The sequence below is a fragment of the Bos javanicus genome, chromosome 16, assembly GCF_032452875.1.
Source record: "Bos javanicus breed banteng chromosome 16, ARS-OSU_banteng_1.0, whole genome shotgun sequence".
Taxonomy (NCBI): Eukaryota; Metazoa; Chordata; class Mammalia; order Artiodactyla; family Bovidae; genus Bos; species Bos javanicus.
In genome coordinates, this window is record NC_083883.1 from 35,874,261 (window position 1) to 36,018,439 (window position 144,179).

A 144,179-nucleotide genomic window follows, 5' to 3' on the forward strand; every position below is an offset into this window, starting at 1 on the left:
AAAGAGAAACCACTCTCATTCTCTCTCACAACTGACAGGATATAGAGAGAATGTGGCTATCTACAAGCCAAGAAAAGAGGCCTCAGAATGAAAACCTTACTGGCAACTTGATCTTAGACTTCCCAGTCTCCAAGTCTGTGAGAAATGAGTTTCTATTGTTTAAACCACTCAGTAGTAATGTGTTATGGAAGCCCAAGCGAAGACAATTACTATTTACTGAGGATACATAGTGAATAAGGTTGAGTCACAGCCTCAGAAAGTCTGCCATTTAGTAAATTCACATATTTATTCCTCAACCCATTGCAAATTGGCAATTCCTTCTTCTACCACACTCTCGCAGAAACAGCACTCATTAAGGTCATTGATGGTCTCCCGTGTTAGAGCCAATGGACACTTTTCAGGTTTTTTTTTTTTTTTTCCTGGAATCTGTGGCATTGAGACTTGTGACATTGTTGACAGCTCCCACTTAATTGTGAGTTTCTGCTCTTAATGTTTCTAGGACCCCTTTCTCTGTTATTTTTGTTACTGACTCTCTGGCCCCATCCTCTTGTCTCATTCAAGGGCTTCTTTTCCTTGGGCCTCTTTATTCTTCGGTTCAGTTCAGTTCAGTCGCTCAGTCACATCTGACTCTTTGTGACCCCATGAATCACAGCACACCAGGCCTCCCTGTCCATCACCAACTCCCGGAGTTCACTCAGACTCACGTCCATCGAGTCAGTGATGCCATCCAGCCATCTCATCCTCTGTCGTCCCCTTCTCCTCCTGCCCCCAATCCCTCCCAGCATCAGAGTCTTTTCCAATGAGTCAACTCTTCGCATAAGGTGGCCAAAGTACTGGAGTTTCAGCTTTAGCATCATTCCCTCCAAAGAACACCCAGGGCTGATCTCCTTTAGAATGGACTGGTTGGATCTCCTTGCAGTCCAAGGGACTCTCAAGAGTCTTCTCCAACACCACAGTTCAAAAGCATCAATTCTTCTTGCTTTCCTGTTAATCCATTCACTTTATACTGCCACCAGATTAATTGTTCTCAAGTGAAAATTTTCTTACGTCACTACCCAGAGTAAGTCCTTTAAGGGTTCCATTGCCTTCATAATTAAAAATAAGGCCTCTGAGCTGACTCTCAGGTCCTGCATGGCCATCTCATTTTTCACACACCAGTCTCATCCAGTCTCATTTTTTCCACACACCGTCCCTTTAGCCACCTCAGGCTCCAGGCAACTGTAGTATTTTTTGTCCCCAGAAATTGACATGTTATTTTACCTCTTTGTCTGAGCCCATTTCCTTTCCTTGGAACATTTTGTCTCTCCTGCTTTTCTAAACTCCTCCTCACCTCAGAAGGGCTGAGATCAGGATCTACTTGCTATTACCTACCTCTGAACTGGTTCTCTCTCTTGTATATTCCCATGGCCCTCACCAGTCATCTCCCTCATGGCATGTATCACCTTCGACAGCAGTATATTTATGTACTAGTCAGCCTTGCTGAAGAGTGAACTTCTCAAGAGAGACCCAGTCTTATTTATTTCTACATACATGCAATAGGGACAAGCAACTACTTTTGGAAAGAGTTACAGAGGGCATAGGAAGAAGTGGTGAAAGTATGAAGAAGTATGACTGGGTCTCTGCTGCCATATCAGTAAACAGGTGTTAGGGGAAACACACTGACTGAAAGTGCCCACTTTGACCAGGCACCAAAGTCATCATTTCCATGAGCTATTTTATGACAGGAGGTCCCAATAAGGAACACGGAACTAACAAGCCACTACCAACCAGAAGAATTTGGGAAAGGTCAAAAGGAGATGCCACATGTCCTACCACCTCCCAGAATCCTGCTCGCCGAAATGCATCTTGGATGAGCAGTATATGCACCCCTAGGAATGACCCCGCATCAGACTGATTAGCCAGAGTCAACCTGGAAACTAATCCCATTGCCGAAACTGCAAGACATGACAGAGCCAATCTCCTGTGTTCTTTTACCTTGCTGCTCTCTGCCTGGGCTTCCCTTCCCAATAAAATCTCTTGCTTTGTCAGCCCAAGTCTCTGTGGACAATTCATTCTGAGTGTTAAACAAGAGCCCACTCTCAGGCCCTGGAAGGGGTCCCGCTTCCTGCAACACAAGAATGTCAGAGTCACCAACAATCGCAGCCACCACACATTTATAATACTAATAGCAGGAACTTCTGTTACCAAGTCCAAGATTGTTCCGCAAGCCACACAACATGTCAATAAATTGGGAGACAAAGTTTTGGGATGAGGAATTAATGACTTTATTTTAAAAGCCAGGAGTCCCAGAAAATGGCTTTCTAATGTCCTAGAGAACCATCTTGCTGGGGTTGGGATGCTAGCTTCTTTTATAGAACAAAGAGTGGGGAGATGAGGAGGTAAACTAAAAAGGGCGTGTGTGTGTGTGTGTGAGAAGTCGCTTCAGTCGTGTTCAACTCTTTGCAACCCTATGGACTGTAGCCCACCAGGCTCCTCTGTCCCTGGAATTCTCCAAACAAGAATAACTGAAGTGGGTTGCCATGCCCTCCTCCAAGGGATCTTCCCAGCCCAGGGATTGAAACCATATCTCTTATGTCTCCTGCATTGGCAGGCGAGTTCTTTACCTCTAGTACCACCTGGGAAGCCCCCAAAGGCCATAAGTTGCAAATATTTCCTGGTTTCAGCCAGACTCTGGGATGGGATGTGTAGGATATTCCCACTGACTGTAATAACAATTCTAAGACCTACCAATAGAGGCTTGCATTTGTTAGGTAAAATTTTATTAAAATCAGAGTTTAATACATCAGAAAACATTTTATGTTTAGTAATGATAACAAATACAAAGTTAATAATTTATTTACAATTCTTACTGCACTATGCAGATTACATCCATTATCTTTGCAAAACTCCATGAAATAGATACTAATATTATTTTATTTATGGATTTATGAGCTAGGTTCAAAGGAGTTAAAATTTACTTGCTTCAGGACACTTTGGTGCCTGGATTTGAACCTGGTTTGCTGTTGTATATTTTTACCAACTGATATGTAATCTTGATACAAGGGGAAAAAACTCTTAACCTAATTAAAGGCACATTAGTAAGTACACCAAGCTGAAACTCTGCTAGGAAGGCCCTTGACTGTCTCTGCTTCCCGCAATATCCCCGGATTGTAGCACAAGTTGCCTCACCTCATAAGGGCTCATTGAATATTTGTGGAATGAATTAATGTTCAAAATGCCTTAAAGAAACACATCTAGCTGCCTTCATGGAAGGTTCATGCAATTTGAATCTATGGATATTATATGGCATTGAAAGAGGCTTATGTAGTAAAGTTAATAAGAATTATAATAAGTAAAAGACATTAAATTCCAGGCTTAATTAAGTAGACTGAGCATTACCACCTAACTCCACATCAGCTAATAAGTAAAAAAGAACAACCCAAATTAAATTAATCCAATTTTCCTAGATGTCAATCCAGGTTAAGGGCCAGACTTTTACTTAACATTCAACTTTATTTTCTCCCTGCCGAGTTTTAAAGAGCCCTCTTGCAGCTCTTATGTTTCTAACTGCTGAGATGCCAGATACCGGCTAACGACCTATCTGCAGTTGGGAGAGAAATGCGTTTAAGATCCAGTGTGAAGTCAAAGAAAGACAGGGACAGGCCAAAGAAAAAAGAACTTTTAACTCTTCTTCCATCATTTTTATCATCACTAATGATGAATCATTATCAGTGGGTGACAGTGACAGAACCAATGGGTCAAAGGTTGATGTAATCCAAGTTCATCCATTATTGGACTGAAAAATAGTAATGAAAGATGGAACTTAAATCAGATGCTATTTAGACTATCATTATAAGGACCATTTTGGAATTCCCCATCTATGTAATATTAACAGAACTTTTGTGATTCAGAAGGGAATCTGAATTGCTCTTGGACTCTTTGACCTCAGGGAGTAATCGAGCGAGACGGATTCTTTTAATTCAGTGGTTGCTTTATACAATGGAAAATCATTTATGGCACAAGGTGTGTATCAGGCACCATCAACTTCTAACATGTCAGAAATTTTCACTTCAAATACATATTTTTAAATGACTGAATTTTCCAAAGCACATAATGTATTTCTCAAAAAAAAAAAAAAAAAAAAGGAAAGAAATCCTTGGCAGTTAAAATGACTTTGTTTCATACACATGTGTGAAATTGCTAGAAAATCTCGGATTTTCTGTAGTGTTGGGTCCTATTTAGTGTCATGTCAAATGTTTGCTCAATCAAATTTATCAAAGGGGCAATTCTAGAATGAAAAAGAAACTCAGTTCCTTAATTTTATGTGAAACCAAAGACTGTTGCTCTGTGTAACATGATAAAGAGGAGCTTCAGACAAACTGTTGCTGAGCAAGCTCTAGAAGATACCATTGCAAAGCAACACACAAGGGTTTCGCTGGTGGCTCAGATGGTTAAAAGCAACACACTCACACACAAATGATGGATTTCAAGGTGATCAAGATTTATAGGTAATCATGCATTAGCAGTGGATGTACATGGTGAAGCCGGTGTTGATGGAAGAGAGATGTCTCCATCTATTTCATTTCAAATCTGAACATGGTAGGATTAGCCTCTCCTCCTAGTGATTTCTCATAATTTTCCAAGAATTCTAGATTTAGAAAAAAGGTTCCAGCAAAAACCAAACAAAGCTACATTTGAAAGAGAATGAAAGTAACTGTAGGACTGTATTCATGAACTGTGTTATTTAATCCTCATTGCTTTTCAATCAATCCACTGCATAAATTGTGGTCAGAGCATGAAGAGGCTGTTTTTTCATGAGTCATTATTTAGACTAAACATGGATTGTTAGGACTCAAGGATTTCTTTGACAATGTAGGCAAGTAAGTGAACCATTTCATTTCCTAATTTTTATTTCTTACATGACTATTCTAAGTGGTGTTGCATCTTCATAATTAATCACACTTGAAAGAAAGTGAAGTCGCTCAGTCGTGTGCGACTCTGTGCGACCCCGTGGATAGTAGCCTGCACCAAGCTCCTCCGTCCATGGGATTTTCAAGGCAAGAGTACTGGAGTGGGTTGCCATTTCCTTCTCCAGGGAATCTCCCCAACCCAGGGATCGAGCCCAGGTCTCTCACATTGTAGACAGACGCCTTACTGTCTGAGCCACCACTTGAAAGACTGCTAAGTGATTCAGTTGGCCTATTGAAGAAGGAAGAACCAAAAAAAAAGTATTCACTAAATGAACTTTTTGCTTTGTTTTTGAAGAAACAGACTTATTTTTTGTTTTCTCTGAATTGTTCTTTATTCCTGTATTTCTAAATCATATTTAAGTTAATACTCTAAGTTATAACAACCTAAGATCATGTATGACAACAAAAACAAATTCCAACTGTCAGTGAAAATGAGCATGTCTATATAATCTAGAAAAGACAAAAGTTCTCCACATAAAAATTTAAGTTGTCTGATTTCATACATTTCTTTAAAATTGAATAATATAGTTTGAAGGTATTTGGTGATTTTAGGAGGAAAAAAATTTTTTTCCAGGCCTTGTTTTAATTGTCAGTGATTCTGAAACTTTAGTATTTCTGTGAAAATTATTGACATTCTCAAAAGAAATATAAAATTGCATGATTTGGAAGAATAATGATTTCCTGTAAGATAATTAATGCATTTAACATAGTATATCCAATAATTTAGAAATAATACAGAGGCCCAGAGACATTAAAAACATGTCCAATGTCACACGTTTAGTTTATATTGAATCTTGGAGCAGAGCTTTGCTTTTCTGATTCACAATCTAGTGTTCTAAATGAACTTTTAAACATCAAGTTTATCCCTGGTTTTGCAGCATATAGTTTAAGAATGTTAATAAGTTGCTTCTGAAATGGAATAAACATGGCTTCCTCTTTCTATGAAACTGTTTCCACCTTTATGTATATAGATATTTAATTTATAAGACTCTTCCTAACCTTTACTTAGTATGGCTTTAATAGCCTTAAATATGGTTAAAATAGTATGTTTTATATTATGACTTTTAACACAAAATTTTTTTAATTAAAAAAATAAACTTATAAAATCCTCAGAAGGTAATACTGGCATTTGAAGACTGGGAAATAAAACTGATTCATTCTGAACTCTTGAGAAAGCCCCCTTTGTTTATTTATACTTCTAGTTTTAGCAAGAAAATCTGAGCCCTGTGTTTGAGTGAGTTTCATCCAAGTGATGAAAAGTACAATTAATACTAATCCATTAGGCAAATTGTGACTTTTAGTCTCAAGTGTTAAGTCAATCCTATCATGATTTTCATTAAGTCCTTTAAAGAAAAGTATGATCGTGACTTCTTGAGATCTCTAGGGCCTTACTTTTTGAGAAGTGAAAGAGATCTTAGTCATTGTGCTTTTATATTTAGAATGATGTGACCTAACAATAGTGCTGTGGGAAAACTGCATTTTACAACTGAAAATGATGGGTTATTTTTTCAATAATCACAATAAACTTGCAGAGAAATTCTACACTGAATTTGATTATAAGCTGATAAATATCTTCCATTAGTGAATTAAATGATAATGGAAACATGATTTTGTTCCTGTTTTGGTTACAGAGAAATCAAATATTTGCTACTTCAGGATCTTTTTATCACTTGTTAGTGACATTGGGAAATTGTTCTAGTGACTCCAAGGAATTTACAGGGAAACATGTCCTGTATTCTGGAAGTAAGTGACCCACTCTGATGGTCTTCTCCAGTAGTCCAGGGGGCTCGGTGATTTGTAGCGCGTAAGTAGGTAGGTACCACTGACAGCTATCAGCGTTCCCAAGAGAAAAAGTCCTCCATTTATCACCTGTAAAAAGAGTAAGAACTTTCCTTTTATTTGTTCAGAGATTAAAATCTTGAAAATAGACTTCATTTTTAAACAGCATTGTTTACTTTCCTATTTATTCTTCAATGTGAAACAGATTTCATTGCATGACCACAAGGTGAAGTCCTGCAATGGCTGGTAATTTGAAGCTTCCTGCCTTCCTCACTCTCCTCTCTCTTCCCAGAAATTCCTGAATCCACATGTTCTGTATAAAGAATTCTTAGCATTCAGTCTTTGTCCAGCCACAAAGAAATCCACAATTGAAAAAAAAAAAAAAAGAACTATGAACTCTGTCTTGGAAGAAGCCAGAAGTGATTTAGTCACTGCTCAGACCCTGCATGAAGTGTCCCTAAGAAGAGTGATGGGTCCAGTGAACCTCTGTGACTTGGAAGATGTACATTCAAAGATGCACCTTCACCATCTACAGTCTATCAACCATACAAGCCAAGGTGTCAAGCCTGGGTTGTGTGCATTCCCGTATCATCCTGGCCTCTAACATTACACCCATGGTCCTACATTTAACTGCCTTTTGCTATCTCTTTCCCCTTTGGACTTTTAGCTTTTTGAGGCAGGGACCGTATTTTATTCATCTCTGTATGAATAAATCTTGATTCATTACAATCTAGTCTCTATACAGCAAAGTAATCTTTCTGAAATCCACACCTGAGACTTCAAGTCTCCTTTGTCTTCCGATTTTCCTTAAAATAATATTCATGGTGTTTCAGGTCCTACTTGCTATTCCAGCCCCTTCTCTTGTCATTCTCGCACATATGAGCTTCTTCCAGCTCCACCGAATACTTGCCACTCTGAATGTCTGAGAGGTTTTTTCAACCTCCACCCTCCTTCCCCGAGTCTATGACCATTCCCCTCAAGGGCAGTGCCTCTCCACTGCAAGTATCCATTTCCTGTACTAATCTCTGAGCTATACAAAGGGTAGGGGCTGCCTCATGTTCATCACCATGCCTAGCTCAGTGTTTACGTACTAAATAGAACTATTTATTTAGTCAATGAAGTTGTAACATTTCCACAGTGGAAGATCAGGAATCTGAATCTCCATATATGGCATCTGTGAGTCGACTGCCCAAAATTAATGTGGTATAGCATTACATTGGAATTAGATTGTGTTTTATAAGTAATTTGACTTTGTCCTTTTTTTTTATGTTAAAATCATAGAAATCTCAGTATTGGAGGGAATCTCATTGCAGTCCCATCTTAAGTCATTGACAATTACTACAATACTTAGATGTTTTTCTCAAAGAACAAATATAATTTTGTATTACTGGTTTTGTTTTTTTTCAGAAATAGAATCATTTGTACTTGTTGTTCAGTTGCTAAGTTGTGCCTGAGTCTTTACTACCCCACGGACTGCAGCATACCAGGCTTCCCTGTCCTTCACTATCTCCAAGAGTTTGCTCAAACTAAAGTCCATTGAGTCAGTGATGCCATCCAACCATCTCACCCTCTGTCACTCTCTTCTCCTCCTACCCTCAATCTTTTCCAGCATCAGGGTCTTTTCTAATGAGTCAGCTTTTCACATCAGATGGCGAAAGTATTGGAGCTTCCGCTTCAGCAACAGGTCTTCCAAAGAATATTCAAACCAGTCAATCCTAAAGGATTTTGCCCAATTTTATAAGTTAAACCCATAGGAGTATTGCATGAAGAAAGTTAACTGCTAAATAAAAGTAAAAGGTCATGCTGCTAAAATAAAATAAAAAGTTTAGAAATGTCAGCATCAGTTTCTTTTTTGAATTTCTTCTCTTCAAGAGTTGCCTCTTAAGAGGCAATGGGAGTTGCCTCTTCTTTGTAATTTTGTTCATTAGGGATTCTGTCACCTGTGTAGCCAGGACATTTTTTATTGGAAGGCAAACACTTGGTGTCTGTTTCATTATTTCCATATTTGTCTGAGGTAAACATAACCATAACACTGTAAACTTCAACATATCAAATTACAAGTAAGTGTAACTTGTTCCCACCTTTTTCTGCCAGTACCAATGCAGCACGGCTTCATGGTATCTTATTCTGGAAAAGGTGACCTATAAAAGTTTAGAAAGTATTCTTAAGTATTTTATAATGACTAAACAGAAGATTAAAATGAGGAAAAGTCTTAAATCCAGACCTTACCATTGTATAAAGAGGAATAAAGGTAGACGGCATAATAGCATGAAGAAGTCTCTCTATGTTCTTTCGGAAGATGAACCACCTTGAGTTGACATGTGCTCGCATCTGTAATAATGTAAGGAGTCTCAAAGAAAATCTTTTAAAGTGTACCTTTAATTGTTTACTACAACTTATTATCACTCTTCATTCCCATTCACCACAAAGCCAGACTCAGAGTAGTCAAATAAATTCTTGCTTCCGATCCATTTCAGTCATTTTCTTTTTAGCCAGTGTCACAGGACAGTAACTTGAAAAGGTATAGCAATTATGCAAAACCTGTTAGAACTCTATTTTGCTCGAGGGTCAATTCTATTTCAGCAAGTGTTTGCATGAATCTGTGAGTTGTCTGTGAGCCCAAAGATTTGATTAATTTCTGTTATTTCCTGGTCAGTTTGCAACATTATTTTGGCAAGAAGAGATCTGTTTAAAGCTATGCCTCTTGGTTTAGTCCATATTCAAGATAAATCTTATGTTATAATTGTCTTGTTTTAAAGACAAGGCAGGATATCTCAATGAGAATTCCAGAAGCTTACAGAAGCTTACCTTCACCACACATGAAAAAATTCTGCTTAAGTTGAAGTCTACTTTATTTATTTCTGTCTTCAGGAGAGATGGAAAACAGCTACACTCTTCCTAAAAATTTATCTTGTAAATTTTTTTCATTTGATTGAAAAACTATAACCATAATCATTTACCGTGAGTTTTCATGTGACTGGCTCAAAATGGAATTGTGGTTTTCTTCTGAGTATTAATCTACTGACTGTGAATTTCTTTGGTGTTAAGTATTTCTTTCAGTACAAAATCCCCCAAAGACTATTTAATGCTACTTTAAGTTCACAGCTTATAATGTTAAGAATGGGAAGGTTATTCAATGTCTCTTAAATTTTCCAAATATATTAACTCATATCAAAAATATTCTTTCATTAAAACAGTGTATTATTAACTCTACTAAATGTCTAAGGCTAGAGCTTATGAATGATCAGATATTGAAACCAGACACTTTTTCATTTTTGTTACCTTCTAAATGTCCCTGAAATACAGATGAAGAGGGTGTGTGGGGGTCATTATCACTGTCTCTGCCTTCATATCTCAACCATGTAAAAAGGAATGCTCTGTGTGTGTGTGTTTTCTTTTTGAACCTATTCTTACACAGCATGCATGAGATGGGGCTGGAACAAGGAAAAATTAAAGAATGTTTGTTAGAATATCAGTGCATGATCTTATTGAAAAGAACAAAACCTTCTCACTTACCTCTATGTAATTGTACATGGATAGGTCTGAAATTGCATGGTCATCTGGAATTCTAAGTCTTGAGAATTCTGGAAGACACATACCTAGAATCCAAGTTAAATAAGATGTCTTTCCCAAAACAGTCTGTAAAAAAAATGGGCTGAACTCTATACAGTTCAAATTAAATGGTGTATTCTCTACCAGTGTTCTCTCTAACCTTGTAAAGCTATGGACAACAAAGCTGTATGACCAACAATCCATGAATACTGAGCAATAACACATGGACATTTCCCATCACCTATAGTTTAATAAGACTTCCCTGTAGCTCAAACGGTAAAGAGTCTGCCTGCCATGCAGGAGACCAGGGTTCGATTCCTGGGTTGGGAAGCTCCTCTGGAGAAGGGAATGGCAATCCACTCCAGTATTCTTGCCTGGAGAATTCCATGGACAGAGAAGCCTGGTGGGCTACAGTCCATGGGGTTGCAGAGTTGGACACGACTGAGCAACTAACACACACACACGCATAGTTTAACAAAGCTTATGATAAAGACTATGAAATATACTAGATTAGTAAATCATTATTTTTTAATTCACAGTTGGAAAGCAGTTCATATAAATGACTTTAAAGTGATTCCAAATCCTTAGATGTTGCTACTCTTCTTTTTGTTCTTCCTTGCCACCCCCATGTAAATTTGTTTCATTTGAACCTAAGTCACCTGTTTCTGTAGTGTGTGGTTATCACATTCACCTCACATGTGAAATGTCCCTGATTCTAAACCAGGTAGAAACAGTCTTCTCTTTGGGCTTCTCTGGTGGCTCAGACAGTAAAGAGTCTTCCTGCAATGCAGGAGACCTGGGATTGATCCCCGAGTCAGGAAGATCCCCTGGAGAAGGGAATAGCTATCTGCTTCAGTATTCTTACCTGGGAAATCCCATGGACGGAGGAGCCTGGAGGGCTATAGTTATGGGGTCACAAAAAATCAGACTTGACTGAGAAACTAACACTCACCTCAGCTCACCTTGTTAGCTTAAACATTAGCTTCTTCATTATTCTCTTATCTCTCAGAGGAAGGCCCCATGTTTTACTCATGTTTGAAAACTTAAACTGATATATGGTAAATACTGAATAAATATTTGATAAAGTAATGATTGATATAACTTCACAGGGCCAAACAACTCCCATTTTGGGGAAGCCATTTCTAAAGTCTGAGAGTGCACGTAAGTACAAGTCCCAGCTTCATCACTTTCTAGCTACTTGGCTTTGGGCAAGTTACTTAAGCTTAAATTTCCTAAGTTGTAAACTCTAAGCTTAAATTTCCTCAGTTGTAAACCAGGCACAAGAATAGTACCTATGCCCCTTGTTTTTCATGAGATAATACATTAAAAAAACCTTGCAAGATCCCCAACACATATTACATGTTCAGTGATCTTAGTTATTATTGTGATAATTAGTTTTATCTATCTCTTATAACTAAAACCAATATTGACAGTATGTTCTGCTATAAAAGCTCTCAGTCTATCTCCACCATTGTCATCACATGCTAACTAATCACACAAGGGCTAAGAAGGGAGGAAAGAAAATGCCTCTGGATCCTGAGCATCTGAGTGAGATAACTGGGAAAGGAAGTAAGAAATCCAGAAGAAATTTACCCTAGAATACATAATCTTTTCAGATTCAGATACTATAGTGTTCACTGACACCCTATAACACTTAAAATTCTTTTTACTCTGAGCTTACTTTATTCCAGCCTTTTTTTTTTTAACTTTTTTTTTTTTTTTCTTGAGGGATAGGTGATGTACAATATCCCAGAAGGTGCCATGGTAAAGAATCCACCTGCCAATGCTGGAGACCCTAGAGATTGGGGTTCGATCCCTGGGTTGGGAAGAGCCGGGAGTAGGAAGTGGTGACCCACTTTGAAAGTCCACAGACAAAGGAGCCTGGCAGGCTGCAGTCCTTGGGGTTGCAAAAGAGTTGAACACTACTGAGCCCACACAAACAGTCACAGTCACATTACATGAGTTACAAGGGTATAACATAGTGATTCACAATTTTTAAAGGTTATACTCCATTTATAGTTATTATAAAATATTGGTTACATTCCCTGTGTTGTACAGTATATCCTTGTAGCTTATTTATTTTATACCTCATGGTTTGCCCCTCACCTTACCCTTTTACCCACTAATAACCACTAGCTTGTATCTGTGAATCAGGCTTAAAAAAAAAAAATGCTTTACACAAGTCATTTGATTTAACCTTCACAGCTTTCTGAAATTGGTACTATCCCCATTTTATTGATGGAAAAAAAATGAGACTTTAAAAAGATAAAGTGACTTGTTCAAGGTCACAGGGCTAATAAGTTAGCAAGTCAAGACAGGAATCTGGAGAAAACAAGAAGGCAGAGGTGTAGGTAGACATGGAGTACAACTCTCTCCAAGAATACATCAGGAATGCACCTTCAGACACAGAAGTGCATGCAGAACACCAGCTGAGAGTGGACAGGAGTACCTGACCAAAGGAAAAGAGTATATAGAATCACGCAAGACTTGGTAGGATGAAGGAACTAGGGGAAAAAACAGGAGTGTTAGTAGGACTGGACCTGCCCTCAGTGGGTGGGGGCACTGAAGCAGGGGTCCGATCCCCACATCGGGGCAATTGTCTGAGTCAAAGGAGAAACATTTAAGGCTGAGAGTGAAACAGCTGATCTGTGGCAGCTGAAATGGAATGAGCATCAGACAGTCCTTGCTGCAGCCATACATACCTCGGAGAAGGACACAGGTCTCCTGCAAGGCGCAGTGTCTGGGAGCTGAAGTTTAGGGATTGTGGAGCAATCCCAGGGTGAGGGCTACTGTTGACTGTGGAAAGACAGATCAAGGGGATATGAGGGAGGAAACTGTGGTGGGAAATGCCTGTAGAGGAAAGCCAGGCAGCAATGGAAGCAAGGCAATACTGCTGAGTCACACGTAGGGTGCGGAGCCATCACCACAGCCTCTCTCTCTCCACACACCAGCATCAGCAGCTGAACAATAGAGAGGCTGGCCCATCAAAAGCCTGACGCACTGAACTACAGAGCAGAACCCCGCCCAAGGTGCTCCTTTAAGTGACTGATGTGCCGCTGATCTACAGAGTAGGACCCCAGCCACAGGGGCCCCTCTATGTGCCTGATGCATGGAACAACAACCCCAGGTAAGGGAGCCCTCTAAGTACCTGAATGGACAGAGCAACAGAGAAAGACTGGCCAAAGAGGCCTACTGATTGTCAGCTACTAGAGGCTCAAAACAAGACTGTTAGGACCATAACTCCTATGGTGGAGGCAGTCCATGTTCCCGCACACTTGGTGCTGCCAGGGTCCCCACAAGCCAAGCAGCTGCACCACCTTCACACTCAACTCTCACTGGGGCAGAGCTGCCACAGGCAAAAAAGTCTTGCATCTATGGGCGCAGGGTCGCTTCGGTTGTGTCTGAGTCTTTGCGACCCTGTAGACTGTGGCCTTGGCACCCCACTCCAGTACTCTTGCCTGGAAAATCCCATGGAAGGAGGAGCCTGGTAGGCTGCAGTCCATGGGGTCGCTAAGAGTCAGACACGACTGAGCGACTTCATTTTCAATTTCACTTTCATGCATTGGAGAAGGAAATGGCAACCCACTCCAGTGTTCTTGCCTGGAGAATCCCAGGGACAGGGGAGCCTGGTGGGCTGCCGTCTATGGGGTCACACAGAGTCGGAAACGACTGAAGTGACTTAGCAGCAGCAGACTGTGGCCTGCTGGGCTTCTCTGTCAGGGAGTGGGGTTCTTCAGGCAATATTGGAGCATATTGGCCAATACGGGTTGCCATACCCTTCTAGAGCACTATATTTCCTGCTGCCCTAGCTGCCAACTCCCCTGAGTACCTGGTGCTGCCAGAACCCCTGTGACCCAAGCAGATGCACCACCTCCAAACATGGTGCTCACAGGGCAAACCCAAGTCCTCCAGGGAAGCCTCAGGAGCAAACCCCAGTGGATGACCCACATGCAGAGGTGAAAATAAAACCACAATTGAAACCCAGGGGCAGTATGGCTAAGGAAGAAGACCCAAAACCTTCCCACCTGGTGTACAAGCTGCAGATTAAATCCACACGATCAACTAGACAGAATCTGTGTCTATGGAATATACAAAAGGTCACTGAGAGTGCCCACAAAAGAAAATGCACTACTTCTGATAGCTGTGGTCATCGGAGGCAAGAACACATAGGAGCAGGACCAGATTAGAATCTGAGCTTCCCCCAAAGCAGGTCCAGAGATGAGCACAGTGTTGGAGGGCATCCTAGGGAGGTGAGGTGGACTGTGACTCCCAGTGAGGGAAAGGACTCTGACAGCAGAAACTCAAGAAAAACATTATTATTCTTATGTTTTGACTTGTTGTGTAGATTCTTTTGGATCTTTTTTCTTTGTTTTCCCTCCCCCCCCCCCACCGACCCACTGCTTCTGTTGTAGTTGTCAATTGGCACTATGAAATCTAATTAAGCTTTTGAGATTTTTTTTTCTTTTTCTATGTCACATTTTTTATTGTTGTTATAAACCTCTGCCTCTACATTGGGCTTTTGCAGTTCTGTGGAGTTCCTCCCCCTTTTTTTCTTTTCTCTTCTTTTTAATTTTAATTTGTTAAACCTATTATTATTTTTTCTACATTTATTCTTTTGTTTGCTTTTCCTACTATTCTTTTCCCCTTGCAGTTAATCTTGAATGTATATAAGTCTTCTTTATATAACTCTATTTAACTTTGTATATCTATTCTTTCTTTCTTTTCTTTCTTTCCTTTCCTCTCAACATATTTGTTAATTTTATTTTTATTGCTTTATTCCCCAATTGGCACCTTGCCTTAGTTTTGTTTTCCAGTTTGTGCTTTAGTTAGTTTTGTTCCTGTAGATATAATCTTTTATTTCCTTTGTTCGCTGGGTCAATCTACTCTATTTTTGTTCAACTGTTTTGACTTTGCTTATGGGTGTATTTGTATATGTGTATATTCTATTATTTTAATTATTATTTGCCTGATTTTTTAACTGCCATTTGTCTGGGGTTCATCTTTGGTTTCTTGTTTTCAGATATTTGCTTTAATCTCAATTAATGCCATAACAAACCATTTGTGGAAACTTTATTCCTGACCAGAGATCAAGCACTGAGCCTTTGGAGTGGGAGCACTGACTTCAAAACACTAGACTACCAGAGAACTAACACTAGGAAGTATCAAATAGTGAGAACTCACACAAAGGAAACCACTTGAATACACTGTGCAGCATCACCCAACTCCCAGGAGCATCCTGTGCAGGACACCTCATCTAAACAGCACACAAAACAAAAGTACACACCCCACCATCAGCAGACAGGATTACCACCTCACTCAGCCTTGCCCATCAGAGGAAAAACAAACAAACAAACAAACAAATCTCACCCTATACAAAACTTACACAAACCACTGGACCAACCTTAGGAGGGCAGAAACCAAAAGGAAGAAAGAATTCAACCTTGAGACCTGGGAAAAGGAGACCTCAAACACAATACATTAAAAAAAATCATGAAAAGGCAGAGAAATGCTATACAAATGAAGGAACAAACTAGGAACACAGAAGTCCAAATAAATGAAGAGGAAATAGGCAAACTACCTGGAAAAGGATTCAGAATAATGATAGTAAAGATGATCAAACACTTTGAAAACAAAATGGAGAAAATGCAAGAATCAATTAACAAAGACCTAGAAGAATTAAAGAATAAACATATAGAGACAAACAACACAATTACATAAATTAAAAATACTCTACATTTGACATTTGACATTGAAGTTGCTCAGTCGTGTCCGACTGTTTGCGACCCCATGGACTGTAGCCTACCAGGCTCCTCCGTCCATGGAATTTTCCAGGCAAGAGTACTGGATTGGGTTGCCATTTCCTAGAAGGAATCAATAGCAGAATATCTGAAGCAGAAGAATGAATGAGTGAGTTGGAAGATAAAATGGTGGAAATAACTTCTGAAGAGAAGAATAAAGTAAAAAGAAAGAAAAGAACTGAGGATAGTCTCAGAGACCTCTGGGAAAATATCAAACGCACCAACATTAATATTACAGGGGTCCCAGAAGAAGAAGAGAGAAAGAAAGTATGAGAACATTTTTTAAGAGATTATAGTTGAAAATTTCCCCAACATGGCAAAGGAAATAGTCAATCAAGTCCAAGAGGCACAAAGAGTCCCATATAGGATAAACCCAAGGAGAAACACCCCAGACATATACTAATCAAACTAACAAGACTAAACACAAAGAATGTATATTAAAATCAACATAGGAGAAGCAACAAGTAACATACAAAGGAAACCCCATATACTTAACAGCTGATCTTTCAGCAGAAACTCTGCAGGCCAGAAGGGAATGGCAGGATATATTTAAAGTATTGAAAGGGAAAAATCTACAACCAAGATTACAGTACCCATCAAGGATCTTATTCAGAATTAATGGAGAAATAAAAAGCTTTTCAGACAAGCAAAAGTTAAGAGAATTCAGTACCACCAAACCAGCTTTACAACAATATTAAAGGGACTTATATAGTTAAGAAATACAAGAAAAGAAAAAAGATCTACAAAATAAACCCCCAAAAATTAAGAAAATGGCAATAGGAACATATATATCAATAATTACTTTAAATGTAAATGGATTAAATGCTTCAACCAAAAGACACAGATTGGCTGAATGGATACAAAAACAAGACCCATATATATGCTGTCTACAAGAAACTCACTTCAGACCTAAAAACACATAGACTGAAAGTGAAAGGATGGAAAAATATATTCCATGCAAAAGGGAAGCAAAAGAAACCTGGAGTAGCAGTCCTCATATCAGACAAAATAGACCTTAAAATAAGGAAGATTTCAAGAGATAAGGAAGGACACCACATAATGATCAGGGGATCAATCCAAGAGAAAAATGTGATGATTGTAAATATCTATGCACCCCACATAGGAGCACCTCAATACATAAGACAAACACTAATAGACATAAAAGGAGAAATTAATAGTAACACAATATTAGCAGGAGACTTTAACACCCCACTCACACCAATGGACAAACCAAAAAAAAAAAACAAAACCAAACAAACAGAAAATTAATAAGGAAACACAAGTCTTAAACGATACATTAGATGAGCTGTATCTCATTGATATCTTTAGGACATTCCATCCAAATGCAGAAGGCTATACCTTCTTCTTAAGTGCACATGAAACATTTTCCAGGATAGACCACATCTTGGGTCACAAATCAAACCTCACTAAATTTAAGAAAATTGAAGTTGTATCAAGCATCTTCTCTGATTACAGTGCTATGAGACGAGATATCAATTACAAGAAAAAAACTGTAAGAAACAAACACATAGAGATTAAACAACATGTTTCTAAATAACCAACAGGTTACTTAAGAAATCAAAAGGGAAATAAAAAAATTTCTAGAAACAAATGACAATGAAAACATGACAACTCAAAACCTATGGGATGCAGCAAAAGCAGTTCTAAGAGGGAAGTTTATAGCAATACAAGCCTACCTCAAGAAAGAAGAAAAACATTGAATAGACAACCTAACTTTACACTAAAACAACTGGAAAAGAAGAATTAAAAAAAAAAAAACATTAGTAGAAGAAATCATGAAGATCCAAGCAGAAATAAATGAAAAAGAAATGAAAGAAACAACAGTAAAAATTAATAAAACTGAAAGCTGGTTCTTTGAGAAGATAAACATAATTGCCAAACCTTTAGCCAGACTCATCAAGAAAAAAAGAGAGAAGAATCAAATCAACAAAATTGGAAATGAAAAGGGAGAGGTTACAACAGACAATGCAGAAATACAAAGGATTATAAGAGACTATTAGGAACAACTATATGGCAATAAAATGGATAACCTGGAAGAAATGGACAGATTCTTAGAAAAGTTCAATCTTCACGACTGAACCAGGAAGAAATAGAAACTATGAAAAACTCAATTGCAAACACTGAAATGAAAGCTGTGATAAAAAAAATCTCCCAAAAAACAAAAGCCCAGGACAAGATGGCTGCACAGGAGAATTCTATCAAACATTTAGAGAAGAGCTAATGCCTATCCTTCTAAAACTCTTTCAAAAAATTTCAGAGGGAGGAACACTTCCAAACTCATTCCATGAGGCCACCATCACCCTAATATCAAAACCAGACAAAGACAACACACAAAAAGAAAACTACATGCCAATATCACTGATGAACATAGATACAAAAATCCTCAACAAACTTTTAGCAAACAGAATTTAGCAACATCAAAAAGCTCATACACCATGATCAAGTTGGGTTTATTCCAGGGATGCAAGGATTCTTCAATATATGCAAATCAATCAATGTGGTACACCATGTTAACAAATTGAAAGATAAAAACTATATGATAATCTCAACAGATGCAGAAAAAAGACTTTGACAAAATTCAGCACCCATTGCCGATTAAAACTCCTCAAAAAAATGGTCATAGAAGGAATCCACCTCAACACAGTAAAGGCCATATATGATAAATCTACAGCAAAAATTATTCTCAATGGTGAAAAACTGAAAGCATTCCCCCTAAGATCAGGAACAAGACAAGGGCGTCCACTTTCACTGCTATTATTCAACATAGTTCTGGAAGTCCTAGCTACAGCCATCAGAGAAGAAAAAGAAATAAAAAGAATTCAGATTGGAAAAGAAGAAGCAAAGCTCTCACTGTTTGCAGATGACATGATACTGTACATAGAAAACCCTAAAGATAGTATCATAAAATTACTAGAGCTAATCAGTGAATTTAACAAAGTTGTAGGATACAAAATCAATACACAGATATCATTTACATTTCTATATACTAACAATAAAAAATCAGAAAGAGAAACTAAGGAATCAACCCCATTCACCACTGCAACTTGAAGAATTAAATATCTAGGAATAAACTTATCTAAGGAGACAAAAGAACTGTACACATAAAATTAAAACACACTAATGAAAGAAATCAAAGACAAGATAAACAGATGGACAGATATTCCATGTTCCTTATTAGGAAGAATCAATATTGTGAAAATGACTATATTACCAAACACAATCTACATGTTCAATGTGATCCCTATGAAATTACCAAAGGCATTTTTCACAGAACTAGAACAAAAAATTTCACAATTCATATGGAAACACAAAAGTCCCCAAGTAGCCAAAGCAATCTTGAGAAAGAAGAATGGACCTGGGAGGATTCAACCTTCCTGACTTCAGATTATACTGCAAAGCTACCATCATCAAGACAGCATGGTACTGGCACAAAAACAGAAATATAGACCAATGGAACAAAATAGAAAGGTAAGAAATAAACCCATGCACCTATGGGTACCTTATATTTGACAGAGGAGGCAAGAATATACAATGGGGCAAAGACAGCCTCTTCAATAAATGGTTCTGGGAAAAACTGGACAGCTACATGTGAAAGAATGAAATTAGAACACTTCCTAACACCATACACAAAGGTAAACTCAAAATGGATTAAAGACCTAAAGGTAAGACCAGAAACTATAAAACTCTTAGAGGAAAACATAGGCAGAACACTCAATGACGTAAATCAAAGCAAGATCCTCTATGACCCACGTCCTAGAATAGTGGAAATAAAAACAAAAGTAAACAAGTGGGACCTGATTAAACTTAAAGGCTTTTGCAAAGTAAAGGAAACCACAAGCAAGGTGAAAAGACAACCTTCTGAATGAGAGAAAATAATAGCAAATGAAACAACTGACAAAGGATTAATTCCCAAAATACACAAACAGCTCATACAACTCAATACCAGAAAAACAAACAACCCAATCAAAAAGTGGGAGAAAGACTTAAACAGACATTCTTCCAAAGAAGACATATAGATGGTTAACAAACAGATGAAAAGATGCTCAACATCGCTTACTATTAGAGAAATGCAAATCAAAACTATAATGCGATATCACCTCACTCCAGTCAGAATGACCATCATCAAAAAGTCTACAAACAATAAATGCTGGAGAGGGTGTGGAGAAAAGGGAATGCTTTTGCACTGTTGGTGGGAATGTAAATTGATACAGCCACTATGGAAGACGGTATGGAGATTCCTTTTAAAATTAGGATAAAACCACCATATGATCCAGCAATCCCACTCCTAGACATATATCCTGAGGAAACCAAAATTGGAAAAGACACATGTATCCCATTGTTCATTACAGCACTATTTACAATAGCCAGAACATGGAACAACCTAGATGTCCATCGACAGATGAATGGATCAAGAAGTTGTGGTACATATACACAATGGGGTATTACTCAGCCATAAAAAGGAATACATTTGAGTCAGTTTTGATGAGGTGGATGAACCTAGAACCTATTATACAGAGTGAAGTGAGTCAGAAAGAGAAATAAATATCATATTCTAACATATATACATAATCTAGAAAAATGGTACTGAAGAATTTATTAACAGGGCAGCAGTGGAGAAACAGACATAGAGAATAGACTTATGGACATGGGAAGAGGGAAGGAGAGGGTGAGATGTATGGAAAGAGTAACATAGAAACTTACACTACCGTATATAAAATAGACAGCCAATGGGAATTTGCTGTATGGCTCAGGAAACTCAAACAGGGCTCTGTATCAATCTAGAGGGGTGGGATGGAGTGGGAGATGAGAGGGAGGTTCAAAAGGGAGGAAATATATGTATACCTATGGCTGATTCATGTTGAGGTTTGACAGAAAACAGCAGAATTCTGTAAAGCAATGATCCTCTAATAAAAAAAGAAATTAAAAGAAAAAAGGCTGGAATCTGGGTGTAGATTCAAAACTGGTTCTCTAAGTAGTCTCTCATCTGCCACAGGTTTAATTTCAGAGGTGACCTTTGAGAGCATGTGGAGCTGAGAAGCAGTAAAAGTTATCCAGTTCTATTGTTTTCAATTTCTTTTACAGATGAAAATTATGTACATTTAACTTATTTTCAGAGTTATATATAAAAATTAAAAACTTCAATACTTGTAAAATTATTTGTGGAATTCATTTTAATCAAAAGGTAAATGGAACTATTATATGCAAACTTTGACAAAGCAAAACACAAGAAAATGCTGGAGCTTCCAAAGGTGGTCTGAGGGCAAGCTGTAGGGGATATCGGCATGGGTGTTAACTAGACTGAGTGGGAGATAAAGGGGTATGTGTGCATGCTAAGTAGGTTCAGTTGTGTCTGACCCCATGGACTGTAGCCTCGCCAGGCTCCTCTGTCCATGGAGTTCTCCAGGCAAGAATACTGGAGTGGGCAGCCATTCCCTTCTCCAGGATCTTACTGACCCACGGATCAAACCAGGGTCTCCTGCATTGCAGGTGGATTTTTTTGCCATCCGAGCCATCAGGGAAGCCCAGAAAGGAGTACACCTTCACCAAACTTTGGTACACAGAAATTTTTTTCTTGGTATAGACCTCCATGTAAAAACTTAAACTATCTTTTCCTCTTTGGGTGTTTCTTGTCTGCAATGAGTAACAACAGTGGCATAGAGTGTTAAAAGAAAAAATTATAAATTCTGATTAGGAAATCTAATTCATGATTTGAAATCTTCCAGGATCAGAAACAGGTGTACAATTAATCAGCAAGACTAATCCATGTCCCACGGAGAAATTTTACTTACTAAAATCATTATTGAATTTATCCATTAATTCATCAAATACCAAGCAGTCTTCAAAGCCCTAAAACAAGAAAAAATGGGGAAAAATGAACTAAAATAATAAATACTTTGTTTAGCTAATTTGAATAGACTTCTCATTGGTGGTATAACTCACAGGATATTTGTACCCTAAACCAGTACGTAACAGCTGAATAGCCACACTTGGTATTGAATTCTGATTAAAAATGCCATTAACAGCATGTTTGATGGTTTTGTCTTTGCCCAGTTTATTCATTTATGTCTATCAATTCAGTTCAATTCAATTCATTTCAGTCTCTCAGTCGTGTCCGACTCTTTGTGACCCCATGGACTGCAGCACACCAGGTCTCCCCGTCCCTCATCAACACTCAGAGTTTACTCAAATTCACGTCCATTGAGCTGGTGATGCCATCCAGCCAACTCATCCTCTGTCATCCCCTTCTCCTCCTGCCTTCAATCTTTCTCAGCATCAGGGTCTTTTCCAATGAGTCAGTTCTTTGCCTCAGGTGGCCAAAATATTGGAACTTCAGCTTCAGCATCAGTCCTTCCAATGAATATTCAGGACTGATTTCCTTTAGGATGGACTGGTTGGATCTCCTTGCTGTCCAAGGGACTCTCAAGAGTCTTCTCCAACACCATAGTTCAAAAGCATCAATTCTTCGGTGCTCAGTTTTCTTTATAGTCCTACTCTCACATCCATATGTGACTACTGGAAAAACCATAGCTTTGACTAGACAGATCTTTGTTGGTAAAGTAATGTCTCTGCTTTTTAAAAAGCTGTCTAGGTTGGTCATAGCTCTTCTTCCAAGGAGCAAGTGTCTTTTAAAATCATGGCTGCAGTCACTATCTGCAGTGATTTTGGAGTCCAAAAAAAATAAAGTCTCTCACTGTTTCCACTGTTTCCCCATCTATTTGCCATGAAGTGATGGGACTGGATGCCATGATCTTCATTTTCTGAATGTTGAGTTTTAAGCCAACTTTTCACTCTCCTCTTTCACTTTCATCAAGAGGCTCTTTACTTCTTCTTTGCTTTCTGCCATAAATGTGATGTCATCTGCATATCTGAGGTTATTGATATTTCTCCCAGCAATCTTGATTCCAGCTTGTGCTTCTTCCAGCCCTGTGTTTCTCATGATGTACTCTGCATATAAGTTAAATAAGCAGGGTGACAACATACAGCCTTGACGTACTCCTTTCTTGATTTCCAAGCATGTTGTTTCATATCCAGTTCTAACTGTTGCTTCCTGACCTGCATACAAATTTCTCAAGAGGCAGGTCAGGTGGTCTGGTATTCCCATCTCTTTAAGAATTTTCCACAGTTTATTGTGATCCACACAGTCAAAGGCTTTGGCATAGTCAATAAAGCACAAGTAGATGTTTTTCTGGAACTCTCTTGCTTTTTCAATGATCCAATGGATGTTGGCAATTTGATCTCTGGTTCCTCTGCCTTTTCTAAATCCAGCGGGAAGTTCATGGTTCACATACGGTTGAAGCCTGGCTTGGAGGATTTTGAGCATTACTTTTCTAGCATGTGAGATGAGTGCAAGTGTGTGGTAGTATATGTAGATATAGATATAAATTTAGAATATCAAAATTTTAGATTAACTTGTAATTTTGACAATTCTGTTGCTTCTTAAAGAAGCAAAAATAATTATATTGTTCTACCATGAGCATTAGAATAATATTTAAACTATTTAGGCATTTAAGATTCACATTTAGAGCAATTTAATGACAGCATAGAACTCTCATATGAACTCATTTCCCATAAGTCAAAATTAAAGCAAATTTCTAATCAACAAATCCACAAAATTAGTAAGATACTCTGCTAAGTGCAGTAGGGAGAATAAAATAGAAAGCTATGTTTCCTGTATTCTAGGAAATTAAACTATGGTTTTAAGATCATATATAAATATGTAAAGGTTAAAAAATAAAATATTTCTGTATCAATTACACATATCAATATTATACCAGAGGCAAATAAATTTGTCGATTATATAGGCTGTTAATGCTATAGGAATATAGAGATAAGAGATATCATATAGTGATGAGATAATAGTCTTAAATTCTTTAATTAATTCATTTATTCCTGGAGAATTCCTATGAGATGGGTCTTATTAAAATCTGAATTTTGGGGGGAGGGAGGCTCAAGAAGAAAGGGATGTATATGTAATTATGGCTGATTTGTATTGACTACCACAGCATTGTAAAGCAATTATTGTCTAGACAAACAATTATTTTATGTGGATAAAATAAACATAAATTTATTTTGGGGATCCCACCTCCCCAAAAAACGTTTAAAAAAAAAGAAATAATAAAGCAAAAAGTATTAAAAATAAAAAATCTGAATTTTACAAATAAGGAGTAAAATTAGTTGTGTGAAAATATATTCTAATAAATCATGAAGGCAGGCTTTGAACAAAGGAGCTCTAATGCCAGAGTCCACACATGTATCCACTGCTAAAATTGATGTGTTTTTTAGTTTAAAAAAATATTGGAGTATAGCTGACTTACAATATTTTATTTGTTTCAGATATACAACTTAGTGATTTGATATTTTTATAGATTATACTTCATACAAAGTTACAAAATATAGGCTATATACTATGTACTGTATATTATTACAGTTTGTACCTCATAATCCCCTTTTTCTTTCTTGCCTCTCCCCCTCCCCTTCTACCCACTGGTAACCACTAGTTTGTTCTCTGTATCTGTGAGTCTGTTTCTGTTTTGTTATATTCATTTATTTGCTTTATATTTTAGATTCCCCATATAAATGAAAACAAACAGAATTTGTCTTTCTTTGTCTGACCTATTTCACTAACCGTTATACTATACAGGTTCATCCATGTTGCTGCAAATGGCAAAATTTCGTTCTTTCTTATGGTTGAATAATACTCTATTGTATATACATACCACTACCTTTTATCCATTCATTTTTTAATGGACACTTAGGTTGTTTCCACATCTTGGCTACTGTAAATAATGCTGCTATGAACATGGGGTGCATATACCTTTTTGAAGCAGCATTTTCATTTTCTTTGGATATATACCATGAGTGGAATTACTGGATCATGTGGTAGTTCAGGTTTTAATTTTTGAGGAACCTCCATACTGCTTGCCATAGAAGTTGCAACAATTTACATTCCCACAAACAGGGTACTAGAATTCCTCTCATCTATATCCTTGACACACGTTTGTCATTGTCTTTTTAATGATAGCCATTCTAGCAAATATGAGGTGATATCTCATGGTGGTTTTGATTTGCATTTCCCTAATGAACAGTGAATGGCAACCCACTCCAGTACTTTTGCCTGGACCCATGGACAGAGGAGCCTGGTGGGCTGAAGTCCATGGGGTCCTGAAGAGTCGGACATGACTGGGCGACTTCACTTTCACTTTTCACTTTCACTCATTGGAGAAGGAAATAGCAACCCACTCCAGTGCTCTTGCCTGGAGAATCCCAGGGATGGGGGAGCGTGGTGGGCTGTCGTCTCTGGGGTTGCACAGAGTCGGACACGACTGATGCGACTTAGCAGCAGCAGCAGTGAACAGTGATGTTGAACATTTTTTCATATGCCTGTTGGCTATCTGTATGTCTTCTCCGGAAAAATTCCTATTCAGTTCTTCTGCCCATTTTTGAGATCCGGTTGTTTGTTTCCTTGACATTGAGTTATTTGAGTTTAATATATTTTTGGATATCAACCCCTTATCAGACATTACATTTGCAAAGACCAAGTTATTCAAATGCAGCTAATTTTGTTCTTTTTGGATTTGATTAAGGTCTCCCATTCAGTAGGTTGCATCTTCCATTTGTTGATGGTTTCCTAAAATTTTGTTTAATTTTCTCTTGTTGTTGTTCAGTCACGTCTCACTCTTTGTGACCCCATGGACTGTAGCACACCAGGCATCTTTGTCCTTCACTATCTCCCGGAGTTTGCTCAAACTCATGTCCATTGAGTTGATGATGCTATCCAATCATCTCATCCTCTGTCACCCACTTCTCCTCCTGCTCTCAATCTGTCCAAGAATCAGGGTCTTTTCCAATGAGTCAGTTCTTCGCATCAGGTGGCCAAAGTATTGGAACTTCAACTTCAGCATCAGTCCTTCCAATGAATATTCAGGGTTGATTTTCTTTAGAATTGACTGGTTGGATCTCCTTGATGTCCTAGGGACTCTCAAGAGTCTTCTCCAGCTTTCACCATCTCTATGAAATTATGTGAAATTTACCTGTCCTGGTCTTGAAGGTATGTTCTGTGATGTCCTATTCAGTCTGCATGTGCCTAGTGGCTTTGGTGGGAGAGCATATCTGAAGTGAGCATGGGCCACACTTTTCCTTAGGCTGTGGTGGCGACCACCCCCTTGGTGAGAGACAGAACTCGTTTCAGAGGGCCTAAAGCCAGATCCAGGTGCAGCCAGGACTTCTCCTTGGGAGAAGGCAGGAAGGGAGGAAGTAAGCTCAGGGTCCTCCTGCTCTACTAACTTGATTATGTTTTGTAAAACAAAATATTTACCACTAATTAGATGAAAATATAATTGATTATACTCACACATTATTTATTCTTGGACTATATTCCTAAACCAAAACAATAAGACTATGGTTATAAAACTATAATATTAGTAATCAAACACACATGCACATAAAATAATTGTTTGTCTAGACAATTATTTTAGAATTCCTTAAATTAACATTCACTATTTGAACAGTATTCCTTTCCTGATATATTGTTCTGGCCAGAATGGTAAAATTTCCATGGAAGCAGTAATATTCAATGTCTAGTCTGTTTTATCATTCTATTTAACTCTATTAATTGTGTTTTCCTTTCCTGTGGAATGAAAAAACAGAGGGGGAAAGAAAAGATAATTTGGGATATTTTTCTTTCTTCTTTTTTAATTTTTGGCTGCACCCCATGGCTTGTGGGACTTTAGTTCTTGGATCAGGGGTCAAGCCCACGCCCCCTGCATTGGAAGGTGGAGTCTTAACCACTGGACCATCAGGGATGTCCCTGGGATATTTTTCTTTGTTGATACTAACATTATAATCTCAAGAAAAAATTTACTTTAAAAATGACGTCTTGGAGACTTCCCTGATGGTCCAGTGGCTAAGACTCCGTGCTCCCAACACAGGGGGCTTGGGTTCAATCCCTGGTCAGGGAACTAGATCTCACACGCCGTGACTAAGAATTTGCATTTCACAACTAAGACCTGGCACAGCCAAAGAAATAAATACTTTAAAAAATTAAGCCTTGAATTTCTGACAGTCAAGTTCCTAAATTTCAAGTTATCAATACATTTTCTAACTGAACAGAAAACTATGTTATGCTTTATGCTTTTTTATACATTAAGTGTCTGGATCAAGTAAGCCAAGAATTGACTATACATAGAGATCAATCTAGTTAAATAGCTGGTGGGGTTGTTGAATTGATTGTTTTCTCAGAGATTATGTGGGGATAGTTTTAACCTTTTCTTTTTTTTTTTTAAGCTTTTTTAATTGAGATGGGCCCAGAAAAGTTTGAGGGACTTACCTACTGAAAAAGAACTTACCGCATTCATTCCTTGCCCAAAAAAGGGCACGATGGCATGGGCAGCATCTCCCATCAACAAACAATGTGATTTAAAGTGAAAAGAAGAGCATTTAACGGATATCATAGACTGGGCGGGCAACAGAAAGAAATCTTGTACCAGGGCTTGCCTTCAGAAGAAAACAATCAAAATGTAAAAATGTTAAGCTGGGTATTAAATACTGCATAGTTCTTTCAGATTTATTGGCTTTGTCAACATAATATTTCATTGAAAAATACATGAGAATGCCAGGAAGAAAACAGCTGAAGTTTCCATTGTTCCAAATTCCATTGTTCTAATTACATTCTTAATTTGAAACAATGTTAATCATATCCAAAAAGAACAAGAGTAGCTGAATTTGGATAATTTTAAATATGCCTGTGTTATATGTCAGGAAAATTTCATTATCTAGCACATAAATCACACAATTTTCAGCTATGTTGGTATATTTCAGGTTTCCTTGGAAAAAATTGAGATGCAGTTGTGCATGTTATTAACACTCAACAAACCAAAATTAAGTTAAGTGAGTCCATGTGTATCTGGAAATGAACAACTGGAATCAAGCTAGTATTGCTCAAGTATCTACAAAGGTTTTGTGGGCGCTATAGGTGGAGAAGTACTATGAACATTTATCATGTGTACTTGCTCAGTCATGTCTGACTCTTCGTGACTCTATGGACTGTAGCCTGCCAGACTCTTCTGCTGTGGAATTTTCCAGGCAATAATACTGGAGCGGGTTGCCATTTCCTCCTCCATGGGATCTTCCCGACCCAGTGACTGAACCTATGTCTCTGGCATCTCCTGCACTGGTAGGTGGATTCTTTACCACTGAGCCATCTGGGAATCCTGTGTACATACACTAGATGATATTACATCTAGTGAGAGAGGCAAGAAATAGCCACAGAACAAGTTCCAAAAGTATCTAAGGGCTAAATTTTGGCATGAGAGATTTCCATTCAATGCCAGAGAAGGAGAAACCAACATAGCATTTGAATTGATATGCAGGAAAGGATGAGAACTGACAATTTTAAAAAAGATCTGCTATGACTTGGCAGTGGGCTATCCCTTTTACATAATTAACTCATTTAATTTTCAAAATTGCCCTAAAAGTAAGGCATCCTGATGTCTATTTTAGTGATGAAAAATCTGAGACCCAAGGAAGTCAGGGACAAGAGTAGTGTTAAAACCTTGCCTTTCTGCAGCATTGTGCTGCCTTCATGAAGATGTCACCGGAGGTGGAATGGGAGTTAGGTTCTAGGACAGAGGGACAGGGGAGAGAGGCACTGAATGAGACCAAATGCTGTCCATGTGGTGATGTTGAAATGGGCCAGAGGAGCTAAGACTCATAAGCCAGACAGCTGGTACAATTAGCTATCAGTTTGGAAAAACTTTACACATGCCTGGCCCTGTGCTGAATGGTTTATAGGCATTATTCCCTTTACTCTGCACAACAACCCTTTGGGGCAGGTACAACTATCATCAGCATTTTACTGTGAAGGGTATGAGACATAGGAAAGCTAATATAGCTAGCAGCTGGTGGACTTGAGGGTGCCATCATATAGATTTGTGTTCCCACCAGCAGGAGGAAGCACAGCCGAACTCTGTGGCACACCGAGACCTGTGGGGCCTGAGCACCTGCAGAGGGAACATAAAAGACCCAGGGACAATGGTAGCTTGTCTTTCCCAGAGATACCGGCCCAGCCTGGGATTTTTTCAGAATTCCTGTTTGCAGCACAAGATCCTCTTGGACTTTTGCTGTAATCTAGGTTTCCCATCCAGGTCACTGCATGATCAGGAAGATCCCCTGAAGGAGGGCATGGCAATTTCTTGCCTGGAAAAACCCTGTGGACAGAGGAGCCTGGCGGGATATGGTCTATGGGGTCTCAGAGTCGGATATGATGGAAGTGACTTAGCACACATGCAGGTTTCCTGTCCAGGTCACTGCATTACAGATCATTTTTAACAAAAGCTAAAATAAGGTGCATTAGCCTTTATCTGAATTTTGAATACCTCAAACAAGGGGTCAAAAGGCACAATTGGACATCTTGAAACTTACTTTCCAATTAGAGGGATGGAATCCGGAAAGTATTTCTGGAAGAAGTCCAGCACATCACTACTGGTTAGCAGTTTTTCAAACTCTTCAAAAGGCATGAACAAAGTACACGTGAAAGATTTGTTCTGTGATGAGAAGAGGAACAGTGTGTGAGAGATTGGGGGTCAGGCAATGCTGGCCCTAAGACAGATCCTCAGTCTCAGAGAGCTTGCTGTGGCTCAGGGGACTCTGGGAGGAGTGTCCAAGCAGACAGGAAAAGCACCCTCATTTCTTCCCTCACTTCCTTCCCTCACTTCCCAGGAAAAGCTCAGTCAGGGGTCCCCAGGTACACTTCTGCTTCTTGGTTATTAGGAAACTTTCTATACTGTAAGGAAAGTTATGACCAACCTAGATAGCATATTCAAAAGCAGAGACATTACTTTGCCAACAAAGGTTCGTCTAGTCAAGGCTATGGTTTTTCCTGTGGTCATGTATGGCTGTGAGAGTTGGACTGTGAAGAAGGCTGAGCACCAAAGAATTGATGCTTTTGAATTGTGGTGTTGGAGAAGACTCTTGAGAGTCCCTTGGACTGCAAGGAGATCCAACCAGTCCATTCTGAAGGAGATCAACCCTGGGATTTCTTTGGAAGGAATGATGCTAAAGCTGAAACTCCAATACTTTGGCCACCTCATGCAAAGAGTTGACTCATTGGAAAAGACTCTGATGCTGGGAGGGATTGAGGGCAAGAGGAGAAGGGGAAGACAGAGGATGAGATGGCTGGATAGCATCACTGACTCGATGGACGTGAGTCTCAGTGAACTCTGGGAGTTGATATTGGACAGGGAGGCATGGCATGCTTCGATTCATGGGGTCGCAAAGAGTCGGACATGACTGAACGACTGATCTGATCTGATCTGATCTGATACTGTAAACTCCAGATATTTTCATCAAGCAAACACTGCACTCCTTATACTATTAATAGGTGCATTGGATTTGAATTCTCCTCTTTTTTTTTTCTTTACTGTTATTCCATTTAAAACACTATGACATTAGGGCCTTGGACCCCAGGATTCTTGACAAGAGAAAGAAAAAACAAAGGTAAATAAAAGACCAACCAGAAAAATATAAATAGATATAGGTGTCTATATTATATATAGAGATTGTTGTTGTTTAGTCACTAAGTCATGTCCAACTCTTTAGTGACATCATGGACTATAGCCCGCCGGGTTCCTCTGTCCATGAGATTTCCCGGGCAAGAATATTGAAGTGGATTGTCATTTCCTTCCCCAGGGGATCTTCTGGACCCGGGGATTGAATTCACATCTCTTGCACTGCGTTGGATTCTTCATCACTGAGCCACATGGGAATCTCCATATAGAGATAATAATAACTATATATGTACGTATTCCGTTCAGTTCAGTCACTCTTTGCGACCCTATGAACTGCAGCACGCCAGGCCTCCCTATCCATCACCAATTCCCAGAGTCCACCCAGACTCATGTCCATCGAGTCGGTGATGCCATCCAACCATCTCATCCTCTGTCGTCCCCATCTCCTCCTGCCTTCAATCTTTCCCAGCATCAGGGTCTTTTCCAATGAGTTAGCTCTTCGCATCAGGTGGCCAAAGTATTGGAGTTTCAGCTTCAACATCAGTCCTTCCAATAAACACCCAGGACTGATAGCAAAAAAGTCTCTAAGGTCTAATGAAAGAACAGCCATGCTCCTTTTTGATAATGAATATTCAAATGTCCTACAGACCTTAAAGGATGAAAAGTACTTCATAATATATAACCTAAATATCTTTGGCTTTATTTGGGGGCAGCTTCTTCCTGCACTGTCTTGGGAGAGGTGACAGTCAGGTACCACCACACACAAACCCCCATTAGTCATTTGTATAAGTTGAATATCCTTTCCAAAGTAAATAACTTGTATTTCTTCAGGTTTTTCTTCAATATCCCCAAAGTTTCATATATAATCATTAAACAGACTAGACAATGATGAAGTTGACTACGTACATGTATATAGTATATAAAAGTAAGTAATGAAAACCATTAATCATATAGGCAAAATGAGAGTTAATAAAAATTTTACACTACCATGTTAGGAAGTGCAATCATCATAAAGGTATCTCTAGGCCAAATATGTAGATAATTAGGTTCCATGGCATACTGCAGGGGAAAAATATACATATAATTAGTGTATTAATGCAGCTCATCTGCATTAACAAATAAGGCACACCGACTCTGTTTATGTTATACTTGTACCTACAGCAATTTAGATCACCGCAAGTCCTTCTAAACATTAAGTCTAAGCAAAGACAGTTTGCTTGCTGTGAAAAAATAGCTTTACGATGAACTCCCACTTAATTCCCCAGGTGTTAGAAGTGTTAATCATTCAGTCATGTCAGACTCTTTGCAACCTCATAGACTGTAGCCCGCCAGGCTCCTCTGTCCATAGAATTGTCTTGGCAAGGATACTGGAGTGGGTTGACATTTCCTTCTCCAGAGGATCTTCCCCATCCAGGGATCAAACCCGAATCTCCTGCATTGGCAGATTCTTTACCACTGAGTCACCTGGGAAGCCCATAAGTAGTATATAATACTGCTATCCCAAACAGCGGAGAGGGCAATGGCATCCCACTCTAGTACTCTTGCCTGGAAAATCCCATGAACGGAGGAGCCTGTTGGGCTGCAGTCCATGGGGTCGCTGGGAGTCGGACACAACTGAGCAACTTAACTTTCACTTTTCACTTTCATGCATTGGAGAAGGAAATGGCAGCCCACTCCAGTGTTCTTGCCTGGAGAATCCCAGGGGCGGGGGAGCCTGGTGGGCTGCCGTCTATGGGGTCGCACAGAGTCGGACACCGACTGAAGTGACATAGCAGCCCAAACAGACTAGACGTTTGAATTTCAACTAGGATAGGTTAAATCAGTACCTTAAAATGTATGTTTTACATGCAAATCAAGTATTTAACTAATGCTTTGTACCTTTTATTACTTATAAGCCAAGATCCTCGTTGCTTCTGTTGGTATTTTAATTTTCCTCAACATGCAATACACATACTACATATTTGCCTCTGGCCACATATGGTTTAACATGGACTCCAGGAAATAAAAAACATGCAATGCATGTCTCTTTACAACAACTCCCTGTTCACTTTATTTAATACCTTTTTTTATTTAATCATGAGTATAAGAACTCTGGACTGTCAGTACACAAAGTTGATTCCCAACCTGTTTTTTTTTTTTTTAATTTTTTCCCAAGATATAATAGAAAAAAGTAGTTGTCATTCCTTTCCTTTCTTCCCTATTCAAGAAAACATATGGAAAGGTAAGGGAGTGAGAATGATATTATTAAAAGGAGACCTCTACATCCAATTTATTATGAGTTATTGAATACATAGTACTTTGGCAAACCTTAAAATGGATCAAGACATGCTGATGAGCACAACTGCACTAGAATACACTTCTCTCTATTATAGGGCAGGGGAGGGGGAGAGTCGTAGGAAGGAGAAAAGAAAGGGAGAGGACTTACATCCCCATTCTTAGGTGGAATATTCAGCTCCATGTACCCATGAGGAATGTATTGCTGACTGTAATCAAAGCGGGGTTTCTTCATGAGGTAAGTTCTAACAGTGGAAAAGGCTCCATCACATCCTACAATGAGGTCACAGGTGACATCTTTGGGAACTTTGTCCTGTCTGAAAAATAAAATAAACCATCAAAAAAAAAAAAAAAGTCTAGTGGTGAAAATGATGAAGTACCTCTATTGGGTATAAAAAGTAGTGACTTAATAATGGGGCCACTACTCACTTTTACATATCTGATTTAGAGCTTTGAGTTGATAGCTATAAAATGAAGATAACACTTGTCCCAGTCATGGGGTTTGCTTATGAGAATGAGGGTAACACACAGTCATGCTGCTGCTGCTGCTGTTGCTGCTGCTAAATCGCTTCAGTCATGTCCGACTCTGTGCGACCCAGAGGTGGCAGCTCACCAGGCTCCCCCGTCCCTGGGATTCTCCAGGCAAGAACACTAGAGTGGGCTGCCATTTCCTTCTCCAATGCATGAAAGTGAAAAATGAAAGTGAAGTCGCTCAGTCGTTTCCGACCCTCAGTGACTCCATGGACTGCAGCCCACCAGGCTCCTCCATCCATGGGATTTTCCAGGCAAGAGTACTGGGGTGGGGTGCCATTGCCTTCTCCAACACACAATCATACTGATTCCTAAAGACATGCTAGGCCACAGAAGCCTGACTTAAAGCTGAGTTCCCTGCATGAAGGAAGAGAACCTTGAAAAGAAGGAAAAGTCCTTCAAATGGAGAAAGTGTATGAACAACCACAGGGACGTGACGAAGATCCTCTAGGAGCAGCATGTTTGTCTTAGAGGAGATCAGAAGAGGAATTTAAGAAAAGAATACAATTGGAGAGGGAGGAGAAGAGGATTTTGAATGTTAAGATGCAAGGTTTAAATACATTATTCTGGCAGCTGGGAGAAAACAATATATTTCCATTGGGCAGGTGGTGTATGAAGAGTAGTACTTTAAGACAACTTACTTAGGAGTAGAAACGTTGCAGAGGAGCCACAATGCAGAAGGGAGAGGAAATGGAGACAAAGTGACCTTAGTAGCCTACATGTGTGGGGGTGAGATCCCAAGGATTGTGGTGCTCAGGAAGAAGGACGACATAGGCTCTGAGGCAGACAGGAAGTACGAGACACTGGGAAATGTTTTCAGATCAAATGGGAAAAAATAAGGAACGGGGTATGTCAAGAATGATTTTAATTATTTGGTTAAAAGTACTAGGTAAGTCAGCTTCCCAGGTGACTCAGTAGTAAAGAATCTGCCTGCCAATGCAGGAGACACAGGTTTGATCCCTGGGTGGGGAAGAGCCCCTAGGGAAGGAAACGACAGCCCACTCCAGTATTCTTGCCTAGAGAATCCCATGGACAGAGGAGCCTGTGGTCTACGGTTCACAGGGTCACAAAGAGTTGGACATGACTGAGCATCTAGACAGCAACAACAACAAACCAGGGAAGTTAGGAGGAAGACAAATAGATGTTTGAAATTTTAGATACATTTGAGATTATGGCAAGAAGTACTTGTGAAGGTGCTTAAAGGAAAATTAATATTAAGATTGAAATAAGGGTTATTATTACAAATAGAAATGTGAATTTACAAGTAGTTGTTGAACAAACTGTGAATCCAAGATATTTCCCCCAAGTGGGATATGAGTCTTGGAACTTGAGAGGAAATGGGCTCAGCCAAGCGGAGGCAGACAAATAGTATTCAGAAAGAGGAGAGGAGAAGCAGAGCAGTGGAGAGTTATCTGTTTCAAGTTAGGAGAGTGTTAGAAGCAGAGTATGGTTACCAGTCTAGAATACTGTTAAGAAGATGAATGAGCGGGAGAATCAGGAAGAATACTGGGGCTAGTGATCAACATAAAGTTACTTGACTGTAGAAACTACTTGAAATACCCTGTTAGTAATCATTTAACTCTTTCAAAAAAGTCAAGAGCAAAGTTTACAGGCACAGTTCTCCACTTCAACCCTTCACCTGTGAAGTCCAAGGGCTGACCGGTTCTTACCCAAGCACTGTGATCACTCCTTTCTCGGGATTACATTTCACCAGTCTGTGGCCAAAGTGCACTTTTGCATTGGAGTATTTCTCAACAGCTGAAGAAACAAAGAGAGAAAACTAATGGAAATGAAATTCCAATTCTTATTTCACTTAAATTGAATTAATCATTTTCTGAGAATGGTGTGATAGAGATACTTAACAATGTAAACATCAATTAGTTAAAATGTGATTTGACAACTGTTTGGCAAATGTTCTAAGGATAATCTGGTAGTAAAAGAGATAAATAAAAATCAACTGTCTCCATCTCAAAAAAAAAATCTAACTATGTATATTCTTGCATCACTGTAATTGTTGGCACCCTAGGAAAGAAGCAATCATCACATATTTTAAAGTTACTCCCAAATTAAGGCTTAATTTGTGATTGGAAATATTCAGTCAAACTTCTTTTTTCATACTATGTCTGACTTTGTATCTCTTTTTAGCAAGTCCTCTAGACTTCTGACTCAGTTTGTTATAAATATAGATCATTGATATATAAATATAGATCTTTTTGTATCAAATAGGGGAAAGTGAGTAAGAAGACTGGAAACTTCTTAATAAATAGAATCAAATTATTTTAGTGCTTTTTTGGCCTGCTAAAAAATCTATAGTGAATTTAATTTTCTTAACTATTAGTTTTTCTCATGAGCAGGAGATCTATAATTAGGGGCTATTTATTGTTCTTAAAGCCACAAATCTGAATGTAGATGTTAGAGCTGGTGTAGACCTCAGAGAGAGTTTATTTTAAAACTCTTCATTTCATAAATGAAGTAACTGAGCTTCTGGAGGGAAAAGTGAGATGACTAAGATCACACAAAGTAAAGAATTTAGGAAAAATAAGCCAGAAGTCTGACTTTGAATTCAATACTTCTATCTGTACCCATCTCTCCTTTTCATCTCAGGTTTGGTATTTGTTGTTGTTGTTGTTCTGCTTTGCTTAAGTTTGATTTGGGGTTTGCAGACTTTAAGATTCTTGAACACAGGATTGGAAGCTTTAGAATATTGAAATTCGAGATATGCCAAAGACTTATCGATGTTTAAGAAATCTTTTGACAAATAACTTGGAGAAATCAGAGTTTACTCAAACCACTATGGGTATCTTTGACAAACACAATATGTGTTTGTGGAATCAACCTTTTTGTAATTTTTTTTTCAAATTAAATGTAGAGAAATGCAGCTCAAAGAATTTTCCATGGGACACTAGTCCTATGATAACTGAAATAACTGTTCTGTGGTCACAGTCATTACAGAAATGCTCACACTCTGACCCTCTGACTATGCTGTCTTGGTCCCCAGATACATGTGGCTCTTGAACGCCTAAAATATGGATGTTCTGAATGGAGATGGGATGCAACCACTGGGTTTTCACAACTTAGTTTAAAAAAAAAAAAAAAAGGAGTAAAATGTCTCATGAGTAGCATTTTTACATGGAGAAGGCAATGGCACCCCAGTTCTCTTGCCTGGAAAATCCCATGGACGGAGGAGCCTGGTGGGCTACAGTCCATGGGGTCACTAGGAGTCGGAAACGACTGAGCGACTTCACTTTCACTTTTCACTTTCATACATTGGAGAAGGAAATGGCAACCCACTCCAGTGTTCTTGCCTGGAGAATCCCAGGGATGGGGGAGCCTAGTGGGCTGCCGTCTTTGGGGTCGCACAGAGTCAGACATGACTGAAGCGACTTAGCAGTAGCAGCAGCAGCATTCTCACATAGGTTATATATTGAAATAATAATATTTTGGATATATTAGGTTAAATATACTATTAAAATTAATTTTGTCAATTTCTTTGTAGGTTTTCTATTGTGATTAATATAAGGTTTTAAATTATGCATATGGCTGGCATTTGTGGTCACATCTTAGACAGCATTGCCCTGGAAAATCCACACTGCAGACTAGTATAATAAAGGCCCTGAAAGTACTGTAAGAAAATACTTTTAATAGTTATTTATGTATTTATTTGGCGGCACCAGCTCTTCATTGCAGCATGTGGGATTTCTTAGTTGTGGCAGGTGGGATCTAGTTTCCTGACAAGGGATTTAACCTGGGCCCCCTGCATTGGGAGCATGGAGTCGTAGCCACTGGGTCACCAGGGAAGTCCTAGAACTTTTAAAACTAATTTGATGCAGGGTTTGCTTGTGTGTGTGCTAAGTCACTGCAGTTGTGTTCAACTTGTTGGGCCCCAGTGTAGCCCGCGAGGCTCCTCTGTCCATGGGATTCTCCAGGCAAGAATACTGCAGTGGGTTACCATGCCCTCCTCCAAGGCATCCTCCTGACCCAGGGATTGAACCCATATTTCTTATGTCTCCTGCATTGAAAGATGAGTTTTTTACCTCTAGGGCCACCTGGGAAGTCCAATGCAGGTTTTAAGTTTATCAAATTTACCTGATCACATATCCTTTTTATGTTTGTTTTACTTAATGGTTATTAACATCCCACAGGACAGTAAACCATGAAACAACCCTACATGAAAAGCTGATGCAGGATAATGATTTAGTTACAGTACTTTCAGAGGGGAGCTGTGCTATCAGAAGGAATGAGCATTTATCAGTGGAATAGGTGGCTCACAATCTGATGCCATGTATAGGAATAAGAGCTGTGTAAAAGAACTTTATATGCCAAACGGTTTAGAAGTCAAGAGGTTCAGCATTCTTTTGATTAACATATTTATGCCATTTATGAAATTGTACGCTGTGCAGTGTGTACCTAATGAAAAATGGGGGAGTATGCCAGATGGATCTTCCCCATGTTTTAGCTCCTTATTATCAGTGTTTCATTTATATTACTGGAGGCAGTGACTGTAATAGTTAAAAGCATGGACTTTGGAATAGACAGACTCAGGTTCAATCCAGATTCTGCTACTTATTAACAGTGTAACCTGTTGCACTGTGGCCCTCTCTAAGCTTCCTTTATCATGTACAAAACTGAGGTAAACATCATTTTTACTTCACAGAGTTGTTTGGAGGGTTATACAAATGGATGCAATATAAAGCAGTTATTAACATAGTGCTTAACACATCAAAGATATTTTCTATTATTTTTGAAAGCTGTCTTGTAGTTTCTTTTCTTAAGATCAGCATGAATATATAAAGCAATCTAGCCATGTATCTACTCATCCAAAAGTCAGTCTTACAAGTAAAGAAATGGAATTGAGACGAATACTAAACCCTGTTTCTGAGCCCTTGTGAATCAACTAGAGTGACCTTCCCCTTCACTCCTCCTCCCAGTTCAGTTCAGTTCAATTCAACAGATACGTTACAAACTCACCCTGGGTAGGGAACTGTGGAGAAACACAGATAAATAACAGGAACCTCTGCTCTCCAAGAGTCAGAGGTTGCTGGAATGTGTTGAGAGGGATTGATTGATTTACAAGATAGTAGAACTACTAATGGCACCCCACTCCAGTACTCTTGCCTGGAAAATCCCATGGACGGAGGAGCCTGGTAGGCTGTAGTCCATGGGGTCGCTAAGAGTCGGACACGACTGAGCGCTTCACTTTCACTTTTCACTTTGATGCATTGGAGAAGGAAATGGCAACCCACTCCAGTGTTCTTGCCTGGGGAATCCCAGGGACGGCAGAGCCTGGTGGGCTGCTGTCTCTGGGGTCGCACAGAGTCGGACACGACTGACTCGACTTAGCAGCAGCAGCAGCAGAACTACTAATGGCATGCTTTGCATAGAATGAATTTGTTTAGTACAAATGCTAAAGAAGAAAAAACTATGATCAAGGGTTACATGGAATGTGATTGGATTGATTATCCAGGATACAAATTTAATTTGCAGTCCAGGGGCTTTTCAATTAATGGATGAGTCTAGGTCTTTTTAGTTATGCACATGAGAATCTTCAGGCTTATGTACACCTTCCTCTTTATCAACTTCCTATACCCTGCATCTAATTTTGTCTCCTACAGATATCTTGAATCTATATCTCCTCCCAACTGGAGGGCTATAGCTTTAGTCCAGACTCTTGTTTTTGCACACAGCAATTTTCATAATACTTAAAAAAACTTCAGCCCTCTATCAGCCTTCACACTATTGCTTGTCATATTTCTGATAAAAAAGTCTGCTTGTGTCTCTTTGAAAATTGTTATATATGTATATTTGTTTTTCTACTAGATTGTGAGTTCTTCACTGAGGCACTCATTCAAGCCAGTGCCTAGAAGACAATAGGAATTCAATACATGCTGAACAAACAATTTTTATTTAGACCACCACTCCAGTGTTCTTGCCTGGAGAATCCCAGGGACGGGGGAGCCTGGTGGGCTGCCGTCTATGGGGTCACACAGAGTCGGACACGACTGAAGTGACTTAGCAGCAGCAGCAAGATGAAAAAGAGATGCTGGAAGATGTACCACCAGTATTTTTAAAGAAACACTTTGTATTGTACATAGTCTTGCTCTTAATAACCCCTACGATGAAATGGTAAATGACTTTCATTTAATCATATGACGAGATTAGTTTCATGTGCTTTGCTAAAAATGAGGGCTGGTGAATAAAACATTAGACTTACCCGTCAATAGATCCTTGTTTAGATTTTCTCTGCTTATAGAAAGAATATACTGCAAGAAAAATATAGTATATACTATTTGTTTCTGGAGAATGGGCAAATATGCTTCTATGTTATTCACTTAGCAATAGAAAATACTAATTATTTATCAGAAGGTTGCAAGCTCAGCTTTACAACCATTTAACTAAGTAACCTTTTTTTCTATAAACACTTTAATCAAATACATGCAATACAAGGTTCAGGTTTAAACATAGGCTTTTTCCAAGTTTGATACTATATAAAAACAAATCTTTTTTTGGTACCTAAAATATTATTTCATTAAGATAGTTTTAACTATCAAACATAAATCTCAAATATTCATCTTAGGTCTCCAAATCAAGGTGTGTAAAAAAACTTCAGAAATGACAGCATTACTAGAATAAATGTACCATTTCCCAAAGAAACTACTTTGAAATTTTCATTTCAATTTGAAAGCCTGTGTGAATGTGTGGTGTGGTTGTGGCAGGGTGAGGGTTTTTAGGAATAGGTAGACTCCAGTACATGGGACATGTACTGGCTGTTTCTGACTTCACAGGGCCGATTGTTCCATGAGACCCAGTCAAACAGTGCATAGGGCCTATGATACTTTTAGGGGTTCATGAAAATAATTTTAGTTTATTTCAAAATCATGAGAAAAAATAAATATAAGAATATGAATATATATTAATTCTTTAAAAGATAAGAATAAATCCAGTCTGGATTATATTAAAGCTTAATGTAATCTTTATATCAATGTGCTCATATAGTCTAATTTTTAATATTTATTGATTTATAGGGTCCCACAAAGCAAAAGTGTCTATCTGCTTCCCTGGCGGCTCAGAGGTTAAAGCATCTGCCTGCAATGCAGGAAACCCAAGTTCAATCCCTGGGTTGGGAAGATCTTCTGGAGAAGGAAATGGCAACCCACTCCAGTATTCTTGCCTGGAGAACCCCATGGACAGAGAAGCCTGGTGGGCTACAGTTCATGGGGTCGAAAAGAGTCAGACACAACTGAGCGACTTCACTTACTCTTACTCACTTAGGGCTCATGAAAGTCATAATGCAGTCTTGCAATTCAGGACAAGTCCATTGCTTTAAAAATTTAAAGCACATAAATTATGGGACATTACAACATTTAACACAAATATGGTCTTTTATTCATCTTGATCCCATTCAAATATAGGCATATAAAATTAACAGCTAAATCTATACTTGGTATAAAAATAACTTGGTCATGCTAAAGTGGCAACAGTAGGCTGAGAAGGAGCTTCCTGTGTCTTTGTCATAAATTAAAATTAACAGGAACTTCGTAATTCTCTGCCTTGTGGTTCTGTTTTCCAGTCTTCTACATTATTAATGTTTGCATTTCAACAGAAACCACACTTGTTATACTTCTAAATATACCAGGAAACATTCAAATTATGAAGTCTTATTAACATAAGGAAAATATTCTTTCCTTGCCAGTTGATTCCTATCAGGCTTAGTTGGGAGAAGGCGATGGCACCCCACTCCAGTACTCTTGCCTGGAGAATCCCATGGACGGAGGAACCTGGTGGGCTGCAGTCCATGGGGTCACGAAGAGTTGGACATGACTGAGCGACTTCACTTTCACTTTTCACTTTCATGCATTGGAGAAGGAAATGGCAACCCACTCCACTGTTCTTGCCTGGAGAATCCCAGGGACGGGGGAGCCTGGTGGGCTGCCATCTATGGGGTCACACAGAGTTGGACACGACTGAAGTGACTTAGCAGCAGGCTTAGTTGAGATAAACTGGGGCTGATCATCTGGGAACCGATAGACATGTTGGTCCTGCAGAAGATCAGGCAGAGTCCTGGTCTAATCTGCTCCATATCTTTGGGCAGTTTCCTATTATAATCATAACTAAGAGTCACTAACATCAAGCTTCACTTCTCCAATACATATTCTAAAAGGCTTACTGTTGGGGGCCGGGTGAGGCACTCCGCCCATGACAAAGGTCATGAGGAAGGAGGCTCGACATACGCAAAGGCGGGATCGAGCCTCAGGAGTCCCCCTGGAAATTCCCGAGCATCTACCCCCATAACCAGAGCCTGCCTACTTTACTATTTTGTGCTCTCCCCTACACCTCTGACTTTATGGGGGGCTGTCCCCCACCACCTCTTTTGGAGAAGGAGTTAACCTAGAGCTCCAGTTAATAAAAACTCCTGGGCATGACCAGAGTGTTTTAACCTACAAACTCCTCTGAAGGTTCTCTGGCCTGCCTGACAGGCTTGTCCGGCCACATGTGATTGCTCACAGCCTCCCAACTGTGAGAGGCATGAAATGCTTTAAACCTTCTAAAAACAGGTTCCTTAGAAAAGTTAGAAAACTATTAGTATAAGTATAATGGGCTGATTAGAAATTGTATTGGTGAAGGGTTTTTCATTTGTTGAGCCAATGTTTGTTGCTAAGTCTCCACATCCCCTGCCCTTACACACATTAATGAATATATAGAAGAAATAAGTATTAACCTTTGATATTAATCACGTTAGACCTTAGGCTAAGTAAATTCTTTCCTTAACTAAAACCCACTACACCCTCACCCTATAGGAATGTAACTTTATTTGGGTGGCGTCTGTTTTAAGAATAATCACCCTTGGAGAAAAAAGTGTTCTGGTTGACTGACCACTGTCACAAGGAGAGGGTCATAAATTGTCAGCAGGCCCCCCTGGCCAGAAGATGATGTAACACCCCTAAGACCTCTGTATACATTTGTATGAAGCACCTGACTTTAATAAAAGTCAGGACTCCTGTCCCCACGTGACTTTTGTATAACATCTCAGTGTATAAAAACAAGACTCTGGAAAATAAAGAATGGGGATCAGTTCCTTGAAATACTGGTCTCCCCATGTCGCTCTCTTTCTCACTCTGGCTGAGTCTCCATCTGGAGCGTGGAACCTGCCATGCTTATTAATTATGCCTGGGCTTCTAAGATCCGACCGGGGAGGCCTCAGTGTCTCCTCTCCTTCGGGAGAGCGGAAGGACGCCTGTGGCCTACGTAAGTGGTGCAAACTTCTTGTCTTGAAGTTTTATTGGTCTCCCGCGTAAACCAAGCTACTCAGCCTCTTTTCTCCACTGAATTTTCCTACTGAGCTATCTTCATTCTATTACTCTTTATATCTTTGATGAATATTTAAATAGTCGCCGAAGCTGTCTCCCCTTCGAATACCCTGGATCAGCCAGGGCTGGACCCCGGCAGCTTACCTTATGAAGAATAAGTAAGAAGAAGAACAAACAAGTAAAGAGCTGTAAAGTGACTCTTGTAACCAAAAAACCCACTAAGAAAACCTAAAGGCAATAGGATAATCTTCTTTGGAGATTTGTAAGACAATAGTTGCAGTGCTGACTTTTTCAAATATGCTATGAAAAAGTGTTTACATAACCTTCAAGAGAATGTTTTCTAGTAAGGAGGTGTCATTTTTTTTTATTTTGGGTACAGGAGTTTAAGAATAGGAATTGGGGGAACTCTGGCCTGCTCTGTATATTAGAGAATATTTTGATATTTGGCAATTGGGGAAGGAAATGAGAGGAATCAGCAAGACAGTCATAGCAAAGGAGAAAGGGCAGAAAAAATAACAGCTAGGGGAAGAAGGCTCAGAGTAGGGGGTATAGAAAAGATTTCAGAAGTCAAATTGTATACACTAGGAACTTCTGAATTGTTTGCTGGGCAATGGCACCCCACTCCAGTGCTCTTGCCTGGAAAATCCCATGGACAGAGGAGCCTGGTGGGCCGCAGTCCATGGGGTCACTAGGAGTCGGACACGACTGAGCGACTTCACTTTCAATTTCACTTTCATGCATTGGAGAAGGAAATGGTAACCCACTCCAGTGTTCTTGCTTGGAGAATCCCAGGGATGGGGGAACCTGGTGGGCTGCCATCTATGGGGTCGCACAGAGTCAGACATGACTGAAGTGACTTAGCAGCAGCACAACGTGGGCCTTCCATGACCCCCGAGTTTAGTTCAGTTGCTCAGTCATGTCCGACTCTTTGCAACCCCATGACCCACCCAGGTCTTTGGTATATTCATGAATGTTTTTTTCCTCAAACATAATTTATTTAGCACTGTGCAAATTACCATGAGCTTTACATACTGTAATGAGTCATGGATATTTTTAGCTGTTTGCAGAGACCTGACCACAGCTGCTTATATAAACTACACTTTTTTTTTTTCCTACTTAAAAAAACATCTAGAGGTATTTCAGGGACATCCACAAATTCATCAGCGTCCTCCTCCTTTCTACTCTACCATCTTTGGCATGTAGCTTCCTTCTGTAAAGTTACCTCATGGTCAAATATGGCTGCTTCTGCCCTTGCAATCTTGTTTGTGTTCCAGGAGGAAGGCTATTAATATGTATTTTGCATGTGGAAATGGGTAAAAATCATGAGTTTCATGTATGGTCATCATGCTACATAACCAAAACTAGAGGAGAAGGAGTGGACACCAAGAGGCAGCAGAGGCCAATACGTACACTCCCTGGATATTGGAAGAAATCTTGGGGTGATGGAGATGACTTTGCACTTCCAAAGGTTATGGAATTGACCAATTCAAAGCAAATTTATACAGTTCTTAAAAGATAAGGAGGGCCCATTTTCGACTCCAGTATAAAACTAATGATGCAAACCTATAAATTTAGCATTAGCTCAGTTCTTAAGAATTGAGGAATGGCAGGACTGATGTAGAAGGATCATTTCCTTCTTCTGTATTAAAGGCCTTGAAATGAGAACTTGCACCAACACTTTCACCTTCCTGGGCAGTCACTGGTGATGAAACTGTTTCTCCCTCACCCTTCTCTCATTCTCACTTGGAGAAGGAAGTTAGTTTCAGTCTCAGGTCCAAGTCACTCTTCTCATCCACTTTCCCTGCTATTTTGAACAATATTTTCCTCCTTGATCTATTCATACTATATTGGTCCAATCTCCAGGGAAGAGATGGATACAATGAATGGAATTTCCTCAGCACAATCAGTATTAATCCAAAAGAAAGATGGAATGACTATTATGCCTATTATGGGAAGAATATCATTTTAGAAAAAAGAACTGGTGTAACTAAGCAGCACTTCCAGCACTCCTCTGAGGGCCTCCTACACCATGCTCACTGGTTGTTGTCTGTAAGGAGATTTGTCCGGTTTCTCCCTTAATGTTGACCTCCCATAGTCATGCAGCCTGTTTCTTTATCTGTAAAGCAAGGTGGTTGGAGTCCATGCATCTAAAGCTGCTGACCGCTGTGAGATTCTGTTATCTGAAAGTGCATTTGCAAGCTTTCTCATCCGATACACACCTGACACTTAAAAATTTATTTTTTAGAAATTTGATCTCACCCAATTCTCCCCATAGAAAAACTGTCATTTGATTGGAATGATGCTAGTTTGTTGCCAATTGAAGATTTAAACAAACTATCTGTTTCAAGCCTTACTTTTTCTTCTCTGAAAGTGAAAGATTTCCTCCCTCTCTGAACGTAAGAGCTGAGTGCTCCTACCATCGCTTGCCTGAGTTCTTTTCATAGTGAACATAGAGAACTTTTCATAGGACTACTACCTGTTGTCCCCAGGTTGCAAGTTCTTCAGCAACTCGCCCACAGGAAGACAATTATTGCTTATAGAAAAGGTACATTTAGTTAGTGTAGTCTCTTCTTGACTTGCATGTAAATCATGTCATGTCCAACTCTTTGAGACACCAACGACTGTAGCCCACCAGGCTCCTCTGTTAATGGGATTCTCTAGGCAAGAATACTGGAGTGGGTTGAGTGGGATCCTCTAGGGCATCTTCCTTTCCCAAAGAAAGGCAATGCCAAAGAATGCTCAAACTACCACACAACTGCACTCATCTCACACACTAGTAAAGTAATGTTCAAAATTCTCCAAGCCAGGCTTCAGCAATGCATGAACTGTGAACTTCCAGATTTTCAAGCTAGTTTTAGAAAAGGCAGAGGAACCAGAGATCAAATTGCCAACATCCGCTGGATCATCGAAAAAGCAAGAGAGATCCAGAAAAACATCTATTTCTGCTTTATTGACTATGCCAAAGCCTTTGACTGTGTGGATCACAATAAACCGTGGAAAATTCTGAAAGAGATGGGAATACCAGACCACCTGACCCGCCTCTTGAGAAACGTATATGCAGGTCAGGAAGCAACAGTTAGAGCTGGACATGGAACAATAGACTGGAAATAGGAAAAGGAGTACATCAAGGCTGTATATTGTCACCCTGCTTATTTAACTTATATGCAGAGTACATTGTGAGAAACACTGGGCTGGAAGAAGCACAAGCTGGAATCAAGACTGCTGGGAGAAATATCAATAATCTCAGATATGCAAATGACACCATCCTTATGGCAGAAAGTGAAGAGCTAAAGAGCCTCTTGATGAAAGTGAAAGAGGAGAGTGAAAAAGTTGGCTTAAAGCTCAACATTCAGAAAACGAAGATCATGGCACCTGGTCCCATCACTTCATAGCAAATAGATGGGGAAACAGTGAAAACAGTGGCTGACTTTATTTTTCTGGGCTCCAAAATCACTACAGATGGTGACTGCAGACATGAAATTAAAAGATGCTTACTCCTTGGAAGGAAAGTTATGACCAACCTAGATAGCATATTAAAAAACAGAGACATTACTTTGTCAACAAAGGTCCATCTAGTCAAGGTTATGGTTTTTCCAGTAGTCATGTATGGATGTGAGAGTTGGACTGTGAAGAAAGCTGAGCACCAAAGAATTGCTGCTTTTGAACTGTGGTGTTGGAGAAGACTCTTGAGAATCCCTTGGACTGCAAGGAGATCCAACCAGTCCATCTTAAAGGAGATCAATTCTGGGTGTTCATTGGAAGGGCTGATGTTGAAGCTGAAACTCCAATACTTTGGCCACCTCATGCAAAGAGCTGACTCTTTTGAAAAGACCCCGATGCTGGGAAAGATTGAGGGCAGGAGGAGAAGGGGATGACAGAGGATGAAATGGTTGGATTGTATCACCGACTCAATGGACATGAGTTTGGGTACACTTCTGGAGTTGGTGATGGACAGAGCAACCTGGCATGCTGTGGTTCATTGGGTCACGAAGAGTCGGACATGACTGAGCGACTGAACTGATCTAAACTGAGGGGATCTTCCTGACCTAGGAATTGAACCTGTATCTCCTGAGGCTCCTACATTGCAGGTGGATTCTTTACTGCTGAACCATGGGGGAAGTCCATTGAATGCTTATTAGGGACTAGGCTGTTTCTAAACATCTCCTATGAATTAACTAGTATATATTTTTGAATTCTAAACAAGCAAACAATGTCAAAACAGGGCTAGAAAGACAAGGTCAGCAAGCAAGAAGCTAGTTCTAGATATTAGACTTAGCTATTACCATTTTACAAAAAGGTATCTCCAGGTAAACCTACCTGTGACTTTGTCCCATAGGGGATAGCAGACTTTTTTCCTGAAAGAGAGTGAATCATTCTTGCTCTCATGGGGATACCCTGGGATACAACCTGAAATAAAATCAAGATGTCTATTTCAATTTCCATAATGTGGCATCATGTCAATAAAATAGATATTGATTTTAAAGTGTGATTATTCAAACATTTTCCAAAAATCAAAAATAATGTAAAAGACCATGGGAACACAGTATGATAGAAATTTAATAAAAACTATGCGCCTACAAATTTTAGTTTTTAGGGTTTTTTTTAACTTTAGATTTTAGAATAGACTTTAAAGTTTATCTGGACCTAAATCAAATATTACAAATGAGGAAACAGTTCACTGTCAGAGATTAAGTTCTTTTTTTATGATTACAAAAGAATAAAGAATGAGGAGTAAATCACAGGATTCCTGAAATGCAGTGCAAAGTGTTTTCCTACACACGCCTAAGAAAAATGTGGAAATGCAAATAGCACTTACGTGAACTTATCATTTCAAGGACACACTCTCACAAAAATACTGTCAATAAAAATATACTATTTCTCTTTACATTTCCAAGATACATGATAGCGAGAAATTTGACAATCTTGAGTCTGTCTATATGAGGAAAATCTGTAACAGGCCCACAATCTTTATCCAAACACTGAGAGTTCACTGGTTTCAGAATTCAGAACTTTTCAAAGGTTAGATAGGTAATGAGTGCATATGTGGATACTTTATGACACGCAGACTAGTCTAGGGCGCCACCCCATAACACAATATTTCTTTAGTAAAACATATTTTTAGAGGCTTAAAAAGTCTGCATCAGGTCAAGTTTGCTGCTGAATGGGTGATGAAAAAGCTTTCTAGTCCCAGAGCTTTTTGGAGGACAGAATTGTGATAAGAGATTAAGTACCTACATAGTCAAAAGACTGGATGTAGCCTGCCTCCTCTCACCCCAGAGGCCATCCCAGGTCACACACAAATAAAAGGCAAAGATTAACCATATTGTTGATGGCCCAGTGTCAGAAGTGATAGTCAGGTTTCCACCTGATACAGCTTCCACTGCCGTACAACGTGCTCTGCCCCCTCCCCAATCATGTGCCTCAAGTGTGAAATGTCCACCCTGTTGTGAATTTAGAAGTTTGAAAACCTTTATAAAACAAGTTCTCATGCAGTGATTTTTGTGGCATTGAGTGCTGCTTTGAACTAAGAGAAATCAAGACCATGCAGTTGTTGAAAAACAACAGGTGTTATCTTCTGTAAGGAAAATGCATTCACAAGGTACCTGATCTTCCAGGCCAATGGCTTTCAAGGCTTGTCGTCCTCTATAAGAAAGGGCCAAATTAATGCTTCTTCCACGTGCAGATTTAGTCACTCGGATATCTAAGACATTGGAAGTAGATAGACCTCATGTTACACACAATTCTTATATCCTAAGACAGGGTGAGCATATACACCTCAAAAATGGGTGCCATCTGAACCAAATTAAAAGACTTTGTTAACTCTTTTAAAGAAAACACAGATAGTAATGAATTTGCATTAAATTAAATTTAGATAGTTGAGGGTTTTAATGAAGTCTAACAGTTTACCTTAAAAATTTCTTTTTTCTTTTTAAAATCTAAAGGAGTAAGAAGTCAAAGAATCAGAACCACATCTCACATTATTCAGTATTGTCTCACCTTCTCTAGCTTCATATATGTCAACTTGGAAATTCCTCTTGGCAAGGAAGCATGCATTTAATGATCCAACCTAGGAAATCAAAGCAAATTTTTTTCATATTTTTATCTGATTTCACAAATACAGGGAATTTTTGCTGGCTAAGTGTTGAAGCTGAAACTCCAATACTTTGGCCACCTGATGCGAAGAGCTGACTCGTTGGAAAAGACCCTGATGCTGGGTAAGATTGAAGGCAGGAGGAGAAGGGGACGACAGAGGATGAGATGGTTGGATGGCATCACCGACTCAATGGACATGAGTTTGGGTAAACTCCAGGAGTTGGTGATGGACAGGGAGGCCTGGCATGCTGTGGTTCAAGGGGTCGCAAAGAGTTGGACACGATTGAGTGACTGAACTGAACTGAAGTACAACATCACGTGTGGCCATAGCCTTAGTCATCATATTGATTAACCTAGTCACAAGTAGAAAATGCCATTTGCAAGAATAATAGGATTAACTGAAGATTGAACTATATAGTTTTCAAGGAAGATTTAGGTTTTTTCTTCTTTTTTAACTTTCATATCATGAGATATAACTTTCATACAGAATGACCTCAAACCATAAGTATGGTTTACAGAATAATTAGAAAAAGCAAACACCATTTACTGACTCTGATCAAAAAAAGTAGAACATTGCCAATCTCCTATAGCTCCCCCAACTTTTCCCTAGTTACAATCCTCAAACTTTCTCCTAGAGGTAAACATTCTGACTTCCGTGATAACCAAACTTGGCTTCTTTATAGTTTTTCCACTTAGGTGTACATCCCTAGGCAACATAATTTAATTTGCGTGCTTTTGATACTTGTGTATTTTTTTTGCATCTGCTTCTTTAACTCACTTGGAGAAAGAAATGGCAACCCACTCTGGTATTCTTGCCTAGAGAATCCTGTGGACCGAGGAGCCTGGTGGGCTGCTATCTATGGGGTCACACAGAGTCAGACACGACTGAAGCGACTTAGCAGCAGCAGCAGCTTTAACTCACTAGTATGCTGGTGAGATCATCCGTATGATCCCACATAAACTCCAGGCCATCCTTTCATTACTGGTTGATACTTTTTTTTTTTCTCTGTTTGATTCTTCATTGTATGAAATCTCACAGACTACTGCAGATAGTGACTGCAGCCATGAAATTAAAAGATGCTTGTTCCTTGGGAGAAAAGCTATGACCAACCTAGACAGCAGAGACATTACTTTGCCAACAAAGGTCTGTCTAGTCAAAGCTATGGTTTTTCCAGTAGTCATGTATGGATGTGAGAGTTTGACCATAAAGAAAGCTGAGCGCCGAAGAATTGATGCTTGTGAACTATGGAGAAGACTCTTGAGAGTCCCTTGTATTGCAAGGAGATCCAACCAGTCCATCCTAAAGGAAATCAGTCTTGAATATTCATTGGAAGAATGGATGCTGAAACTGAAACTCCAACACTTTGGCCACCTAATTTGAAGAACTGACTCAATGGGAAAGACCCTGATGCTGGGAAAGATTGAAGGCAGGAGAAGAAGGGGACAACAGAGGATGAGATGGTTGGATGGCATCACTGACTCAATGGACATGAGTTTGAGCAAGCTTCTGAGTTGGTGATGGACAGGGAGGTCTGCATGCTACAGTCCATGGGATCGAAAATAGTTGGACATGACTGAACTCAACTGAACTGATTTAACCATTTTACTGTTGAAGGACATTTGAGTTGTTTCTGGCCTGACAATATTATTTTTCCAGTTTTATTGAGATATAATTGATATATTTATTATACAAGTTTAGAGATATACAGAATAAGGGTTTGATGTATGTGAATATTGTAAAAAGATGGCCTGAGAATATTAAGAAGCTGTAAAGAACATTTCCATACATGTATCCTGGTACACGTGTGCATGATTTTTCTTTAGAGTTTTATTCACAGAAGTGGACTCTCTGGTCAAAGGTTTATGTATCTTCAACTTTATTATGCCAAACTGTTTTCCAAAATTTTGTACTAATGTGTTTTCCCACCAGCAGCCTCTGAGAGCTTATATTTGCCAGATGTTCAGGCTGGGTTTAGAAAAGGCAGAGGAATCATAGATCGAATTGCCAACAATGTGATCTGCTGGATCATAGAGAAAGCAAGGGAATTGCAGAAAACATCTACCTCTGTTTCATTGGATACACTAAAGCCTTTTGACTGCGTGGATAATAACCGGAAAAATCTTAAAGTGATGGAACTACCCTACCTATCTTACTTGTCTCCTGAGAAACCTGGATGAGGGTCAAGAAGCAACACTTAGAACCCTGTATGGAACAACTGACTGATTCAGGATTGAAAAAGGAGTATGACAAGGCTATTTATTATCACCGTGCTTATTTAACTTATATGCAGAGCACATCATGTGAAATGCTAGGCTGGAGGAGTTACAAGCTGGAATGAAGATTGCCAGGAGAAATATCAATAACCTCAGATGTGCAGATGATACCACTCTAATGCCAGAAAGCGAAGAGGAACTAAAGAGCCTGGTGATGAGGGTGAAGGAGGAGAGTGAAAAAGCTGGCTTAAAACTCAATATTTAAAAAACAAAAAAACTAAGATCATGGCATCTGGCCCCATCACTTTGTGGCAAATAGAAGGGGAAAATGTGGAAGAAGTGACAGATTTCCTCTTCCTCGGCTCTAAAATCACTGCGGATGGTGACTGCAGCCATGAAATTAGAAGATGATTGCTTCTTGGCAGGAAAAGCTGTGACAAACCTAGACAGTATGTTAAAAAGGAAAGACATCACTTTGCTGACAAAGGTCCATATAGTCAAGACTATGGTCTTTCTAGTAGTCATGTACGGATGTGAGAGCTGGACAATAAAGAAGGCAGAGTGCCAAAGAATTGATGTTTTCGAACTGTGGTGCTGGAGAAGACTATATGGAGTGGGTTGCCATTTCCTTCTCCAATGCATGAAAGTGAAAAGTGAAAGTGAATTCGCTCAATTGTGTCCGACTCTTAGCAACCCCATGGACTGCAGCCTACCAGGCTCCTCCATCCATGAGATTTTCCAGGCAAGAGTACTGGAGTGGGGTGCCATTGCCTTCTCCTCTTTAATGATGAGAATCTCTTTATTTTCGTGTAGTAACATTTATTGGAGAAGGCATTGGCAACCCACTCCAGTACTCCTGCCTGGAAAATCCCATGGCTGGAGGAGCCTGGAGGGCTACAGGTCATGGGGTTGCTAAGAGTCGGACACAACTGAGCGACTTCACTTTCACTTTTCACTTTCATGCATTGGAGAAGGAAATGGCAACCCACTCCAGTGTTCTTGCCTGGAGAATCCCAGGGACAGGGGAGCCTGATAGGTTGCCGTCTATCGGGTTGCAGAGTCGGACACGACTGACGCGACTTAGCAGCAGCAGCAGTAACATTATCAATCTTTTATACTACTGCTAATACATTTGGTATACTGCTTAAGAAATCTTTCCCTACTTTGAGATTATGAAGACTTTTTTGTTTATTGTCTCTTGAAGCTTTAGTGTGTTGCTCTCCTAAATAGCTTTATACAGATTTCAGTGATTTGTTTATCACTACTGAGCAACTTGAATTTGATAACACCATCTATATTTAATTATCACGAATTTTCAGCAGCATTCCAATACTGCTAACTAACCTTTCTTCTTGAAACACTAAACTTCCTTCATTTTCTATTGGTTTTTTTAATGCATCTCTAGCCATTTCCTCTTTTTCTCTTTCACCCATGCAAAGAAAGACAATCAAATGTTGGGGTTTCTTTTTCTTTAATTGGTGGAAAATTATTTTACAATTTTGTGTTGGTTTCTGCTGTACAATAACTCGAATCAGTCAAATGGTTCCAAATAGGAAAAGGAGTTCATCAAGGCTGTATATTGTCACCCTGTTTATTTAACTTATACGCAGAGTACATCATGAGAAACGCTGGACTGGAAGAAACACAAACTGGAATCAAGATTGCCGGGAGAAATATCAATAACCTCAAATATGCAGATGACACCACCCTTATGGCAGAAAGTGAAAAGGAACTCAAAAGCTTCTTGATGAAAGTGAAAGTGGAGAGTGAAAGGGTTGGCTTAAAGCTCAACATTCAGAAAACGAAGATCATGGCATCCGGTCCCACCACTTCATGGGAAATAGATGGGGAAACAGTGGAAACAGTGTCAGACTGTATTTTTCTGGGCTCCAAAATCACTACAGATGGTGACTGCAGCCATGAAATTAAAAGACACTTACTCCTTGGAAGGAAAGTTATGACCAACCTAGATAGCATATTGAAAAGCAGAGACATTACTTTGCCAACAAAGGTCCGTCTAGTCAAGGCTATGGTTTTTCCTGTGGTCATGTATGGCTGTGAGAGTCGGACTGTGAAGAAGGCTGAGCACCAAAGAATTTATGCTTTTGAACTGTGGTGTTGGAGAAGACTCTTGAGAGTCCCTTGGACTGCAAGGAGATCCAACCAGTCCATTCTGAAGGAGATCAGCCCTGGGATTTCTTTGGAAGGAATGATGCTAAAGCTGAAACTCCAGTACTTTGGCCACCTCATGCGAAGAGTTGACTCATTGGAAAAGACTCTGATGTTGGGAGGGATTGGGAGTAGGAGAAGGGCACGACAGAGGATGAGATGGCTGGATGGCATCACTGACTCGATGGACGTGAGTTTGAGTGAACTCTGGGAGTTGGTGATGGACAGGGAGGCCTGGCGTGCTGGGATTCATGGGGTCGCAAAGAGTCGGACACAACTGAGTGACTCATCTGATCTGATCTGATATACACACACACATATATATATAAATACATGTATGTATGTGTGTATATATATATATCCCTTCCCTCCCCTCCCACTATCCCCCCTCTCCATGTCATCACAGAGCACCAGGCTGGGCTTCCTGTGCTATTTAGCAACTCCCCACTAGCTGTTTTGCATACGATAGTGTTTATATGTCAATGCTACTTTCTCACTTCATCCCACCCTCACCTTCCTCTGCTGTGTCCACGGGTCCATGCTCTGATAGGTTCATCAGTACCATCTTTCTAGATTGCATATATATTTGTTAATATACAGTACTTGTTTTTCTCTTCCTGGCATTTCACTCTGTATAAGAGCCTCTAGTTTCATCCACCTCACTACAACTGACTCAAATTCATTTCTTTTTATGGCTGAGTAATATTCCATTGTATATATGTACCACATCTGTCAATGGACATCTAGGTTGCTTCCATGTCCTGGCTATTATAAATATTGCTGCAATGAACATTGGGGTACATATGTCTTTTAGAATTGTGGTTTTCTCAGGGTATGTGCCCAGCAGTGGGATTGCTGGGTTATGTGGTAAATTTATTCCTAGCTTTTTAAGGAACTTCAATCCTTTTTCCCATAATGGCTGTATCAGTTTTCACACCCACCAAAGTGTTGGGATTTCTTAAGCATACATTGTGGTCCATCTTCTACATCCATGGTGATGCAGAAACTTACATATCCCACTCAGATCTCTTTTTTTGCGCTCATGCATATTGATGTTTAAGGGCTTCCCAGATGGCTCATTGGTAAAGACTCTGCCTCCTAACAAGGAGATGTGGGTTCAGTCCTTGGGTCAGGAAGATCCCCTGGAGAAGGAGATGGCAAACCACTCCAGTATTCTTGTCTGGGAAATCCCATGGTCAGAGGAGCTTGGCAAGCTATAGTCTGCGGGGTCATGAAGAGTCAGACACGACTTAGTGACTGAATACCAATACAACACATATAGATATTTAATTGATGTAGCTTTTTAAATGTCTCAAGGCACCTCAGAATCAACAGATACAAATTGAAACTTGTGATCCTTGCCCCAAATCATGTCAGTTCTCTTCACATGGAATGGATGGGATATCTCAGAAAATGGCATTTCACCCATCCTGTTGCTCAAGCTAGAAATCTAAGAGTCATCTGTGGCACTTTTTCATTCTCCACATCCAATCCATTCAAAGTTTTGCCAATTCTACCCTGTAATTTTTCTCCATCTATCCATCTCTTCTCATTTTCACCATTCTGCTGCTAGTTATCATAATCATTCTGCTTGATTAATGTCAAGTTTGCTTCTATTCTATTAGCATTCATCTGACTTCTTGGCCATTGATTCTCTACAAGCTGTCATTTGGTGTAATGGTGAAATAGGCCATTTGAATGAACTCTTCTGCTAAGAGAAAAAGAAAGCCCAGACAAGTGAACTTGGCATTTGGAGCCACACCTAGGGTTATCTACTGATGGCAAAGGAGGCAAAGAATTTCAACAGAATTTTTGATAGACCCATGATGCTACAAGGACAAAATCTGGAGTTTAGGATACATACCCTGACATCCTGCTCAGGAGAGTTTAATAAATGCCCAGGCTTTGGGTTAAGACCCTCAATAAGTATCTAAGAAATAAGGTCAACTGGAAATAAATCAATGATCAAAGGGACCAAAGTAGGTCTAAGACTCTTCTCTAGCACTGATTGGATTGTGTCCATCCAGGATTGCTGGTAACCACAAGCACCTAACAGCAGCAAATATAATCCTCCCAGAGAAACATGACATCACTGTAGGTCTAAGATTTTCTCCATAATATTTTTAAATCATGGAGATCATATCATTTTCCCACCTCAGCTTTGCTAGCCTTCTTTCAGCTGCTTGTTCTCACCATGCTCTCCCTTACCAAAAGATTTCAGTGGTGAACAATCTTTTCCTCTTTTCTCTTTCTAGTAAATGCCTATTCATCCTCAAGTTTCCACTCAGCTTTACTTCCTAAAGGAAGCCTCCTTTAGCTACTGTAATGACCTCAAACCCCTTACTTATGAGTTCTCAAAGCACTACAGACTTTTCCTTTGAGAAGCATTAAGGGTTGAACTGGTTCCCCAAATTGATATAGGGCTTCCCCGGTGGCTCAGCAGTAAAGAACATGCAAAGCAGGAGACTGAGGAGATGTGAGTTCTATCCCTGAGTTGGGAAGATCCCCTAGAGGAGGGATAACAATCCACTCCAGTATTCTTGCCTGGGAAATCTCATGGACAGAGGAGCTTGGTGGGGAGGGCTACCATCCATAGCATTGCAAAGTATCAGATATGACTGAGCAACTGAGCACAAGAATGAACATGAAATTCATATGCTGAAGCCCTAACCCCAGTACCTCAGAGTATAACCTTATTTGGAGTCAAAGTCTTTACAGAAGTAATTAAGTTAAAATGAGGTCACTAGAGTGCCCCTAAATCCAATATGATGGGCATATTTATAAAAAGGGGGAAATTAAGACACTGAGACACTCTCAGAGGGAAGATGATATAAAGAGACACAGGGAGAAGACAGCTATCTACAAGCCAAGGATAAAGACCTGGAACAGATCTTTCTCTCATAGCCCTGAGAAGGAGCCAACCCTTTTGACACCCTGATTCTAGACCTCTAGCTTCCAGAACTGTGAAATGATAAATGTCTTTTGTTAAATCACCTGCCTGTGGTACTTGGTTATGGCAGCCCTAGGAAACTAATAGAAAGTGCTTATCACAATTGAAAGCTTACATCTTTAGGGTAATCCTGTAATCAATATCTATTTACCCCACTGAGCTGCAAACCGTTTTTGCTCATCATTTTATCCCTGGCCCAAAGCATTGTGTTTGAAACATAATAAATACTGGATTGATATTTGTTGAATTTATAAATGAATAGGAGAGATTACATTTTTAAGTAAAATTTGTAACCAAATCAAGCCACCTATGTATATCTATGGAAAGGAAGAAAACCACTGGAATCAAGCAGAGTGGGATTCAGCCATGTGGTTGGAATAGAAAGCAAGGAGTTGAAGTATTAGTTGGATTGATGGACAATAGTAATTAAACTGGATAGGAAGGAAGGAAAACAGAAAAGGCTTATGAATGAGGAGGTAGGAGGTCCTTGTGAAGAACAGATGTAGCAGAAGCAACTGAATGAGAGAGTTAGGAAGTCAGGAGGTTTTGAACAGAGAGCCCCATATCCAACATTATTATTGTAGATGAGGCAGTTCTGTGGAATGACGGTGTCAAGGTCCAGAATGTCATCATGGGACTCGGAGGCTGAAGTACAGTGGAGGTGGAAGATTGAAAGTACAGAAACCAAGGAACTGAGAGGCTAGGGAATTGGCTAGGACAATAATGCGAACTTTGATAGTCACTCAAGGCAATGGCAGGGCTGGAATATAGAAAAAAGATTAGGTGTGAAGTCTTCAATATTGGGTGGAAATGGCCTAGAGGTTGATTGATGACAACAATGAGGGGACAGAGGTGATAAAGTAGTGTCAGTAGCCTCAAAGGATTTACAGATAAAAACGGAGACAGAAGCTGCAGGCTGAAAGTTGCAGTGTAGAGTAAGGATACCATGGCAACTCCCAATCCTGAGATGCTTGTGCTGTGGGAGAAGGCTGTAAGACTGTTGCTGTCCTTAGGTTTAAGCTAAGATCAGGAGTCTGAGGGGCAATGCACTAAGTAAAGAGAAAACACTGGAAATTTTGCATACCAAAAAACAGATCCAGTGGACTCTGTGCAAGATTTTAGAAGAAACAGTAGCAAAGAAGTCAGCAGGGAGACAGGATTCAATGCTGGATGAGGGTAAATACTAAAGTAGAGAAGCTCTGAGATGTGAGGCTGGTGGGGTCACAGCAGCCCCCGGTGGATGTGGGAATAAGGAGAGGGCTTTGCACCTGGGCAGTGTGTAAGGGACCTATTAGTACAGTTGTGTAGTCACAAGAGCTTCCCAGGTGGTGCAGTGGTAAAGAACCCACCCGCCAATGCAGGAGATGCAGGTTTAATCCCTGGGTTGGGAAGATCCCCTGGAGTAGGAAATGGCAACTCACTCCAGTATTCTTGCCTGGGAAATACCATGAACCAAGGAACCTGGTGGATTACAGCCCACGGGGGTCACAGAAGAATTGGACACGACTTAGCGATTAAACAATAACAACAACATATCACTCTGGTAGGGGAGGTTGATAATGGGGCCAGAGGTATATGAGGTGGGGGGATGGGAGGGAGGTCCAAGCAGTGGAGAGGGGGCACGGAATATGTGTATACATGTGGCTGATACACTTTATTGTACAGCAGAAACTAACACAACATTGTCAAGCAATTATACTCTAATTTTAAGAAAATAATATCTAGTAAGGGCAATAGTAATAAGTTGTATCAAGGAAAGAAAAACTGTAAGCTAACAGTAAAGTTCATACAATAAAATAAATTTCTTCAAATGGTTAAATTGCTCAGTTGCACCAGAAAAAAAATAAATAAATAAAAGGGATTAAAAGCTAAATTGAGTAAGTCTCACTGAAGAAAAAAAGAACAGTTTGTGAAAATCTTCTTTCTTTCAGTGTATGATCATTGGAGAAGGGAATGGCAATCCACTCCAGTGTTCTTGCCTGGAGAAAAGCATGGACAGAGAAGCCTGGGAGGCTACAGTCTGTGGGGTCGCAAAGAGTCGGACACGACTGAGCAACTAACACACACACACAGTCCATGATCATAACTGCTTCTTTTATGCATATGGAAAACAGGGCAGGAGAAGGATATTGATCAGGAGACGAAGAGGGTCAGGAAAGTTGGAGTGAGGGTAGAGGAAGTAATTTAGAAATTAGTCTTTTCTTGTATTTCCTTATTTACTGGGGTATAGTTGCTTCACAATGTTGTATTAGTTTATGCTGTACAATGGAGTGAACCAGCCACCTGTATACATATATCTCCTCCCTCTTAAACCTTCCTCCTACCCCACATCCCATCCACTAGGTCACCAGAGGGCACTGAGCTGAGCTCCCTGTGCTGCACAGCAGGTTCCCATTAGCTATCTCTTTCACACATGACAGTGTATATATGTCAATCTCAATCTCCCTATTCATCCCATCCCCCACCCCCTCCCTGTCTCCACACATCCATTCTCTATGTCTGCATCTCTATTCCTGCCCTGTGAATAGGTTCATCTGTACCATTTTTACAAGTTCCACATCCATGTGTTATTGTACAATGTTTGTTTTTCTCTTCCTGACTTTCTTCACTGTGTATGACAGGCTCTAGTTCCATCTACATCTCTGCAGATGGCCCAACTTCGTTCCTTCTCATAGTTGAGTAATATTCTATTGTATACACTGGGAAAACAGCCCAGGGAGAAAGACAACAGGACACGCAAACCGCAATCTAAACAGCAGAAGATCAGTGAAATTAATATAGGGAAATGATATAACTGATGGGGCCTTCCCGGGGAAGCCCATTCCCCCATAACTTCTGCTTTAGCTCCTCTCTGAATTACCTAGATAACAATAACTGATGCACATTTCCTGAGTCTTTTTTTAACAGATGTGAAAACTCCACACCAAATGGAAGCTACTTGATGATCATGACCACATAGCCCCAGACCTCCTCGAGCCTAAGGACTGAATGTTAACCCCTGCAACACCACCCTTTCCTTCACTATCAACCAACCAGAGAATTGTACATGAGCTGATCATATACCCTGTGACCACCACCTACCCTCTCCACCTCACCTGGCCTTTTAGAATGCTTTGGTGAAACTCTTCAGGGAGTTCATGGCTTTTTGGACATGAGTCACCAGTCTCCTTGCATGGCCCTACAATAAACCTTCCTCTGCTCCAAACTGACATTTTGGTTCGTTTAGCCTCACTGTATGTCAGGCGCACCAACTTGCCTTTATTGGCAATAATAGAAAACTAGAGAAACTGAGATTCAGAAGCAAGAATAACATTCATTTGTTTCCAGGGAATTCAACTTGAATTATGGAATAAATGAATTATAACAAATGATGTACAAATATTAATAAGAGTCGGTGATTGGGCTCAGAAGGGGCTCATTTCCAAGCCAACGACCTACTCTTATGGGTTTTTTATGTTACTTTTCTTTGACCAAAATTTGATTCCAGGATCTGGGGAGACAAAGCTGACTCAGGTGAAGATATGCTTCAAATTTTTCTAAAGTTGGCAAGGAGGTTGATCCCTACCTCTCCAACACTTCCTGTATGTTTGCCAATCAAGCCTGCATAAATAGTTCCTTATGAGGCAGAAGGAAAAGAAGGAATATCACATGATATGGACACAATAGGAATTAGTATAATCTTGTTTCATGAAAATTTTAAGTGCTAGAGAGGATGAGGGTTAGTAGGATCTCTTATGCATTGCTTGCAGTGATTTCAAGTTGAGTTTTCACATCTCTGACAAATCAGCAATTCCTCTTCAAGGCATATACCCAAGAGAAACTCCCGGAGACACATGCCATAATATCCAGAGCCACAGTTTTCATAACTGAAAATAAATAAAATTCTGGAAACAGTCTACATAGCCATAACAGAGGTAAGGACAAATAAATTATGGTATAATTACATGATAAAATAGTATAATATGAATATATGAGTAACACTATGAGTAAAAAAAAGTTCCAGAAGACTTCAAACTGCCTGATACTCATATAATAAAAACAACTGAAACTAAACCACTTGTATGTGTATATCCACAAGTTTTAGAAGTATATTTGTTATTTACATGTGTATATATATATATATGATCAGCATATATCATGTATATATCATAAAACTTTTACATATATTTATGTAACCAAGAGAAGCAAGATTTAGGGCAATGTAATGGGTGGGAGAGAAGCACAGAGGTTATTGTAAGTCATTGCATGCTCAGTCGCTTCAGTTGTGTCCGACTCTTTGCAACCCTATGGACTGTAGCTCACCAGCCTCCTCTGTCAATAGGACTCTCCAGGCAAGAATACTGGAGTGGGCTGCCATGCCTTCCCCCAGGGGATCTTCCCAACCCAGGATCAAACCCTCATCTCCTTTGGCTTCTGCATTGGCAGGTGGGTTCTTTATCGCTGAGCCACCTGGGAAGCCCAGTTATAAGTCACTGCAATGCATCAATTCCAGTTGAGTGGTGAGTTCAAATGTACTGCTGCTGTTTCTTATTATTAATAAACACAAAAGAATAAACAACAATGCTTTCTCCAAGACCAGTCATAATAAGGTGTCCAATTCTGTATTACTAATGTTTGAATCCATCCTAAAGGAGATCAGTCCTGGATTTTCATTGGAAGGACTGATGCTGAAGCTGAAACTCCAATACTTTGGCCACCTCATTTGAAGAGTTGACTCACTGGAAAAGACCCTAATACTGGGAGGGATTGGGGGGCAGGAGGAGAAGGGGACGACAGAGGATGAGATGGCTGGATGGCATCACCAGCTCGATGGACATGAGTTTGGGTAAACTCCAGGAGTTGGTGATGGACAGGGAGGCCTGACGTGCTGCGATTCATGGGGTCGCAAAGAGTCGGACACGACTGAGCCACTGAACTGAACTGAACTGAACTGAAGGTTTGAATAAAACTAAAAGGAAAAATTATTTGTAGATATTGTATAAATTCAGCTAGAAAGATTAGTAACATGGCTTATAAAGTACTTTATAGATTCACTCTAACTTTATTTCTCCTTCTCACTTCTATGTAAAATGCTCTTAATCAGGAATTGGACTGCAGCCCACCATGCTCCTCTGTCCATGGGACTCTCCAGGCAAAAATACTGGAGTGGGTTGCCATGACCTCCTCCAGGGGATCTTCCTGCCCCAGGGATTGAATCTGAGTCTCCTGTATTACGGAGAGATGCTTTACCATCTGAGCCACCAGGGACTCTTTAGTTGTTACACAGGCAAAAATGCTAGGAAGACCCAAAGAGATAAATGGAAAGGAAAATATGTGTATATCATGCTCAGCCCACCACATACTCTTGGGTAAGGCCCAGCTGCTTCCTGTGCATCAATAAGGAGGGAAGCTGGTGAGAGGAGGGAAGAAACTATATGGGGTTAGACTCCTAGGAGCTATTGTAGTTTTCATGCCAGTTCTTAGAGTAAAGCCTGAAAGTGAGAAGTCACTCAGTCTTGTCCAGTTCTTTGCGACCCCATGGACTATATAGTCCATGGAATTTTCCAGGCCAGAATACTGGAGTGGGTAGCCTTTCCCTTCTCCAGGAGATCTTTCCAACACAGGGATCAAACCCAGATCTCCCGCATTTTGGGTGGATTCTTTACCAGTTGAGCCACAAGGAAAACCCAAGAATACTGGAGAGGGAGAGGGTAGTCTATCCTTTCTCCAGCAAATCTTCCCAACCCAGGAATCTAACCAGGGTTTCTTGAAGCATTGCAGGCAGATTCTTTACCAACTGAGCTATGAGGGAAACCCAGACAGAGTTAAGCCTGGACATAGACTATTACGAAAAACCTCCATATTTGTTTTGCAGCATCAATAGTTTACAGTAGTAAGAAGTTTTAATAAAAAATAATCTGAAAAGTAAATGTTTTATTAACAACTGGCTTAGCCTGTTTGTGCTTCAGCAGACTGAGGCGATTCCTTGGTTACATAATCATGGATTTACTCCACTTACTGCTCTTCCATTTCTCCACTTACTCTAACTTCCTTCTTTAAGGGTCATGTGCTTGGACCCCACTGTGGACCATTATATTGATGCCTAACTTACTAATTTAAAAGATAATTTGAACATTTCTTTTATATAAATGTGGAGTTATGCTTCTCAGGCATTCAGCCAGTGTGGCTTTTTGCAGTAGGATCTACTACCTTTCCGCTGATTCCCACGTGACCTCAGCAGCAAGGATTGTTCAAGTATCCAATGATCATGCTGCTGCTGCTGCTGCTAAGTCTCTTCAGTCGTGTCTGACTCTGTGCGACCCCATAGACAGCAGCCCACCAGGCTCCCTAGTCCCTGGGATTCTCCAGGCAAGAACACTGGAGTGGGTTGCCACTTCCTTCTCCAATGCATTAAAGTGAAAAGTGAAAGTGAAGTCGCTCAGTGGTGTCTGACTCTTAGGGACCCCATGGACTGCAGCCCACCAGGCTCCTCCATCCATGGGATTTTCCAGGCAAGAGTACTAGAGTTGGGTGCCAGAAAACTTTAAATTTATTGGATTGGCCCAAAATTCATTCAGGTTTTCTATAACATCAGGAAAACCCAAACAAACTTTTGGGCCAATCCAATATAAATGCTGACCTTAACAGGAAGAGGCATCATGATTTTTAAAATGTCATACTTTCTATGCCTTTTTATATAGTATGTTTGAAATTAATCTGGTAACGTATTGTTAAACATCAGTCAACTAATTTTGACCTCATGAAGCATATAAAACTCTCCCTAAGAGTCACAGAGATTGCTTGTTTCTGAGTCTGTCACCAAACAAGCTTTCGAAAAGCCTATTAATAGTCTCCTACTCATGGAACTGATGCTCCATCACTTCAGTCCTGTCCAACTCTTTGCGACCCCATGGACTGTAGCCCACCAGGCTCCTCTGTCCATGGGTTTCTCCAGGCAAGAATACTGGAGTGGGTTGTCATTTCCTACACTCCAACTCATGGAACTGAGAGAGTCAGTTCCTAGGCAGGTTGATAGGAAGTCTAGGGGTCCCCAAAGAGAGAGGGGTCTGGAATTCTCAAGGAGGAAGAAAGGACAAACTTTTTTTTCTTTCTCCACATTCCTTAGGATTATATAACAATAACGTATCCTGCCTAAGGACAGTCTTTGGATTAAACCTTCTGTTATCTTAAAATGTAAATTACGGGAGTAGACCTGGTCTTTACAAGGATGTATCTTGCCTGAGGACAGTGTTACCTTAAAATGTAAATTATGGGAGTAGGTCTGATGAGGTCTTTACAACCTCCAGACATTCTTTGGATTCATTAGAGAGTATATAACTTCATTGTCAACACTAGCAAGCGGGTACTCTTTCTACCCCCTTCTGATGCCTATGTCAAAAGCTTTCTCTATCTCCTTTATACTTTAATAAAACTTTATTACACAAAAGCTCCGAGCGATCAAGCCTCGTCTCTAGCCCCGGATTGAATTCTTCTCCTCCGGGGGCCAAGAATCCCGGTGTATTCGTGTGATTCAACAACAACCTTTCAGAACTAATGTAATGTTAAACATGTGTCAACTATTTTTGACCTACTGAAGCACATAAAACTTTCCCTAACCCCACTCCAGTACTCTTGCCTGGAAAATCCCATGGATGGAGGAGCCTGGAAGGCTGCAGTCCATGGGGTCGCTGAGGGTCAGACACGACTGAGTGACTTCACTTTCACTTTTCACTTTCATGCATTGGAGAAGGAAATGGCAACCCACTCCAGTGTTCTTGCCTAGAGAATCCCAGGGATGGGGAAGCCTGGTGGGCCGCCGTCTATGGGGTCACACAAAGTCGGACATGACTGAAGCGACTTACTTAGCAGCAGCAGCAGCAAGAGTCATAGAGATTGTTTGTTTCTGAGTCTATCACCTAACAGGCAAGCCTGTTAGGCTTTAGTACTAACGGAACTCATGGAACTATAGCTTGGTCTTTGAAGAATTTGATCTTTGAAAGTAGCAATGTAATGAGAAGAACCAGATTGTTAATTGCACTTACTCTGAAATAAGCAAATAAGAATGTCTTCATACTTTGTAACTATTACATCTGCTAGAATTGAGAAAGTGAAAGTGTTTGTTAGTATCTCAGTCATGTTCGGCTCTTTGTAGTCCACCAGGCTCCTCTGTTCATAGAACTTTCCAAGCAAGAATACTGGAGTGGGTTGCCATTCCCTTCTCCAGGGGATCTTCCCAGCCCAGGGACTGAACCTGGGTATCCTGCATTGCAGGCAGATTCTTACCATTTAGCCATCCAAGGACTCTAGAATTGTGAATGTTATGTCAAATGTTTTATTATTTAGATCTTACTCTGAACTCTCTTACCTGTATCATTTGAATTTGGTCTCTAAAGTCAAGCAACAGCCCTGATTTTCCTTCTTTTGTTGATGATAAGATGAATGCCCCCCACACTTTGAAGTTGGGGCTCTTAAGAAAGTTTGTTCATGACTTTTTCTCTAGCCTAGATACTCCTCCAGAACACCATCTCTGACTACTGAACCTCTCTTCCTGGATGTCTTCCTAGGAAGATTCCTAGGAATCTTCATCTCAACATAACTCACATTCAACTTATTCCCCTCCTCAACCTTCAGACCCTTCTCCTCCTCTGTGTTCTTTCTCTTAGTGAATGACGACTCTACCTGCTATTTCACCCAACTAGGATAACTCAGAGAACAGTTAATGCCCTCTCTACCTACAAATATATATTTAATGAGGTAACAAGTCCTATTTATTGCATCTTTCAAATCTCTCTGAAAATAGATCTCCTTCCCATACCTTCCACTGTTCCTATATGGGGCTCCCATTGCCTAACACCTGGACTACTACAAGTTTTCTAGCAATTCTTCCTCCCCCCAGTGTCTACCTATTTAAGTCATACTTCCAGAAGAGCTGGCTATTGTCTAAAACAGAAATTGAATGATGCAGTTCCTTTCTTAAAATCCTTTATTGGCTCCTCATAAGTCTTTAAGAAAAAGTCCCAAGTTTTCAATATGGCATAAAAGATTCTTACATTTGATCCCAGCCTCTCAAGCTCATTTTTCTTCCTCCTGTTCTCATATACTATCTCTAAGAGGTAGACCGAAGTCACTGTATTTTTCCTGAATATGCCTTACACTTTGACACGTATGTGCATTTGAATCTAATGTTCCCTTTGCCTGGGCTGTTTTTTCCTCCTTTAGCTTTCATTCAAGAATCATATCCTCTGTTCAATTTCTCTTAGTATCTCTCCAACTCCAAAAGACTTGTCTTTTCTTCTTTAATTCCGTGGATGCATATATGTGTTTTAATATCTTTTGTAATTAGCTGAATTATTTATTTACATTCCTGACTGACTTTCCCACTAGGCTGTGAATGCCCAGGGATTAATGATATGTGTATGGCTTGTATTTTGTCCATCTTTCTATTTCCGGTACAGACCTGATACTTAGTAAAAGACTCAACAGTTTGTAATAAAAATTTAGAAAGTATTTGAAAGAAAATGTAATCTTCCACAATCTTACCACCAGGGAGAACCAGTATTAACATTTCCTATGTATTTAAAGCGAATGATATTTCTTCTTAAAATGGTATTAGGATATATAAAACATATATATTTTATTATATAGTTATCTTTTAAAAAGGAATAGTATACTGTGAATGTATTTCCAAGTCATAAGATATTTTAAATCATAATACTTAAGAATTGCCTTACATTTTGTTGTATGCAATACCCTTACATTTGTACATTGGAGTTATTTTAAATTTTTAGGGTTATAAACAATTGCATGGTGCCCACTGAGTTCTTTTGGTAAAATCACAATAATGAAATGGTCCATCAAAGCACAGGTCTTAGTGACAGGGACCAAACTCCCAGAAACTTCTGAGATCCATACTCTCTTTCTGTCTGCCCCATTGGTTCTTGAGCCTTAGTATCAGGAGGAATGGAGGAATTTATATTGTTTAGTATCAGGAGGAATTTATATTGTTTAATTATAAACAAGGTGATGAGAATGGAGTAGAAGAGAGTCTGAGATAAGTTGAGGAGAGGGTTTTGATGGCTTGGAGTGTGGCAGGAGTTAGTTGTATCTTCTTTGGTTTTGTTTTTGAAATAACTGGAAAGTACATGGAAGAAGTTGAGAGTGAGCAAGATTTTTAGAAGGTTTTGTTACAGGTTTTGTACATACTCCAGATTTGGTGTATTTGAGAGTCTATATTAGATTCTAATGCTTTTAACTTCCCTCAGATTAAAGGACAATCTTCCTTCTAAAGGCAAGGCATTGCTGAAGCTGACTTTCAGAGAGAGAGGGAGCATGTTGCTTTCTTTAATTCCTCCATATTTTTAAGACTATCAGCATATATTTTTTTCAAATTGTCTTCAAGAAAAAAGTGCTAACTGAGATTATCATCACCAGTGGAGGAATGTTCTTTTCTCTTTGAGTTGACAGATAGATGAATAGCTGAATGAAGAGATGTGTATGGACAGATGGACAAACAGTATTTTGGAGCCAATAAAAGGAAAGCAGAACACTTTCTTGGTAGGCAGTTAACAAAACTGATCTGTCTAAAGTTATTGGCTCCATTTCAGATACTGTTCATTAGGCAGCAAATGAACTAAACGCTGAGCAAGGACTTTTGTTTTATGTAGGTGAGAACAGGGTTTATGAGGTACCTTATCTATCAGGGTAGCAAAAAATACTCAAAATGTTAGTCAGGCCTGTTAGAGAAATACAGATACGTGAGTGAGATAGCTCAAAGAAAACTTATTTGGTGAGAGGAATTGTAACATAAGCAAAACTACAAAAGAAATTGAGGAAAGCTAGTAGAGTGAGATGAAAACTTGTCTCTACTTATTAAGCAAATTCAAGATGACATCCATGGTCACAAAGAAACTGACTTCACTTCTGTTTGTACAAGGTGCTAGAAATCAGGGCAGTAATACAGGTTTATCATACGTAAGTTTTTGTGCCTGAGGAGTGGAAAGCAAGAGTGACGTGAATAGATATTTTAATATTAATGAAATAAAATAATAATAGTTATTAAGCTATTTGCATGGTTTGTCTCGTCAATATTTGCGTAAAGTAAAAAGTATACACTTGAACTAACTATTAGTTCAGTTCAGTTCAGTTGCTCAGTCGTGTCTGACTCTTTTCAACCCCATGGATTGCAGCATGCCAGGCCTCCCTGTCCATCATCAACTCCCGGAGTTTACTCAAACTCATGTCCATTGAGCCGGTGATGCCATCCAACCATCTCATCTCCAACCATCATCCCCTTCTCTGGCCTTCAATCTTTCCCAGCATCAACTATATAGAGAACTATCAGTTCAGTTCAGTTCAGTTCGGTTGCTCAGCCGTGTCTGACTCTTTGCAACCTGATGAATCGCAGCACGCCAGGCCTTCCTGTCCATCACCAACTCCCGGAGTTTACCCAAACTCACATACATCGAGTCGGTGATGCCATCCGGCCATCTCATCCTCTGTTGTCCCCTTCTCCTCCTGCCCCCAATCCCTCCCAGCATCAGGGTCTTTTCCAATGAGTCAACTTTTCCCATGAGGTGGCCAAAGTACTGGAGTTTCAGCCTCAGCATCAGTCCTTCCAATGAACACCCAGGACTGATCTCCTTCAGAATGGACTGGTTGGATCTCCTTGCAGTCCAAGGGGCTTGCAAGAGTCTTCTCCAACATCACAGTTCAAAAGCAACTATATATAGACAGACCTTAACCAAAAATTATGAAACATTTGATGGTTTATACATGTCTAGAATATTTATTTTGGAGAAAGTGAAAAATCTAGGTGACATTTGATTTCTATGTTTATAAAGACTAGATTGAGAACAAAGCTAGTGACCTGCGAGGAAGGAAGTATGAAAAGGAAGCAACAAAACTGTAGAGTTAAAAGAATTAGGGACCTAGTCTTAGCCCAGGATGAAGAAACAAAGACCCAGAGAGGGTAAGAGTTCCTGCACTTCCAGCAGATTGCAGCCTTTCCAGTGCATTCTCCTCACTGTCTTTTGCTGCTTCTGTCCAACTGAACTGAGTGAAGAGTGACTGTGAGGTGGAAAGACCCTAGAGAGACAGGGCAGAAAACAGTGTCTAGGGCCATTTTGGCATAAGGTCCAGTTTGAGCCTATAAATTTGTGACAGAATTGAACATCTCTAGACGTGAGATATAACCTCTCATAGCATCAAGGTCAGGCAGTTTCAAAGGCAGTTTCATCAGTTGTTGTTTAGTCGCTAAGTCATGTCCAACTCTTTTGCAACCCCATGGACTATAGCTCACCAGTCTTCTCTGTCCATGGAATTTTCCTAGCAAGAATACGGGAGTGAGTTGCCATTCCCTTCTCCAGGGGAATCTTCCCAACCAAGGGATTGAACCTGCATCTTCTGTGTCTCCTGTATTGACAAGCAGATTCTTTACCACTGAGCCACCTGGGAAGCCCCAGTTTCACCAGTAGAAGCCACTAACAACTTGACTACTAGGGGACAGGGCACAATTAACAATAATAAGTCATGGAAAACATGTCTCCTTGACCTGATGTTTTGAACAACTTTACCCTCTAAATAAGCTCTTAATGGAGAATTTCGCTGGGTCAAACAGAGGGGGAAAGGAGTTGCTTGTCAGCTAGCGAGACAGAAGAAATGTGTCAATATTGCCCTAAAATACATCTTCAAAGTGTGTGCTAGAACAATGGACACTGCAACAGCAGGCAACAACTAAGGCTGCTATTCTCAATAATCCTTACAGCTGAAACTCTAAACTTCAGCCAAAAAATGAGAGATCAGTAGCTGTAACTGTCACTGAAAACTCTGATCATTTCCATCATATTTGTAAGCATTGAAAACAGTCACCTCAGCAGCAGCATTTCCAGATACCAAGAACCTGAATACCTACCCATCTTCAGGACACATGTGCAATGGCCTTTCTTTTGACTTCTCTGGATTGTCATTTGGTGAAGAAAACAGGTCTCACTCTAACCTAAACTCATGTGGCAGTTTTTTACCCCTGGGTTGACTTAGGTTAGAATTAGAAAACTGTAAAACTCCTTCCTAATGGCAACCCACTCCAGTATTTCTGCCTGGAGAATCTGAAGGACAGAGGAGCCTAGTGGGCTATATAGTCCATGGCGTTTCAAAGAGTAAGACACGACTGAGTGACTAAACAACAACAACAAAACTTTTTTCAGCCTGAAAAGTAGAGATTGGTTTTTAAATCTTCTTCTTCTTTTTTAATGTTAGTCCTTAAAAGTATTGCATTCATTATGACTCCATTCTGAAAAATAGTGTCTTTGTTTTACTTGCCCATAACATCTAAGACCATGATCCTGCACTTTGTTCTGAAAGCAAACTCATGCACACAAGATATTATAGTGTGTTTGACAGTACAAGGCACTGGGATAACCGTTATAAAAGAAAAGGGGGCAGGACCCAAAGATAAGAAAATATTTAGACTCATGAAATTATAGAAGCTTCTATGGGGAATAAACTATGCATATCTACAAATTTGGGTGGCTCAGTGGTAAAGAATCCACCGGCTCGTGTAGGAGATGCAAGAGACAGGGGTTCGATCCCTAAGTTGGGAAGATTCCCTGTAGAAGAAAAATGCCATCCCACTCCAGTATTCTTCCCTGGGAAATCCCATGGATGGAGGAGCCTGGCTGACTGCAGTCCATTGGGTCACAAAACAGTCAGACATAACTCAGCAACTAAACAATTATCTCTTTATAATTATTATGTCTATAACTTTAACAGAATGCAGTCTGTGATAAAGGCAAGCAAAGTCCTATGTGCATTCGCAGGAGAAGTTACACCCCCAGCTTCCAGGAGGTAATCCTTATTGCAGGGGAAGGGATTGGGAGCAGTGTTTCACACAAGAAGGAAAATAACTGAGTATAGTGATTTTTTGTAAATACTCAGATTAACATTCTTGAAAAACTGTTTTAATGTCTTTTCCCACTCTTTAATAGATAAACTTTAGCCAGTTTATGATCATGGTTTACAATTTCTTTCACCTTTAGTTTCTCAAAGACTCCTTCATTGATCTATTGGTTACTTCTGACCTCTTTGACTTAACATGTCTTCAAAGAACAGAAATCAATTGGTTAATCACAGAATCAGATGATCACTACATTAGAGCAAAGACAAATTCTTGAGTGATCTTTCACTAGGCAAGGTATCATTGGGGGAAAAAATCAGTTCATTATATTATTTGGACTTCTGAGTAAAGGTTCTCAGCTCTGTTGCAATTTTCCCCCTGGGGCCCAGAAAGAGCCTTTAGTGTATCAGCCTTTAATAACCAGAGATCCTAGTCTAAGGGACTAGGATCAGTCCATGGGGAGGAAGATAAGGGGAAGGGTGAAACACACACACACACAAAAGAAAGTAGATGGGCAAGCAAATAATTTTGTCCTTTATGTATTGAATTTAACCTTCTTGAATCACTTTTTGTAATCAGCATTTTTTTAAATTTCCTCAATATTCAGTCTTTCATCCATTATGAAATTTCCTTTACCTTCATATCATTAAGAAGAGTTTTTCATTCCTTTCATTCATTTATCTGTCAAATACTAAATAATGACATTAAGCAATATTAGGTATGGTTCCAGTGACGAGAGGCTATATCCTTGTAGGAATAGATGCTTAATAAACAGCTTACCTACTTACCCAAAACAAATAAAGTATATGATTTCAGGTGCTGATAGGTAATATAAAAAACAAAAACATGGAAAGGATGAGGCCAGGCAGGTAGACAGACTCAGTTCCTGTAGGGCTTTTGGTAAGGAGTTTAGATTTTACTTTATTTGTAATGGAAGGTTGTAAGCAATGAATGGTAATTATCACACTAATGATTTGAAAGGTTGATTCTGGCTGCTGTGTGACTGCCTATGGATAAGAGTAGAAGCTGGGAGATCATTTAGGAGGAGGCTGCAAGAGTATGGATAAAGAATGATGGCCCTAACTAGGATGGTAGCAATGACCAGAATTGAAATATATTTTTGTTATAGAGCTGCCAAGGCTTATTGGTAGAATGAAAGAGAAACGGGGATTTTCATAAAATGAAAAAAAAGAATCAGACGTGATTCCTAAGTACGGACCTGAGCAATAAGGTGAATAGAATTCCTTTGCAGAGGAATTTTAATTGCTTCTTAATATATGTGTATTAGTTCATGTCTTCCATTTTCTAGCACATGTATGTGTGCCCAGATAATGAAGTGGATCTATGATGAAGAGTTAAAGTGTTATTCAGGGAGAAACCTGCAGATGATACTCACATTTTTATGCCTTCCAAAGTCATATATCCAATCACATATTTGTTATATCCCCTAGCTCAGTTGACAAAGAATCTGCCCGCAATGCAGGAGGCGCTAGTTTGATTCCTGGGTCGGGAAGATCTCCTGGAAAAGGAACAGGCTACCCACTCCAGTATTCTTGGGCTTCTCTTATGGCTCAGCTGGTAAAAAATCCACCTGCAATACAGGTGATCTGGTTTCAATCCCTGGATTGGGAAGATCTCCTGGAGAAGGGAAAGGCTACCCACTTCAGTATTCTGGCCTAGAGAATTCCATGAAAGTATAGTCCATGGGGTCACAAAGAGTTGGACATGACCGAATGACTTTCACTGTCACTTGGATATCTAAGCGCCATCATAAGAGATATCACTGCTGCTAAGTGCTAAGTCACTTCAGTCGTGTCCGACTCTGTGCGACCCCATAGACAGCAGCCCACCAGGCTCCCCCGTCCCTGGGATTCTCTAGGCAAGAACACTGGAGTGGGTTGCCATTTCCTTGTCCATAGAGAAGAGATATCACTGCTGCCACCGTAATCCAAGCGTTGGACAAACACAACAGCCTCTTAACTGGTCTACCTGGTCTTAAAATTTTCCCAGTTCTTCTCTTTATAACAGCCTAAGCAATCTTAAAATCACGGCTTGCTTTCCTACTTAAAATCTTCCAACGGCTTTCCATTGCATCTAGGGTAAAATCTGTCTGCCTTGCACTCTAAGATCCTAGGACTCTCCCCAGCCTCAGTGGCCACTCCTTTCCAGGTTCATTCTTTGTGCCTTTCTGTCTGCTCCAAGGAAAGTACCCAGCTCTTTATCTCCTCATTGTTTCTCTACAGTCCTTCATCTACTCCAAATGGTCTTTCTGTAGCCCTTCACATGATGGCTTCCTTCGAATTTTTCAGGTCATATATCTCCTCAGAAAAGCTGTCCCTGACCACACTCTGTAAGTGGATACCCTCAAGACCCTACAGCATTACCCTGCTTGAATTTTTTTTTGTAGTACTTAGGCCTCACTGAACTTACTTTTCTTCTCCATTATCTTTCTCCTCCCTAAATGCTTATCACTATATTCCTAGTACCTAAAACAATGTTGGCACATAGCTGGCACCCAATAAGATTTTGTTGACTCCATGAATTCACATTTTATGAAAAATTTTGATAGGAATGATTGGATTGAAGCCAGGTATAAAGTATGAAGAAATGAGGATGTATGTCACATGCATTGGCCAACACAGCATGTGATAGTGAAGGAGGAATCAGAACTGGCCCTATCTTGAAAGCAGGACTCCATCTTGGGCTCGACTGTGGACCCTGAGCTTTAGGCCCAGTATCTGTGGAAACGACAAACCAACTGGAAAACCAGGCCCCAGGAAGGAAGAGCCCCTAATTATCTGTGTAACCAAATGGAATCATACAGTCTACTATGCTTATTGAGGTATGACCACAGGCCTATTGATAATTGTCCACTGTTAACTACCTAGGCTTAAGGCATATGAATCACGGGTTAACTTTTATTGTCAGGGAATTTGGGGAGGTGGGTTCGTGCATGTACACTTAAGGTACATAAGGTTTTCACAAAAACTGGTCGGGGGTCCTTGGCTAAGGGGAGACTCTGCCTTGGGCCCGCTGGTGTAATAAACTGCACTCCACTATTTGCATTATCCTTCTGAGTGAGTTTATTTCCCAGAACGTGTAGCTACAACAATAGCAAACCAGAAATGTTAAAACTGTCATCATACTTTAGGGAAAACACGAAAAGGAAGGCAACACCCAAGTCAGAATTAGCACAAACTGTATAACTCTATATGTGGTACAAAATGTACTCATTTACATACAACCTAGAACAGTGTCTGGTACATTATTAGGCCCTCAGCAAATTTTCGCAAAGTAAATGAAATAAATAAACACCTATGATTTAAAAGCGTGCACATGATTAAACCAAAGGCAAAGCCAAAATGATTAAACTTTAACTAATGGGGATATTTTGATTCCAAAATAGTTGTTCTGCTAAGGGAGGGGAAAATACAGTTTCACTGAGGCAGCCCCATGTTAAGCAGAGCAATGGCACCCCACTCCAGTACTCTTGCCTGGAGAATCCCAGGGACGGGGGAGCCTGGTGGGTTGCCGTCTATGGGGTCGAACAGAGTCGGATACGACTGAAGCGACTTAGTAGCAGCAGCAGCAGCTTTCCTATAATAACCGTGGAAGCAGAGAATAGACACCCTCTCCCCTCATCTTGCCAGATGTGGGGTCATCTCAGCCCATTCATCTCACCTGCTCTGTGCCTCACTCCACCAACTTGGAACCAGCCAGACAGGATCACTGAATAAGTATTACTCCCACTTACTCAAACAACTAGTGAACATTCAATGTGATAATTCTGCATTAACTTCATGTTTCTTGACACTTTTATTCTTACTAGACAGTATAAACTGAGTTATTAACCAAAGCAGGGCAAATGTTTTGATTAAAATGATTATTTACATTAATATTTGTTTTAAAACATAGTCCATTCAGGGATTAATCAAATTCAATTTGCTTTATTTTCTATTTTGAAAAATGCTATACAGAAAAAACAAGGGAAAATGGAAATAAGATAGCTCTTTTAGGAAAGAGCAAACTAAATTAATACCACATTTTAAAAAGGTGTATTTAAATATCAGAAATGTTTCAAAAGAAAGTGAACAATCCTTACAAGTGATTAATAATACTAAAATAAGTGAAATAGGTGAGGAAGATTAGAGGTATAATATCTTTATACAACAACAAAGGTGGTCAAAAAGTTATAATATAACTAACAGTTATAATATAAATAAGCACCATAGATGTAACATGTAATTAATGCCACTGTATGTTGCATATGAAAATTGTTAAGAGAGTAAATCCTTAGAGTTCCCATTACAAGGAAAAAATATGTTTTCTTTTTCTGTTATTTTATACCTCTCTGAAATGAGAAATACTCACTAAACTTCTTGTGGGAATCATCTTATAATGTATGTAAGTGAAATCATTATGCCGTACACTTGAAACTTACAGAGTGCTCTATGTCAATAATACTGCAGTAAAACTGATAGAAAAAATATTAATAAAAGCAATTAATCTCTGATCAAAAAGCAAAAAAAGAGTAATGATAATATAATACCACTACCAGGAATAATATATCCAAATAGATTCTTACCAAGCCACCACCAATGATAGCTATATTTTTTCTTTGAATATCAGAAGAATCCATCACTGCTGAAGTGTTTTTCACAGCTGTTGCAGCTCTCTTCACAGAGAAAACTGTCTCCTATACACTGACTTCCCTCCGTCTTTGCCTTAAGCCCTGCATTGGTGAGCCAGCAGCAGCATTTGAATAGGGCCCTTTTTCCGTGAACTTAGAAGGTAGCATTTAACCCATTAGTTGCCGGAAGGACAATCAGCTCAACTTTAGGGGAAAGGGAATTTGTCGCAATAACCAAATTTTGAAAAATCCAGCCAAGTGAAGACTGAACACTCTCTTATGTGTAAGTCAGAATTTTTAAAGCACAAGTTTTGTGGCTTTTCTTCTTCCTTTTCTATACCAAGTATTCTTAGTTTCATTTTCAACCATGACTAACCCATGCATGAAACTTCCCTGATCTGGTGTCCCAGAGCATCTTACACTTCTCTTAATAAGATGGCGTGGTTTCCCAATTGTTCTGTGGATTGTTCTTGTTATTAAGACTGGTCAGGAATTTCACCTAAACCATCCTTATGGATTGTCTTTAGCAGACTATACCAGGGAAAACATTTTTCATACTCTGAATATTCTCCTGAGCAAGATTTTGAATTATAAAACTGACAATACTTCCTTTTTTGTATCAAATGCTAGAAACATTAGAATCTAATTTGTGTATTAATCCTAGGGGAAATGGATAATATTATGCTTTTTGTAAATTCATTCATGGCTTCATATTGTCTCTTAAATTCTTTGTCTTCTTCCGCTCCATTTTAAATATATATTTTAAATTTCTGTGTGTATTTTTGAATTGGAGGGTTTTTTATAAAACAGAACATGACAGGTAAAATAAAGTAAGAATGTAAATGAAGATGCTTCTTCACTTCCTGGTGAGAGCAGGAAGCCTTCAGACTGGTTTTCCTCTGATGAGGAACTAGAGTTCAACATCAGTCGATAGTGACCTCTTGTGGATAAGTATAATCAGCATTGTTGTTAGGAATTTTTTTTCAGAAACGTTTACTTATTTATTTAGAATAGTTAATGAGCTTCCCATGTGGCAGTGGTAAAGAATCCACGTGCAATGCAGGAGACATAGAAGACAGGGGTTTGATCCCTGGCTTGGGAAGATCCCCTAGAGTAGGAAATGGCAACCCACTCCAGTATTCTTGTCTGGAAAATTCCATGAACAGAGGACCCAGGCAGGATACAGCCCATGGGGTCACAAAGAGTGAGACATGACTGAGTACACACACACACACACAGAATAGCTAATACATTTACATTTTATGAAATACAAAAAGTACAAAAGGGTATACAATGAATAGTCAGTTTTCTTCTAATCTTGTCCCTTAGCCAGCTATTTCCCCCAAGATAACCAGGTTTTTTATTCCCTCTTCTTTTATGAACACCTCTCTCCTGCTTTCTCTCTCTGTCTCTCTCTCCCTCCCTCATACCTCCTTCCTTTTTTTTCATAAATAGTAGCCAATTTTATACACTTTTCCACACTCCAGGTTTTCATTTACAACATAAACTCAATAATTATTTAATGTCAGTATACAGAGAGCTGTTTCATTTGTTTTTTCATTGTGGACTATAACACCAAAAACTAAAGCACGTAAAACCCAAGTATACAGTCCAATAACTTATTGTAAAGCAAGTACTCATGTATTTACCACTCAGACTATGAAAAAAACAATTGCCAGGGCCCCAAAAGTCTACATGTGTCCATTGCCAAAAGTCTCTTCACAGAGGTAATCGCCATTCGTACAAGCAACCTTATAATCCTTTAGTTTTGGACTTCCCTGGTGGTTCAGAGGTTAAGAATCTCCTCGCCATGCAGGGGACACAGGTTCAATCCCCGACTGGGGAAGATTCCACGTGCCTCAGAGCAACTAAGCCCTTGTACCACAGCTACTGAGTCTGCACTCTAGAGCCCATGAGCCACAACTACTAGGGCCACACAGTGCAACTGCTGAAGCCTGCATGTTCTGGAGCCTGTGCTCTGCAGCAGGAGAAGCCACCGCAATGAGAAGCCTGTACACGGCAACTAGAGAGTAGCCCCTGCTCACTGCAGCTAGAGAAAAGTCCATGCACGGCAACAAAGACCCAGTGCAGCCAAAAATTAATAAATAAGCTTTAGTTTTGCCTCTTTGCTTCTTTTTATTCATTTACAGTAAGCTTTACTGTAATGAATTATGCTGGGTTTTTTTCTTTGAAATTTGCTTCTTTTCTTCAGTATTTTATTAATCTGTGTTATTCCATGGTGTTCTAATTCACTTGTTTTCATTTATCCATTCTACTGCTGATGGACATTTGGGTGTTCCCAGTTTTTCAATATTGGGTGGCCAGAAAGCTTGTTAGGGCTTTTCCATAAGACGCTACAGAAAAACCTAAATGAACTTTATGGCCAACCAAATATTTTGAATAATGCTGCTATGATCAGCCTTGGATATATTAGTACAATGTAGTACACATACAAATGAGCATGTATATTAGTACAGTGTAGTGCACATACATATGAGCATGTATATTAGCACACTGTAGTGCACATATATATGAGCATGTATTTTACTACAACATAGTGTGCATACATGTGAGCTTGTATATTAGTACAGTGTAGTGTGAAGAAGGCTGAGCGTGAAGAACTGATGCTTTTGAACTGTGGTGTTGGAAAAGACTCTTGAGAGTCCCTTGGACTGCAAGGAGATCCAACCAGTCCTTCTAAAGGAGATCAGTCCTGGGTGTTCATTGGAAGGACTGATGCTGAAGCTGCAACTCTAATACTTTGGCCACCTCATGCAAAGAGTTGACTCATTGGAAAAGACCCTGATGCTGGGAGGGATTGGGGGCAGGAGGAGAAGGGGTGACAGAGGATGAGATGGTTGGATGGCATCACCGACTCAATGGACGTGAGTTTGAGTGAACTCCGGGAGTTGGTGATGGACAGGGAGGCCTGGCGTGCTGCGATTCATGGGGTCGCAAAGAGTCGGACACGACTGAGCAACTAAACTGAACTGAACTCAACTGAGTGCATGTACATACAAGCTTAGTATAGTGTAGTGCACATTCATATGAGCATGTATATTAGTACAATGAAGCGCACATACATATGAGCATGTATAGGAATTATATACTGGTTATGCTTATTTTTAATTTTCTGAAACAAAGTTATGTTCTAAAGCATTTTACTTTTACTTGACACAGTGTATAGAAATTTCTCTTCTGCTACATCCTCATCAACATGTACATTGTTGGTATACCCAGTACTTGCTGGTGGATGTGTACTCTTTCCCACTATCATTTTAATCTGCATTCTTTGATTATAAATAAAGGTGGGCACCTCATTCACATTTGCTTTTCTTCCTGTGTATACTGCTCAATTTTCATTTGGGTTGTCTTTGTTTTTTTTTTAACTGACATTGGATATGAGTTTTATTCTTTATATATATTGCAGATAACGTCCACTCTCTGGCTTGCCTTTTTGCTTTCTTAATGATGCCTTTTGATGAAAAGATATTCTGAATTTTAGCATATCAAATGTACCAACCTTTTCCTTTATAGGTTTGTTTTGACGGTTATTTATTTGGGTTTAGGAACTCATGTTACCTAATTTACGTATGACTATTTTAAACTGAGTGCTCAAAACTGTATTAAAAAAAAATCAAGAAGGCAGAACAGAAGGATGTGGATCTTACCACCTCCCACAAAAGCATCAAAAATACATTTACGTGTGGAACAGTTCTCACAGAACACCTACTGAATGCTGGTGGAAGAGCTCATACAACCAAAGCTACATGACAGGTTACAATGTAACCAGGTAGGATGAAAGAAAAAAGCAAAGGATTGGTAGGGGACCAGCATCCCTGAAGGGGCGCTGTGAAAGAGGAAAGTTTCCCTTACCTTAGGAACACCCTTCAGAGCCTGAGACGACAGACAAGATAGATTGGGAGCTTCAGAGGCTCAGAGCAGAGTGTAGCAGCCAGACTGTCGCAGGCAGAAAGGAGAAAGACAAGCACAGACAGTCCTGGCTACCTTCCTGCGCTCCCCAGTCTGAGGTGCTAGTCTGCTGGTGTGCAGAAATCTGAGCTTCAGAAAAGAGACCAGGGGAGAGTACTGGGGATGGCTCCATGGAAACAGCCTGAAGGGTCTGGAGTACGGTCCAAGCAGCAACCAAGGGTGTAGATGGGAGGGGCCCTGGTCCATCAGAGAAGCCCTATCGTTAACACAAGTATAAAAGGAAGGACATGGCCCCACCATAACGGTCTCGTTTTCAGCATGCTCACTGCAGGCAAGGCTCCAGTGTGCAAGCAATGGTGGGTTGTCCACAAGCAGAGGCAGGGCTGAAATCTGAGCCTATGCCCAGAAGCTGTGATCCAGATTTACACCATCAGTGGCCAATTTGTGAGCTCAGTACCTGATGAACTTCGGGGTGGGTTATTAGTGCTCCCACAGCTGGAGTGGGTCCCATGGTAGCAGCTGCAAACTTTGTGGGTGGGCACATGTAGAGGCAAGGCTGGGCCTGAAATGATTCCATAGTCCCGACAGCAGATGTAAATGTACAACTATAGCAGTCCCAATGCCTGACTACAGAGAATCTGTACTGATGAATCTGCACTGGCGACTTTGTGAGCACAGTGCCTAAAGGACACCCAGCGCAATCACCTGCATTTCCCTGGTAGAGATGGGTCTGAGGGCAGTAACAACCAACCATGTACTTTGTGAGCCAGCACAATGGGTGACAGATGACACCACAGTGTACACTTCATGGGGGATAGCTCCTGTGAAGGGATACCTAGTGGCTCTTCTACTGGAAGAGAAGGTCAGTTTCCCAAGGCAATAGAAATAAAACACAAAAATAAAGGAAAGTGATCAAACCAAACTTTAGAGCTTTTGCATGGCAAAGGAAACGAAGCGATATGGAATATGAGAAAGTATTTGCAAACAATGTGACCAAAAGGGCTTAATTTCCAAAACATTCAAACAGCTCATAATGGGTTGGCCAAAAAGTCAGCAAATACAAACTACTATATATGAAATAGATAAAGAGTAAAGTCCTACTGTATAGCACAGGGAACTATCTGCAATATCCTGCTGCGGCTGCTGCTAAGTCGCTTCAGTCGTGTCCGACTCCGTTCGACCCCATAGACCGCAGCCCACCAGGCTCCCCATCCCTGGGATTCTCCAGGCAAGAACACTGGAGTGGGTTGCCATTTCCTTCTCCAGTGCAGGAAAGTGAAAAGTGAAAGTGAAGTCGCTTGGTCGTGTCCGACTCCTAGCGACCCCATGGACTGCAGCCTACCAGGCCCCTCTGTCCATGGGATTTTTCAGGCAAGAGTACTGGAGTGGGTTGCCATTGCGTTCTCCCTGCAATATCCTATAAACACCAATAATGGAAAATAGTACAAAAAGTAATATACATATGTATAATTGAATCACTTTGATATACACTAGAAGGAGATGAGACCTGGGTGTTCATTGGAAGGACTGATGTTGAAGCTGAAACTCCAAAACTTTGGCCACCTCATGCAAAGAGTTGACTCATTGGAAAAGACCCTAATGCTGGGAAGGAATGGGGGCAGGAGGAGAAGGGAATGACAGAGATGAGATGGCTGGATGGCATCACCGACTTGACGGACATGGGTTTGGGTTGACTCCAGGAGTTGGTGATGGATAAGGAGGCCTGGCGTGCTGCAATTCACGGGGCCACAAAGAGTCAGACATAACTGAGTGACTGAACTGAACTGAACTGAAGAAACTAACATTACATTGTAAATGATTATACTTCAAAAAAAAAGAAATGACTTGGAAAGAAAAAAGACTGCAGTAATCTGAAGCTTAAGCTAGCAGTACATTAACTTAGAGAGGATTTATTTTTGCTTCTGCCTTGTGCCCATAGGTGATTTCACACTCATTCGATGTGTGGAATTAGCAAGGTCTGTCTGTTTCTGAAATGGTTGTTCCACTGGTGTCTGCATGCCCCATGTGACACTAAACAAGTGATCTTCACTTTTTGTTCTTTCAGCCTAGGAATTGAATAACTTTTTCCCATAACATGTCATGTGCTTATTTTGAATGTTATTTATCTGAAAGACAAATCCTATGGAAGTATTCATTGGCAGTTTAGTCACAGATAAAATAGCCTGAAACTTACACACAATTGTCTGCTTGATAACTGCAAACTTTTTCCCTTCTACTCAAAAAGTACATCTGATAGGATATTATTACCCGAGTAACAGTCTGTCTGCTTCAATTATTTTAAAAAATTTTTTAAAAAATTTCAAACCCTGACTCTATATATGACATTGTTGACCCACTTCACAAATGATCTAGTTAAAACAATGTGTTAATTCATTAAGATTGACTATGAGGATGCTGATAACTGTTATCTTAAGATGTTTCAAGAACATTAATGGAGTGGATCAAACTTACCAGGTCTGAGCCAGAGAAACGTACATCAAGCAAGTAGATTATGTAAGAGTTAATGATGAATCATGTGGTTCTATGCAGTCTGCAACAACATGCTTGTGGACTGATAGGCAATGATCATTATCACTTTAGTTACTTTACTGGCAAGACCCTGGTCTTGTCTCAGTTCACTCTCAGTAGAATAGGTAAAAATATTTTGTACTGTTGCCTCCCAGGAATTTCCCCAGTCCCCATAGCAGGGAGAATCAGTATTACTGCTTCTCCAATTAGGTGACAATTTTCAAGACTCATCTTGCCTTCCTTTTTTTTTTTTTTTGACAATACAAATCTAAATGAAATTTGAATTATAAAGTAGCTACATTTTGTAAGACCTGAATAATGTGGATTTGATGTTCTTTGGGTTGGAGGAGAATGAAAGAGAAAATTAACTTTTTGTATGAGGTTAGACAGGAGAAAACAGATCTGAGTAGAATAACATAGTCAATAACTTTATAAATTGAAGGATAGCATGAGGTCCCTGGGCATCTGTGAGAGAAAGGGCACCAAAAGCTTGTAAAATGTTTAACTATTACAAAGCTACATTTCAGCCATGGCTACTTGTCTTTCTAGTCTTCCTAAAAATCTAGTAGAAAGAGTTGCTTCAGAGGGGCTTCAGCAAAGTTAAAGATGACCACATTCCTTTTCTCTGGAAGATTTTCTTGAGAAAAAAAGAAATTAATAATTTTTTTTTCTTCCTCCTCTGAGCCTGAAAAATGTGAGGCTGTGGGACAAGGAATTTATGGGGTAACTAATGTGTCAGGAGCAGCTGCATTTCACCCTCATTGGAATTCGGTTACTTGTTAATCCTTTAATCAGGTCCTTTTCCAACTGAATGACTTCAAAAGCGGCACACTTTACAGTATGTTTACTTTACAGGAGACACTGAATATTTCCATATTTCTCTACATTTAAGTTTTAAAAAATCTGCATTATTGGGAGTAATAAAAGTTTATAAAAATTAAAATTTAGTAGAGATTAATTCGTACAATATTTGCTCTGTTGTTTTCATTATTGCTAAACTGTTGAAGTTGAAAGAATATGGTCTCACTCTGTTTGATGAACTCTGCTTGCTCAATAATTGTTTATTCATTTCACCAGGCCTTTGGCACTTGCAGCTCTATGTTTTCTTCTATCTTTGCAGGGCTGGCTCTGAGTGTTTAGGTCCAAAAAGAAAAAAGGTGTAGGGAATGAATGTGCTTAGTCACTACAGTCATGTCGGACTCTTTGTGACCCAATGGACGGTAGCTGCCAGGCTCCTCTCTCCATGGAATTCTTTAGGCAAGATTACTGGAGTGGATAGCCACTCCAGGGGATCTTCCTGACACAGGAATCAAATCGGTGTCTCCAGGACTGTAAGCAGATTCTTTACCACTGAGCCACTGGGGAAGCACAGGGGATGAATAGAAACGGAAATAAATATTAAAATAAATTAAGAATGGATCTAATACTCTATAATGTCATAATTTTAGGTGTGTACTTAATTCAACCCTTTCTACTTGAGGTTGCTAAAAAGATTTTTTTTTAAACCAGGAGAAAAAGAAGAGATCATCTAAGACAGAGCTCTGAGGCACTTTCTCATCTTCCAGTGAAGAGCTAACAAAGAATAGTTATGAAGGAATAACTAGAGGGAGATCCAATATTGCAAGATCAGTAAAGAGATTTCCAAAGGGAAGGAGAGTCAATGGCACCACTGCTGCGGAAAATATAGGACATTGACTATCAGATTTGTGTTGCAGCAAAAAAGAAATGAAGTTTTTCCTCTCCTGAGAACAAGTAAAGAGAACAGAGAACAGGACAAATGAGCCTGAAAGAGCTGATCAATCTTAGTTTTTTAACTTACTAATCTGCAGTGTTGGTACCTAGATTTGTCCTTCACAAAGTTAACCTATCACCCCCCCTCCACCTCCACACTGTGTAAATTATATCCTGCACCTGGTGTTTATTCTCTCTGAACTCTCTTGCAGCCAAAAAAAAAAAAAAAAAAAAACCCTTATAGCTGTTTGTATTTCAGAAGGAAGGTTGCTGGTCAATAACCCAGAGACAAATGAACACAGCTGACACCAGCTGAAACTATTTTGAAATAATGCAGGAAGAAGGATGCAAGACCTTCATTCAGTTCAGTTCAGTCACTCAGTCGTGTCCGACTCTTTGCAACCCCGTGAATCACAGCACGCCAGGCCTCCCTGTCCATCACCAACTCCTGGAGTTTACTCAAACTCATGTCCATCGAGTCTGTGTTGCCATCCAGCTATCTCATCGTCTGTCGTCCCCTTCTCCTCCTGCCTCCAATCCCTTCCAGCATCAGAGTCTTTTCCAATGAGTCAACTCTTTGCATGAGGTGGTCAAAATATTGGAGTTTAAGCTTTAGCATCAGTCCCTCCAAAGAACACCCAGGACTGATCTCCTTTAGAATGGACTGGTTGGATCTCCTTGCAGTCCAAGGGACTCTCAAGAGTCTTCTCCAACATCACAGTTCATCCAACACCACAGTTCAAAAGCATCAATTCTTTGGTGCTCAGCTTTCTTCACAGTCCAATTCTCACATCCATACTTGACCACTGGAAAAACCATAGCCTTGACTAGATGGACCTTTGTTGGCAAAGTAATGTCTCTGCTTTTGAATATGCTATCTAGGTTGGTCATAACTTTCCTTCCAAGGAGTAAGTGTCTTTTAATTTCATGGATGCAGTCACCATCTGCAGTGATTTTGGAGCTCCTAAAAATAAAGTCTGACACTGTTTCCACTGTTTCCCCATCTATTTACCATGAAGTGATAGGACCAGATGCCATGATCTTCATTTTCTGAATGTTGAGCTTTAAGCCAACTTTTTCACTCTCCACTTTCACTTTCATCAAGAGGCTTTTTAGTTCCTCTTCACTTTCTGCCATAAGGGTGGTGTCATCTGCATATCTGAGGTTATTGATATTTCTCCAGGCAATCTTGATTCCAGCTTGTGCTTCTTCCAGCCCAGCGTTTCTCATGATGTACTCTGCATATAAGACCTTCATTAGTTTGAGCCTTATCATTTATCTACCCCAGACGATGAGTCCCAGTCTATATAACCTCTTTTAATCCCACTAGGTTAGTCGGGCAGAGTTCATGAGCTGTTAGTCTCCTGTGTTCTCCCTCTTATCTGACAAAAGGAATAAAGCCACATTCTCTATTTCTTTCAAACTCTGTCTGCTTATTTCTACTCAGCATCAATGGACAGGGAGTCAGGATGTTGGCAACTTTTGTAACTTGTTGGTCATTGGTGAACCTAACAAGAGCAGTATCAGTGGAGTAATGTGAACTGAAGGTAGACTGTAGTAAAATGAAGAGAAAATGAGAGGTGAAGAATGAAGATGGCGAGCAAATATGCCCTAGGAATGGAGAAGTAGTTGAAGCAGAACGCAAAGTTGAGGCAGTTTTTTCGTTTTGTTTTGTTTTTAAACATGGGAGATAATACAGAAAATTTACAGTATTTGTTTAGGGCAATGGTTCAAGAAAGAGAAATAAACTGTTACCAAATCCCAGTCCCCTCTGCACTACACTACAGGCCAATAAATCTGAGAGACCAGGTGTTGAGGCAAGAAATAGGACTTTATTCAGAAAGCCAGCTGACCAAGAAGACTGCAGACTAATGTCTCAAAATAACCATCTTATTGGGGTTTGGATGCCAGGTTCTTTTATAGAACAGAAATGGGGGCGAGGAGAGAGGTGAGGTGAGGAGGTAAAGTATAAAAGGCCATTAATCTTACAAATATCTCCTGGAATGGCAAGCCTCAGGGAGGAGATGAGTTAATTTCTTCCTTCCTGTAGACAGCAATAAGTGGACAGGATCCTGAACAAAGGCCTTTTGGTTAAACATTCAGGCAGAGGAGCAGGGTTCCCCAAGGCCAGCCATTAGGTATGAACAGTGTCTTTTTAGAGATCAAAGAACAGTGTGTTTTTAGAGATCAAAAGCAATGGAAAGCAAGGTTAAAGTAAAAGAAACAGATCCAACATGAAGTCAGTTCTTCCCTGTCACAAAACTGATAATGTAGGAAGAAGAGTGTCAGTAGGATGGCTTTACTGTGCACAGGCAAGCAGACCCAAGTTTGCTTTGGTAAAAGTTTTACAGTTATGTGAGTTCATCTGGGGTGGATATCTAAGACTGTTCACTCACATGGCTGATAATTGATGGTAAGTGTCAGCTGGGAGCTCTGCTAAGCTGTTGACTAGAATGCCTGTTTGTATAGCACAACTGTTTCAGGGCAGTCACACTTCTTACTGGTGAATGACTTAGCACAGAGTAGTTGTCTCAAGAGAATCACAGGGAAGTAGCACAGCCTTTTCTGACCTACTTTCAGCAGTCACTTTTCTCAGATTCTATTGGCTATCAGTGAGTCATAAGATCTGACTGTTAAAGGAGAAGATACCATTTAGACTCACATGTGAAAAAGTCACACTGAGAAAAGCAAATGGGATGGCAGATATTGTTGTTGGAAAATAAATTTTGCCATATACATTTTAAAAATTATTTTTAATCATTCTTCAGTGCCGTGTTCCCTTTCCTGAGAAATATTAATAATGATACAAAAAACAAACCCCACAATGTGTCTGCAAAGTAATAAAGATTGTGGGCTAGTTGGATGATCTTGGGCAACAATTTTCTTTTCTATAAGTATGAATAATAATAGGCCCTATATCATAAGGTTGTTCTGAGTGTTAAAAGACTTTATAACTTATAACATCTAGAAAATTTTCTAAATCATAAATGTATCAGTAGGTGATTGCTAAAAGGCATTAAAACAGCCCATTTATAAAACATCTGTCAGTTAACATTAAGTCAAACTGTATCATGGAAACAGAAGATATCCTCAAAATAAAAAAGAATTATCTAAAATAAAATGAGAAACATACATCAGGCAAACAATAACTAATATAAAACTGGCACAGAAATCAATATTTTAAAAAAATTTAAATAACAAGTAACAGAAATAGTGATGTTACCCAATGAAGACAGACAACCTATAAAGAAATTATTAAAGCATTGTATATAATAGCAAAAAATTACTGTTCATTAAGAAACTGCATAAAAAGCTTTATATTCATTCAATGAAATACTGTTAAAAAGATTATTAAGAAAATGTGATAATATGTGCTAAATACAAGCCATGGAATACTATTAAGTAAAAAGATATTTAATTTGTATGCAGAGTACATCATGAGAAATGCTGGACTGGAAGAAGCACAAGCTGGAATCAAGACTGCTGGGAGAAATATCAATAATCTCAGATATGCAGATGACACCACCCTTATGGCAGAAAGTGAAGAGGAACTCAAAAACCTCTTGATGAAAGTGAAAGTGGAGAGTGAAAAAGTTGGCTTAAAGCTCAACATTCAGAAAACGAAGATCATGGCTTCTGGTCCCATCACTTCATGGGAAATAGATGGGGAAACAGTGGAAACAGTGTTAGACTTTATTTTCTGGGCTCCAAAATCACTGCAGATGGTGAGACTGCATCCATGAAATTAAAAGACGCTTACTCCTTGGAAGGAAAGTTATGACCAACCTAGATAGCATATTAAAAAGCAGAGACATAACTTTGCCAACCAAGATCTGTCTAGTCAAGGCTATGGTGGTTTTTCCTGTGGTCAAGTATGGATGTGAGAGTTGGACTGTGAAGAAAGCTGAGTGCTGAAGAATTGATGCTTTTGAACTGTGGTGTTGGAGAAGATTCTTGAGAGTCCCTTGGACTGCAAGGGGATCCAACCAGTCCATTCTGAAGGAGATCAGCCCTGGAATTTCTTTGGAAGGAATGATCCTAAGGCTGAAACTCCAGTACTTTGGCCACCTCATGTGAAGAGTTGACTCATTGGAAAAGACTCTGATGCTGGGAGGGATTGGGGGCAGGAGGAGAAGGGGACGACAGAGGATGAAATGGCTGGATGGCATCTGACTCGGTGGACGTGAGTCTGAGTGAACTCCGGGAGTTGGTGATGGACAGGGAGGCCTGGCATGCTACGATTCATGAGGTCGCAAAGAGTCGGATACGACTGAGCCACTGAACTGAGCTGAATGAACTGAATGGCTAGATGTTAAAAATAGAATTCAGGTATAGAAAAGATATATTCAGGTATAAAACCATAAATTTTAAAAAGTTTGTTTGCATACCAATACGCAAACCAAAGAAAAAATACACTGGTGATTATTATATCAAAATGAGAATAGTTTCTCGGGGGATGTGGAAGAAAATGCCACTCCACTATTTGTAATTTATTTTATTTTACAAAGTATGAATTAAGTACATCAAAATGTTAGCATTTCCTAGGAAATGATAGTAATTTTAAGTGCTTATTTCTGTATTTTTCTGTCAAATGGATGACAACACTAACAATACTATCCTCATACTAAACTTTGGTGTATTGTCTTTTTGTTTAGTATGGTGGAAAACATAAACATATAGGACGGATGGTTCATTGTTTTCTAAAACCATTCCACTATCTTTTATTCTGACCTTCTGACTTCTAAATAAATCTTCATCTGTTTGAAGGAAGGAGAAGATACTGAAACTCAAAAAGTTGTTGGTGGGTTTCTGCAATGTTTCAATGTTTAGATGGTAGTTCAACTATTATCCTCATTTAAATTTTCAAATTTTAAATATGTACCAGTCAAGTTCATAAGCAACAAAATAACATAAACAGTGTTTCCAAGAGGTCTGATAGAGAATAACCCTTACGGCAGAAAGTGAAGAGGAACTAAAAAGCCTCTTGATGAAAGTGAGAGAGGAGAGTGAAAAAGTTGGCTTAAAGCTCAACATTCAGAAAATGAAGATCATGGCATCTGGTCCTATCACTTCATGGGAAATAGATGGGGAAACAGTGTCAGCCTTTATTTTTTGTGGCTCCAAAATCACTGCAGATGGTGACTGCAGCCATGAAATTAAAAGACGCTTAATCCTTGGAGGGAAAGTTATGACCAACCTAGATAGCATATTCAAAAGCAGAGACATTACTTTGCCAACAAAGGTCCAGCTAGTCAAGGCTATGGTTTTTCCAGTGGTCATGTATGGATGTGAGAGTTGGACTGTGAAGAAAGCTCAGCGCTGAAGAATGGATGCTTTTGAACTGTGGTGTTGGAGAAGACTCTTGAGAGTCCCTTGGACTGCAAGGAGATCCAACCAGTCCATCCTAAAGTAGATCAGTCCTGGGTGTTCATTGGAAGGACTGATGCTGAAGCTGAAACTCCAATACTTTGGCCACCTCAGGTGAAGAGTTGACTCATTGGAAAAGACCCTGACGCTGAGAGGGATTGAGGGCAGGAGAAGAAGGGGACGATAGAGGATGAGATGCCTGGATGGCATTACCGACTCGATGGACATGAGTTTGGGTAAACTCCGGGAGTTAGTGATGGACAGGGAGGCCTGGCGTGCTGCGGTTCATGGGGTCGCAAAGTATCGGACACAAGTGAGCGACTGAACTGAATGGAACTGAACTAGCCACAGTAACACAGGAAAACTACTCCTGTCTTTGAACAATGAAACTACTGGTTCAAGAAACCACGAACTCGCTTTCCCATCATTCCTTTCCCTTAAGTTTCCCAGGAATCCTAGTGCTCAAGAGGATGCAGTTAAGCCCGCCCCCTCACGTTTCCCTGGTCATTGGCCGTTGGTCCCGCCAGCTCGGTTTTGAGGCTGTTGATTGGATAAGAGTGGGGACCGTGGGGGTTCTTACAGCCTGTGTGGAGGCGTGGCCATAACGCCCGGAAGCTCTACCAAGGCCGCCGCGCTATGGATCGCGCGCTCCGGCTCCTCGCGCGTTCGCGTTTACTCTCGCGGAATCCAGGTTCCGCCCCCAGACCTGGCCTTGGCCCGGGTGGCCCAGCAGTCCTCCTGCTCCGGCCTCCGAACGCCGCTCGAATGGTGAGCTCGTGCTGCCCGACCGCCCTGGCCGCCCCGCGGTGACCTTCAGGCCTCCCGCCCTCCGGCCTTAGGGTCTCGGTACTGGCCCGTGTGTTGGAACTTCTCTGCCGGCCCGGGGCGCTTCCTCAGTTGGAGGAGCGCTCGGGAGGGGCGGCAGCTGTGGGCGAGAGTCATGCCGGGCCTCGTGGACCCTGCCCCTGCCGCGCTCACTTCTGTGGCGACTGCCCTTGCGAGGATGCTGAGGTGGACGGTGTGAGGAGGGGGCAGCCACGAGGTGGGACTGTGTCGTGAAGGGGCAGCTCCGCACCTGCCCTTCGTGGGCCCGGCTGAATCCAGCCCCTCGGAGCTAATTTCTGGGGTCACAGCTGTGCTGCTAGTCGTCTCCAGGCGGGGTTGGAAGGGTCTTGTGAACCTAAGAGATTTTACTTCTCATGCAATTGGCCATTTAGTTTGTGAGACTCTCTTTCCTCACGTAACTTTTGTAAAACCCGGAAATATGAAACTGGCAGAATGTCCTGAAGTACGTTGGAGAAAATTGCATGGGACCTAACTATTGCTGAATCAGCACTTTTAATTGAGGCACGCCCTCCAAGGAACTAAACGTCCAATTTCAGGTTGGATACCCTAACTTACACGAGCTCTTTTTCACTTTAGAAAGTAACCTCCGGAAATTTGGGCTGTAGTAAATAAACATTGAATAGGTATGCTCACCTGTGTATTATCAGGAAAAGTGAGAGAAATAAATGCTGGTTTAGGAAGGCTTACTATTTTGCCCTATTCACTCTGATTTGTAGTTTGAGCTTTTATTCAGAGAGATGCGGCTTCAGACCCTATTCTATTACTCAGAGTTGGGATTTTGGTCAGGTAATACTGTAACACGACTGAGCGACTGAACTGAATACTGTAATACATACAGTATTATGTAATACATAATAGTGAAGTCGCTCAGTCATGTCTGACTCTTTGCGACCCCATGGACATAGCCAGCCAGGCTCCTCTGTCCATGGGATTTTCCAGGCAAGAATACTGGAGTGGGTTGCCATTTCCTTTTCCAGGGGATCTTCCCAACCCAGGGATCGAACCCGGGCCTCCCGCATTGTAGGCAGACACTTTACCGTCTGAGTCACCAGGATACATGAAAATAATTACAGATACTCAGCAATGTTATCCCTGTGGAAATACTTTGAATTTGGGACGTGGTGAGTGCTTTATTAAATGAATGCTTCCATCTAGGGGATTTTAAAGGCCCAAGACATTTTCTGGACTATACGCTTTAAGATAATTTGATGACATCACTATATCTGAAACTAGAAATCAAGGATGCTTTATATTTCTGCAACTCTCTGCTCGAATAATTTTAGTACACTTTAAAGCCTTTTAAAAAGTTATTTTTCACTTATTTAGTGTTTTGTAAAAAAGGAATAAAAGACTGAAGAACTGAATCTATCCTGCTGTTAATGTCAAAAAAAAAAAAAAAAGCACTATCTTGCTTTTAGTATTGTAGTATTAACTAACATCAGGTGAGGATAGATTTTTTTTTGTCCCCAAAATTCTAAATACATCTTTTGCCCTCTAATCTTCTCAGCTCCAAAATCTCCGAGTTGATCTAAGTTTTTCTTGTTGCTAGTGTTAAGAAATAAACTATATTCAATACCCAGTGACAAACCATAATGTAAAAGAATATGAAAAAATATATATGTCTAACTGAGTCACTTTGCTGTACAGAAGAAATTAACACAATACTATAAATCAGTTATACTTCAATAAACTTTTTACAAAAAGAACTTCAAATAACCCTAAATTCCCTAAATTACCTTTCGTCTCAGTTAAGAATACAAGTTGGTCAGATAGGAAGATTATGTTGAATGCCCCCTGTGTGTGAAACAGTCACTGTGGGCACAGGGTTTAGACTGCTTGTGTGCATGCATCCCTACTCAGTCGTGTCCAACTCTTTGCAACCCCATGGACTGCAGCCTGCCAGGCTCCTGTGTCTGTGGGGGTTGCCATCCCCTTTTCTGGGGATCTTCCCAACCCAAGAATCAAACTCATTTCTCCTACATTGGCAGACAGATTCTTTACCACTGTGCCACCTGGGAAGACCTTATAGACTGCTGAGGCATGTTAAGTAAACAAAGCAGTTATTAGTAAATAAGCAAAGATGTCATGCACAGTTAAAGTTACTTCATCTTCAAGATGGCCATAAAGTCTGAAAACATGGATAATATTCTATATTGCAGTACAGTATCAATAAACCACTTATTACATATTTATCAGTATTTTAAGACTTGGTGGTCACCCTGTACTTTAAGAACTGAAAGAATTTAAAAAGTCTCTTTAGAGAAACTGGAAACCCAAACAAAATGAAGTCACATTTGGGATTTTAAACCTCTTGAGATAGTCTTTCTGCCTAAGAAATGGTTTGGATTTTCTTGAATTCTGCAATATTCTTTGAAACCACCTAAGGCTGAGAATGTGAAAGGCATTTTACATTTTCTTTAAGAGATATCATGGTTTAGTTAATGGTTATCTTACACATGCGTAGGGATATATTATAGGCCTAAGGCCTGTACCTTTTTACTAACCTTTAAACGCTTTAGACTCTGGTAATTCTCCAAGCCAGGCTTCAACAGTATGTGAACTGAAACTTCCAGACGTTCAAGCTGGATTTAGAAAAGGCAGAGGAACCAGAGATCAAACTGCCAACATCTGTTGGATCACAGAAAAAGCAAGAGAGTTCCAGAAAAGCATCTTATTTCTGTTTTATTGATTATGCCAAAGCCTTTGACTGTGTGGATCACAACAAACTGTGGAAAATTATTAAAAGAGATGGGAATACCAGACCACCTTACCTGCTTCCTGAGAAACCTGTATGCAGGTCAAGAAGCAACAGTTAGAAACAGACGTGGAACAATGGACTGGTTCCAAATTGGGAAAGGAGTACGTCTGGGCTGTTTGTTGTCACCCTGCTTATTTAAATTATATGCAGAATACATCATGAGAAATGCTTGGCTGGATGAAGCACAAGCTGGAATCAAGGTTGCAGGGAGAAATATCAGTAACTTCAGATATGCAGAAGACACCACCCTTATGCCAGAAAGTAAAGAAGAACTAAAGAGTCTCTTGATGAAGGTGAAAAAGCTGGCTTAAAACCCAACATTCAAAAACCAAGATCATGGCATCCGGTCCCATCACATCATGGGAAGTAGATGGGGAAACAATGGAAACTGTGACAGTCTTTATTTTTTGGGGCTCCAAAATCACTGCAGGTTATGACTGCAGCCATGAAATTAAAAGATGCTTGCTCATTGGGAAAAAAGCTATGACAAACCTAGACAGCATATTAAGAAACAGAGACATTACTTTCCTGACATAGGCCTGTCTAGTCAAAGCTATGGTTTTTCCAGTAGTCATGTATGGATGTGAGAATTGGACCATAAAGAAAGCTGAGCACCAAAGAATTGATGCTTTTGAACTGTGGTGTTGAAGAAAACTCTTGAGAGTCCCTAGGACCGCAAGGAGATCCAACCAGTCAATCCTAAAGGCGATCAGTCCTGAATATTCATTGGAAGGCCTGATGCTGAAGCTGAAACTCCAATACTTTGGCCACCTGACTCATTGGAAAAGACCCTTAGGCTGGGAAAGATTGAAGGCGGGAGAAGGGAATGACAGAGGATGAGATTGTTGGATGGCATCACTGACTCGATGGTCATGAGTTTGAGCAAGCTCCGGGAATTGGTGATGGACAGGGAAGCCTGGCGTGCTGCAGTCCATGGGGTCACAAAGAGTCAGAAACGACTGAGCAACTGAACTGAACTGAGACTCTTGACTGATAGCCTGTAAACTTGGAGACCACCTCATCAATTCCAGGTTACTGGGGTTAGTGGATGGTAATAGTACTTGGTATTTTTAGGACCAAATAGCCATCACACTGCAATGCACACTGGCCATATTATCCTTTCATGCTTCTCTAGGAGGGGAAGCAATTGTGAATAAAAATGCATCTCCCAGGACATTAGGAAATTGCAGTTTGTGCCTGCCCTATGCCTAGCTGGTTAGACTCTTTAAACTTCTCCCAGAAATTCTGCTCTCTGAATTATGAGATATAAAGACATGATTAAAAAAAAAAACCCCACAATTTTTTAAATAATAATTAAAAACTTATTTATATTTAATAGATACCATCATAACCTCACTTTTTCATCAAAAGCACTAATAATTTTTTTCATTAATTTAGTTGAGCAGTCCTCTTCTTGCCTAAGCCACTAGGAAGAGGTAATGTAAGAAGGTTTTGAAAATCATACACATGGTTTTCAAACTTCAGGTGGACTCATTAGTGGGTGGAGAAATCAATGTAGTGGACAGTAAACAGCATTGGGGTTTTGACTGAATAGCATAGAATAGAAAATATGAGGGCAGGACAGATTGTTTCACAAAACGTTTGTTTCAGCCTTGTGTGTCTATACATGTGTGTTTATTATAATATAAAGGTTTTTTTTTTTTTTCTGTAGGTCATTGTAAAGAGCCAGGCTCTTTTCAAATTACTGCTTTGGCCCTGGGTGCCAGAGTGTGAAATTTTGTGTGTACCCTTTAAGGGTGGAGTTTCTATTTCCCACAGACCTCTGGCCAAAAGTGAGGCCTGTGGCCTCCAAAGCCAAAGTTTCAAGGGACTCTTCTCAGTGCAAGACCCCCAGGCTAGGGACCCTGACACTGGACCTGGCCCTCTTTCTCCTGGGGGAGAATCTCTGCAATTGTAATTATCCTCCAGTTTGTGGGTCACCTCCCCCCAGGGGAGTATAGGTCTTGACTTTACTATGTCTTCACCCCTCCTACCTATTTTGCCATGGTACCTATATATCTACAGTTGTAGAAGCTATTTTCTGCTAATTTTTCAGCTTTACTAATCAATCATTGCTCTGTAAATAATCATGATTTTGATGTGCTCTTGAGAGGAAATGAGCTGAGTCTTCCTACTCTGCCATCTTAGCCACTCCTGTCCTCTGCAGACTTTTAGGCAGAAGAAGAAAATACACCTCACTGATTATACTCCTGTATTTCTCACTAGATACAAGGATATTTTTCTTTTCATACAATTTAAAAAGTTTTATAACATAAAGTTTTTTTGTTGTTGTTGTTCCATCTTTCTATTCCCAAGGGATAACTATAAAATTATTTGTTTCCTATACAGAGGACTATTTACTAAAATAAGATTACTTTGCTAGGTGTTTTTAAATCTTTTGAATCATCTGATCATGTTTATTTTATAATTAATGCAAGGAGAACATTAATTAAAATTCTGAGTATCTCTTTGAACTCTCTGTAAAATAAATATATGTAGATTCCAAATGTCTATTTTTTTTTCTTAATTAGTATAATTTGATGTACTTGGTAGAATCTTAGGTTCTCCATAAAAGGGATTTTGGGTCGTGGGTTCTTATCCTAGGGAATGAGTTGACTTCAAGGTATAAACTCCTTAAAATCGTATATAAGATTTTACATATATTTATATTTATATTAATTTTTCTAGAGAGATGATCCAATACCCTGAGAAGGTTAGGAACTGATCTGGCCCATGTCTCTGTAAATTACACCATTTATTGTAATTATAGATTAGAAAAGCTGACTTGCTGAAGATGACACAGCTACCAGGTGGTGGGCCATCTCACTGCAAAGCCTGGAATATTTTGTGTTGCACTAAGCTCTCTCTCATGCATAATATTTATAGACTGTGGTTGAGCTTTGGTTAAATATATAATATTTTCAAACTTTGAAAGTATTGTTCTTAGGTTATTTTCCAAAGTTCTAGTAAAATAGTAAATGAAAGCTTGACCAATAATAGGCATATTCCTGAATTGGAAAAGATTACTCTTTTGACTTCAAAGGCTTTCTTTGTATTTATCATGTGCATAGTGTATGAATCCTAGAATCCATCATTAACATCTGTATTAATTTGTGTGACTAAAATTTTCAGGAAAAAAACTGTAAGTGTGGGAGAACAATGAGAATCAAAGTGGAATTTTTTGTCTTTGTGGTACTTAAGAATTTCTTTTCCCAAATATGATGTTTCCTGTATATTGGAAACATATATTTCCAATTATTTTGGAATTACAAATTAAATTTATATTTCCAATTATATTTCCAATATTAAATAATTTCCAATTATTTCCAATAATTTCCTGTGTATTTCCTGTATATGATGTTATTTCTCCTGATACTTGTTTTCTTTTCAAGCTGTAACAGTGTCTTGTCTTTATTTTTAGGCAAGCCAAAATTCTTTTCGGATAGAATATGATACCTTTGGTGAACTCAAGGTCCCAAATGATAAGTATTATGGCGCCCAGACTGTGAGATCTACAATGAACTTTAAGATTGGAGGCATGACAGAACGCATGCCAGTAAGTGGCTTTTGTGGAAATGTTGGCTTATTTTAGATAAACTAGGTATTATTCAGTATTGAGAGTCACCCTACCTTATAAATATTTTACAGAATTAAAACGTAAAGTCATTTTGAGAACTAGCTTTGTGAGTAATAAAGTGTTTCTCTCTCGTTAAACTTTTTAAAGTTTTAGTATGCTAGTGTTTTGAGCTATGACTTTGTGAGTCTTTTGGATTTTATTTGATAGAACTAAGTGATTTGTCTTTCATTCTTGCTTGGATTTTCCATATTTTTACTAGAATGTTGTAGTTTGTAAACATTTTTAATTTTGATTCTTTTTAATTGATGTAAAGCTTTTAAAAAACTGATTTAAAAGAAAACTTTTTAAAAAACTTTATTTTGTATTACGATATAGCTGCAATATATTTATATGATTAATCAAAGATTAATAAATATTAATACATTAATACAATTAATAAAGAATGCTGTGATAGTTTCAGGTGAAGAGCAAAGGATCTTAGCCATACACATACGTGTATCCATTCTCCCCCAAACTCCCCTCCTGTCCAATTTTTCTTTAATATTATACTTTATATCTATCTTGGCTTCAGTTTGTAGAAAAGTGTACACTAATTCATAAAAATACTATCTGTCATGATGTCTGGCATATAACATAATATATAAGTATTTGTTTAGTGCTACATGAATGATTTAATGATGAGAAAACTTTCTTATTTGTATGAAAACAAATATTTCATATATATATGAAAACCATATTTCATTAAACCCTTACCTTAGAACTAATCTTCAGTTAGATCTGATATGTACTACTAAGAAAGAAAAAATCTGCCAGTTAAAGTTGTGTCATGTCATTGATTTGAAGATACATCTTGATTTCAGAGATGTTAAAGTGTGAAAAGAATTGACAAAATATATTACATATCCTACTGGAGCCCAACTAGAGTATGAAAAATAGTCACCACAAGAATGCAGGATAGGCTAGTAAGCCTAGAAGTCCCCAGGCCTCATCTGGTGAGATACTGCTACCTTTATCTTTTAAATATACTTTTTATCTAAACAGTAATTTTAACTTCCATATTTTAGCTCATTACTAAGATTTCAAGACTGAATCTTGACAGATTTGTATGCCTTTCCAAGACGCAGTGGATCTTCTTAGAAAAATATCTCTGTAATTGTCAACCCACAGCCAGTCTAATGGTGAGGGCCAGACTACATGGTTGGGAGAGAGAGGGTAGCAGCTGATCCTGAATATTCCCATATAGTTCAACTCCTAGGGTTAAAAAGATCAGTCTTAAGCAATATTAATTGGAGTAAGCATGGCTCATGTTTTGATTTTCTTGCTTCAACTAGCAAGGTGTGTGTTTCTGGGGTGGTTTGATTGCTGCTGCTGCTGTACCAGAGACAGAGCAGTTGTTTGGATCTGGACAGGTGTCTATGAAAGATGAATACAAGGGTTATCAATTTTTACATATTTGGCTTCCATCTGGATTAATTTTCTGAACTACATAAGATATAAAGCAGACTCTTTGTATCTGAGGTCCTTAGGAAAACAAAATCAAAAAAAATTTACGGACTGCTATGGACAGGGAGGCCTGGCGTGCTGCGATTCATGGGATCGCAAAGAGTCGGACATGACTGACCGACTGAACTGAACTGAATCTGAGTAAAGAATACTGAGACCCTTTCATCTCCAATGATATATTTACCATTTTGTTTTAGTAGTGCCCAGTGAAGCTCTGTACTGTGACCTTTTTTTATTTTTATGCATCCGCAGACATTGTGGGGTCAGTCACTCCATTTTGGTAGCCAGAGTTGATTGGCATTTGGTTGTGCCTTCAGCATTGGTTTGACCCACTGCAGTGTTCCTGTAGAAAATGAAATTCTCATTTGTTTTCATGTGTAATCCTATGTGTCATATCTTTCCATTTCATTTGGGTAAAACACTTGTAATGTTTTAATTTTAATTTCCTGGATTTAGCAGGAAATACTCTGAAACAGATTAGTGCTACTAACCATGGGGGAAGTGGGGGATGGTGCGCCATGGCAGACTGGTTCCTGGTCACTCACCAACCCCCAGGCCCTACGTGTTCCCCCACACCCCTCACACCCTCCAGCCACCACATTTTCATTCTCTTGATGGTTTACTGTGAAGAGGCTTTTTAGTTTGACATAGTCCAATTTGTTTATTTTTGCATCTGTTGCTTTTTCTTTTGGACTTCTCCAGAAAATCATCACTTAGACTGATATCAAAAAGCTTACCGCTTATGTCTTCAAGAGTTTTATGATTTCATGTCTTACATTCAAGTCTTTAATCCTTTTTGAGTTCATTTTTGTATATCGTATAAGATGGTGGTCCATTCTCATTCTTCTGCATGTGGTGTCCAGTTTTCATAGCACCATTTTGCTACCTTTATTTTACTTGTTGTTTTATTCTTTTCTAAAGAGAAGGAAAAATTATTACGTAGTGTAGAATCCAGTGAGGGAAAATAATGTTGTTGTTCAGTCACTAAGTGGTGTCCAACTCTTTTGAGACCCCGCCCATGGATTGTAGCCCACTAGGCTCCTCTGTCCATGGGATTTTTCAGGTAAGAATACTGGAGTGGGCAGCCATTTCCTTCTCCAGGAGATCTTCCCAAAACAAGGATTGAAGCCCCTGTATTGGCAGGTGGGTTCTTTACTATTGAGCCACCAGGGAAGCCCAAATAATGGTATGAGTGAAAAGTTACTCAGTTGTGTCTGACTCTTTGTGACCCTATGAACTGTAGCCAACCAGGCTCCTCTGTCTGTGGAATTTTCCAGGCAAGAATACTGGAGTGGGTTGCCATTCCTTTCTCCAGGAAATAATGGTATAGCCTGGTGAAATGGTTGAGTATCATTTGTTTTTAAATATGTGATGTAAAATCATGTGTGTTGTAATATCTTATAAAAAATAGGACAAATGGTATATTGTACATCTGTGTGAATGTGTGTATGTGTGTGTAAGGCATACATACATATCTGTGAAAAGTCATTGTATTTGCTTGTGTTCGGTTGCCTATACAAATAGATAAATGATGGTTCTTGGTTTTTATATGCCTATCTTTAATTTTTGTCTATATCCTAAACATTTTAATGTCATAATATTATTTAAGTTATTGTTTTCTGTACAATGTTTGTACCTGCATAAGATTGTAATCTTAAATTTCCATGCTTAAATTGCAAATTGAGATATTTTTCTGATTAAAAATTTTAGATCCCAGTTATTAAAGCATTTGGCATCTTGAAGCGAGCAGCTGCTGAAGTAAACCAGGATTATGGTCTTGATCCAAAGATTGCTAATGCAATAATGAAGGCAGCAGATGAGGTAAGAGGTGATAAGAGTGTTTACTTGTTGGCATTAGATCCCTATTATCTTCCGGATAATGATAAACTCTGGCCTGAGGAAAGGGGCACTGAATTCTTGAGTTAATGTGTTTTAACATAGGATGACAATGTTATTACTTGGTAAGGATATTAATATGCTTCAAATATATATTGTGGCAAATTTTCTGGATGATTTTATACCTTTCATTTCTCTTTACTTTTCCTTGTAATTTATATAGTTTAAAGATAAGTTTTTAAAGAGGCACTCTTTGAACTTATATATTTGATTTCTTGTTTTATGTATAAATGATTCCCTTTAAAATTGGTTGTTTGATAATATGTGTGCAGAATGTAATTTCACTCTTCCACCAATAACATGATTGTTGTGCAAAGATAAGCAGAGATAACAGCTTAAAAGCTCTAGATATAATGTTCATTGCAGTACTTTTTATTAAAGCAGCTGTTTAAACAAGTTAGATTGTGAAGCCACAGAAATTTAGTTTTTTAAAGAATGTCATAGAACAAAGCCTACCCATATAAGAAGTGGGGAGGAAAGATTGCAAAATGCATGTATTTTATGATCCCAATTTTGTTTAGAAAAAGTGAATAGAAAACACGTTTTTCTGCATATATACTCCCATCACTTGAAGTAGAGACTAGAAGGAGATGCCAAAGTTCTAATCATCTTTATTTCTGAGGGTAAAAGTATGATGACTGTTATACTTTTCTTAGTTCTCAGAATTTTTTACACTAATCACCTATTATTTTTATTCAGTTAGGAAAAAAGTTTTACTTTTAAATGAACCAGTTTTTTTAAGGTAATAATTTCTAACGTGCACACCGATTTTCTTAGCTTAAAACTAAAATCATTCCAGAAGATGAAGTTAAGCGCTTACTTTCCCAGAGAACTTAAAATTAAAAAACTAACTAGCTCAGAATACAAAAATATGACAAAAATAGAGACAAGTCTAGACATGTTTATGTCTGTGCTTGGAGATTGCTACTCATGGGACATTTGTGGGATGCAGTAGCTACTAGTGAACTCACACTGTTAAGTCACTTGTTGGTTATAATGCTGACTCTGGCTGTAACATCTGTTGGATATTCTTGCTGAGTACCAACAGTGAATTTATCTAGAGAGTTAACACATTTGCCAGCATTAACAAGTGGCCCTGTCTGGATATTACAGAGGGCAGTTGGAGAAATAGAAGAAAGATATCTTTGATTCAGTTTTCATTTGGAATCAGTGAAATTTTTATGCCATTCACAATAGATTATCTTTCACCTTTTAAAGTAGCAGTGGTTAATTAAAAAGATCATACACCATGACCAAGTGGGCTTTATCCCAGGGATGCAAGGATTCTTCAGTATCTGCAAATCAAATCAATGTAATACACCACATTAACAAATTGAAAAAGAAAAACCATATGATTATCTCAATAGATGCAGAGAAAGCCTTTGACAAAATTCAACATCCATTTAGGATAAAAACTCTCACGAAAGCAGGAATAGAAGGAACATACCTCAACATAATAGAAGCTATACATGACAAACCCACAGCAAACATTATCCTCAATGGTGAAAAATTGAAAGCATTTCCCCTAAAGTCAGGAACAAGATAAGGGTGCCCACTTTCACCATTACTATTCAACATAGTAATTTGGAAGTTTTGGCCACAGCAATCAGAGCAGAAAAAGAAATAAAAGGAATCCAAATTGGAAAAGAAGAAGTAAAACTCTATTTGCAGATGACATGATCCTCTACATAGAAAACCCTAAAGACTCCACCAGAAAATTACTAGAAGTAATCAATGAATATAGTAAAGTTGCGGGATATAAAATCAACACACAGAAATCCCTTGCATTCCTATACACTAATAATGAGAAAATAGAGAAATTAAGGAAACAATTCCATTCACCATTGCAACGAAAAGAATAAAATACTTAGGAATATATCTACCTAAAGAAACTAAAGACCTATATATAGAAAACTATAAAACCCTGGTGAAAGAAATCAAAGAGGACACTAATAGATGGAGAAATATACCATGTTCATGGATTGGAAGAATCAATATAGTGAAAATGAGTATACTACCCAAAGCAATTTATAGATTCAATGCAATCCCTATCAAGCTACTAACGGTATTCTTCACAGAGCTAGAACAAATAATTTCATAATTTGTATGCAAATACAAAAAACCTCGACTAGCCAAAGCAATCTTGAGAAAGAAGAATGGAACTGGAGGAATCAACCTGCCTGACTTCAGGCTCTACTACAAAGCCACAGTCATCAAGACAGTATGGTACTGGCACAAAGACAGAAATATAGATCAGTGGAACAAAATAGAAAGCCCAGAGATAAATCCATGCACCTATGGACACCTTATCTTTGACAAAGAAGGCAAGAATATACAATGGATTAAAGATAATCTCTTTAACAAGTGGTGCTGGGAAAACTGGTCAACCACTTGTAAAAGAATGAAACTAGAACACTCTCTAACACCATACACAAAAATAAACTCAAAATGGATTGAAGATCTAAACGTAAGACCAGAAACTATAAAACTCCTAGAGGAGAATATAGGCAAAACACTGTCAGACATAAATCACAGCAGGATCCTCTATGACCCACCTCTCAGAATATTGGAAATAAAAGCAAAAATAAACAAATGGGACCTAATTAAAATCTTCTGCACAACAAAGGAAACTATAAGCAAGGTGAAAAGACAGCCTTCAGAATGGGAGAAAATAATAGCAAATGAAGCAACTGACAAACAACTAATCTCAAAAATATACAAGCAACGCCTACAGCTCAATTCCAGAAAAATAAATGACCCAATCAAAAAATGGGCCAAAGAACTAAATAGACATTTCTCCAAAGAAGACATACAGATGGCTAACAAACAGATGAAAAGATGCTCAACATCACTCATTATCAGAGAAGTGCAAATCAAAACCACTGTGAGGTACCATTTCACACCAGTCAGAATGGCTGCGATCCAAAAGTCTACAAGCAATAAATGCTGGAGAGTGTGTGGAGAAAAGGGAACCCTCTTACACTGTTAGTGGGAATGCAAACTAGTACAGCCACTATGGAGAACAGTGTGGAGATTCCTTAAAAAACTGGAAATAGAACTGCCTTATGACCCAGCAATCCTGCTGCTGGGCATACACACTGAGGAAACCAGAATTGAAAGAGATACATGTACCCCAATGTTCATCGCAGCACTGTTTATAATAGCCAGGACATGGAAGCAACCTAGATGTCCATCAGCAGATGAATGGATAAGAAAGCTGTGGTACATATACACAATGGACTATTACTCAGCCATTAAAAGAATACATTTGAATACATTTGAATCAGTTCTAATGAGGTGGCTGAAACTGGAGCCTATTATACAGAGTGAAGTAAGCCAGAAAGAAAAACACCAATACAGTATACTAACGCATATATATGGAATTATAGGAAGATGGTAACAATAACCCTGTGTACGAGACAGCAAAAGAGACACTGATGTATAGAACAGTCTTTTGGACTCTGTGGGAGAGGGAGAGGGTGGGATGATTTGGGAGAATGGCATTGAAACATGTATAATATCATATATGAAATGAGTCGCCAGTCCAGGTTTGACGCATGATACTGGATGCTTGGGGCTGGTGCACTGGGACGACCCAGAGGGATGGTACGAAGAGGGAGGAGGGTTCAGGATGGGAAACACATGTATATCTGTGGTGGATTCATGTTGATATATGGCAAAACCAATACAATATTGTAAAGTGAAAAAATAAAGTAGCAGTGTTTAGACTGCAGAAGCTTCAATTTGCTGGACAACCAGGAACTATAGTAGCACATGAAAAAAGTGAGTGTCTTTAAAATAGTACTATAAATGATGCCGACAATCATTTGATTCAAACAGCTTAATGAATATAGAATTTTTCTTATTTTTTAAAATACATTTTTTAACATTTTGTTCTGCAGGTAGCTGAAGGTAAATTAAATGATCATTTTCCACTTGTGGTATGGCAGACTGGATCAGGAACCCAGACAAATATGAATGTAAATGAAGTCATTAGCAATCGAGCAATTGAAATTCTGGGAGGTGAACTTGGCAGCAAGAAACCTGTACATCCCAACGATCATGTTAATAAAAGCCAGGTCAGTATACGACTTCTTTTCCTTGTATAAACTGAGAAGAATCCTGAGATTTCCCTTGTAAAACAGGCATTAACTTTTGACAGGATTAACTCTGCTTATATTCTTTAATGGAAAGGACTTCTTTTATGTTCTTCTTATTTATTTTAGGAATCTTGAGTCTATGTATTAAATTTCATGAAAAGCACCTTTAGGGGGTAAAAATCACTTTTAGGATACTTGAATTTAGTATATGTTTATATTTTCATTGATTTATATTTTAAAAACTCTTTCTTTTGAAAAATAAAATTATTTATAAGAATTACAGAGAATTTACCCAGCTAACCTTAATATTAGTTTACCCAGCTAACCTTAATATTAAATATTTTACATAACCCTGGTACACTTATCACACGAAGAAATTGAGATTGGTACAATACTCCTAAGCAGGCTTTATTAGTTTTCTATTGATGTCCTTCTTCTTTTAACCAGGATCCAGTCCATGCTCCACATTGTATTGTCATCACATCCCCTTGGTCTCCTCTAATCTGAGAGTTTGCCTTTTGTCTTTGTGACTTTTGAAAGCAGTGGTCAGATATTTCATAAAATGTCCCTCAATATAGGTTTGTCTGTTGTTTTCTCATGATTAGGCTGAGACTGTGGATTTTGGGGAAGATTGTTAAGAAATGAAGGGCTCTTCTTGCATCATATCAGGGGTACATGATAATAGCACAAGTTGGTACTGGTGATGTTAGCTTGAATCACTTGGTTAAGATGGTGTCTGCCACTTGGTTAAGATGGTGTCTTCATTTTCCAATAGCCTATACTCCAGCTACTGCACTTAAGCTCTATTTCCTACAGGGAGAAATATCAAGAAATTTTTGGACACTTGTTAAAATAACCGTGAAATTAATAGAGAACTTTGAGGCTATGAAAACAGCCTCTTTTTCCCTAAACTTTTGCCTATTAATTTTTAACATTCATCAGAAGATCTTGCCAATAGCAATTACTGCTGTGATGTTTTAGTAGTAATTTTCTTTCCCCCCTCTTTCTTTTTGCATTAATTGAAATTTTTCTGTAAGGAATATTTACAGAATATTCTTCTCTCTCCCCTTGGATTTATTTATTTATTTAATCATTTATATGTAAGCATGAATTCATTAATATTTTTTCTTAAGGTTATAATCCAGTATTTTTATTCTTTATGTTGCTACTCATATCGTTCCATAAAGCCACAGCATGTTGACTCCTGTGTCCTTTGAACATGCCACCATCCCTTTTTTTTTTTAAGGCACTTAATTTTTCCACTACAGGATGCTCCAGGCTTATCATCTTGTATTTTTCCTGTCCTAACCCCCCTAAGCAATCATTTTTCCAAAGACCTTTTGGAGGATCTTATTGGGAAGTGATATTTAAAAATCAGGATCTGGGTACCTAGTGTAATTTAAAGTATAAGGAAGTTTATTTATTTATTTATTTATTTCACATTGCATGGTGTGAAGGATTTTGCAAACCTAGGACTTGCATTTAAATATGAGTTTATCTTTTATGTATATTGAAGTCTGAAATCTACTTCAGAATAACCTAGTGTGTATGGTCAGGTAGAGGACTGAGGTGGAGTTAAAGATAACGTCGTAATTTAAAAGTACAGGTTTACATTTGACAAAAGAGCATGGTGTTTATAGACTACCTGGTCAGGTCCCAGTTCTGCCAACTCTAAATACTTTGGCATGGCACATAATTTCTTTGACAGATTCTGTTCTATTTTTAAAGTGGTGACCTATCTCGCAGAATTTTCCTCAAGTTTAGTGAAGGAAGAAATGTTTGTGAAAGACTGTATGTGTTATTTAACTGTAAGATGTTTTATTACTGCTATCCTTATATTTGCTAGGTGTATTTCTTTGTGTCTTGCTGTTATTTATTAGCAGGTAGATACAGTAATATGTAATATATTCATTGTAGGTGGTCTGTGTAATACCGACCTAAATACCTTCTGTAAAGGAAATCAGGTTGCTTCTTTTGCTTCTTATTTGATCCTAAGTGACTTGGCACACATAAATATAATAGAGTACTAAATATGCCACATTTTGAGTAGTCACTTAGTGAGATTTTCAACTGAGACATTCAAGTTTGGTTTTTTTGGCCTATGATTTAACATTTTATGTTTCTTTTGAAAACTTCCCGACAGAGCTCAAATGATACTTTTCCCACAGCAATGCACATTGCTGCTGCAATAGAAGTTCATGAAGTGCTGCTCCCAGGACTACAGAAGCTGCATGATGCTCTGGAAGCAAAATCCAAAGAGTTTGACCAGATCATCAAAATTGGGCGTACTCATACACAGGATGCTGTTCCACTTACTCTTGGGCAGGTATATTGAGTGTGATTAGATTTGGTTCCATTGTGGGCTTGGTACAAATGGCCAATGTATTACCCTCTAAATCACACTGGTTTAAATGGCCAAGTTTGTAACAGTTCAGTTCAGCAACAGAGATGATTCTGCATTAACCTGTCAGTGATTTTTATTGGCATCCACTCAGGAGAAGAGCAGGGCGTACTGGTTATGAACCAGACTCCATATCAGTCTGCTTGAGTTTAAATCTTAGCTTTGCTATATGTAAACTATTGGACCTTAGGAAACTTAGCTTTTCTTTGCGTCAGTTTTTCTAGCTGTAAAACCAAGAAAATAATATCTCTTTCGTAGAATAGTTATGAGGTTCAAATAAGCTAATTCATGTAGAATGCTTAGAACTGTTTGTGATATATTGTAAGCACATATTGGTGTTAGCTGTCATCATCTTTATCAGTATCATTATCATAATTTCTTCCTTTGTCTCTCTTATTCTAAATTAGTAAGTTCTTTAAAAATTAATTTTAAAGTGGTTAAATGTTTTGGCCACATGTAAAAGAGGTATTACTCTTTTCCAAAATACAAAAAGCATTTTTATGTTTCTTTATGATGGCTCAGAGGGTAAAGCGTCTGCCTGCAATGTGGGAGACCCGGGTTTGATCCCTGGGTCAGGAAGATCCCTTGGAGAAGGAAATGGCAACCCACTTTGGTACTCTTGCCTGGAAAATCCCATGGATGGAGAAGCCTGGTAGGCTACAGTCCATGGAGTCGCAGAGTTGGAGACTACTGAGTGACTTCACTTTCAGTGATACTTTAAAGAATGTCTAATAGTACACATTGCAGAGGAAATACAAGGAACAGATTTTGTCTCAGTAAGCTCACTCCACTTTGAGGTAGGACATACACAAATTCTATATCAAGTATCAGTAACAGTATTTTTGTAGAAATTCAAGTTAGTTGTGAGAGTTTGGCTGCTGGTTATTTGGAAAGATTTCATTTGTAGTTTTGTTCATCTGATAGCAAACAATGGAAAAAAACATGATCATTTACCTTAAGTTTATGACAGCAGGAATGAGGAAAACTGGAAATGATTAATTGAGGTACACATGATGTGACTAAATAAAGCTTACTAAATTAAGTTGCTTCTTAAGCTGTATCTTATTTCTCTTTACATCATTGGCTCTTCAGTTCAGTCTCTCAGTCGTGTCCAGCTCTTTGCGACCCCATGAATCGCAGCACGCCAGGCCTCCCTGTCCATCACTACCTCCCGGAGTTCACTCAAACTCATGTCCATTGAGTCGGTGATGCCATCCAGCCATCTCATCCTCTGTCATCCCCTTCTCCTCCTGCCCCCAATTCCTCCCAGCATCAGGGTCTTTTCCAATGAGTCAGCTCTTCACATGAGGTGGCCAAAGTATTGGAGTTTCAGCTTTAGCATCAGTCCTTCCAATGAACACCCAGGACTGATTTCCTTTAGAATGGACTAGTTGGATCTCCTTGCAGTCCAAGGGACTCTCAAGAGTCTTCTCCAACACCACAGTTCAAAAGCATCAATTCTTCAGCACTCAGCCTTCTTCACAGTCCAACTCTCACATCCACACATGACCACAGGAAAAACCATAGCCTTGACTAGACGGACCTTTGTTAGCAAAGTAATGTCTCTGCTTTTGAATATGCTGTCTAGGTTGGTCATACCTTTCCTTCCAAGGAGTAAGCATCTTTTAATTTCATGGCTGCAGTCACCATCTGCAGTGATTTTGGCTCTACCATACATAAGTTCTAAGGAGATACAGTATCTGTTTTTGAAACTTTTGAGTATCTCTCTGGTTTCTAGTTTTTTTCCTGTTTTTTTTGAGTGTTACATGTAGGAAAACCATTATGTGCTAAAGTCCATTTGGGCCATGACTCAGCTTCCTATGTAAAATCATCATTCTTTGTGACAGAAAGTTAGATTTTTCTGTTTATCTTACCAGAGGTATTTATACTTGCTTTTATTGAAATAGTCTTTTGAGTTTCTTGAGTGTAATTTTTTCTCTAATAAAATGTATTCCTTAAGTGAATCCACCTGGTATATATGTAAGTGATATTAGATCAGATGGAAAGAAGTTGTATCTTCTAAAAAGTGTTTTCTTTAGAGCAGTGTGAAATCCCAGTACTAATCAAAAGTATTCATGGTGTTTCAGTGTTGTTAGATAGGGTAAAGAAAAGATAGATTGAGTGTAACCGTATATCCTGGCTTGCTCAGTTGAGTTCTAGTTTATGCCCTCTGTCCTTGCATAGTTCTTACTTAATAGGGCCCTTGCTGTGTTTCAAACATGATGATTTCTGTGGTTACTTTACTTAAAGTATGTTGTACTTTGGGAAGCAGTGTGGCATTCATAGCAGAATTAAAATGCATCATGAAGCTACCCAGGGTCTTACTCTATCCTGTTACCTTCTTAGGCTGTTCAATAAGTCACTTAGCTTCTTGAGAGCTTTTTAAAACACCCTCAAATTCCATGTCAGGTTTTTTAACTGAAATTGTCTTAAGGAGATTCAGTTTTTTTCTTTCTTCAAGTTATTTGAAATGCACCAACAAAATAAATCATTTGCATATAAACCAATAATTTAATGTAGTAAAGTTGTGTTTTTTTACGTTTATTTCCTGTGTTGGTTTTCTATTAAGAGAGTAGTTTATAGTTTATAGGTAGGGTGCATGTTGTTATCAGTGGCATGGCCTACCTGATAGGTTTCTAAATGCCCTTTCACCCTTGTACATTGCTTATCATATACATTAATGTAATTGCCACTTGAGTAGCTTCTAATTTTGTACCTGAGATGTGTTTTTTAAAAACTTATATTCAATGCAGTTAGAGTGACTTACATGCCATTAGGAAATTGTATACTCTCACCTTAATTTCTTTATTTTTTCAGGAATTTAGCGGTTATGTTCAACAAGTGAAATATGCAACAACAAGAATAAAAGCTGCCATGCCAAGAATTTATGAGCTCGCTGCTGGGGGCACTGCTGTTGGCACTGGTTTAAATACTAGAATTGGCTTTGCAGAAAAGGTTGCTGCAAAAGTGGCTGTGCTCACAGGTAGGTGATAACATGGCTTACTACTTATTACCATTAGACCAGTCTGTGTTTTTCTGGGTGTTTCTGCTTTGAATTCTTACAGATTTAAAGTTAGAAATAATACTTCCCCATCAGTCATCTACTTTGTGTCTGTTTTAGAAGTTGTGATATTAATCCTTATCCAGTATTCCATCTGTAAGTTCATATAACATGTAATTATTAAAATCTATTAGTGCTAATTTCATTTACTATCTGGTAGTATTCAATTATTTTCCATTTAAAGCTGTTGTAGGCTTCCCTGGTGGCTCAGTTGGTAAAGAACCTGACTGCGATGTAGGAAACCTGGGTGTGATCCCTGGGTTGGGAAGATCCCCTGGAGAAGGAAATGGCAACCCACTCCAGTAATTTTGCCTGGGAAATCCCATGGACAGAGGGTCCTGGTGGGCTACAGTCTATAGGGTTGCAAGAGTCACATGACTTAGCAACTAAATCACCACTAAAGCTGTTTTGAATACTTGTTTTCAAAGTAGGAAGAATCAAATGATTGGTGAGAAATTCATTTGAATAACAAGTATGTTAGAGATTGACTGGCTTAATTTCTTTTTTCCCTATGGCATACTGTGACATTTCTTTGAATTAATGACCTTTTTGAAGGTCTCAATAATAGTAACTGTTACTAGAGCTGTTGTCTCCAGAAAACTCTTATTAACATGCAGATCTTAACAGAGAGTACAGATAATTCTACATTTCTTATTATTGCTTACTAGCAGAGATTTGACTTTTAATTAAACTTTAATCAGTGAGAATTGTAATATGGGGTCTAGAATATGTAGATCTTTAAAAATTTGAACATGGGAGCGACTGAGAATGTCTAGTTCATTTTGACTTCCTGATCTCACAGAGGAGCTTGTAGGTCCTGGCTAGAGAACAGAATGCATGTGTGCTCAGCCACTTCAGTAGTGTCTTTTGCGAGTCCGTGGACTCTAGCCCACCTGGCTTCTCTGTCCATGGGATTTCCCAGGCAGGAATACTGGAGTGGTTTGCCATGCCTTCCTCCAGAGGCTCTTCTCGACCCAGGGATCAAACTTGTAGTTCTTACATCTCCTTCATTGGCAGGCATGTTTTTACCACTAGCGCCACCTGAAAAGCCCAGAGAAGAGACTGCTGCTGCTGCTGCTGCTGTGTCGCTTTAGTCGTGTCCAACTCTGTGCGACCCCATAGATGGCAGCCAACCAGGCTTCCCGTCCCTGGGATCCTCCAGGCAAGAACACTGGAGTGGGTTGCCATTTCCTTCTCCAATGCATGAAAGTGAAAAGTGAAAGTGAAGTCGCTCAGTCGTGTCCGACTCTAGCGACCCCATGGACTGCAGCCTACCAGGCTCCTCCGTCCATGGGATTTTCTAGGCGAAAGTAACGGAGTGGGGTGCCATTGCCTTCTCCAAGAGAAGAGAGTAGGATGCCTCAAATGGGGGGAAAATTGTACTAGGAAAGGAGTTCGGAATCGCGTGGAGTGAATTTTACCTACTTTTCATCTTTACTCACGGCATCATACACATGTGTTTGCAATAGCAGAATGATTTTTCATTTAGTGTTTTATATTTCTTTCAACATTTATTGTGCTTGTTTTATCTTTTAAATGTGCTAGTATCATTAGATTCCTTCTACTCCTCAGGACATCTTGAAGAAATGTAGAGAAAGCTTGAGTCTTAAGCATTTCTTTCTGAAGTTAAATTTTTATTCTGTTTTTGCTTATGTTCATATACTGACAGTTTCTGTTTAACTTGCTGATATTAGAAAAATGTTTAATTTTACCTGTTAACTCATACAGGTTATTGATTTTTTTCTTCAGGCTTACCTTTTGTCACAGCTCCAAATAAGTTTGAAGCTCTGGCTGCTCATGATGCTTTGGTTGAACTCAGTGGAGCCATGAATACTACTGCTTGCAGTCTGATGAAGATCGCAAATGATATTCGTTTTCTGGGTTCTGGTCCTCGCTCAGGACTGGGAGAACTAATTTTGCCTGAAAATGAACCAGGAAGCAGTATCATGCCAGGTAATCATGTAGCTGGCTCCCAGGTGGCTCATTGGTAAAGAATATACCTGCCAAGCAGGAGATGCAGGTTTGATCCCTGGGTCAAGAACATCCCCTGGAGAAGAAAATGGCAACCCACTTTAGTATTCTTGTCTGGAAAATTCCATGGATAGATGAGCTTGGTGCACTACAGTCTGTGGGGTCGCAACTAGTTTGACATGACTTAGTAACTAAACAACAACAATCACCACATAGCTGATAAATGTTAGAACTGAAACTTGATTAGAACCCAGGCATTCTCATCTACAAAGCACGGCTGTTTTAGTTTAACATGATCTGTAAGTAGATGGGGACGTATGTGGCACACTTGTTTCAGAATGTGCTTAGGGCTGCCTTTGATCAGAACTTCTGGGAGCATCACCAACAATATAGGAGAAAACAATTTTAGTTAGTATCGTGTATTCTGATTTCCATATTAGAAAATGTGTAAATAGTTCTTTCACAACCCAAAGCAAATAGAATTCTAGAACAGGCTATTAAAGTGATCTTAATGGGTTGAATAAAAAGAATTATATCACATGTCTCTTATTTCATTTTTTGCTCTGGGCTTTGGCCAGTGAGGTATGGGAGGCTACACAGATATGGTTGGGGCCTTGCTTTATTATATGTCTTGCTTTGTCTTTCCTTCTTTTCTTGTTTATTTGATGTAAAACCTAATTTTAACTCATACTTGAATCCATCGGTGTGCTCGATGTGGTTTTCTTGAAGGAAAGGTGAACCCCACCCAGTGTGAAGCAATGACCATGGTTGCAGCCCAAGTCATGGGGAATCATGTCGCTGTTACCGTTGGAGGCAGCAATGGACATTTTGAGTTGAATGTTTTCAAGCCAATGATGGTAAGTTTTTGATTTTTAATGCCTTTGACCCAAAGCTAGTTGTCTTGGTTTTTGTCTTTCATAAAGATTTCTTAAAGTTCATTAGGTGTTAAGATAATATGAGTAGCAGTTGGAAGTCAAGCATATATTAATGTCAGAAGATTAATCCTGGATATTTAATTAGGTGACTTTTAGCTTAAGTAATTGATGGTTTGCTTTTTATAACAGGAAGAAAAATTCTGAAAGTGGGTTATAGGTTTCTTTCTTGTCCCTAGCCACTGGGGACGCCAACTGCTAGAAATAAGTTCTAGTTCCTCAGTTAATAAACAGAGGAAAGAAAGAAACTCTGCCTCCATTCTGTCTCCTTCTTACTGCTGCTTTCTTCCTCTCCAAATTCAGCTGTTGTAAAGGAATGCCCACTCTCACTTGCATATGCACTGCAGTTGGGCTTCCACACTTGCACTTGTATTTGAATTGTTCTTGTAGCACTGTTGAGTCCAACAGACATGCCACGGCTCTTAACTGCCATCTGACCTAGACTTGTCCCTTGAGACACTTTTGTCCTTGGTTTATTCAGTAATTTCTATCTAGTTCTCTTTCCTTTCTCTCTCAAGACTTTGATTGGTCTTACTCTTCCATACACCTTGAAAACATTGTGTCCACTCAGTGTTCAAATCTGTTCTATTTCCTTCATCTTTGTGAAGATGGAACAAAATGGCATCATCTTTTATCCAGTTTCCCCAACTTCAGATAATGGAACTGTTACCTATTAGAGTCCTCTATTTGTGTGAAGTGTTATATCTAAATATATATTAAAGGCTTATTTGTAGTTTGTATCTGATGTAAAGTCTGATTTTAATTTGATAAGAACATGCAAATGACAAATATTATGTTTATTCATTCACTGTATTCATTAAATATTGACTGAGTACTAGTCTATGTCAGGCACTGTCCTGGTTGCTAGTGATAGAGCAATGAACAAAACAAATTTTTTTGCCCTTATGTGATATGCACTCTAGTGGAAAATAGAAGACAGACAAAAGGACATCTCATATCAAAAAGCTTTTCCTTTCAGGTCAGATTCCAAACAGTTAACACCAGCTGCCTGGCAGATACATGTGCATAACATTAAATGTCTTGCAGTTTTTTTTTAAAAGATCTGTTTTGTTTTTAATAGTAAGTCGAGATAATCAACATTTGCGATATAATAAAGTTGTTAGTATCAAATTAAACCTTGAAAGTTCTGTGTGAGTCCACTGTTGGAAGTACTGTTTTCAGACCCTGGGATTTTAGACCAGAGAGATTAGGATGTGGATATATATTTATTTTAATATATGTTGGAAATGTCACAAAAAATGCTGAAACAAACTAACATGCTGATCATTAAGAACTGAGAAGCCCTGGCTTCACTCATTGCCTCACACACACGCTGAACTTTACAACCTCTGACTATTTCAGTTCTCTCCATCAGTAGAACTTCATCAACTCCTTCAACTGGAATTTATTTTCTTTCTCTGCGTTCTTTAACATTTCATACCTGTATTTTATAATACCACAGACTATCTCGTGCTTTAGTTTTTTTGTGTTTATGCCTTTTCACCTCTTAAAAAAGCACTTCTCTGTCCTCAAATGTTTATAGTTTCTTTCATATTTTTTGGGGGTATGATTTCTTACAGGTTGTAAGAGTGCTATATGTTAATTGAATTATATTCATATATGAACTAGCAAATATGTTATTGAACAAAGAAAAAAGCTAGGCTTAATAAATCTGTCTCTCTCTCAGATTAAAAATGTGTTACACTCAGCCCGACTGCTGGGGGATGCATCGGTTTCCTTCACAGAAAACTGCGTGGTGGGAATCCAGGCCAACACAGAAAGGATTAGCAAGCTGATGAATGAGTCCCTAATGTTGGTGACAGCTCTTAATCCTCACATAGGTATGCGTTTAAAGAATAACAATGTCATTTTGAATATACAGTTTAAAAGCTGAGAAAGTTTTAAGAGACTAAGACTACTGGATCAATGTTAGTGAACAACAGATTTCTTTTGAACATTGTCTTAAAGACATTTTGAATTGTGTTGAAAGATGCTATATATATTATTTATAACCTTTATGGTGTAATATTTCTTTCAAAAACTTGATTGATTATACTTCATTTTATTTGAAATGTGGCAAGTTCAGAAGTAGAACTTAAAGCTTATTTTAATCTTAATAGGATTTAGATACTATGGGACGTTAAATTCAGATACTAAATATCCTCTCAGTTTGTATTGTTGGGACTTGCTGACTAACAACACTGAACGAACTCATTTTTCTACCTTGTCTAGATGCTACTATACTTTTGTTGTTGTTGTTTTATTCAACTCAGAAATGGATTAAATTAAAAAAAAAAAAAGGGTTATGTATGCATTTCTTATAGGGAAAGGGGGGAAATATTTTGTCTAAAACTGGCTTTTGTGTTGCAGGCCTTTTCCAGATTTATAAATATTTCATTATATAGATTCAAACTTGTTAACTTGGATTACAGATCGACCATAATGATCCCTGTTAAATACACTATTTTAACTCATAGATTTTGAGGCACTCACTGCTTTATGTTATAATGTATTAAAAGCCTTTTCCCACCATTTCCTTACTGCTGAGCTGAGGGTTTTGTACATTAGAACAAGTTATGATGCAGTCTTTTGGTGTGATATGAGTACTTTTTTTAAAAAGTCTTTAATAATCTTATACTTTCAAGGCTGATTTTATATCTTGGCTTCATGTCAAACTATAATTTCAGTCTTATAAAGTTAGAGCTCCTGACTGCTGCAGGTAGCTGTGAACCCAATATACTGTCTGTTTTTGGAATAGTATGAAAATTGGCAATAATACTGGATTCTTTTGAAATTATTGTACCTTAGCATTCAGCTAGAGAGATGTACAGAGGAACCCAAAGGTTCATGGGAGAAATGTTTCATCATGTTTATATTCCACAATTTGTTACTAAAATGTTTAAATTAGAGATACTCCTAAAGCAGAATGATTGATATCTTTCTTTGAGTCAGTTTAATGTGAGGTAAAGGCCGTTCAAGAATAAGTGGGCAAAAGCACGCCTGACTGGTGACGAAGCATGAGCCTTACAACTCCACATCATGGGTTCTGATTGTGCTCATTATGTCTAACAGGTAGTCATGTTTTTGGGACTTGAATGAAAACTGAAAGGGTTAGCATAATGCATAGACTTGAATGTCATTATTAACGTTAATGTCATTATTAACATTAAAGTATAGAATGTCTAATATTAACCCCAAAGGTTTAACATGAGAATTCTTTCAAAGTTAGTTTGATCAGTAAATGCCCATTTCAACATGTTTAGCATTCAGTGTTAATTTTGTATTAACTATGTCCATAATGTTTTATAGGTAGATTAATTGATACTATGAGTAACATCTTATACGTGGTTGATAATCACACATGACACATAACATTTTGTAGGTGGTTAATAACTGCACATGACACATAACATTTTTTAAAAATATTTATTTGGCTGCACATCTTGCTTAGTGGATAATCATTGCAGACTTCTCTTTGTTCATACCCCTCTAATCTTGTTTTTTTTTCCTCCTTCATTGGTTTCATTTTTGTTAATTTCTCTTCTTTCTGGTTTTTGCCTTTTTAAAAAAATTACATTAAATCAAGATAACCAGAATTGCCCTGCCTCTATTAATTTTAAAAGCAAATAACTTTGATGTAAACAGTAGACCTGTGACCTCTTGTGCAAGTATATGTTTGTCTGAAACTTCCCTACTTGTACTGTGTACCGTCTGAAAAGAGTGGAGAACAGAAAGAGATGCTGGAAGCTCTGAAGGTGTGTGTCTCCTCAGAGCCCTGCCTGCTCCTCCCTCATTGTGAGAGGACTCTCCTCTCTTTTCCCTCTTAGAGCCCTTTACCTTTACCACAGTTCCTGGTCGTGCAGTCCTGTATTTTTTGTACTGCTGCAGCACTAAGCTTATTAATGCTTTGTTAGAAAGATAATTATTTTTGGTTAAACATACTATTGAAACAGCACATTTATACTACCCAGATGTAGACTTCTATGTCTTGGTGCTACATGTGTATGTGTGTGTTTGTGTGTGTAGAGAGAGATGTCTTATGTGTATATATTTTCCCCCTTATGAAAATATCTGTATTAGTGAGCATTTCAGTTGAGGGACACATCTTATAGAATGTGAGGTACGTATTACTTAAGAAAAGTGAAGAAAGGTTTTATTCTGTATAAGAAGTGACAGCTATCAAGATAACCCACTGCTAAATATTTTTAAGATTAAAAAATGTTTACTTAAGAGGTTGGTAGCATCATATAAATAATAATGATTACTCTTGCTTTAGAAAACCAAGTTTCACTACTAACTCCTATGTCACCTTTTAATTTCTTCAGGGTATGACAAAGCCGCCAAGATCGCCAAGACTGCACACAAAAATGGATCAACCTTAAAGGCAACTGCTATTGAACTTGGCTATCTCACTGCAGAGCAGTTTGATGAGTGGGTAAAACCGAAGGACATGCTTGGTCCAAAGTGATTTAAATAAATGTATAATAAAAATGATTATGTCATATAAAATAAAAAGTGATACAGACTCCTTATATTTCTCAAACAAAAATGGATAAATATGAAAGAAAATTGCTATTGAACTTGACTGTCTCTAGCAGAGCAGTTTGGTCAGTGTATAAAACCCCAGGACATGCTAGGTCCAAAATGAATTTTAAAAGTGTCAAATAAAATCACTAAATTATATAAAATCAAAAGGAAAACAGACTTATTTTTCTTCTATCTTAGTTGACATAGTTGAATCTGTGATTTTTGTGCATGGGTGTTTACCATTTCAGATGTTTTGTAAGAGGCATATGAATTTTTAGAGTTTTCATTTTTTTAGTTGGTGTTGTTTTAAACAAATTTTCTTATAGTAAAAAAAGTACCTGTGACCTCATTCCCAAGTTATGTCTTCAGACATCTTTTATTTTCCTGTAATTTGGGAGCATAAGCTGACCAAGCTTTTGCCCTCCTAAGTGAGAATGTGAGTCTGTGTGTGTGTGTGTGTGTGTGTGTGTGTGTGTGTGTGTGCATGCATATATAAAGAATATTTATATACATACGTATATAAGATAACAGGTTAGATTAACAAAATTAAGAAATATACCTATGTGCTGATTGCACAGATACACACACACCTCCTGTTCTTATTTGAATTATCATAGACTGAAAAGACTATGAGTCAAAAACTATAGGACATGGATTAGATTAGAAAGGACAAGGGATGCAAGCAGGAAGCTTGGAAATAAAGGGAGGCTGTCATGAAAGAGAGTCTTGCCCATCATCTCTCTGCAACAGTGCGAGGATTTTTCCACAGGTAGCTTCAACCTTAGGGAATTTTGAATTAGCAGTTCTAGGGAGATCCAGTGGAGAAGACAATGGCACCCCACTCCAGTACTCTTGCCTGGAGAATCCCATGGATGGAGGAGCCTGGTAGGCTGTAGTCCATGGGGTCGCTAAGAGTCGGACATGACTGAGCAACTTTACTTTCACTTTTCACTTTCATGCATTGGAGAAGGAAATGGAAATCCACTCCAGTGTTCTTGCCTGGAGAATCCCAGGGATGGGGGAGACTGGTGGGCTGCCGTCTATGGGGTCGCACAGAGTCAGACATGACTGAAGCGACTTAGCAGCAGCCGCAGCAGCAGGGAGATCCAGGTTAAGCTGATTTAAGCTTGAAACTGAAGGCTTCCTTTAAAATAGACCCAACCTCAATTATGTAGGGAGTTGGAGCAATTTGGTTTTTTTCCCCCTCCTACATGTAATAGAGTCCTGGGTTGGGAAGATTCCGTGGAGGAGGGCACAGCAGCCCACTTGAGTATTCTTACCTGTAGAATTCCATGGACAGAGGAGCCTGGTGGGCTACAGTCCATGGGGTCAGAAAGAGTCAGACATGACTGAGCAACTAGGTACACACACATGTATACAGAATTACGAAGACCCACTACTTAAAGCATCTTGTCTGTAAGTAGTATTCTATCAAGTATCTTTAAAAAACAGTGGATACTTACCCTTGATAAGTATTTCTTGGAAAAACAGTCTTATTAACACCAACTCCCCAGTGGTATTTAGAGGGTAGCATAGATGGCATTTAAAAGCATAATTAAAATTCTAATGTTAATATGCCAATTGTATCTCAGTTTTTAAAAGTTGTAGAAGCATTGTGATGAAAAAATGAAATTACAATCTTATAACTAATTTCTTAGGCCTGAGTGGGTATTCTTTTCATTACTATGAAAGGGATTTCAAACCGTTTAGTGGAAGTGTTGAGCCCATAGATTCTTCTAGCCCATGCAGCATTGTTCTCAGCAGTGTTTTTCACATGGCGATGATGATGTGATCTTGTACAGTTTGATTTCCTACAGCCTATTTGGTTTAAAAAGAAAGATTTTTATTGGGAAAAAATCAAACAAAATCAGATTGTACCCGTAACTCAATAACCAGACTGGCAACTGAATGCTATTTTGCCTTGGAGGACATACTCAATCTAAACAGGCCAGTATTTGAGGGCTCAACGAGAAACATAACCACTTACGTAATAAAGACAACAGTAGATCAAGTCTGTAGCCTCCAACAGTCTCTGTATGGCTGTCTACTATATGCTAGCATATTATGAGCCATTGTGAAACCTTTGAGCTGAAACCTCTGTGTGATGTAAGTGAAGTTTAAAACACTGGACTTTCTGATGAAATCCTAAATAAGGGTTTTAGAATTCTCTGTGAGAGGGTCGTGCTGAAAATCAACTTCAGGATTTGTACACTTGGGACATGTTGTCTCACAAGACATTTGGCAGGTGTCCAGAGAAATTTTTGGTTACAACTGAGAAAGGGTGCTACTGGTATCTAGTAGGTGAAAGTCAGAGATGCTGCTGAACATCCTGTAATACACAGGACAAACCCCAAAATCCCCAAGGGACTTTCCACTCCCCAGATGTCAGTAGTGGTGAAACTGAGAAACTTAAACCCCAGAGCTATTATTTCTGGAGATGCTCACCGTTCAGTTAGGCTTCACTGCTTGTGTATATGTATATCTTGGCATCTCAGAGACTTTATTAAACCATGAGGTATCTCAAATGTGAGCATGAACAGAAAAAAGTTAATGAACCATTAACTGATCACAGTGCTCACTCCTTGGAATGACCTACTCCCAGCAGGGTGTCCAAGAGTTTGTCCTGGATAACCATGATGATGGGGGAGTGGTAGTCAAGAATTTACAAAAATGGCAAATAAATATGTTTTAAGGTGGAGACAAACTCAATCCATTGATCCTGGTTAGCAGATATATAGAATGACAGGCAAACAAATTTCAAAGGAAAAAAGTCATGGGACTTAAGAACTGATCAGACTGAAACGACACCAACCTTGCCACGCAGACACAAAAGGGAAGTTCATAGAAAGCCATGGGCCAGATTTACTCATTTAACTGTTTTGTTTGGTTGACAGAAAAAATACGCTTTCACAAGAACTTATGAGAATATTTCATACCCAAGTATATTTTAAAGATCATGCTTCAGTATGGCTATGTTATTTGTCTTGCACTGTTCTTTTGCCTTACCACAGCAAGAAATATTTGAGAGACAAATTTAATGTATTTTAAAAGATACTAAGATTAAAACTTCTTGATAAGGTAAAATGAATTAGGTTTTTTTTAAAGCAAATTCATTAAATTGGCCATTTAGCAACTGGCTTTGAGCAACTAACCTAGAGCTACTTCCATCTGGAATCTGAGTGAGATAAAAGAAGCTGCTGATCACTGTCTGCCATTTGTGATGCCAAGAAGCAAAGAGTCAAGACCACAATACAACTGTGTGAAGCCAGGCAGTCGACGATATTGTCTTGGTATATCTTGTGATTAACCTGAGATACTGGCTGACACTTGACCCTGTTCTTCAGAGCTTCCACAAAAGACATAATTATGGCTATCCAGCCGCAGGGCAGGGTGCTGAGTACCAAAAGAGCTCATTAAAATCTATTTGCTGTATTGGCATCAAGCGTGTTGTTGAGTCAGTAAGTTGTGTCTGACTCTTTTGTGACCCCATGGACTGTAGCCCACTAAGCACCTCTGTCCATGGGATTTCCCAGGCGAGAATACTGGAATGTGTTGCCATTTCCTCCTCCAGGGGATCTTCCCGACCCAGGGATCAAACCAGTGTCTGCTGCATTGGCAGGCAGATTCTTTACCACGAACCACCTGGGAAGCCTGAGCATCAGACATACTCATTGATAAACCTATGGGATCCAGGATTGAGAAGACCTCTGTGTCTAGGATTAAGGGGTAGAAGATAATGAAATATGGTTCCTACATATAGCACTACTCTAATAGGTGAGCCTTCTCTTTAAGAATTTGTGGTCAAGTGTGCTTATTTTTTGCCTCAATCAGATGAGAAAGGGATTTAGAATGAAGACTTTTCAATGGAAACTACTCATTTTCATCAATAATTTGGGGCTATTCATATCAAGACATTTAAACAAAGGAAATCTGAAGCTGTAAAAGAGAATGGCCAAGGAAGAGGCAGAAGGAAAATGAGAAGTAACCACTGAAGTAGATAGATGTGGCCATGGAGGTTAAATTGGAGTGGCTCATAGATACTAAGGCAGGAGAAGGGGGAAGCTGGTAAATCCAGTGGAGTTCAGCTTCACCTCTGCTGCCTACTACATGTTCCCGGCCACCACTTTATGTCTATAAACCCATTTCCTTATCCTTAAAATGGAGCTACTGACAACATTGCATACTTATAAAGTACCAAGTGCAATCCCTGCCTCAATTATCTTTCAGTCTGCCCCTCCCCCCCCCACCCAAAGAGAATGGACAAAATTACTAAATACCTAACAGATTTTAGAGGTAAAATTGGATTAGCCTTTTTTCCTTCAGGAAGACTGTTCAACCACATAAGTTATAATATTATCCAAGCTGGAGAATTCTGTGTTCCAGTACAAAAGAAGGTGCTAAAATAATTAAAATTGTATAATTAAAACTTTTACTGACTGCAATTTTTAAAAATCATATTGGTGGATCTATTAATCGTGCTACTCAAAACTTAATTTTGAAGATTTTCCCCCAAAATACCGAAAACCAGGTGTATATGTGTACATTAAAAGGCAAAAAATTTTAAACTATTACCTGAACATTAAAAGTGAGAGAAGCAGAGTTAACATCAGCAGCATAACTGGGTGAGACACTCTATCTCTCCCCTTCAGTCTACAACCAGCAAAACACTGACCATGAAGGTTCCTCTGCCCAACGCAGGGGACCCTGGAGAATTCCACATACCTGTACATCTGAAGGTGGGTAAACTGGAACTCATAGAGGAGGTGGAACCTGGGGACAGCAGAGGCAGTGCCTGCAATCATGGCCCTCTGATTGCAGCAGCTCGGCCTGCCATCCCAGAGAACCTGGGAGCAGCAAGGGAAACCACACACAACTCTGGCCTCCCAGCCACAGCAGCGCCCACAGTCAGATAGATAGCGGAGCAGCAGTGGAAGTGAAACGAGCCTCCAAGAATCTGGTCCCCTGCTGCTTTCTCACATGAGTGCAGCCCATGAATCTGACATGGCAGAAGGGGCCACAACCCAGGCACCCCCAACCCTCCACTCCCTGTGGTGGCTGAGCCTGTGGCTCAAGAAATGGCAAATGTGACTTAAGTGCCCAATGTCCTGGTACCCCTTGCAGTGATGACAGAGAAAACAGCAGCAGCAAGGCACAAGTGACTCCGGAGCAGAAGCAGCGACCATGGGGACACTGGACATCAACTCTAAGCAGAGACGGTGGAAAGTGCTGCTTTTCAAATACAAATAGCACAGGCCAAAAAAACCAAACACTTGTGCTATAGCACCACCTTCTGGAAAACTAAAGAAAGGCCTCTAATTTTTAACCTGTTGAATCTGTGTGTGTGTGCTCAGTTGCTCTATTGTGTCCTATTCTTTGCAATCCCATGGGCTATAGGCCACCAGGCTCCTCTGTCCATGGGATTTCCCAGATAAGAATACTAGAGTGGGTAGCCATTCCCTTCTCCAGGGAATCTTCCTGACCCAGGGATTGAACTCAGGTCTCCTGCATTGCAGGCAGATTCTTTACCCTCTGAGCTACCTGGGATGCCCAATAGGAACATACATATCGGTAATTACCTTAAATATAAATGGATTAAACACTCCAATCAAAAGGATAAACTGGTTGAATGGATACCAAAACAAGACCAATATATATGCTATCTACAAGAGATCCACTTCAGACCTAGGGACACGTCCAGATTGAAATTGAGGGGATAGAAAAAGATATTCCATGCAAATGGAAATAAAAGATGGCTGGAGTACCAATACTCATATCAGACAAAATAGACTTTAAAATAAAGACTGTGACAAGAGATAAGGCAGAACACTATGTGATGATCAAGGGATCAATCCAAGAAGAAGATATAACAACTGTAAGTATACATGCACCCAACATAGGGTACTCCAGTATATAAGGCAAATGCTAACATTGATGAAAGGGGAAATCAACAGTTACACAATAATAGTGGGGGGCTTTAGCACATCATTTGAGGACTTCCCTGATGGCTCAGACGGTAAAAGCATCTGCCTACAATACGGGAGACCTGGGTTTGATCCCTGGGTTGGGGAGATCCACTGGAGAAGGAAATGGCGACCCACTCCAGTACTCTTGCCTGGGAAATCCCATGAACGGAGGAGCCTGACTGGCTACAGTCCACGGGGTCGCAAAGAGTCGGACACAACTGAGCGACTTCACTTCACTTCACTTAGCACATCATTTACACCAAGGTACAGACTTCAAGACAGGATATTTTTGTTGCAATTTTATCTTAATAATAAAACATTTTTCCAAAGCAGTTTTTCTGTATTACTAACAGCCTTTTGGTGAGAATAGTAAAATCACAGTTTCTTGGAATGTTGTGACACTTTCCCAAAATAAAAATTTCCCCCACCCACATATGCACGCGTAGCACATATCATCTACTGCTATTCTGATTTTAACATAAGTAATATGTAACTTTATACTTTCATGATTGTTAGATGTCATTTTATTGAGATTCCTCACTATCGCTTCCAATACTCCCCAATCATAAATGAACATGCATTTCAAAAAATCATCCTAACTTTATGAAGAAAATAAATATCACATAATATTTTTCATTCTATGTAACTCTCCTTGTCATAGAATCATAATAGTCAAACCCGAGCTGAAGACGAAGGTATTTACGTACAGTATACTGTGGTTACATCAAAGAACTTCTCTATTTCTCAATCATTTTAACTGAAAAATAGGATCAAAATCTTCCCATCATCTAAGTTTTCTAGATATTTGACCCGCGTCCTAGTGTTTGCCTCATTGACTACCCATTATTCTTATTTTACCTTATTTTATTGAAATATTATTTTTAACTATTATAGACTTACAGAAAAGTTGAAAAAATAATATGAAAAAATGTTCCTTTACATCTCTCACCCTGCTTCCTCTAATGTTATCATCTTACATAACCATAATACAACAATCAAGAACAGGAAATTGGCCTTGATACAGTATTATCAACTAAACTATAACCCTTTTCCTCAAATTTCAGCAATTTTCCCACTATTATCCATTCTCTGTTCAAGAGCCTCTTGATGAGGGTGAAAGAGGAGAGTGAAAAAGCTGGCTTAAAACTCAGCATTCAAAATGCTAAGATCATAGTATCTGGTCCCATCACTTTGTGACAAATAGGGAAAAAAGTGGAAGTAGTGACAAGTTTTCTTTTCTTGGGCTCCAAAATCATTGTGGAGGGTGACTGCAGCCATGAAATTAAGAGACACTTGTTCCTTGGAAAAAAAGCTCTGACAAACCTATACAGCATATTAAAAAGCACAGACATTACTTTTCCAACAAAGGTCCATATAGTCAAAGCTATGGTTTTGCCAGTAGTCATGTACAGATGTGTGAGTTGGACCCAAAGAAGCCTGAATGCTGAAGAACTGATGCTTTTGAATTGTGGTGCCAGAAAAGACTCTTGAGAATCCTTTGAACTGCCAGGAGAGCAAATTAATCAATCCTAAAGGAAATCAACCCTGAATATTTATTGGAAAGACTAATGCTGAAGCTGAAGCTCCAAAACTTTGGCCAACTGATGAGAAGAGCCAACTCATTGGAAAAGACCCTGATGCTGTGAAAGGTTGAAGGCAACAGAAGAGGGAGGCAGAGGATGAGATTGTTAGATAGCATCACCAACTCAATGGACATGAATCTGAGCAAATTCCAGGGGATAGTGACGGACAGGGGAGCCTGGCGTGCTGCAGTCCACAGAGTCACAAAAAGTAGTACACGACTTAGCAACTGAACCACAACCATAAAATATTAAATGTTCTTAATAATAATAAAAGTTTTTAACTTTTAATGAGTTTTAATATCTTACTGGTGGTAAGATATTAGGAAATTAATCATATCTTAAGTATGGTTAGTATTTCCTAGAAGCAACCACAAAGGGATAGATATCCATTTTCGCAGGTCTCACAGCCCAGTTTTCTCTGAAGTATAGATCTCAGAAGGCCAATATGCACAGAGAGAACGACAGGAAAAGAAGAATGGAGGATAGGGAGTCAGGGAAGAGAAGTAACAGCAGCATGGGTTGAGTAAAGGAACGAAGACCAGGGATAAATAGGGCTAGAAAGGAAAAAATGAGAGGCCAACAATCTGAGAGTTGCCTGCCATTTAGTTACCTGAGCTGTGTTTCAAACCTCCTGCTCTACTCACTTGTTTCTTGGCATAGGCCAGAGTCCTCAGATAACTTTTTTTCATTTTCCCCATCATTCTCATCCACAATCTTAACTACAATTGCCTTTGAAAGGTACTCATCTGCTTCTCAAATGTTGTTCCTACAGAAACAAGTCTTTAGAATCTGAATACTGTTGTGTGCCCCAGCCATTAAAAAGAGCATTTATGGAGAGAAATTGGACAAATTGAGGTTATAAACCCCAGAAGAAACAAGGTATTTTGACAAGAAAAATTGGTTGGCAAATGTTGAGATTTTTATGAGTAACCATGATGATTTTTTTAAGTAATTTATAATTTGTTCTGTGCTTTGTCACAGTTGTTTTGACTTGTGGCTTTTATCAGTGCATAAAGTTATTTTGTTGTCCTTATTTTTAGGAAGAGATTCACAGTACTGAAATATTTCAAATGCCAGTGATGTTAAATTTCTTGAATATTTTCCCTTTCTAGTGCCTGATGAGTCACTGGACTATCATTCTGTCCCAAGAACATTATGATGACACCAGTCTTAGTCACAAATCCATTACCATTGTGGAGGCAGGGTGGCAGGATATGGGAAGAAATCTACACAATGAGAAGAATCTGTTTTAGCTTTAAAGTTGGAATTATTACCCACATATTAAAAGCAAATTTATTTTAAAGTAGACTTCCTAGCCTATAATTGCTCATTTACCCTATTATCAAGGCTTCCCTGGTGGCTCAGATGGTAAAGAATCCACCTGCAATGCAGGAGACCTGGGTCGATCCCTGGGTTGGGAAGATCCCCTGGAGAAGGGAACAGCAACCCACTCAAGTATTCTGGCCTGGAGAATTCCATGCAGTCCATGGGGTCGCAAAGAGTTGGACTCGACTTTCACTTTCACTCTCACTCTCACTTTCGTACTCAGTTCAGTTCAGTTGCTCAGTCATGTCTGACTCCTTGTGACCCCATGGACTGCAGCACACCAGGCCTCCATTTCCAGCACCAACTCCCAGAGTTTACTCAAACTCATGTCTTGAGTTCTGATGCCATTCATCCATCTCATCCTGTGTCATCCCCTTCTCCTCCTTCCTTCAATCTTTCCCAGCATCAGGGTCTTTTCAAATGAGTCAATTCTTCGCATCAGGTGGCCAAAGTATTGGAGTTTCGGCTTCAACATCACTCAGTGAATATCAATGAATATTCAGGACTGATTTCCTTTAGGATGGATGGACTGGATCTCCTTGCAGTCCAAGGGACTCTCAAGAGTCTTTTCCAATACCACAGTTCAAAAGCATCAATTCTTCAGCACTCAACTTTCTTTATAGTCCAACTCTCACATCAGTACATGACTACAGGAAAAACCATAGCCTTGACTAGATGGAACTTTGTTGGCAAAGTAATGTCTCTGCTTTTTAATATGCTGTCTAGATTGGTCATAACTTTTCTTCCAAGGAGCAAGCGTCTTTTAATTTCATGGCTGCAGTCACCATCTGCAGTGGTTTTGAAGCCCAGAAAAATAAAATCTGACACTGTTTCCACTGTTTCCCCATCTATTTGCCATGAAGTGATGAGACCAGATGCCATGATCTTAGTTTTCTGAATGTTGAACTTTAAGCCAACTTTTTCACTCTCCTCTTTCACTTTCATCAAGAGGCTTTTTAGCTCTTCACTTTCTGCCATAAGGGTGGTGTCATCTGCATATCTGAGGTTTTTGATATTTCTCCTGGCAATCTCGATTCCATCTTGTGCTTCATCCAGCCCAGTGTTTCTCATGATGTACTCTGCATATAAGGTAAATAAGCAGGGTGACAATATACAGCCTTGACGTACTCCTTTCGCAGTTTGGAACCAGTCTGTTGTTCCATGTCCAGTTCTAACTGTTACTTCCTGACCTGCATACAGATTTCTCAAGAGGCAGGTCTGCTGGTCTGGTATTCCCATCTCTTTAAGAATTTTCCACAGTTTTTAAAGATTTACTGAGCATGACCCCACCCACCAGAACAAGACCCAGTTTCCCCCTCAGTAGGTCTTTCACATCAGGAAGCTTCCATAAGCCTCTTAGCCTTCTCCATCAGAGGGCAGACAGACTGAAAACCACAATCAGAGAAAACTAACCAATCTGGTCACACGGACCACAGCCTTGTCTAACTCAATGAAACATGAGCCATGCCGTGTAGGGCCACTCAAGACAGGCGGGTCATGGTGGAGAGGTCTAACAGAATGTGGTCCACTGGAGAAGGGAATGGCAAACCACTTCAGTATCCTTGCCTTGAGAACCCCATGAACAGTATGAAAAGGCAAAAAGATAGGATACTCAAAGAGGAACTCCCCAGGTCAGTAGGTGCCCAATATGCTACTGGAGATCAGTGGAGAAATAACTCCAGAAAGAATGAAGGGATGGAGCCAAAGCAAAAACAATACCCATTTGTGGATATGACTGGTGATAGAAGCAAGGTTCGATGCTATAAAGAGCAATATTGCATAGGAACCTGGAATGTTAGTTCCACGAACCAAGGCAAATTGGAAGTGGTCAAACAGGAGATGGCAAGAGTGAACATTGACATTTTAGGAATCAGTGAACTAAAATGGACTGGAATGGGTGAATTTAACTCAGACGGCCATTATATCTACTACTGTGGGCAGGAATCCCTAGAAGAAATGGATTAGCCTTCATAGTCAACAAAAGAGTCCGAAATGCAGTACTTGGATGCAGTCTCAAAAACCGACAGAATGATCTCTGTTTCCAAAGCAAAGCATTCAATATCACGGTAATCCAAGTCTATGCCCCAACCAACAATGCTGAAGAAGCTGAAGTTGAATGGTTCTATGAAGACCTACAAGACCTTCTAGAACTAACACCCAAAAAAGATGTCCTTTTCATTATAGGGGACTGGAATGCAAAAGTAGGAAGTCAAGAAACACCTGGAATAACAGGCAAATTTGGCCTTGGAGTACCGAATGAAGCAGGGCAAAGGCTAATAGAGTTCTGCCAAGAGAATGCACTGGTCATAGTAAACACCCTCTTCCCATAATACAAGAGAAGACTCTGCTGCTGTGCTGCTGCTAAGTTGCTTCAGTCATGTCTGACTCTGTGCTACCCCAAAGACGGCAGCCTACCAGGCTCCACACACGGTCAATACCGAAATCAGATTGATTATATTCTTTGCAGCCAAAGATGGAGAAGCTCTATAGAGTCAGCAAAAACAAGACTGGGAGGTGACTGTGGCTCAGATCATGAACTCCTTATTGCCAAATTCAGACTGAAATTGAAGAAAGTAGGGAAAACCACTAGACCATTCAGGCATGATCTAAATCAAATCCCTTACGATTATACAGTGGAAGTGAGAAATAGATTCAAGGGATTAGATCTGATAGAGTGCCTGATGAACTATGGACGGAAGTTCTTGACATTGTACAAGAGACAGGGATCAAGATCATCCACAAGAAAAATAAATATAAAAAATCAAAATGGCTGTCTGAGGAGGCATTACAAATATCTGTGAAAAGAAGAGAAGTAAAAGCAAAGGAGAAAAGGAAAGATATACCCATTTGAATGCAGAGTTCCAAAGAATATCAAGGAGAGTTAAGAAAGCTTTCCTCAGTGTTCAGTGCAAAGAAATAGAGGAAAACAATAGGATGGGAAAGACTAGAGAGCTCTTCAAGAAAATTAGAGATACTAAAGGAACATTTCATGCAAAGATGGGCTCAACAAAGGACAGAAATGGTAGGGATCTAACAGAAGCAGAAGATATTAAGAAGAGGTGGCAAGAATACACAAAAGAACTGTACAAAAACGATCTTCACGACCCAGATAATTATGATCATTAGTATGATCACTCACCAAGAGCTAGACATCCTGGAATGTGAAGTCAAGTGGGCCTTAAGAAGCATCACGATGAACAAAGCTAGTGGAGGTGATGGAATTCCAGTTGAGCTATTTCAGATCCTAAAAGATGATGCTGTGAAAGTGCTGCACTCAATATGCCAGCAAATTTGGAAAACTTAGCAGTGTCCACAGGAATGGAAAAGATCCGTTTTCATTCCAATCCCAAAGAAAGGCAATGCCAAAGAATGCTCAAACTACTGCACAGTTGTACTCATCTCACACGCTAGTAAAGTAATGCTCAAAATTCTCCAAGCCAGGCTTCAGCAATATGTGAACCATGAACTTCCAGATGTTCAAATTGGTTTTAGAAGAGGCAGAGAAACCAGAGTTCAAACTGCCAACATCCATTGGATTATCTAAAAAGCAAGAGAGAGTTCTAGAAAAACATCTATTTCTGCTTTATTGAAGGAGTACGTCAAGGCTGTATATTGTCACCATGCATATTTAACTTTTATGCAGAGTACATCATGAGAAACGCTGGCCTAGAAGAAGCACAAGCGGGACTCAAGATTGCCGGGAGAAATATCAATAACCACCCTTATGGCAGAAAGTGAAGAGCTAAAAAGCCTCTTGATGAAAGTGAAAGAGGAGAGTGAAAAGTTGGCTTAAAGCTCAACATTCAGAAAACAGAGATCATGGCATCCATTCCCATGACTTCATGGCAAATAGATGGGGAAACAGTGGAAACTGGCAGACTATTATCATGAACTCCAAATTCACTGCAGATGGTGACTGCAGCCATGAAATTAAAAGACACTTGCTCCTTGGAAGAAAAATTATGACCAACCTAGAGAGCATGTTAAAAAGCAGAGACATTACTTTGCCAACAAAGGTTCATCTAGTCAAGGCTATGGTTTTTCCCGTAGTCATGTATGGATGTGAGAGTTGGACTACAGAAAGCTGAGTGCCGAAGAATTGATGCTTTTGAACTGTGGTGTTGGAGAAGACTCTTGAGAGTCCCTTGGACTGCAAGGAGGTCCAACCAGTCCATCCTAAAGGAAATCAATCTTGAATGTTCATTGGAAGGACTGATGTTGAAGCTGAAACTCCAATACTTTGGCCACCTGATGCGAAGAGCTGACTCATTTGAAAAGACCCTGATTCTGGGAAAGATTGAAGGCAGGAGGAGAAAGGGATAACAGAGGATGAGATGGTTGGATGGCATCAGTGACTCAATGGATATGAGTTTGAGTAAACTCCAGGAGTTGGTGTTGGACAGGGAGGCCTGGCGTGCTGCAATCCATGGGGTCACAAAGAATCAGACATGACTGAGCAACAGAACTAAATGGAAAGCCTTTGACTGTGTGATCAGCACAAACTGTTTGAGCATCTCCTGTGGAGGTACGGGTCAGCAGTGGACTGCCGCAGGGACAGGGGCTCTGGGTGCAGCAGAGTTGGGTATGGCATAAGCCCCCTTGGAAGAGGTCGCCATTAACCCCACCATGTAAGCTGCCAGAACTTCCAAAGGACTGGGAAATAGACTCTTAGAGGGCACAAACAGAACCTTGTGTTCACCAGGACCCAGGAGAAAGGAGCAGTGATCCCACAAGAGACTGACCCAGACTTGCCCTGGAGTGTCTCGAGTCTCCAGTGGAGGCGTGGATCGGCGGTGGCCTGCTGCAGGGTTGGGAGCAGTGAGTGTAGCAGTACACACATGCGATCTTTTGAAGGGGTTGCCATTATCTTCATTACCTCCACCATAGTTTGGCCCCAGGTAAATAGCAGGGAGGGAACACATCTCCACTCACCAACTTTCACCCTATTATCATGCGATCTCCATGTCCATGAAGTCCTGGGTTTCAGGGATATGCAGTTTGGATGCTATAGCTCATAATTCAATTTTCTTTTCATCAGCATGATAATGGGGTTTGGGCAGATTATCCTACAGAAAGACTGCATTCAATTACTAGATAGAATGAATGTAAGCCTTGATGTGTCCTCTTTTGCCCTGTTATACCCCACTAAGAACAAAGCTGGAACACACCTACAGACTATCTGCTTTGGTTCCTTATTAAGCATGAAACTCATAGTAACAAGGCTCTGATAAACTTTCATACAGAGGAGATGAACACCAAATGTTGGTAAATTAGCAAAGCATTGCATTTGTTGAAAAATCTAAACAGAAGAGCTTTTTTTCAAACATGATAAATAGATCAAATAGTTCTGTAAGGATTAAAACAGGTTGTTTTCCTAGTTGTAAATATAACACAATATCGAGCCTTTTGGGTTTTCAGGGAAAATGAATTACAAGTGCAACATCAAGTAGTATTGACTTTGTTTTTCAATGCACCTCCGAGCTGGATGTTCAGGGATGTGATGATAGCCAAGGTCTGAATGGTAAATGCTGTAACTTGTCTCCTTTAAAAAAAAAACAAATTCAAACTCAAAGAAACTGGCATGGATATTCCATGTCATTTAATATTTTTTAACAGTTGGTGTTTAACATTGACTACATCTTCGGTTTGATTGGATCTAAGTTTTAAAAGATAAATAAGGTAGTCTTGACCTGAAAGATCATTCATGTATGACCTGCAGTGGAAGTGAGAAATAGATTTAAGGGACTAGATTTGATAGATAGAGTGCCTGATGAACCCTGGATGGAGGTTCGTGACATTGTACAGGAGACAGGGATCAAGACCATCCCCATGGAAAAGAAATGCAAAAAAGCAAAATGGCTGTCTGGGGAGGCCTTACAAGTAACTGTGAAAAGAAGAGAAGTGAAAAGCAAAGGAGCAAAGGAAAGATATAAGCATCTGAATGCAGAGTTCCAAAGAATAGCAAGAAGAGATAAGAAAGCCTTCTTCAGCGATCAATGCAAAGAAATAGAGGAAAACAAAAGAATGGGAAAGACTAGAGATCTCTTCAAGAAAATTAGAGATACCAAGGGAACATTTCATGCAAAGATGGGCTCGATAAAGGACAGAAATGGTATGGACCTAACAGAAGCAGAGGATATTAAGAAGAGGTGGCAAGAATACACAGAACTATACAAAAACGATCTTCACAACCCAGATAATCACGATGGTGTGATCACTGACCTAGAGCCAGACATCCTGGAATGTGAAGTGAAGTGGGCCTTAGAAAGCATCACTACGAACAAAGCTAGTGGAGGTGATGGAATTCCAGTTGAGCTATTTCAAATCCTGAAAGATGATGCTGTGCAAGTGCTGCACTCAATATACCAGCAAATTTGAAAAACTCAGCAGTGGCCACAGGACTGGAAAAGGTCAGTTTTCATTCCAATCCCAAAGAAAGCAATGCCAAAGAATACTCAAACTACTGCACAATTGTATTCATCTCACATGCTAGTAAAGTAATGCTCAAAATTCTCCAAGCCAGGCTTCAGCAATACGTGAACCGTGAACTTCCAGATGTTCAAGCTGGTTTTAGAAAAGGCAGAGGAACCAGAGATCAAATTGTCAACATCTGCTGGATCATGGAAAAAGCAAGAGAGTTCCAGAAAAACATTTATTTCTGTTTTATTGACTATGCCAAAGCCTTTGACTGTGTGGGTCACAATAAACTGTGGAAAATTCTTCAAGAGATAGGAATACCAGACCACCTGACCTGCCTCTTGAGAAACCTATATGCAGGTCAGGAAGCAACAGTTAGAACTGGACATGAAACAACAGACTGGTTCCAAATAGGAAAGGGAGTACGTCAAGGCTGTATATTGTCACCCTGCTTATTTAACTTCTGTGCAGAGTACATCATGAGAAACGCTGGACTGGAAGAAGCACAAGCTGGAATCAAGATTGCCGGGAGAAATATCAATAACCTCAGATATGCAGATGACACCACCCTTATGGCAGAAAGTGAAGAAGAACTAAAAAGCCTCTTGATGAAAGTCAAAGAGGAGAGTGAAAAAGTTGGCTTAAAGCTCAACATTCAGAAAACAAAGATCCTGGCATCTGGTCCCATCACTTCATGGGAAATAGATGGGGAAACAGTGGAAACAGTGTCAGACTTTATTTTTTTTTTAGGCTCCAAAATCACTGCAGATGGTGACTGCAGCCATGAAATTAAAAGACACTTACTTCTTAGAAGAAAAGTTATGACCAACCTAGATAGCATATTAAAAAGCGGAGACATTACTTTGCCAAAAAAGGTCCATCTAGTTAAGGCTATGGTTTTTCCAGTGGTCATGTATGGATGTGAGAGTTGGACTGTGAAGAAAGCTGAGTGCTGAAGAATTGATGCTTTGGAAGTGTGGTGTTGGAGAAGACTCTTGAGAGTCCCTTGGATTGCAAGGAGAGCCAACCAGTCCATTCTAAAGGAGATCAACCCTGGGATTTCTTTGGAAGGAATGATGCTAAAGCTGAAACTCTAGTACTTTGGCCACCTCATGTGAAAGAGTTGACTCATTGGAAAAGACTCTGATGCTGGGAGGGATTGAGGGCAGGAGGAGAAGGGGACAACAGAGGATGAGATGGCTGAATGGCATCACCGACTCGATGGACGTGAGTCTGAGTAAACTCCAGGAGTTGGTGATGGATAGGGAGGCCTGGCGTGCTTCGATTCATGGGGTTGCAAAGAGTCAGACACGACTGAGTGACTGCACTGAAATGAACTGACCTGAAAGATAGAGGACTGCTCAGGGCATCATGGAAGACAGTGATGGGAAAATATCTTTGGCAGATAGCTTGGCACATGGGGGCAGAGGGGAGCCAGTAAGGCAGTTGTCTTAGACTGAGGGCCAGGTCCTGTCATGATTTATTTGAATTTCATTTTTTTTTAAAGATTAGTAAACTTGAACTATAGGCTTTAGGTGACAGTGATATGTCAATGCAGATTCAGTAATTATAATAATAAATGTACCACTCTGGTGGGGGGGTGGATAACGGAAAAGGCTACGCATATGTAGGAAAAAAGGCATAGGGAGAATCTCAGTATTTTCCTCTCACTTATGCTGTGAAGTTAAAACTACTCTAAAAAAGACTATTTAAAAAAATTAAATAATAAAATATGATAATTTCTATTCTTTTACTTCCCCTCATAGGCCTTACTTAGTTTTAAGTAGTTTAAAATTACTATTATTTTCTCAAACAGCACTGCTAACTTATACATATATTTGATACACAGAATTTTGATTCAACACTTGAAGCATCCTAGTAAAGAAATCATTTGCCTTTAGTTTCATTTTATAACCTAGAAATATGTGTAAAACTAAACCTTACCTCATTCTTGATCTCCATTCACATCTACAGGTATGACAGTGAGAAGGAGGAGGCATATGTACCTTATGGCCTCAGTTTTTCTCCATAAAAGAGAAAGTCGACCTTCCTAACCTCCTATCTATAGATTAGTTAGGTCTGATGACTGCAGGAACATTTCCTTTGAAATGATCTTATTTTGGGTACTATTTTGTTGTACCATTTTAGTAAGTTGATTAAGAGATATGGTTTCTGTGTTCTTCAGGCATTGATTAACTTTGGTTTTTCTATTTCATCATAATTAACACTTTAAATAACTAAAGAGTTTTAGAAACAAAATAAGTTCTCATGGAAGTGTTATTAAAAATACTGTTCATCTTGCTTTACATAAATTTTATACATGTTGTTAGTCACTCAGTCGTGTCCATCTCTTTGTGACCCCGTGGACGGTAGCCCACCAGGCCCCTCTGTCCATGGAATTCTCCAGGCAAGAACACTGGAGTGGGTTGCCATGCCCTTCCTGCTTCAAGGGATCTTCCTGATCCAGGGATCCAACCCGAGTCTCCTGCATTGCAGACAGATTCTTTACCATCTGAGTCACCAGGGAAACCCAAATTGTATACAAAGAGATTGAAAAAGATCCCCTAACACAGGATATCTAGAGAGAACTGATCATTTGATCCAGTTTTGGTGATCAGAACTAATGTTTAATTGGTTTTCCAGAAACTGACCAAACCTGTAAGTTGTTTTTGCCTTTTGTAAATACAATGATGATATATAAGCTGAGACTTTCTGTCTGCTTACCTGTATGTATTTCTCCAAATTCCTTTCTTTCTTGTCTGTAAATTGATTGTTGAATGAGCAAAAATTATTTTACTTGGTTCTGACTATTAGCCAATTAATAGTCAATCTTTCATTATTCATCAGGGTTGGAAGGAGGAAAACTATCTTATGTTAGCAACTTAACATTATAAGAATTTTTTTGGTGCTTAAAAAAAATCTTCTCAAAAACAACATATTTTAAACAGTGCATAGAACTAAATTTATTATTTTATTTAGAAGTTACTTTTATTTTTATTGCTAATGAAAATTTCTGACGAAAACTACTCATGCTTTTTTAATTTGTTAATTATTTAAATAATTTTACTTGTGAGTTATGTAAAATGTTTTATTTTGAAAAATTAAAGAAGCAAAATATATAAAGAACTTTAAAAATTTAACAATAAACAAACAACCCAATTAAAAAGCGGGCTAAGAATCTGAGCAGAAGATCCTCAACAAAGAAGATACACAAATGGAAAATGAGTGTATGAAAAGATGCCCAACATCTTACACCGTTGTCACTGTGCTATGCTTAATCACTCAGTTGTGTCCTACTCTTTGTGACCCCATGGAATGTGGCCCACCAGGCTCCTCTGTTCACAGGATTCTCCAGGCAAGAATACTGGAGTGGGTTGCTTTGCCCTCCTCCAGGGGATGTTCCCAACCCAGGTCTCCCCATTGCAGGCAGATTCTTTACTGTCTGAGCCACCAGGGAAGCCCAAGAATACTGGAGTGGGTAGCCTATCTCTTCTCCAGGGGATCTTCCCAACCTAGGAATTGAACTGGGGTCTCCTGCATTGCAGGCAGATTCTTTACCAGCAGAGCTACCAAGGAAGCCCATCGTTGTCAGTAGGGAATTGCAATCATAATGATGAGATACCATTACCACCTATTCAAATGGTGAAAATATCAAACACTGATAACACCAAATACCAGGGAGAATGTGGAACACCAGGAGCTCACACTCATTTCTGGTGAGAATGCAAAATGGTACAGCCATTTTGGAGGACACTTTGACACGTTCTTACAAAGCTACACTTACCATAAAACTAGCAATTGCTCTGTATATTTTGCTCTGTTTGTTGTTTATACAAATGAGTTGAAATCTTATGTCCACACAAAAACATGCACTGCTTTACTCATAGATTCCAAAAATTAGTCTGGTATATCCATACAGTGGAATAGTATTCAATGATAAAAAGAAATCAGCTATCAAGCCATGTCAAGACATGGAAGAAACTTAAATGCACATTTCGTGAAAGGTGCTAAATGAAAGTAAGAAAAACCATCTAAAAAGGCTGGATACCATATGACATTCTGGAAAAGAAAACTATGGAGACAGTAAAAAATGAACTGTTATCAGAGGTAACATGAGCAGTTTTAGAGCAGTGAAACCATTCTGTATGAAGCGATAATGATACATACATGACACTATGCATTTGTCAAAACCTGCAGAATTATACAACACGAATAATAAACTCTAATGCAAAATATGAACTTCAGTTAATAATAATGTATCAATATATTGTTTATCAATATGGTTTATCAATCATAGCAAATGTACTTTCTGCTAAGTTAATTAAAAATATGCAAAAGTGTACAGAATATAAATGGATTTTTACAAAACAAATACTATAGAATCAAATACATATACTATAGAATGCTTAATATAGAATAAGCTTACTAGAGAAGACTTACTATAGAGAAAGCAACAAACAAAACTAATCAAAGCTGTTGAGTGTGGTGCTTCAGACCACCTGACCTGCCTCTTGAGAAATCTGTATGCAGGTCAGGAAGCAACAGTTAGAACTGGACATGGAACAACAGACTGGTTCCAAATAGGAAAAGGAGTACGACAAGGCTGTATATTGTCACCCTGCTTATTTAACTTATATGCAGAGTACATCATGAGAAACGCCGGACTGGAGGAGACATAAGCTGGAATCAAGATTGCCGGGAGAAATATCAACAACCTCAGATATGCAGATGACACCACGCTTATGGCAGAAAGTGAAGAGGAACTAAAAAGCCTCTTGATGAAAGTGAAAGTGGAGAGTGAAAAAGTTGGCTTAAAGCCCAACATTCAGAAAACGAAGATCATGGCATCTGGTCCCATCACTTCATGGGAAATAGATGGGGAAACAGTGGAAACAGTGTCAGACTTTATTTTTCTGGGCTCCAAAATCACTGCAGATGGTGACTGCAGCCATGAAATTAAAAGACACTTACTCCTTGGAAGGAAAGTTATGACCAACCTAGACAGCATATTCAAAAGCAGAGACATTACTTTGCCAACAAAGGTCCATCTAGTCAAGGCTATGGTTTTTCCAGTGGTCATGTATGAATGTGAGAGTTGGACTGTGAAGAAGGCTGAGTGCCAAAGAATTGATGCTTTTGAACTGTGGTGTTGGAGAAGACTCTTGAGGGTCTCTTGGGACTGCAAGGAGATCCAACCAGTCCATTCTGAAGGAGATCAACCCTGGGATTTCTTTGGAAGGAATGATGCTAAAGCTGAAACTCCAGTACTTTGGCCACCTCATGTGAAGAGTTGACTCATTGGAAAAGACTCTGATGCTGGGAGGGATTGGGGGCAGGAGGAGAAGGGGACAACAGAGGATGAGATGGCTGGATGGCATCACCGACTCGATGGACGTGAGTCTGAGTAAACTCCGGGAGTTGGTGATGGACAGGGAGGCGTGGTATGCTGTGATTCATGGGGCCGCAAGGAGTCGGACACGACTGACTGACTGAACTGAACTGAACTGATGCTTTGTTTTCACCTGGAAGTAAGAATAGCATATACTACCTGGATGAGTTTCTAATTTGGAGGCAACACCAATACGTTACCATATTTTAACAATTCTAAGATGGTTTAAAAAAGCTTTTAGGGCTACATCTCTAAAATTGAATGTTCCTTACAATTGATGGCATTTTATAATTGGTTAATTGTTTTTTTCTCAGTGATACATAAAATTTTTGAGATCTTGGAATTCAGTAAAATGCGGTAGCTGTTTGCGGGGAGCTGCCCGTGAGAACGGGGTCCTTTATCTAAAGGACACAGCTCTGGGAGCTGCCTCAGTCCTTGAGGGTTTGCTTGCAAACATAGCTCTCTGTCCCGACACCCCAGAGATTAGGCGATTATTTACTGCAGACACCTGGAGTTCTGGACAAACTTCTCACGCACAGACAAATGTTATCTGGTGTAAGAAATAATAACAGGGTGCCATTCCCATGCTCTCAAGATCTCTTGTGACTTTTTGTAAGATGTATAGGTCAACCAAGAAACATGCTAACTGTCTTGTCTTTCTCACGCTCTCCTGTATAAATATAAGATGCTGAATAAAGTCGTGGTCAGACTGCATCCCTTCGTGGAGATGTGTCTGTCCCTCTCGACCCCATCTTTGTTGTAGAATTCTTTTGCTGTAGTTTTCTTTCTCAGCCGCGCTGTGCACATTCTCGGGACCTGATCGACTTTGCCGGCTGGCACCGGCAGCTGTTACTTTGTAGCCGCTTAGATTTTCTTTCTAAACTTAAAGAGAGCTGATTCAAAGATCTAGGAGGCCAGATTCTGACGTTGGCACTGTCATGAATTATGTATTGACTGTGGCCATGTCCATTACTTTTTCTGATCCCTGGTTTCATCATCTGTAAAATGGAAGAAGTTAAAAGATCCTTAACGTTCTTGCTAACTCAACATTTGAATCTCGGCCACTTGGTAGTGAGATAGGCTAGACATTTATAGCTAGCTTCCTGTTTACACTTCCAGGTAGAAATAACACCAGGAACAGGATAAATAGCTGGTCTTTGTCTGTGGTGGACATTCTGAGATAGCAGCAATGGCAGGGGCAGAAAGAGGCTAAATACTGCTTGGTTAAAAGATCAAGAGACTTATTTCTCATCCTTGGGGTCAGTGAGACCTTAAGTACGCATATGGTAGAAAGGCTCCTCCTGGTCAAAAAGGAAGGGCCCTGAGTCAAAGAACAAAGCAAGACTGGCCAGAGGAAAACAAATACCCAGAAGATCACCCCCTTATAAATGACTCATATTTCCCAAAGGCACGACTTTTATCTGAGCTTGCCCATGCATGTACTCTGCTTTTGTAATAAACGCCTTACTTTCCTCTCTACCTTCTGTCTCCTTGTCAATATATATATATATACATATATATATATATGTATATATATATATATTTTTTTTTTTTTCCAAGGCAGGCAAGAACTGGGACCCAAACTTTAGTCACTGGCCCTCATGGTCTCTTGGCTAGGATTTGGCATTCTTACTGTCGTGGTCAGTGTCTGATCTTGCTTCCAGCTGCTGCTCACTGCTATCTCTCTGAAATCAGCAGAACAAGACAGTCAAAGTGCCAAAGTGATACAAATGAAATTGAATTATTCTCCTCTCCCTGTGAAGCACCTGGGTTGTTTCCAAATAGAAAATGCACTGAGTAATAGTTGTGAGCAAGAAGTAGCCAAGCTTAGTGAGGAAATAGCAGCAGAATCACAACACTTGGAGTATGCGATCACACATTTTATATATCTGGCACTACCTTGGGCTTTCATATGCATAAAAATGAAGAAGTTTTTAGGTTTTGAAAATAAAATGTTTCAGATTTGATTTGCCTCTGATTTATACTTAGAAGTAAAGGGAAATTAACTAAATCTCCAAGACATCCTCCAACTCTCCATCTGTCTGCTCACCCCATGCATTCCCAATGTCCTTCTGCCTACCCCACCACCAGTGCCACTGAGTATTGTTCCCAGGCCACTTCTCCAGGCATCTCCCACGGCTCAAGTTTCTGCTATAAGCCTAGACTGCAAATTACCTTCACTTCCTAAGGCTACTCTAGAGTGCAGACTCTATCCTTCCAAACACTCCCTGCAAGTCTGAGAACAACATCCCAAATGTCGTAGCCAATATCAAAAGCTAGAGAGCCTCTTTTAGGGTTGACTATGAAACTGTGGATTTTATATTTCTTATACTTGTGATTTGTGAGCAAATTAACAAATTCAGAAAGGGTGTTAATCTTTGCTATTTGCTTACATTAACATGGTTTTAATAACATAAATATATTATTTGTTAATGATAGTGATGTTTTATTATAGTAATGAACTATTGTTCTTTCAAATTAATGCCACAAGGGCATTACATTAGTTATAGCCTTGAGCCTTGCTTAAATCTATTAACTAAGTGGCCAGAGGTATCTATGTAAATCAGCCACTTCACTCTCCCCTGTAACCCGAGAGCTGTCTACGTGACAGAAAACTGCTGATCTTTTCCCTGAGAATCTGTCTCCTGACAGTTCTGTCAGAAAGAAAGATGAGTAATGTAATGAATAGGCATCAGAAGGGAAGGTTTAGGACAATTAAAATTAAATTATTTGTTTTGCAGAATTGCCCACATAGAATGTGATAGGGAAATTAATTCATGATTTTAAATACTGGAGTGATGAAAGCCAACAGTATTTTAATCAGAACTTGAGAACAGATAAACAGATTTGTCTTCTTCTTCAGCTTATTGATAGTTATTATTTTCATACTGTTGTAAACATGCATTCTGGCAAACAAACTCACTCAGAAGGACAATGCAGATAGTGGAATGTAGTTTATTACACTGAGGGGCCCAAGGCAGAGTCTCCTCTTAGCCAAGGACCCCAACCAGTTTTTGTGAAAACCTTATATAACCTAAGTGTACATGCTCAAACCCACCTCCCCAAATTCTCTGAAACTAGTCAGAACAAAAGAAAAGAAAGATACAGTCAAAGTTAACCCATGATTTGTATGCCTTAAGCCTAGGTAGTTAACAGTGGACAATTATCAGTAGGCCTGTGGTCATACCTGGAAAATCCCATGGATGGAGGAGCCTGGTAGGCTGCAGTCCATGGGGTCGCTAAGAGTCAGACACGACTGAAGCGACTTAGTAGCAGCAGCAGTGGTCATACCCCAATCGGAGAAGGCAATGGCAGCCCACTCCAGTACTCTTGCCTGGAGAATCCCATGGATGGAGGAGCCTGGTGGGCTACAGTTCATGGGGTCGCTAACAGTCGGATACGACTGAGCGTCTTCACTTTCACTTTTCACTTTCATGCACTGGAGAAGGAAATGACAACCCACTCCAGTGTTCTTGCCTGGAGAATCCCAGGGACGGGGGAGCCTGGTGGGCTGCCGTCTATGGGGTCGCACAGAGTCGGACACAATTGAAGTGACTTAGCAGCAGCAGCAGCATACCCCAATAAGCATAATAGAATTTAGGATTCTATTTGGTTACACAGATAATTAGGGTATTCTTTTAGATGACGGAGAGTCTAGGTATGAGCCCTGGGGCTCTTCCATAAAATGGCGGGGGTGGGGGTGGGGATCTGGTTTTTCAGTTGGTATGTCGTTTCCATAGATTCTGGACATACAGCTCAAAGTCCACAGTCTGGCCCAAGATGGAGCCCTGCTTTCAAGATGGGGCCTGTTCTGTTTCCTCCTTCAATACATTCTGTGTTTATTAGTTATCTTGGTTTTTGGAGGATAATAAAGCCTTTATTTCTCTTTTCACATCTCTCATCCTCTTTTCACAGGTATAAAGCAGGTATAAAGGTATACCTTTTCACAGGTATAAAGCAGAATAAAAAAATGATCACTTACTTCTCCCTTCTTTCTTCTTCATCACCTAGTCTATATCAGTAATTACTTCTTAGATTTGTATAAGTATAGAGATTGTTATTGGAGAAGGCAATGGCACCCCACTCCAGTACTCTTGCCTGGAAAATCCCATGGACGGAGGAGCCTGGTAGGCTGCAATCCATGGGATCGCTAAGAGTTGGACATGACTGAGCGACTTCACTTTCACTTTTATCTTTCATGCACTGGAGAAGGAAATGGCAACCCACTCCAGTATTCTTGCCTGAAGAATCCCAGGGACAACGGAGCCTGGTGGGCTGCCGTCTATGGGGTCGCACAGAATTGGACACGACTGAAGCGACTTAACATAGCATAGCATAGCATAGAGATTGTTATATTTGTGAGTTCATAGCAATCAAAATTAGCTGACCAACTAGTAAACTGGCTACCTGAACTATTTCTCAGACTTTTGCTAGTATGGTTGCTACTGAGCAAAATACAAAGAAAATGCTTTTGAGCAAGATGGTGGCATGAGAAAAAGGCATTTTTACTCCTGCTCTGAAATTACTATTTAAATGAACAGTAAATAAAAAACATACAAATATATTTTTAAATAACTAAAAACTAGACATGAATAGCATCCATACACTAGAGGAAATAAATACAAAACCCTAGAAGAATTCGTCTAACAAGGTATAAAGTTCAAGAACTGAAGCCATAACTCCCTCTTGCCTTTTCCCACCAGTAGGATTTGTATTCCACCATAAATTCATAGGTACACATGATCATTCTTGTATTAGCCTATAAAGTAGAAAACTAAAGTTAGCTATGGTTTGCTCCTTACTCTTGTGAGGCTATGAGGAGAAAAGTTGCAGGAAACTTCTCTCTAGTGAACTAGCAATAATGATCATATAGAAAAGTATTCATTAGGCAAAAATCTATGATTTGTGTTCCCTCTCCATGCCCTAGACTGTTAGATCATGACAATGGTTTATAACTGTAAACTTTTCTTTAAAATGTGTGGCCTGAGATAAAAAATATTCATCTTATTTCTTGCTTGGCTCAAAAATTCACAATGAGATGAATTGACTTAAATATAGGATGTATGAGAATACACTGCAGTTCACATAAAATGGATCACTCAGAAATAATTACATCCATTGCCTTCTTCTGAAATGGATTTTCTGCCTGATTGAGAAGGAAATTCTAACTTCTAGTGAAAGTGTTAGTTCATTGTATACATATGGTTTTATCATAAGTATTTGTGAAGTCAACTTTAGAATAGAAAGATTATATGGAGGTGAAAAAAATATATATTGAAAACCAAAGGTGGTTAGGAGAGGGCATAGGAAAAGAAAAAGTTAACAATTAATAATAATAAATGATAGGGAGGCTGGGAGAAATCAAGTTAGTCTTTCATTCCCTTATGTAAGAATTTAAAAAAGTACAGAACGCTTAGGGGGAAGATAACTTTTCAAACACAGTTCGTAGAGCCAAATAGGAAAATGCAAGAAGAGAATAGAAATGTTTAAAATGAAAGAAAGTATGATATTTGATAGGTTAAGCATATCAATATGTTTGAAACTGTAAGTGGATTACAATCCCCAATTAAAGAGAAAAAACTTCAGATTGATTTAAAACAAAACAACCCCAAATCCCTAATATATATTGCTGGGGCCCAGAGGAGGTCACACCAAAATGTGCCTCAATGGCACATTGATTATTCTGAATAAAACTTACTTAAGAAGTGGTCAAAACAAGGGGGACACTGACCCTCCTTTCTGTTTCCCTGTAAAGCAAATCTCCCAAGTGAAAGACATGCTCCCTGCTTCAGGAGGTAGGACACATTTATCACTAAAGTTAGGAGGTTCAGGCTGAGAAGCCTGAATACACAAACCTTGTTACTTCAAGTTACTACCCCAAATCCAAACTCTGTTTAGATTCTTCACTAATTGAGCACCCAAATCCTAACTTTCTTTGTCCTATCAATTCCTCACACATGTATTTTTTCTTTGTTTAAAAAAATATAAAACTTGCCTACTTTGGTCACTTCTGAGGTGCTATTTCTTTTTTTCTTTAAATTTATTTTTATTTATTTTTGGCTGTCCTGAGTCTTTGTTGCTGCAAGGGCTTTTTCTCTGTTGCAGTGAGTGGTGACTACTCTTTGGTTGTGGTGCACAGGCTTATCACTGCACTGGCTTCTCTTGTTGCAGAGCATGGGCTCTAGGGACTCAGTAGTTGTGGCTCCTGAGCTCTAGAGCACAGGTTCAATGGAGGGTGCAGGAGCTTAGTTGTTCCCTGGCATTTGGGATCTTCCTGGATCAGGGTTCAAACTCATGTCTCCTGCATTGGCAGGTGGATTCTTATCCACTGAACTACCAGGAAAGCCCCTGTGGTCCTATTTCTATGGGACCTCTTAGGTACATGAATTAAAATTTATTTCTAGAGTCAAGATGGCGAAATCAGAGGACATGAAATTCACCTCTCTTCACAAATACATCAAGAATACATCTACAAGTGGAACAAATCTCACAGAGTATCTGCTGAATACTATTGGAGGACCTTGGACACCTAAAAGGACAAGAAAAATCCTCACACAACCAGGTAGGACAAAAGGAAGAAAAACAAAAAGAGGAAATGAGAAGGGACCAGCACCCCTGAGGGGAGCTGAAGGTGAGGAGAGCTTCCTGCACTCAGAGAAGCCCCCTCACAGTGGGAAAATCAGCCAGGACAGAGAGGGAGCTTTAGGGGGTCAGAGGGGAATGCAGCAACTGGTCAGTGGAGGGCAGGACAGAGTAAGATCTGTGCTCACAGTCCATGCTGCAGCCCCATGCACCCCAGCCTGAGCCATGTGTCTCCTGGTACAGAGAGGGGCTGCGTGCTGGAAAATGGGGTTTGGACAGTGAACCCGGGGAGAGGACAGATGTTGGATGTGAAGAGACAGACTGAAGGGACACGAGTAAGGAGCTCCATGACCAGGAAAGTTTCTGGGTGAAACCTTGGTCACCCAGAATAAAGGCGCTGCTATTGAGTGGCATGGAAGGGGTGGGACGGCCATTGTAACCCCCATCCCCACCCACAGGCCCCTGCCTCTGTGGGCACTGGGGGGGTGCTCATCTGAGAGGGCCCACCTGCCCCTCAAGCCAAGTCCTCTCTGGCCCACACAAGCTCCAGGGACCCATGCACCACCTTTGCCAAAGCCTCCTAGGGAGTTGGCGCTGGGCACCCCAGGCTGAGTTAAGTGTCTTGCCCATGGTGGAGGGAGCAGGATGCTAAAGTGTGGGAGAGTGGACCAGGGAGAGGACTGCTGTTGGTTTCACAGAGATGGCCTGAAGGGACAGAAGTGAAGAGCTCCCTAGCCGAGAATGATCCTGGAGGAAGCAGATCTGTCTTGGAAATAAGGCACCACTGTTGAAAGGCATGCAAGAGGTGGGGCCACCATCATGGACTCTGTCCCCATATGCTAGCCCTTGCCTCTGCAGGCACTAGGAGAGACTCCCACTAGAGCGAGCGCACCCCAATCTGACTCAGCTTCCTGCCAGCCCCTGCCTCCGAGGGCACTAGAGGGGGATCCCATCAGAGTGAGTATGGACTCCCCAGTTGTGGCTGCCTTATCCCTTTCTGGCTGGAGTCAAACGGGCCAAAGACATAAACAGACATTTCTCCCAAGAAGACATACAGACGGCCAACAAACACATGAAAAGATGCTCAACATCGCTCATTATTAGAGAAATGCAAACCAAAACTAGAATGAGGTATCACCTCACATCAG

At 39.5% G+C, this 144,179-nt stretch overlaps 2 protein-coding genes across 3 annotated transcripts; one reads left to right on the forward strand and one right to left on the reverse strand.

Annotated features, from left to right (window-relative positions):
• Positions 1 to 6,482: 6,482 nt before the first annotated feature.
• KMO (kynurenine 3-monooxygenase) lies at positions 6,483 to 74,983 on the reverse strand. The gene is given in 16 exon segments (XM_061382526.1): positions 6,483 to 6,678; positions 6,681 to 6,818; positions 8,810 to 8,869; positions 8,958 to 9,059; positions 10,245 to 10,327; positions 21,889 to 21,946; positions 27,445 to 27,592; positions 29,519 to 29,640; positions 31,591 to 31,662; positions 33,029 to 33,194; positions 35,079 to 35,166; positions 39,620 to 39,668; positions 47,031 to 47,120; positions 48,317 to 48,414; positions 48,711 to 48,780; positions 74,595 to 74,983. Coding segments are annotated over 16 exon segments (1,461 nt in total). The 5' UTR covers positions 74,649 to 74,983; the 3' UTR covers positions 6,483 to 6,615.
• Positions 74,984 to 88,680: 13,697 nt separating this feature from the next.
• On the forward strand, positions 88,681 to 115,776 carry FH (fumarate hydratase). 2 transcript variants are annotated; one of them, XM_061382527.1, is made up of 10 exons: positions 88,681 to 88,967; positions 95,225 to 95,359; positions 98,594 to 98,704; positions 102,682 to 102,858; positions 105,023 to 105,205; positions 108,098 to 108,263; positions 110,091 to 110,294; positions 111,042 to 111,169; positions 112,932 to 113,085; positions 115,570 to 115,776. In XM_061382527.1, the coding sequence occupies exons 1-10, from the start codon at positions 88,836 to 88,838 to the stop codon at positions 115,710 to 115,712; spliced, it is 1,533 nt and encodes a 510-aa protein (XP_061238511.1). In that variant the 5' UTR covers positions 88,681 to 88,835; the 3' UTR covers positions 115,713 to 115,776. The 2 variants fall into 2 exon arrangements, with proteins under 2 accessions (XP_061238511.1, XP_061238512.1); XM_061382528.1 differs by lacking the exon at positions 88,681 to 88,967 and adding an exon at positions 96,241 to 96,372 and having other exon boundaries at positions 95,258 to 95,359.
• The last annotated feature ends 28,403 nt before the right edge of the window (positions 115,777 to 144,179 follow it).

Coding starts and splice junctions, on each gene's coding strand:
- FH (XM_061382527.1), top strand. CDS start 88,836: ATGGATCGCGCGCTCCGGCTCCTCGCGCGTTCGCGTTTACTCTCGCGG. Junction 98,705..102,681: donor TAATGAAGGCAGCAGATGAG/GTAAGAGGTGAT, acceptor TTTGTTCTGCAG/GTAGCTGAAGGTAAATTAAA. Junction 110,295..111,041: donor AGGAAGCAGTATCATGCCAG/GTAATCATGTAG, acceptor GTTTTCTTGAAG/GAAAGGTGAACCCCACCCAG.